We start from the raw sequence: 136,299 nt of genomic DNA, 5'->3' as shown, positions 1-136,299 counted from the left end.
ATCTGAGAATGTTTGCCATAAGCACCCCACCCCATTCTGATCCTTCTAATTATCTCTGCCTCATGGTTTGGATCTGGGGTCACAACTTGGCCTAAGTAGATATATTCGCTTACCACTTCCACTGCCTCGCCACCTATGTCAAACCGCTGTGCTGTCCCGAGGTTATTGATCATTACTTTAGTTTTCTGCATATTAATTTTCAGTCCCACGGTTCTACTCTGTTCGCCCAGTGCGGAAAGCATGCTTTGCAATTTTTCCCCCGAGTTACTTAGCAAGGCAACGTCATCAGCAAATCTGAGGTTACTGAGGTATTCTCCATTAACCCTTACTCCCACCTGTTCCCAATCCAACGTTCTGAATACTTCTTGGAAACATGCTGTGAATAGCATTGGAGAGATTGTGTCTCCTTGTATGACGCCCTTTCTTATAGGTATTTTACTGCTCTCCCTATGGAGGATGATCGTAGCTGTAGACCCATTGTAGATATCCTCTAGTATTCTTACATAATGCTCATCTACTCCCTGGTTCCGTAATGCCTGAATGACTGCTAGGGTTTCGACCGAGTCAAATGCTTTCTCATAATCTATGAAGGCTATATATAGGGGTTCAGTATACTCAGCGCACTTCTCTATCACCTGTCTATCCTGTGAGACAACGTTTGCTTAAATTGGGAAGAAGTGCCGTTATCTCCTGGCGCTGTACGTTAGGTAGCGATGTGAGCGGTCAGAGCGTTTTTGTCCACCATCTACTCGAACAGCTCCCAGACAGAATTTTGTTTCGGAACCCAGGAAAAAAGTAAAACTGAACGCAACGCGAAAAAGCGGCAAACAATCAATAAAAAGTATCTGCATTCACTGCTAAAAGGCTGACCGGGTTGAGTGAGACGTCCAATTTCAGCAAGATTGTTCTGTTGTCGTTTGAAAAGGAACAGTAATTTTAACTTGTCCTAATTAAATAATAAGCCGAGTCAATTCCTTTGTCACACCGTCCTCCCCTCTCAAACCCCCAAATTTTGCAGGGAGAATCGCCCCCTCTACCCCCTCCCTCCTTGCGTATGGCAGTGGTGGCGAGGGATAAAGGCGTCATATGGTCTCAAAGTAGCCGCTAATGGCCGAAAAAAAGAAAAACAAAAGGCAGAAAAACAAAGCCAGCAGTCACCAGCCCACAGGTGTCACTCCCCGTGATCTCGGCGTGTTGGTCACTCTCCATTGCTCGACGTTTCGGTCCAACCGCCTGCCATCGAGTCCTTGCGTTTAGTGGCGTCCGCAATCTGCCGTAGTGGGTTGGTCGCCGTCTGTCCATAAATGCCAGGACTAGAGGATTTCTTGGAGCGTAATTTCAACGAGTTTATTTACATTTTTACATTGATGAAGACAGGGAATGATCCGGCGAGCCCCAGCGCCCCGTTTTAAATGCAGAGCATTTCTTTAACTAACGATGTCACCCGGCATTGTCGGCGTGCCTCGGCGTCCGCAACAGACGTTACTGGTGCGCCCTCTCCCCCACTCCTCCTTTCCCGCATCACGCTACCCTCCTCGCTCTCAACAACAGGTCCGCACCCCTCCCCCTACACTATATAAAAAAATAATACTTACCGGCGTCTGGTTTCGATCCCACGACCCTGCGGGTGGAACGCAAGGTACATGGTGCTCTACCCACAGCGCCACAAAGCCTACACAGAATGGAAGGCTACGAACGCGCCTTATATCCTTGACTCATTGAAACTACAAGAAGCTGCTGATACAACGCATTCACTACCTGTGGGCGGAACGCAAGGTACACGGTGCTCTTCCCACTGCGCCACAAAACCGACACAGAATGAAAGGCTACGAACGCGCCTTATATCCTTGACTCATTCAAACTACGCCAAGAAGCTGGTGATACAACGCATTCACTACCACCAACTCCCCAAACACTAAACATTAACGCAATACACCCATCCCCTATGCGACGCATTTACTCGAGTCCCCCTCGCGGGGAGATGGGCTCTTTTTATACACACTCGTACCCAGGATCCCTAGGTTGTGAATCTCTATTTATAGCAATAATGCCCAATGGTAATACGCAGGGTCTCGTCCGGCAGCACCGCTCTCAGGAAGGGCATGGCCTTCCAGTTAGTGCGTGCACGCGCGCGCGCGCGCACACAGACACACACACACACACACACACACGCACACGCACACACGCACGCACACACACGCACACGCCCACACACACACGCACGCACACACACGCACAGGCACACGCACAACACACACACGCACACGCACAACACACGCGCACACACACAGGCACACGCACACGAACGCACACACACGCACACACACACAGGCACAGGCACACGCACAACACACACACACAGGCACACGCACACACACAACACACACACGCACACACACACGCACACGCACAACACACACACACGCGCACACACACACGAACACGCACACGCACAACACACACACGCACACACACACAACACACACACACACGCACACACACGCACACACACACATCACACACGCACAGGCACACCTACCACATTGTCTTGACACTTGTCGGAGCCCATGAGTAGAGGGGGGAGAGTTCATCCGTGCCATAACGCAGGTTGCTAAAGCGCACGAGACCCCCATTTCCTTGAACTCTACAGGGAGCTAATCGCTCGTCTTTCTCGTGCCGCGGTCACCGCCTCCGGGGGTCCACTAATCCATCGTCATTTGTATGACTTGGGGGAACGCACGGTAGCGTTGCTGAATAATTGGGGTCGGTGGCTCCTTACTTGCAGTGCGTAGCCGTATTCCTCGCGCCAATCTTTTTAAGGGTTAAAAATAGGGGAACGGCGCAACACAGACTAAACACAAGAAGAAAAAGTGACACCCACGAGCGCTGAAGCCCTTGGAATGGCTTTTGTCTGCTGTCCGATCGGTGGTGGCTCGTCCGAAGAAATGCTCGACGGGTCGCTACCGCGTCATCGAAGATAGTGCACCGCTGAGTCATAACCATTACCATGTTCACGGTCGCTTCAAGTTGGGGGCTGCTTTGGTGCTGTGTAAAATAGCTGCGTCGTACAGGTGACAGCTTGGCGGAGAACGGCCGGCGCGTGGGCTTCTCGCCCTCAGTGACTCAACCACGGTGGCTGCACAACACGAAGCTTACGGTTCTTCGTGTTGAGACCTGCCTCGTCGAAGCAGGCGCCGCCGCCGAGATCTCCTCTCCCCTCTGCCTTATACAGTAAAGCCCGCTTACGTCGAAAAGCGCGAGGATTTTAAAATAATTGATATTGCAAAAATTTGATATAAAAAGGGACGCGAGAAAACAAAAACAAACTTATATGAGCCCAAGCTTGCCGACGGAGTCAGGAGCTAACCAGAACCCTTACCACTATCCAGTTCACTATTGATACGACAAGCTCTCGGAACGAAAACAGTAATTTATTGGGGCGGAATAACTGCGTGAGTGTACCCTGCTTCTTGGAGCACAACGCGTTGCTGGTTACTGCTTGCTCCATGGTATCCAAACAGTCGACAAGCACAGGACCGCTGCCCTCAATCGCACTGCAGTATCGCCGTAGCAGAGACACGGCAGCGACGGCTTCGCTCGTGCTCGGAAGCGTCCGGAGTCCTCGGCGTTTTCGACAGAGCGGAGACAAGCATGGATACAAGCGAATAACGGGGAACGCAGCGAACCGAGCAAGTGCGGGCAACGAGTGGTGCGGACTTGAAGTTTGGTGACAGCGCAGCCCGCACCGCCCAATGTGGCGCTTTCGGCCGCAACGGCATGCATGCGTGGAGCTGGTCCACTCTGCCACGGCCGGTTTGGACGCGCCCGCGTTCACGCGGGAGTCGCAAGCGACACCGCGCCACCACTGCCCGCTGATGTATTACGGGAAAGCCTGCCGCAAGCCTAAGTAGAACGAAAAGTCCCGAGCCAGAGAATTCGATATATCCATTGTCAGCAAAATGGCGTTCAATATAAAAATTTTAAATGCATGTCATTTTTAACAGAAATATACAAGGGTTCGATATAGGCAATAATTCGATATATCTGTGTTCGATATAAGCGGGCTTTAGTGTACTCAAGGATTTCCACTACTGACGGCTCTCACAAACTGTGGAAAGAGTGTCGTGTGTCTGTTCTATTTTCGGGCCAGGTGCACAGAATCACTAGGAAAGCCGCGCTGCCATCACGGCTGCTGTGTATAAAACCTGTTGTCTTTGTGCGCCTCTTTGGCACACATCGGGTGCCTCTTTGACATCTGTCGAGGATAAGGATGTCGGGCCGTTCCTGCCTGCAACGCAGCGCAAGGAGCGGCCTCCGACTTCCAAGCCTACAGAAAGGCCTGAAATCCCAATCCTAGAGTCACAGCCCCGAAAGATGATACATAAATATACACACTCCAGTAGTTCTCACACTAAATAATAGGAAGAGAAAAAATAATTCAATGTAACAGTAGAGGCCTTCTTAAAAATCTTGACGATGTGTACGAGATACTGCTCTCCAATCAGCCAAGTGTCCTATGTGTACAAGAAACACATTTAAATTCCAAACATACAAATTTTTTGAATTGGTACATGATATTTAGGAAGGACAGGGATGGTGGTGGTACATCTTCCGGGGGTGTGGCCATCATTGCCCGAAAGTCCTTGGCGTGTCCCTCTAACCCATTACAGACTGTCCTTGAGGCTGATGCCATTCGTACCATAATGTTAAACAGGCTAATAACACTACGCTCCGTTTACATCCCTCCTGATTTCCAGCTCTCGAGCTCAGATGTCGAGGGCCTTGTAGATTAGCTACACGCACCTTTAATTCTTTTAGGCGGCCTCAACGCACATAACTCTCTTTGAGGCTCTGCGTGCACGCGTGCCCGAGGTCGCCTTATCGAAAAATATCTAACATTTCGGGAGCATGCCTATTCACTAAAAACAAGCCTACATATCATAATATAGGACACAACACTTTCTCACACCTCGACTTGGATATTGGTTCTGCAATACTCTTTCCATCTCTTGAATGGGATGTTGGCACTAACCCATATAGTAGCGACCACTTCCCAACCACATTAACATACATAGTTAAAGGCCCGAACAGTTCACTTTCCCATAACAGGTTCAATGAAGCCAGAGTGAACTGGACTACATTTACAGAAACATCCAAAAAACACCACACATTCTTAACACACCTACATATTGAAGAAGCCACCCAACTCATCACGGCGCACATCCTCGCCGCCGCCGAAACGTTTATTCCCAAGGCATTCGGTGCCCTGTGCAACCCAAGGAGGCCTTGGTGGAATGAGGACTGTAGGCGTGCGCGAGAGGCCAATAACTGGGCGTGGGGTGTCCTTCGCCGGTACCCCACGTCAGATAATCTCATTTCTTTTAAACGGGCCACGGCTTTTGGGAAGCGAGTGCGTCGTGAGGCGAAAAGGGAGAGCTGGCGCACCTTCCTCACTTCTATCAATTCATACACAGACACGCACAAAGTCTGGACACGAATACGAAAACTAAAAGGACAACAGACACACAGCCTGCCCCTGGTTAGTACAACAGGGGACACACTTGAAGACCAGGCTAACACACTCGCACAACACTTCCAACACGTGTCCAGTTAAGCACACTACACCAATACTTCCATAAAACACAAAACATCCTGCGAGACGCAGTCCTTGCGAGATAGTAGTAAGTCGACATATTCTTATAACAACCTCTTCTCACTTCATGGTCTGAAGCTCTCACTCAGTACTTGTAAACCTTCAGCTCCAGGCGCAGACATTACATACACCATAATACAGCATTTACACTCAGAGACACTTTAAACCCTCCTTCACCTCTACAACATAATATTTCTGTCGGGACACCTTCAAGGACCTTGGAGAGAGGCCATCGTAGCTGCCTTTCTGAAAGAGGGGAAGGACCCTTCCTCTCCCTCAAGTTATCGTCCCATCACCCTGAAAAGATGCCTGTGTAAGCTGCTCGAGAAGATGGTCAATAGGAGACTCATGTACTTCTTAGAGTCGAGGGTCTTCTCGACAGCTGCCAGGCCGGATTCAGGGACAGGACAGCTACCGACGATCAACTGGTTGCCTTTGAATTGTATGAAAAAGATGCCTTCATCCATATTCAGTTTTGCATAACAGTCTTCTTTGATATGACAAAGGCCTAAGACACAGCCTGGCGGTATGGCATCTTGAGTGACCTCAAGTCATTTGGTGTCTTCGGCAACATGCTGAGCACCCTCGCTAGCTACGTGTCGGAAAGAACCTTTCGAGTAAGTGTTGGCAGTGCACTTTTCAATTTGTCTGAGCAGAAAAATGGCGCTCCTCAAGGCGGTGTCTTGAGCTGCACACTGTTCATTGTTAACATGAACTCGCTCCGGAAGGCATTGCCGCCAACCATTTCCTTTTCTGTATATGTTGATGACATCCAAATATTTTTTAAATCTTGTAACTTCTCAATTTGTGAACGCCAAGTCCAGCTTGGGGTGAACAAACTTGCTGGCTGTGCGGACGCAAACGGATGTTAAACTGAAACCTTTAAAAGTACTTGTGTTGTGTTCTCCTGGAAGCGCGGGATTCTATCTCTATTAATGGTGTGGTAATCCCTGTCAGAGGGGAACAGATGTTTTTGGGCTTAATATTAGATAGTAAACTCACATTTCTCCCGCACGTGAAGCAGTTAAAAGAGAAATGCCTAAAAACAATGAACATTCTTATGTCCCGTCACACCAATCCTACAGTGATGACAAGCAGCTCCTCCTGCGCCTTTATACTGCAGTGGTAGGATCTCGCTTGGATTATGGCAGTGTCGTGTATGGGTCCGCGACGAAAACGGCGCTACAAATGCTTGACCCCGTGCTGCATTTGGGGCTTCGTCTTGCCGGTGGCGCCTTTCGCACTAGCCCCATTGAAAGCCTCTATGCAGAATGTCACAAATGGTCCCTGTATTACCCGAGGACATACACTAACTTGTTTTATGCCTCTGAAATCATGTATATGACAATTCATCCTTTCATTCAACCATTCATGATGCATCCTTACAAAAGCTCTTTGTCAACCGTCTATTTCCATGGCGTTTCCTCTCAGAGTGAGAGCAGAAGCTTGTGAGCTAGCGGTGTCATTTTCACACATCCACAATACACCCACCACTGATTTTATTGCATCGTGGTAACTCCGGGCTGTTTGTTGTGACTTGTCCTTCCTGCAATTCGATAAGAACGGGGCACCAAGGGTAGCCATTATGCAGTATTTCCGCTTCCTGCAGGAGAAGCATCAGTGTGCAGAGTATTACTGTGATGCATCAAAGACAGCTACGGCGGTGTCTTGTGCTGCACATGGGCCGAACGTCAGTCTGTGTAAAAGAATGAACTCCCACAACACCATTTTTACGGCTGAAGCACGCGGCATTTTACTTGTTTTACATCACATCGTTCAACACCAAACTTCAAATTATTATGTTCAAATTCAAAATTCAAAAAATTATGTAATCAATCTTGTTTTAAGCCCTTATGTCGGCATACGCCTCAAGTCTTGAAATAAAAATATGTTGTGTTCCTGGCTACTTGGGATAGCCGGGAATGAAACGGAGATCAAATGGCCACTGCTGCTACACACTTGAATACAGTGGACATAGCAACAGTGCCGTACACAGACATGAAGCCACACATTAGACACCAACTTCGCAAACATTGCAAACACACTGGAGTGAACAGACAGACAAGTCACACGTAAAAAAACCACACTTGGGATCATACATTACTGACTCACACAACAGACACATTGAAGTTACCTTAGCTAGGTTGCGGATAGGCCATACTCAAGTAACACACTCACACATGCTCACTGGCTCTCCAAGACCCATGTGTAGCAGGTGTAGGGAGGGCCTACCCGTAGTCCACATCTTAATCACATGCAAAGCACTCGACACAACAAGACACATACACTTCAAGGAACTATTCAGACAACACATTCCGCTGCACCCTTTCTTGTTTTTGGGGTGAAAATGCCATGGTTTTTGTGCAAATCGTTTTTAAATATGTATGTGATGTTAACTTTGTAAACCTCATATCCTATTATGCGTAATCAACACTGTCCCTATACACCAGCCATCACCATTACTTTTAATTGATTTTACTGTCATTCTGGCGTACACATTTTAGTAGCCACTGCTTTCTTTTGTATACTTTTGTTTGGCGCTCTTTGCCCTAGCTGGCCTTGCGCCAAAAAAATCCAACCTTGATCATCATCATTATTCATTGCACTATTAGAATCTACTGTATGGAACTGCCCACAATATTACGTTTAACCTCCGAGTAGAATCAGGCGGTTGGTTTCTTCTTTTTTATTTTTTTTCACTGTTGATGTTTTACTAATTCCTCGGGTGTTGTGCAATTTATCCATACTGTTGTAATTGTGCGTGGCTTGTAACGGCAGCAGTCTTGTACCACCTAGTGCTTCGTCACTTGTTTTCGGTCTCGATAGGGTGTCCACAGTGGTAATTGGCGAGTCGGGGAAACCCCGTACCGTAGTCCTCGGATTCGTCAGTTTAGAACTCTTTCGCAAAGTTTGATGCACGTTAAAGGGAGGGGTCGAAACAGGTGTGCGATAGGCCGGCAACTCTACAATAGGATTTCGTTCTTAAGTAACCAACGGGTGCAGTCAGTTTTAGCTAAATTAAGAATGAAGTTGCTGGGGACACCTGCAAAACTTATCTGGCAAGGTGCCTAAATTAGGCCTAAATATAGCATCTCGCAGCTATAGTTGTGGTTTGCTTCATAACATCGCTATGCCGTACCCTTGAAAACGGTACCGGTTGTTTCGGGCACCAGTTGACGTACTGAGACCTTTAAACCCAACGTTTAATCTGGTCTCTGGGGCCACGGCACAATCACAAATATTACATCGGCCTACCAATCACTTTTTCTTGTTCGTTGTTAGGTTTTTAATATATTATCAATATTGGTACTAATCCCCACCACTGATAATTTCTGTATTCATAAAGGTAATATTTAAGTCATTTGTCAGAATAATTTTAGCATATTTTCTGTCGGTAAAAACAAAGACCTCCAAATTGCCCTCTTATGTTCGTATATCAAAAGTGTACACCAGGTACTCTGCTTATATAACTGCAAAATCTGGAAATGACGAAAGACAGGCTGCCTTAGGTAAGGATTAGGGCCTTTTCAAAAATGAGATTTTGCAGGCGAAATTCTATTGTTGGCCCTAACTGATGAGGGGTGGTGGTTGGGGCTATTAGCTGTGTTCTGTAGTGGCGCGTCATCATCATCTGCTTGCGGCGCCACTATCATCATCATGAACGGTTACCTACCATCATTATCAGCGGTCCTAGGACTGCCGCGTCAGCAGGGCCACGCGAGAGGAAATCGAACATGACTGTCCAAAAGGGCGGTAGCATGCCATTGCCACTGTTCAGTTCCGGCCGGGCTTACGCACTCGAATAAATGTAGGAGGCCACCGCTCACCGAGTCCACCGCTCCTTTCCTACAAGTTCCTCCCTAGCGCGAAGCGCGATGACGTAAAAAATGCCCAGAACACTGCACAAAAACAATTTACAAGGATGTGCACAAAAGACCATTAGCGAGATATGTCCAATTTTGAGATGCTTAGGCTGTCGTGGTCAGTTCCGTGAGAGCGTCAGGCCAATAGGTGGGCCTCCGGTGGCCTTGGCTAGGTGTTTGGCAAGGCATGAGGCATGGCGGAATAGTGGCTGCGTTGTGTCCCAGGTATGGTCAACAAAGTCTGGTGGGTCTGGCGGGCGCGTTGGAAGCTGTACGGGGTTTTGAGTTTGCGTTGTTTTTTCATGCTGCAGAAGCAGCGACAAAGTAGAGATCTAGCATCCACATGTCGGATCGAGAACTGCAATCGTGGACTCGGTGAGCGGTGGCTTCCTACATTTATTTATTCAAGTGTGTAAGCCCGGCCGGAACTAGATAGCGGCGATGGCACGCTACTGCCCAGGTACGCAGTCGTGTTCGATCTCTCTTGTGGCACTGCTGACGCGCCAGTCCCACGATTGCTGATGATGATTGTAGGCAACCGTTCATGTTGATGATAGTGGCACCGCAAGCAGATGATGGTGATGCGCCACTACATTTCTAACTACTATTTCGGGGAATAGTTAACAGCAATTTGATACTAAATTTTTATTTACTCAAGTCAGTTATGTGATTGTAGTGTGGAAACACTAAGATCATCATTCGCCCATAAGTGCCTTGTCATATTTGCAAAAATATAATCGCACGGAGAACTATGTGCTAGCACTTCACTCCTCCGGGTGCCAGCATTTAGATAATAACTCCTGCTCAGCGCCTGAAAGTCTTCGTGTTGACGTCACCCAAAGCTCTGCACGTCAGACGCAGACTGCGATTTATATATGTCTCGAAGGAAACGTGACACGCCGTTCGTGTGACTTGTAGTGCTCTGACTGACGTCAACATTTAGACATCCCGGCATTTATCAGCCGCCGGTCTCCAGGTGATTGCGCCCATAAAACTGAATTTTTCCGCGAACAGCTTTATTGGCTGGTTAATTTTCTCGACTCTATAACGATAGATGTCCGGTCCACGGATGATCCTATAGAATTTAAACAATACAGACCAATAACTACATTTATAATAAAATTAATAACAAATTTAGGTGATTATTCCCCCCACATAGCCCTGCTTGTAAACCGTTTTACTGCACCCACCGTGGTCGATGATCATTTGGCGCAAAAAATATAATTTTGTTTCCTAATCCTTGTCTTGAAAATGATTTCAATGTTCCCTAATACGCGCAGTATATATTGGATGGTTATATCACAGCGAGGAACGGGTTAAGCTACGGCACCCTGTAGTTGACCGGTGTTCCTGCGCGTGTGCAGAGAATGCAAAAAAAATCAAGGTAGCTTGAACTCATGCGCAAGACCTGAATGGGGGCGCTGTCCTAGGTGAGAAAATTGCCGTACACATAGATAGCTTTCAGTATCATTGCTTATTTGCGTAGTTGTGGTGGTAGCAATCGTCGTCATACATCGAAAAGGTCGTCGTCGTCGCGGTGCGTTGTGATGCAAAGTCATTTCTCAGCATCGTGGACTTCCATCAGCTTAACTGGCGAAGCTTGCTTTCAGTCGTGAACGGCTTGAACCATGGTGAAGCGGCAGAATATTTTTTACGTGAGAGCTAAAGGACATATCACAACGCATTTTCACAAGTTTGAAATTCTTTATTCACGTGTTGTGTTGTTGGTTTGCACAGGGCTAGTAATAGTCATCGTCATGTGCATCGATATCGTCGTGTTCCTAATGCCAAAGAGTACATGCTCGGTAGCGCTTGACGACAGCGCTGGAGTTTTTTATTCTTTTTGTTTTGCTTAAGCCGCCGCCTAAGCCGAGGACTCGGCGGTCGCCGCAAGACAAGCGCTCTCGAGCACTCGGCATTTTCTCGCTTTGCGTAGTTTTTGCCAAGTTTTTTCGAAAGCAACTGCGCGTTTACGAAACGCTTGGTGGTCACCGCCAAGCATGCGCTCACTAGCGCTCACTATTTTGTGATAATTTTTTCCTGTGACACCAAATTTACTTATTGTACAACAGCTACACTGTTAAAACTGGCGGCACGCATGCGCCGGTGTAATCGTTTCTGTACCAGGACCGATTCTCCGCTCTGCTATATTTCCCTATTGTTACATACGTATTTGTGAACGTCCACACACAAAGCTCCGTAGCAGGATTACATGTCACTGCAAATAAGTCGAAAGTATTGTTTAATAGACATGCTGAAACCCACAACTTTGCTGGAGTGAGTAATAAATGTGTTAGAAATATATATTTATCTTTTTATTTAAGGGTTTTTTCAATAAATTGCCGTGTCTTATTTATTTAGGGCAAAGAAATCTGGGCCCCGCACGGGGCACCTTGAGCAATCTTGGTGACGGTACTGGCGATACCGCGGACCCCGAGCCCCCAAACATAAGCTGGATCCAACCGTGGCGAGGTGTTTAAAGGTGAAGGGTAGAAGCCGTAAACGGTGGCCGTCGGAGCCCAGGTCAAGCTCCGGCGGATGGGCTCCCTGTCTGTTTACCAGGCAGGGAGCTCCGGGACCTCTCAGGCTATCAGGGTAAGGTTTGAGAAGAAAGAACCCCCGTCCCCTGCTTCTATACTATGATGTATGGCATTCTCTAAACCCCCCCCCAAACGTGATCGGTCCCTGAAAAGGGGCCGCACCGAAGTATCTTTTCCTTCTTTGCCTTTTATCTCGCTCCCAAAGCAAGATAACTACCCTCGTTTTTTGATCATGGAATCTGTGGACAAATCGAAGCCGGTTTCTTCTCAATCGGTATTTCTTGTTTCTAAATACCTTGAAGGTATCATCGGCAAAACATATGACGCCAAAAAACTCAGAACTGGTGAAGTGCTAGTTGAGGTTAAAACCAATCAGCAATCCACAATCCTCCTGAAACAAACCCGCATGGCAGATCTGGAGATCAGGGTCACACCCCACCGCAGCCTCAACAGTTGTCAAGGTGTGATCTCTGAGGCAGATCTCCTAACCGAGACAGAGACTGATCTGCTCGAAGGCCTAAAAGAACAAGGCGTGACAGCAGTAAGGCGCATCGTCATCAGGAGAGAGAACAAAGAAATACCCACCAAACATCTGATTCTGACTTTCGACCGCTGCACACTGCCCGAGCATATCAACGCAGGTTTCATCCGTTGTTCTGTCCGGCCATACATCCCGAACCCGCGGCGCTGTTTCAAGTGCCAGAGGTTCGGGCATGGTACCAACTCCTGTCGTGGCAGAACAACATGTGCCAAATGTGGCCAGCATGATCATCTATCTGACAACTGTACTGCAACCAACCTTACCTGCCCGAATTGCCAGGGTCCACATGCAGCATACTCTCGCGCCTGTGAAAAGTTTCAACAAGAGAAAAAAATCATTAACATAAAGGTAACAGAAAACATCACCTTCCCCGAGGCGCGAAAGAGGTTCGCCTCTTTTCCCCTGGGGAGGTACGCCGACGCAGCTCGCCGGGGGGCGGAGCGGCGTCTGGTTTCGGCGGGGACCCAGTACCGCGAGTCGGACTTGGTCCCGCCCCCGCCCCTCCCTGGGTTGCCTCTGGCGGCCCAAACCGCCACCGCACCGCCTGCTAAGTCAGCAGCGGCTGTGGTGGCATCCACGTCCGTTGGGGATGCCGTTGCACCCTCTGTTTCCTCCTCTCCACCGGCCCAAAGCACACGCAAGGGCACGGAGATGGAGACGGAGGCAGTCGCAGCGACCCCCTCCAACGCCTCACTGTCTGTGCCACCTGTGGTGCTCCCCACGCCTTCGGCACTGGCAGCGCAGGCAAAGAACACCCGAAAGGGTACCACGTCAAGGGGGCCCAGTCCGCTGGCCACCCCCTTGCCATCAGATGACGACATGGACGTCGAGCCCTTCCGGCTTTCATCGCAGCGGAAGGAACGGGCTGCGACGTCCAGGTCAGTAGAGAAGGTCAGAAAACCCCTTCCAAGAGTGCAAGCCCCGAAAGACCCTACATAAATAATCACACTCCAGTAGCTCTAACACATCATAATGGGAAGAGAAAACATTGTTCAATGGAACTGCAGAGGCCTTCTGAATAATCTTGACGACGTGCATGAGATTCTGCATGACAATCAGCCAAGTTTAATGTGTGTCCAGGAAACACATCTTAATTCCAAACACACAAATTTCTTGAATAGTTACCTGGTATACAGGAAAGACAGGGATGGCTGCACACACTCTTCTGGCGGTGTGGCCATAATTGTCCGCAAATCCTTAGCATGCCACCCTGTCACCTTGAACACTGTCCTTGAGGCTGTAGCAATTCGAACAATAATATTTAATAGGTTGATAACGGTATGCTCCATATACATTCCTCCTGATGTCTCACTCTCGAGCTCTGACTTCGAGGCGCTGGTTGACCAACTGCCCGAACCATACATACTTACAGGCGACCTTAATGCTCACAACTCTCTTTGGGGCTCTTCCAGAACGGATGCCCGAGGTCGCCTGATAGAGAAATTCCTTACATCTTCTGGAGCATGCCTTTTCAACAATAAACAGCCTACATACCATAACATAGGACATAACACATACTCATGTCTTGACTTGGCTATTGGTTCTGCAATTCTCTTTCCATGTCTTGAATGGGGCGTGGGCACAGACCCATATGGTAGTGACCATTTCCCCACTTCATTAACGCATATAGGTACAGGCCCGAGCAGTCCATCTTCCCATAAAAGGTTTAATGAAGCAAGAGCTAACTGGAATACATTTACAGAGACATCCAAACTACACCACACATCCATAGGACACCTACACGTTGAAGAAGCTACCCAACTGCTCACGGCGCACATCCTCGACGCCGCCGAAAGGTCCATTCCCCACACCTCTGGTGCCCCGCGCAACCAGCGGAGGCCGTGGTGGAATGAGAACTGTAGGCGGGCGCGAGAGGCCCAGAACAAGGCGTGGGGTATCCTTCGCCGGTACCCCACGTCGAGTAACCTCCTCTTGTTCAAGCGGGCCAAGGCGTTTGGAAAACGTGTGCGCCGTGAGGCAAAACGCGATAGTTGGCGTACATTCATAACATCAATTAACTCCTACACAGACACACGGAAAGTATGGACAAGAATACGTAAACTCAAAGGACAACAAACACACAGCCTGCCTCTGGTCAGCACAACAGGGGACACACTCGTAGACCAGGCTGACACACTCGCACAACACTTCCAACACGTGTCCAGTTCAGCACACTACACAAACTCTTTCATGAAACACAAACAAACGGCCGAAAAGAAGCCTATACTAGATAACAATAGGTCAACATCTTCTTATAACTCAGAGTTTTCACTGTATGAGCTGAGGGCTGCTCTGAGCACGTGTAAACCCTCAGCTCCAGGCCCAGACAACATCACATATACAATGATACAATACCTGCACGCAGACACTCTTCTAACACTCTTACACCTCTATAACAAGATTTGGCTTTCGGGGCACATTCCAAACTCTTGGAAGGAGGCTATAGTTGTAGCTTTCCTAAAGGAGGGAAAGGACCCGTCGTCTCCCTCAAGTTACCGTCCTATTGCCCTGACGAGCTGCCTGTGCAAGCTTCTCGAGAAGATGATCAATCGCAGGCTCGTGTACTTCCTCGAGTACAATGGTCTTCTCGAGAGCTGCCAGGCAGGCTTCAGGGCGGGGCGATCCACGAACGATCAACTCGTATCTCTTGAATCGTATATAAAGGATGCCTTCGTTCATAAACAGTATTGTGTAACTGTGTTTTTCGACCTCGAGAAGGCCTACGACACCGCTTGGCGGTACGGGATCCTCAGTGACCTAAAGTCATTCGGTGTCTCGGGTAACATGTTAAACACTCTTGTCAGTTACCTGTCAGAAAGAACGTTTCGAGTGAGAGTTGGTTGTGCACTCTCAAACGTTTACGTGCAAGAAAATGGCGTGCCACAGGGTGGCGTGTTGAGCTGCACTCTCTTCATAGTAAAAATGAACTCTCTTGGTAAGGCACTGCCACCTACAATCTCGTATTCCATGTATGTAGATGACGTGCAGATATCCTATAAATCATGCAATCTGTCAATCTGCGAACGTCAAGTCCAGCTTGGTGTAAAGAAACTTGCAGGCTGGGCAGACAAGAACGGTTTTAAATTAAATCCTGTAAAAAGCTCTTGCGTTGTGTTCTCCAGGAAGCGCGGGGTCCATATGGACCCAGACATTACTCTTAATGGCGTGTCGCTTCCTGTGAATAAGGAGCACAAGTTCTTAGGTGTGGTGTTTGATCACAAACTCTAATTCATTCCCCATATCAAGGAACTTAAAAATAAATGTCTCAAAACAATGAATATACTTAAGGTTCTCTCCCACCAATCCTATGGTTCCGACAAAGAACTCTTGCTTCGCTTGTATACTGCTTTGGTTGGGTCTCGTTTGGACTATGGCAGTGTGGTGTATGGGTCGGCGACTAAGACAGCCTTGCGAATTCTTGACCCAGTGCTACACTTGGGCCTTCGTCTTTCGGCGGGTGCTTTCCGCACTAGCCCTGCTGAGAGTCTGTATGCCGAGTGTAATAAGTGGAGCCTTGAGAACCAACGGACGTACATGGACTTACTTTATGCTTTTAAAATTTCATCGCTGAATAATCACCCTTTTTATCCTGTCTTTAACGATACATCCACATCTCTGCTCTTTGTAAATCGCCCATCCGTTCCTCTGCCCTTTTCACTTAGAGTGAAAGAGCGAGCCTCGGATCTGAGCACTTCGTTTTTAGACGTGTACAGGTCATCCTCTTTAAACATTTTACCGCCTTGGCAAGTTCGCCCTGTGTCCTGTGACCTTTCTTTTATGAAACTTGACAAAAATCGGGTACCGCGAGCTGCAATACTTCAGCACTTTCTTTCTTTGCAGTTCAAATACCCACGTGCTGAATTCTACAGTGACGCTTCTAAAACCTCCACTATGGTGTCGTGCGCTGCTCATGGTCCGGATTTCAGTGCATCCAGAACCATGAGCGTGCACACAACAATTTTTTCAGCAGAAGCGTACGGAATTTTACTGATTGTACGACATATCCTTGAAAATCAAATTCCCAATTCTATCATCTACACAGATTCCTTGAGTGTTGTTCGCGCACTGTCATCGCATACACCCCCCAAAAACCACATAGTTAATCTTGTATTTCAATCTATCATGTCTGTGTATGCGCAGAAGCATCAGCTGCTCCTCTGCTGGGTCCCAGGACACGCTGGGATCGCTGGAAACGAGTTGGCAGACGAGAGGGCAGCCGCTGCTGCACTCAGGAACACTGTAGACATAACAACCGTACCATATACAGACTTCAAGCCACACATAAGACAACACTTGCGTAGAACATGGCAAACACACTGGGATGAACAGACAGACAACAAACTACATGTAATAAAGCCACACTTGGGACGGTACACATCTGACTCACACAACAGACACACGGAAGTCGCCTTGGGTAGGCTGCGGATAGGGCACACCCATGCGACGCACTTGTATCTGCTCACGGGATCTTCAAGGCCCCAGTGCAGCAGGTGCGGAGAGGCCCTATCCGTAGTGCACATACTAATCACATGCAAGGCACTTCACACAACACGACACAAACACTTCAGAGAACTCTACAGACAACATATTCCCCTACATCCATCGTTTTTTTCTAGGTGACGAAGCCATTGTTTCCGTGAAACGTGTGTTTGAGTATTTGTCAGAAGTCAAGTTTTTAAACCTCATTTCCTATCATGCATCATGAAATCTGGCCCTATACACCAGCCATGCTCATTGTAGTTTTGTGACTTTACTTTTGTTTTTGCTGATTTTACTTAGTATTTAAGGTTTCACCCCCTATCATCAACTATTGTTTTGGCGCTCTTTGCCCCAGTTGGCCTTGCGCCATAAACATCCAACGATCATCATCATCAAAGAATCTGGGGCCAATACAGTCTGGGCTGATAAGGAACCAGAAGGAGTGGTCAAGGTTGGATATTAACCTAATAAAGGTCAGTGCAACAAAAAGTAGAACAAGGACGCGGGTTCTATTCCCGACCACACGGGCGCTCTAATGATGCAGGCGAAAAGCAAAATACGTCCGGGTATACGAGACTTCGGCGCACAATAAAGATCCCCATGTGGCCAAAATTAATCTGGAGCCCTCAACTACCCCGCGTCTCATCGCCTACGTTGCGTCGGTGCATTACACCCTACAATCGAGTCAAGAAACTAAAAGTATTCTACCAATGCGGACTGCGGGAGCTAAGTGGTCGAGAAAACCACGGTATCTATTCACGCATGTTCAATAAAAACTTGGATCATTTGAAGTAGCAATGTAAAAAGGAATTATAGAAGCAAAGGAGTGATACTTGTATAGTACACTCGTCTCCAGTTTTAAAAACAGCTAGAGCGGGAGATATTATAGCTAAAATTATGCCGTAAAAACTTGCGGAGCTATTGATTGGATTGTGGCGTTCAGATGAACGTTTGTCTTCCAGGATAATAGATTAGATTTACAAATACGGCACTGGATATAGCGCGCAGTAGATTTACTTCTGCAGCATGGGGTGTAGACAGAAGCCTCTGTGCTGCAATAGACGCAAAAAAAGACGATGATTGTGGTAATGGCTCGGCAGAGTTATCTTTTGTTTTACTACTCCAAGCAATCGAGTGCGCAATGCCAAGTGTGGAATGAAGTAGGCGCATCGACACTGGAACACCACTTTTCGATCTTCGGCAGTGTCAGAGCAATTTTGCTGCACTGCCCGTCAAGAAGTCTTACAATAAAGTTTTAAGCAGTGTGTGCGTTTAGTTGATCGAACCTCAACCCCTCGTGCTCTGACGCGGAAAGATAATTCCTCGCCAATAAGTCCTCTTTTTTGTGTGATGCATTCAAGTATTGTAAAAAAAAGGAAACCAAAATACAAAGATAACAAATGACCAAGCATACGAGGAAGCTATGTTATATGCGCAATACATTAAAATTGTCGTAATCCGCAGGCATTCAACCGAAAGAAACAATCGAAGAATCGTTTCTAGGAACTCTGCCGAGAAGTTCCACTCTGTGAAACAACTTCGACATAAAAGAATAAACTGATTCAGCTACCAGCCAACGCTGATGACCCTGTTAAAATCTTAGTTTTTGTATTGCAGTTTTCTGGGCTGTTTTTAAAGCGACTTTTAAAGGTTCCCAGAAAAGTGCCATGAATGTAAAATAAAAACCATATTTTAAAGTTTACGGCCGTTTCACCAAGTACAGACTCATGACGAGGTAGGCAGGAATCTGAACGATACGCGGCATTTAGTTTTACATTAAAGCTATCCGTTGAGGTCACATGTCAGGCCATTTTGTGAAGTCAGAGCTGACCCCTGCGAATATTGTCACTCGTTTGTTGACCTATAGGGATGGATCAAAAAAGGAGAGGCATCAGCGAGTGTGGAAAAACACATACTTATTTTAAAACAGAAAACATAGTATGCAGGCTAATGAACCAACAACATAGAACTAATCCACAGAAATAACTAAAACGTATTCGTAAACAAATCCAACGCCAAAAGAATACTTTCTTCACGAAAATTTTTGCAAAGAAGGACAACGTCTTCCTGTTGTAATAGATCACCCTAGTAACAGATGTTGAAGTGGCGTGGGAGTTCCGTCGTTTTAGGCATCATGCGCTGCCGAAGCTCCGAAGACGGAAAGGAGGCCCTGGGTAGCACATGCCTCCGAGTTTCTAACGTGTTTGCATTGATAACCAACGCTCATGAGGGTGGCGCTTTCGATGCTCTTACGGCACGGGATGTAGCCCATTACCAGTCTTAAACATGTATTTAGCACTCATTTTTGCACAAAAAGCAGCGCCCTTTCATTCTGAGAAGGCGAATGGCCTGCAAAGCTGGACGCAGTCGATGGAGGGCACTAAACAAAACATGTTTGTTGTACTTTCCGATGAAGCATGTTTCCTAGACAATTAGGTAAATGAACCTCTGCAGGATCCAAGCTTTGTTCTTGAAGACATACACGGACCTACCTCTGTCTTTCCTGCGTCGTAAGAAGCTTACTGTTTGTGAAGCACACAAACCCAACCCACTCTACCACTAATGACTCCGTAAAAGTCCCATTGCGCCGTTTAACGTCCGCATTGAACCCTCGCACTACCACAACGTACATGCCTTCCATCAGTACGGACATGAAACCTATAGCATCTCGTCCACGTTACCCCCTCCTGCCTCCCACTATTCTCCACTACAAACCCGCGCACGCATAAACCGGTAACCGGTCATGTGCGCGTGCTTAGAAGTGAAAGACACGGTCGAAAATGACTCCTAAAAGGTCTCTGAAGAACTGATATTGGCTCACATCTGCGTTCCAAGGGGGGAAGTTGCGGTTCTTCCGGGGAGGACTCGCAGCTACGTGGCGATTGGAATTTGAGCGGAAACTGCGGCAGGGGGTTTCGGTCGTTTTAGGGGGAAGCCCTATGGCATTCGTTACCTGCGCTTTGCGAGAGTGACGTCTGTCGGCGTAACCGAGTGAGCAAACCCAGCAGCGACGAAAGGAAGAAAACGGAGGTGAAAGTCTAGCGAAAGGTGAGGTGGAGTGCGACAAATGCGGCTATGGCGTCATCTCTCTCACTGCCTTTCCCTAACACTTGCCTCACGCATCGCCACCAAGGAGCGCCCTCCCCTGACACTTTCCCCAGAGGTTTTCCCATTCTCCGCTAATCTAGACCACGTGACATTTGCGCGGGTGGTTGAGGCACGATTTGCAACAATATGCTCGCTGCTCCCTCCTGCGCAGCTGATCCGAACCAATTGACATTTCCGCGAGAGCTTCACATACGATTTGAAACATGCTAGCCGGCATTGGCGGCGTGCTGCGTGGTAGCGGCGGAGTAGCGCACGCGGCCGCGCGTTTGCTGATCACACGAACACGTCCTGAGACGCAGCAGCAATGCGCCGTGACCGAGAAGACTGCAGCTAGCACTGCGCACAAATTTCATGCTAGGAATTATAGTAATCATCAGTGCAGTTATTATTTTATTTAAACAATACTGCAGACCAAGTAAATGGTCGAAGCAGGACGGGCAGAACAAAAAGAATGTACACGCACATACAATGCAATACAATTTTTTTTACGCCCACCTGTGCTACTGTTTAGTTTTCTCAATCATCTCATAACCGCGCTAACGTATTTAGCTGCCGTCTGCGCGACTTCTAAGGCATGCATCTGTGGAAGCGAGGGGAAAAATAGTTGTCAAAGAGGTGTCAGTGGTCGCGGGGAGCAAAGTACGAGGGTCGTAGATTAAATCGGTGACACCCGAATGACAATATGGGCGTTAGACATATACTGCTTTGCAGTAATAATTTGGCACACGAATGAGCTTATACCGTAGACAAAACGCTAGTGCCCTTCTACTCTGTGAAGCAGGATGACCTAGAACTCTGGATACAGTCCACGGAGTGCACGAAACAAAACATGCTTGTTGTACTTCGCTATGAAGGATACTTCCTAGCTATTTAGCTGAATGAACCTTTGAAGGATGCGATCATTGTTCTTGCAGACAAACACAGAGCTGCCTGCGTCAGTCCCGTGTCGTAAGCATCTTCATCATCATCATCATCATCACCAGCCTATCTACGCGCACTGCAGGGCAAAGGCATATCTCATTATTCTCCAATTATCTCGGTCCTGTGCCAACTGAGACCAATTTATCCTCGTAAACGTCGTGATCTGATCTGCCCATCTAACTTTCTGCCGCCCCCTGCAATGCTTGCCTTCTCTAGGGATCCACTCTGTTACCCTTAATGACCAGCGGTTATCTTGCCTTCGCATTACATGCCCTGCCCACGTCCATTTCTTCTTCTTAATTTCTACTAATATGTCTTTAACACCAGTTTGCTCCCTGACCCACTCCGCTCTCTTCTTGTCCCTTAATGTTACACCTATCATTTTCCGCTCCATTGCCCGCTGAGTCGTTCTCAATTTAAGTTGAACCCTCTTAGTCAGCCTCCAAGTTTCTGCCCCGTAGGTGAGTACCGGTAAGATGCAGCTGTCATACACTTTCTTTTTCAGCGACAATGGAAGGCTGCTATTCATTATCTGAGAATGTCTGCCATATGCACCCCACCCCATTCTGATCCTTCTAATTATCCCTGCCTCATGGTTGGGATCTGGGGTCACAACTTGGCATAAGTATATATATTCGCTTACCACTTCCACTGCCTCGCCATCTATCTCAAACTGCTGTGCTGTCCCGAGTTTATTGATCATTACTTTTGTTTTCTGCATATTAATTTTCAGGCCCACAGTTCTACTCTGTTCGCCCAGTGCGGAAAGCATGCTTTGCAATTCGTCCCCCGAGTTACTTAGCAAGTCAACGTCATCAGAATCTGAGGTTACTGAGGTATTATCCATTAACCCTTACTCCCAACTGTTCCCAATCCAACGTTCTGAATACTTCTTGTGTAGCATGCTGTGAATAACATTGGAGAGATTGTGTCTCCTTGTCTGACACCCTTCCTTATAGGTATTTTACTGCTCTCCTTATGGAGGATAATGGTAGCTGTAGACCCATTATAGATATCCTCTAGTATTCTTACATAATGCTCATCCACCCCCTGGTTCCGTAATGCCCGTAATGCCCGTAATGCCCGTAAGCATCTTAGTGCTTGTGAAACACGCAAACCCAATCCGCTCTATCACTAAGGATACAGGAAAATTATCTTTGGGCTGTTTAACCTCTGCATTTATAACTCGCACCAGCACAACGCACATGCCATCCATCAGTACCGGAATGAAACCTGTAGCTGCGCGTGCACGTAGCCCAAACCTCCCTCCCACTATTTTCCACTATAAACCTGCGCCTGCATAAACCGGCAACCGGTCATGTGCGCGGGATTAGAAGTGGCAGACGCGTCGAAATTATCTCCAGAAAGCCCTCTGAAGAAGTGATAGTGGCTCACGCCGGCGTTCCAAACGGTGAAGTTGCTGCTCTTCCGCGAGGGATTCACCGCTACTCGACGAACTGAACTTGAGGCTGTAATGGCGGCGCTAGGAGATTTCCGCGGTTTTTGCGCCCGTTCGTGCTTGTGTACGGGCAAACGCGTCAATTCTAACTGTTCTTCCTGCAAAAAATGGCATGTATCCGTCCTATAACGATTTGAAACCTAGAATCCCTTGAGCTCTATTCTCGCATACAATCAAATGGCGTCCGTTTCTCTTCCCATCCTAGGCATCTTAACGTCTGTATAAGGATGTCTTCGTTGCACATCAACGCACACCCGAACCACTCGATGAAGGAAGGCAGCCGACTAAGCGCATTGAGCCAAGTAATTTCGACATCTAAATCTCCCACCAGCCCAACCGGCATTTCATCGGTAACGCCATGAAGCCTAGCTCTGTGTGCACGTCCCCCTTTTCCACCTCCAATCTGTGCGCTCAATAACCAGCATCCGGTGATGGCGCATACCAAGGCGGGAAATGCACCAGCAAAAATGTCGCTTGGAAGGCCTTGGAAGCTGAAAAAGAACTATGTGCTCACGCTGGGTTCGAAATGGGCAAGTTTCTCTTCAACAGCAAAGGATTCGCAGCTACGTGGCGAAGTAGAATTGAAGCAAAAACGGCGACAACGCATTCCTGTCGTGTTAGGGGGCAGCCCTTTCGCAGCCGTTACCTGGGCTTCCTGGGAGCGGCGTCTGTTTATGTCCGTGTAACCGAGTCAGCGAACGCAGCAGCGACGAAAGAAAAAAAACAGAGAGGATCGTCTAGCGAAGGGTGAGGTGGAGTGCGACACGTGCGGCTACAGCGTCAGCTCTCTCAATGCAGCTCGCGCTGCGCACAGATTTTATGTTAGAGAGTATAGTAATCGTCAGTTCATTTTTACGCCCATTCGTGCTGTTTATTTTTCGCAATAATCCGATAACCACACTACCACCTTAGGTGCCGACTGCACAACCTGCCAAAGGTACATCGGTGGAGGCGAGGGGGAAAAGAGTTGTGAAAGAGGTGTCAGCGGTGGTCAGGAGGAGCCTAGGAGGAGCGTGGAGTAACTCGGTGACACCGGAGTGAAAACTGCGGGGTTAGACATTGACTGCTTTGCTGTAAAACGGCAGGCGCTCGGATGGAGCCGACCGCGATTCTCCTAATCACATCATCCCTATGACATGCAGCTGTTATCTACCGTTAATTATTAAAAAAAAGAAAGCGAGTGCCATAAGCGATTATTGTACAATTCTTGCGTTGAGGGCTCTGTGCAGTGCCGATGAATGCTGCACGAACCGCGCAGACTGGGCACTATATGGTTTCGCATGTTTGCCATCGTAACCCGGAAATTCAACAGGCAAAGTGACGTACCAGTAGCCGGCCCTTGCTTTCCGTTTCTCGCATTAGTAACGAGCAGCGACCAACGGTGTGCGTAAGTGATGGTCACTTGGTATATTTAGCCGCCTTACGTCGCATACGTTCTGTTCAACGCGAATTCATCGTATTTTTGGGACAACAAGCCCCTGTTTTAAGAAAAAAGTGCTAGCCCAAGAACATCAGATTGTGTTATAATTGATGTTAGCATAGTCCAATTGTATCACTCTTTTCTACATCCCGGCTAAATCCTGTGCTTGTGCGTGAAACTCCTGCAACATTTCTCTATCCTGAGCGCACGTGTACCGGTGCTCTATGAACCTGGTGTTTCAGTATCTGCCCTTTGTCCTATATAGCTGCTTTGGCAGTTCAGGGGGATGCAGTGAACAGCGCAAACAGCGCATTCTACAAAATTTTTTTTTGCTATGTAACCCACTTACACTTTCAGCTGTGTTTTTTTTTTGCTCCTGTACGCTTTTCCATAGCCTTGGGTTTATGAGGGCTGGAAATATTGCACCCACGTCCCTCTTTGTTCCAAATTTCTGTCTTGTGCGAAATGTTTTGTGCGTACAGATAACGGCTGGCCATGTTTTGCCTGTCATTCTCTTACCCTTTTTAAGGCTTAAATGACATGAATCACTTTTAGGCAGTGGACACAAGAATTTGCGTGGGAAACAGGCTAGATTTCAGACGTGCGCATTGTTTTTGGAGGCTTTCTGCTGGGCAGGGGGGGACCTCACCCCTCGTTTTATATGTCCAGGGCGTCTGGTATGCTCTAACCTTCACTTAAATACCAGGGTACTGGAGCATTTTTTCTCAGGTGCCTCATATGTCTACTCTAGGTCATAGTGTGCAACAACAAAGTATTCAAATCGCGCTGTATGCTAAGCATATATTTCCGTGTCTGGTGGTAGGAACGCTGTATGCTAAGCATATATTTCCGTGTCTGGTGGTAGGAACACAATGTAGTCTTTGACGCATCAGAAGAGCGTCAAAACGTCAGAATTACGCGAAATGTTTTCAAACCGCCGGCCGCCTTTTCAAAAAAAAATCTTTAGAAGCCGGCATAATACATGACCCTATAGAGATGCCGTCTTTTCGTCTGTACAGAATTCCCTGGAATGTAATGTGTAGGGATGCTAGGTACGCTAGAAGAAAGTCCATCAAATCGCGAACAATAACTCCGCAAAAGATCTGGAATTTTACACCTTTAAGAGCGTCTATGCACTCCTCCACTGCCACAAGGGCCTCGGGTTGACGTACGTTGTAGGAAAGGTTTTTGACATTCACCGAGGAGCATGCCACTGTCAAAAGCTTTTTCTAGAACGATTCAGAATCCTTAGCAGAATTAACTTCAGCCATAGGTATGGGTGGTATTAACTTCAGCCATAGGTATTTTAGGTATGGGTGGGCGAATATTGAAAAATTTCGAATATTTCTCGAATATTAAATATGTTATATTCGTATTCGATTCGAAAACGATGTATTCGAAACATTCCGAATATTTGAAACGGTTGAATAATCGGCTATTATTGAATATTTGGATTGAATAGTTTAAGGGGGGATGACGCGGCTTTGAGCTTCGGAATAAGGACCAAAACATCGTTTTTTTGGAAAGCCACTTTTTTGGCATCTATGTTTTCTAACCTGTGCTTTTGCAAAGTTTTTTCGCCGAAACCCGCCGCAAAGTGACACAAAAATACTTTTACCAGCCGCGGTGACAAAGTGTCAGCTAAAAGGGCGAAAAAACGGCGGTTTCGGAGCGCTCTATCTCTGCAACCGTGCCACCGGGAACGGCCATTTTGGTTTCATTAGATCGGCCCAGCGATCCTCTTTCCCGTCGTGGCCGTCTGTTTACGTTATTTTGTTCGCAAATGTACAGAACAGAAAAGAAAAGAGGCACAAACGAAGCCAGACATAGATGATGAAGCCCGGATGGCCTTCCAGTCGGCGCGCGTTGAAACGGTCCTTCTGATAGGGCGTAGCTGCGGCAATGCAAGATGGGAGACGCCTGAACACTGTAGTGAGCGTTTCTGAGTTCATTTGCTCTGCTTCACCCGGCCAAGTTTCGGTTCAGGCATTTTATCTGCGGTGGTATTCAACATGGACGTTATCGCGATGGGAATGCCTGAGATAACGAGCCTGATTACGGGAAGTTGCGTGGCTCGAAAGGCGGAGGGGATCGAACGCTTTGTGGTGCGGGTGGCTTTGCCACGGAGTGTGAAAGGCGGTGTCCGCGCTTGTGAAAGCGGTTCGCGAAGTGAACTTTTGTCTGATTTGCGATGCTTACACGCTTAGTTATTGCTAAGCTTGGCAGTATAGGCTCGCTATACTTGGCAAAGAAACGGCCGATGCGTCAAAAGCTGCGGCGCGCAAGGAGTAGCCGCTGCGCGTTAGAGCATCGACTGACTGCACAACCGGGTACGATTGAACGCCAGCAGTTGTTATTAATGTCTGTGACATTAAATTTAATCTGTAGTGCGAAATACGAGCAAGTGGCGCGCAGCCACCATGCGAGCACTAACGAACAACTGATTTGCTACGCGGCCACAACAGTCAGCATTGTCCTTGTGATTGGCGTATGCCCGCTTAAGGGGATTGGCCACCCGGTTTGTACAGACGACGATGAGGCAACAAGGTCAGCCACCGCAGCGGCATCGTCATCGGCATGAAGCTCGTGGAGTGCTCGAGACACTCTGCCGGCTGGGCCACCGATCCGTTTGCCGTTTCTGAGTGCCTCTCCTTCATTCCGCTGTCAAGGCAATTAACCCGCCTTACATTTTGGTGGAGTCTGCGGATTACGTCCTCGTCCTGCTCCTCAGATTTACCCCGCAAGTGTACCCGCAAGCCTGGAGCTCCGGAGTCGCACCCTACCCTCTACCGATAGTCAGCCATGACTACTAACGCCCGAAACACGACGTCGCCTTCGCCATCGGCTGTCATGCGCTCCGGGGTGATCCGTGAGCGTGAGCCAGCGATGTTCACTGGCTCAGACGACCAGGACGTCGAAGAATGGCTCTCGTGTTATGAGAGGGTAAGCGCGCACAATAAGTGGGACGATGTCATGACGCTGAATAACGTGAGTTTCTGCTTGAGAGGACTTGCCGAAAAATGGTTTCTCAACCACCCATCTGATCGCGAAACCTGGGACGCATTCAAAACAAATTTCTCGGCGGTATTTGACCGGCCAGCGGTTCGCAAGCTTCGCGCGGAGCAGCTTTTGAGAGAGCGAGCTCAAGAGGCCTGCGAGAACTTTACCAGCTACATCGAGGATGTGGTCGACCTTTGCAGGCGCGTGGATCCTTGCATGCCTGAGCAAGACACCATCAAGCATATACTCAAGGGAATAGATGAGGACGCGTTCCAGATGCTGCTGGCGAAAAACCCTCAGAGCGTCCGAGACGTCATCAGCTTGTTGCAAAGTTATGACGAGTTGCGCAGGCAGCGTCGCCTCACTCGTCGCCGCCCTTTGGAGCGTGAGGAACCGCTCTGTGAGCTGGCAGTTGGTGAAAATCCGTCGCTACTGAACCGCATCAAGGAGCTTGATCGTGAAGAGGTGGCGCGGCAGATCTCTCTCCTGCCTTGTACATCCCTGCCATTGTCGCCGGAACCAGATCCTTGCTTGTCGTCGTCCCTTCGTCGAATTATTAGGGAAGAAGTCGCTGAAGTTCTACCGACCACGCCAGCTGCTCCGCAACCGTTGCCTGTAGCGGCGCCGCTATACGCTGAAGTTGCGGCACGGCAAGCTCCGCCTACCGCTTACGTGCCTTTACGCCACCCGCAGCCACCGCCTTACCTTCCTGCGGCTTTGTCGACACCTCCGGCTCCGCTCCACAGCAACCCATGGCGCACGCCCGATAACCGGCCGATATGCTATTTCTGTGGAGTTCCTGGTCACGTAGCGCGTTATTGCCGTCGTCGAGTTACGCCGCCCGGAGACGCTTACCAGAGACCAGTTTTTGCTGCTGACGTGTACACTTCTCCGCCTTCGTCCAACAATGCACCTGTCGAGCCCCTCGCGAAGCTCTCGATGCCCGTCGGTCGTTCTCCCCATCCCCACGTTGTCGTTCCATTTCGCTGCTGCGCCGTCGTCCGAATCCCCAAGAGGAAAACTGATCGCCGCAGTTCCGGAGGCAAGAACTGCGGCGCCGTCGAAATACCAAAGCCCTGGCCTGTCTGTTACGAATGCGATTGAAGTCGTTATTGATGGAATCACCACATACGCCCTTGTAGACACGGGAGCAGCCCTCTCCGTTATAGCCGTCAAACTTTGCCGCAAATTACGAAAAGTGACGACCCCAATATCCGGTTTCCGTCTCCGCACAGCTACGGCGCATAACGTCGAGCCTTCAGCCGTTTGCACAAGCCGTGTATTTGTACAAAACGCGGTGTATGTAGTCGAGTTCGACGTTCTTTCCTCATGCTCCCATGACATCATCCTGGGGTGGGACTTCCTGTCGCGTCACCACGCTATTATTGACTGTGCCCGCGCCGAGGTCGCCTTATTTCCGATGTGTGGTACTGAAATGAACAAGGTAACCACTACTTTTAAGCTGTGCGCCGCCGAAGACTCCACAATCCCTCCAGCCTCTGCCGTTATCTTACCAGTAATCTGTGGTATGGTGTCTGCCGCAACTGTTGTGTTTACCCCCTCTAATCTGTTCATGCGCCGACAGGGCGCCCCTCTCCCCTACGCCTTTCTTGAAATAGAAAATGGCGCTAGCATGATCTCCATCTGAAATACCTCCTCTTCACCCTTAACCGTGCATCGTGGCGAGTCCCTTGGACGCGTCGATGCTATTGACACTCGCCTAATAAACGACTTCCCGGATGCGTCGCACGTTCTGTCGCTCAGCTCGCTAAGCGCGCCTCTTCCCCGTGCATCTGATTCGGCCGCTTTCGTTCCCTCCGTAGACGGCAACCTCGACCCTGACCAACGCAACCAGCTGCTCACTCTTCTTCACCGTTTCTGATCCACCTTCGACTGCCAGCGCACTTCCCTGGGCCGCACGCAGACAGTCACACATCGCATTGACACTGGCTCTCAACCACCTTTGAGGCAGCGACCATACCGCGTATCAGCCAAAGAACGTTCCGTGATCGAAACGCACGTTGATGAAATGCTTCAGCGTGGTGTAATTAGGCCGTCTAACAGCCCATGGGCTTCACCGGTCGTTCTTGTTGGCAAGAAAGATGGGTCTGTTCGTTTTTGTGTCGATTATCGAAGACTGAACAAGATCACCCGTAAAGATGTTTCCCGTTCCCACGCATCGACGACGCATTAGATTATCTGCAAGGCGCCGAGTTCTTCTCTTCCTTAGACCTCCGCTCGGGTTGCTGGCAGGTGCCGATGGCAGACGAAGACCGGCCTAAGACCGCGTTCGTTACTCCCGACGGGTTATACGAATTCAACGTAATGCCGTTCGGGTTATGTAATGCGCCTGCCACTTTTGAGCGCATTATGAACGACATTCTGCGTGGCCTCAAGTTGAAAACTTGTTTATGCTACTTAGACAACATCGTTGTATTTGCGCCTGATTTTGACACCAATCTAAGTCGCCTGGAACAAGTCCTGCAGTGCCTTACCGACGCTGGGCTGCAGCTGAATGTTAAAAAGTGTCATTTTGCTGCCCGCAAACTGACAATTTTGGGCCACGTTGTTTCAAAGGACGGCGTTCTTCCCGACCCTGCTAAACTCCAAGCTGTTGCCGACTTCCCGAAACCGACTACCGTGAAAGCCCTGCGCAGTTTCGTCGGACTCTGTTCCTACTTCCGACGCTTCGTGCCCAACTTTGCGTCCGTCATTGCGCCTCTGACGAAGTTGCTCAGCGGAAGTCACGACTTGTTGACCTGGTCCCCTGCTTGCGATGAAGTCTTTGTAACCCTACGATGCTTACTTACGTCACCTCTCATTTTGCGTCATTTTGACCCTTCCGCGCCCACCGAGCTCCATACCGACGCAAGCGGTTTAGGTCTGGGAGCAGTGCTCGCCCAAAGGAAGGCGGGATTCGACGAATACGTCGTCGCATACGCGAGCCGCACTCTCACAAAGGCGGAATCTAATTACTCTGTCACAGAGAAAGAGTGTTTGGCCATCGTGTGGGCTATTTCAAAGTTCAGACCTTACCTCTACGGTTGAACTTTCGATGTGGTCACAGACCACCATGCCCTTTGTTGGCTATCGTCGCTGAAGGATCCCTCCGGTCGCCTGGCACGCTGGTCTCTTCGCCTTCAGGAGTATGACATCAGAGTGATATATCGGTCTGGACGCAAGCACAGCGACGCAGATGCTTTATATCGTTCACCTTTATTCATTAATGCGCCCGAGATTACAGCCATTGATTGCACACAGGCATCTGAACCACTTGAAGACATTTCAGGGCAGCAACGCAAGGACCCTTGGGTATCTTCCATTTTTGACATGATTTCGAACCCTACGGAACGTAGCGCCTCGCGGGCACTGCGACGTCAGGCCGTGCATTTTTCCATTCGTGACGGGCTTCTGTATCGCAGGAATTACCTCCCCGAAGGCCGCAAGTGGTTGTTTGTGATCCCTCGTCACCTGCGCTCTACAATATGTGCTAATTTTCACACGAATGCGCAATTCGCCCACGCAGGAGTCTTTAAGACGTACCAGCGGTTGCGGCTGCGCTACTTTTGACGAGGAATGTATTCCTTTGTAACAAAGTTCATCAAATCGTGCCGAGAATTCCAACGTCGCAAGTCTCCGCCGCAGTCACCAACCGCACCGTTACAGCCTTTGCCCTGCCCCGCGCGCCCTTTCTACCGGGTCGGGATAGACTTTTACGGCCCTCTACCCCTGACTGCTGCCGGCAACCGTTGGGTTATTGTCGCCGTCGATTACCTTACGCGATACGCTGAGACTGCCGGGCTACCGGCTGCCACAGCCCGCGAAGTTGCAACCTTCATTTTGCACCATTTCATCCTGCGTCATGGCGCACCACGGGAACTTCTCAGTGACCGGGGCCGTGTCTTTTTGTCAGAAGTGGTCGAGGCTCTCCTCAAAGAATGCAACATCACCCACCGCAGCACTACAGCCTACCATCCCCAGACTAATGGGTTGACGGAGAGATTTAAGCGCACCCTTGGTGATATGCTCGCCAATTGCGTGTCTGCTGACCACTCCGATTGGGATGCGATTCTCCCCTCCGTGACTTACGCGTATAACACCGCGACGCAGACTACTACAGGGTTTTCGCCCTACTTCCTCCTCTATGGCCGTGAAGCATCCTGCCCTCTCGACAGCATTCTACCCTACCGACCCGACGCTTCCGAATACACGCCTGTTTCTCAACTCTGCAGCCACGCTGAGGAGTGCCGTCAGCTTGCTCGCAGTTTTACCTCCGAAGACCAATTCCACCAAAAACATCGGCGTGATGGTGACAACCCACAAGTGACTTTCTCTCCCGGCTCTCTCGTATGGCTTTGGGTACCCTCCACTACACCTGGACTTTCTAGCAAGCTCCTTTCCAAGTTCCATGGACCGTACCGCGTACTCGAACGAACCTCCTTCGTTAATTACGCTGTGGAGCCGCTCACCCCGTCGCCTGACCTGCGCTGCCGCGGACGCGAAACGGTACACGTGCATCGCCTTCAGCCGTACTACGACCCTTCCGCCGTGACGTGCCCTTAGGTCGCCAGGGTGGCTCCCTTCGTTGTGGGGGTAATTGTAGTGCGAAAGACGAGCAAGTGGCGCGCAGCCACCATGCGAGCACTAACGAACAACTTATTTGCTACGCGGCCACAACAGTCAGCATTGTCCTTGTGATTGGCGTATGCCTGCTCAAGGGGATTGACCACCCGGTTTCTACAGACGACGACGAGGCAACAAGGTCAGCCACCGCAGCGGCATCGTCATCGGCATGAAGCACGTGGAGTGCTCGAGAAATTCTGCTGGCTTGGCCACCGATCCGTTTGCCACTTCTGAGTGCCCCTCCTTCCTTCCGCTGTCAAGGCCATAAACCTGCCTTACAAATCTTAAGAGCGACCTGACTGGCCATGCAGGGATAAACAAAGTATGACATGTTGCGGCATACGAGCGCCGCGTTGCGTGCTAGCCATATCGTCTTTTTGCGCAACGTTTCCCGTGAACTTCGAGTAATCATGCAAACAGGTCTGGGTTCGGAATAAAAACGTGCTGACGGCGTTAAAAATGTACCTTACTATTGTAGAATTAAAAAAATGATTTTTGTAGAGAAATTAATAATACCATAGTTTGGTGCATATTGGCTGTGCTGCGACGAATACTGCATGCCCTGAATTCCAAGAGTGCTAGAAATATGCAAGTATTGTAGTTAGAGTCATGTTGAATACTATAGCAAGCTTCAAAGTAGCTCATTTCTATCCTTGTGGTATGTAAACGTTTGGCAATAAACTCCTGCACGTAAGCTGGTGCTCGAAGCAAGGTTATAAAGCATAAAAGAAGTTAAAATTAAGGTTTCAAATTTCAGTAAAATAAAAAAGAGTGCTTCACTTGTTACCATGGTCACAACACCGGAAAGTGAAGTCATGCAATGCAATACAAGCAACCAGCTAAACTACGTTGCATTGAAACCCCGCAGGGGGCATCTGTTAAAGCAGATGTTTGTGTGTACAGTGCGACACCATGGACCCCGAGCACCCACGCCTAGCCGTGCGTGGCAGCGCCGTGTCTGGGGAAAAGAGGGTCCTGGTGGTTGAACCGACGCCGTGTGCTTGGACCATAAAGGCCCCTTGGCGAAGGCAACACACCACTTTGGCCTCCGCTTCCCGTAGACGGCACCTCCGGCCTGACCCGCCCGGGGGGAATCAGCAGTCACCTCTTCCTGTCCTCCCCTTCATCTTTCACTTTCCTATCTTCTTTCTAACAACTTTCCTGTTGTCTCGTTCCTTCTTAAGTTTCCCGATTTCCTGGCGGCTAGGGTAAACCTTTTATGGCGAATGACCCTGCATTCAGCCATATTTGGTTATAGTAGTGGTGTATGGCTGCCGTGGGCAGGACTTGCCCTAGAGTTCCTGTCCCGTCCCCTCGTTGGGCTCCTTGGTGGGTGGCTAGCACCATGGCCGAACAGATTTTTTATTTCATGGCTTCCTTTTTCCGCTCAACTGATCCCTCTCGAAAAAGAGGGGGCACGGATGCAACCGCCAAGTTCTTTAAGAAAAATATGAACAACTTCCCTCGCTTCCACGTGGTGCACAGCTATGACTCAGAAAAAACCGCACGACTCGTCTCGCCTTTTGTCGTTGCAAAGACGTTAACAGCCACCATTGGGGAAGGCTACAACATCAAGAAGCTGGCAAACGGAGACCTCCTCCTCGAACTGCTCTACAGACATCAACGTGAGAAGCTGCCGCAACTAACGTCTTTTGGAGACATCCCTGTAACCGTCAGTGAACACAGGTCACTCAACACAGTCCGTGGAGTCATCTCAGATGATGACCTAAAGTACTTGTCTGAGAAGGAACTTCTAGAAGGCCTAAAACAGCAAAATGTCACAAATGTCTACAGAATCAAAATAAAACGTGAAAACAAGGAAATTGAGACTAAGCGCATCGTCCTGACCTTCGCATCAAGCATCCTCCCAGAATCTGTAGAGGTTGGGTACACGAAGATGAAACTCCGACGCTACATGCTAAATTCACGCCGATGCTACAAGTGCCAACGCTACGGCCACGGCTCGCTTAGCTCCCGGGGCCAAGACAAATGCGCAAAGTGTGCTCCAACGAAAACGTTGCCGAGAACTGCAATTCTAAACAACAGCTCTGTGTGAACTGCAAGGGCAACCACGAAGCATACTCTCGTGCTTACCCCGCATGGAAAAAAGAAAAAGAAATAATTACACTCAAAGTGACAGAGAAACTAACATTTCACGAGGCAAGGAGGCGACTCTCACCGGCACATACCCGATCTTACTCCGTTGTGGTGCAACAGGGCGCAGCATCACAGCGGTCTTCGGCGCCTGCTGAAGCCACACAGAGTGAGGCTGGAGCAAGGTCCCCCGCGGCCCCGGTGGAAGCAGCTAACGCTGCGCCACCACCTCCAAAGTGGGCTGCACGGACCCCTGGCTCGGCAGTCTCCAAGGCCTCACCCCACACGGTGAGGTCAAACACTTCAACACACGTGCGTTCTGCACGAACCTCCAGCGTCTCTGAAGAGACGATGGACACAACTGAAGAAGGTTCTGCACCCTCTACGTCGCATGGTCGGCGGAACTCTCTAGACAACACAAAGAGACACAAGCCCCGAGTCACTGGACCGAAAACCTAGTTTTCAGTCCACCCAATAACCAACATGGCATTAATTGTACACTGGAATTGTACAGGACTTTTAAATAATTTAAATGACATTAAAGACATTTTCGCCACACAATTACCTGTCGCAATTTGTGTTCAGGAAACGAACTTAGGTCCTAAACACAAGAGTATACTGAGAGGTTACCAGGTCTTCCGCTGCGACCGAGAGCAGGCGAGTAGGCTCTCGGGCGGAGTGGCAATAATTGTCCAAAATGGCGTAGCAGCTCGAGAAGACAAACTTAAAACTAGGCTAGGAGCAGCGGCTGTCACCCTGCTTGCATTTAAAACAATCACAGTGTGCTGTGTGTATATTAAACCACACCTCACAGTAACACTGCAAGATTTTGAAGACTTGGTGAACCAACTACCGGCGCCGTTTTTAATAGTTGGCGATTTTAATGCCCACTCTTCCTTTTGGGGGAGCGAAAAAACTGATGCAAGGGGTCACAATTTAGAGGATTTTATTCTATCCAATAATGTCTGTCTTTTAAATACTGGTAAACCTACATACTGCTCTCCAAGCTCAGGAAAAATGAGCTGCTTAGATTTGTCTTTTAGTTCGCCAAGTGTTTTTAGTGATTTTAAGTGGGACATCATAGACAATTCATATGGGAGCGATCACCTACCGGTGATCATCAGCGTTATCCCTTCACCCACCATTATCACAACCAAACCACGCCGGTGGAAACTTGAGTTTGCCAACTGGGAACTGTTTACGTCGCGTGCAAATTTAGACAAAGTTTTCTCGGATAGTCTTAGCATTGACGAACTGAATGAAGTATTTAGATACTGCATCGTTAATTCTGCACGCGTAGCTATTCCACAGTCCACGGGAGTGGAGAGGCAAACCCGCAAGGTATGGTGGACCCCAGAGTGCAAACAGGCAGGAAAAAAGGAGCAAAATAAAGCACGGGGTGTATTTCGAGGGTACCCAACGCAGGAAAAGCTGATTATTTTAAAAAGAAAATAGCTAAAGCAAGGTACATCCGCCCCAACGCTGAGAAATCCTGGTGGCAAAATTATGACTCTTTCATAAATAGCTCTGTTACATCAACAAAGGTATGGGAGCAGGTTCATAAGCTAAATGGGACCTACTCTCCCTACACACTCCCCCTGTAAACTGCCCCAGGTGTACAAAGAAGGATAACAGAGCAGGAAGATATAATGGGGGAACGCTTCTCCAGAGTTTCAAGTACTGCACATTACACTGCAGAATTCTTAAAGTACAAAAACACAGCAGAAAAACAGAGACTTCCAACATATGGTGGAACAAACGTACCATACAACAGTTTAATTACACTTCAAGAACTGAAAAGAGCTCTGTTGGCCGGAAAGAAGACCACCCCTGGACCAGATGAAATCCATTACGAAATGCTTGCCCATCTCTCGGGTCCTTCGGTTGAAGCACTCTTGAAGTTTTTAACAAAATTTGGGTATCTGGAAGAATGCCAGAAGGTTGGAAAAAAGCATTCATTGTAGTAGTCTTAAAACCTGGGAAGCCACCAACCTCTCCCAGTAGTTACAGACCTATCGCCCTTACCAGCTGTTTTGCCAAAACGTTCGAACGTATCATAAATACCAGATTAAGCTTTTTTCTGAAATCGAACAAACTTCTCGATGTTTACCAATGCGGGTTTCAAAAAGCATGCTCGACAACTGACCATCTTGTCCGCCTCGAAAATACTATACGAGAAGCATTTATACACAAACAACATTGCCTTGCTGTTTTTTTCGACCTTGAGAAGGCGTACGACACCGCGTGGAGATTTGGAATTTTGCGCCATTTAGGAGAATTAGGCATCCGTGGAAGAATGCTGAAATACCTTAACGACTTTATGGCAAACCGTTCATTTCAAGTGCGCCTGGGTTCAACCCTGTCAAAGAACTATGTACATGAAACCGGAGTCCCTCAGGGGTGTATTCTAAGCACAACACTGTTTGTTGTAAAAATGAACTGTATATCCAAAATAAATCCGAAGTCGATTATGTATTCTCTCTATGTTGATGATCTCCAAATAGCTTGCCCATCCTGCAATGTAGTAACATGCGAGAGACCAGTGCAGCTAACTATAAATAGACTAACAACATGAGCAGACAGAAACGGTTTTCAGTTCTTACCACACAAAACACTAGCTGCTCTTTTTTCTCTCAAGTGAGGCTTACAGACCAATCACAATCTACACCTCAAGGAAATCGACTTACCCATACAAAACGAACACAAATTTCTTCGCACAATGTTTGACAGAAAACTCACTTTCCTGGCTCACATCAATATTTTGAAAAAGAAAATATCCAGAGCTGTAAACATACTTAAAGTCTTGTCCTGAAAACACTGGGGTTCAGACAGGGCCTGCCTTTTAGAAATTTACCGCTCGGTTGTACGCTCCTGCTTGGATTATGGCTGCATTGTATATGGCTCAGCCAGAAAATTATATTTGAAACGATTAGACCTAGTCCACAATTTAGGCCTACGTCTCTCGTCTGGGGCTTATAGTACATCACCAATCAACAGTCTTTACATCGAAACAAATGTACCACCACTCACAGACAGAAGAACAATGCTGACATGCTCATACATCTTAATGATCCGTTCTCTACCAAAACATCTGTGTTACCCCATAGTCACAAAATCTTTGTCAAGGACACTGTTTATTAAAAAACCCCAAGCAATTAAACCATTACTTCTTCGGTTCGAAGAAAAATGCCAACAGCTGAGTATGTTAGATGCATTACCTGAAATTGTTCAGAGACATGACCAACTATTACCGTGGTATACTTTTCCTACTGTATGTGACTTTACACTAACACAGTTTCAAAAAATCAAAACACCACGTGAACATATCATGCAGGAGTTTTTAGCACTCAACGAAAAATATAAACACCACACAGCTTTTTACACAGACGGTTCAAAAACATCAGGCTACGTTGGGTCTTCAGTAGTGCAAGGGAAATGGGAAAAGGTGGTCAGACTACCTCAATCTGCCTCGATTTTCACAGCGGAATGCTACGCCATTGTTGTTGCTGAAAAAAAAGTATTAAAAGAAAAAAATTGAAAACAGTATTACCTACACAGACTCGCTAAGCGCCATCACAGCACTGAATTGCAGAAATGCGGCCCAGCCTGTAGTAGGAGGCATAATACACGATGTAGTGACAGCCGAAGCTCTCGGACAAAAAATTATATTCTGCTGGGTTCCTAGCCATATGGGAATTAATGGGAACGAGAGAGCCGACAGATGTGCAGCACAGGCCAGTAATGGAACCATAACTAAAGTAAACATTCCTCACCGCGACTGCATGAACTTTATACGACGTAAACTTGCAGCCAAATGGCAGGCCTTATGGGATATTGAAACTAACAACAAACTGCACACGGTTAAACCCACTATCGCAGATTGGCAAACGAGCAGACATGAAGATCGCCTCACAGAAGTCATTTTATGCCACCTTCACATAGGACACACTCATTTGACACATAACTTTCTCCAGATGAAACAAGATAAACTGAGATGAGAAGAATGTGACCAAGATCTAACAGTAAATCACATCCTACTCTCAAGTGCGAAATTCGAGGCCATCAGGAAAATATATTTTCCGCAGTTTTACAAAGAACACATCCCTTTTCATCCTAGCTTACTCATTTGAGACTATGCTTTTGTTGAAATTTCCTCCCTTGTTAGTTTTCTAAAAGATGCGAAACTCTTAAACAAGCTCTAATGTTCTAAAAATAAGCAAAAACACAAAATTAAAAGCACTACCACCTGTTTGGCGCATGATAGTCTTAGTTGCTTCTGTGCCATAAAACTCCTCTCCACTACTTTGCATTGAAAGCCATCTCCCCTCGTTTGATCCAAAAACTGCTGCGCCATGGGTTATGTACTCTTCACAGAGGAGATAAAAATTATTTTTATGGAAATAAAAAAGCTGAGAAAAGCACTCCAATTCACGCCAAGGCATTCCAGAAGCCCCGTGTTCAAAACGACACGAAAGGCTACAACCCTGGCGACTTTTGATGAATAAAATCATTGTTGCAATTCGGAAGCAGTTTTCTCAAAAGTTTTTTTGCCACTTACGTCGCTTGTTCCAGTGACCGCTAGGTCTATCTTGGTACCGTTATTTGCGTTACATTCCTTGATGAACAGTTCAGGTCGTGGAAGTCTTGGTTTTTCAAAGTGCTTTTTGTGAATTTTTTTATTCATATAGTTGTTCATGGTCTCTATGAGTGTTGTACATTCACATCTAAAAACACTCAAAACTAAAAAAAATTGTGTTCAAATAAAAAAATTTGGCTTTCAAGACCTCGTTAATGCATTTGGGAATGCAAAGGACTTCGAAGAAGTTTTCTACCATGTTTTATAAAAGCACTTTGACTGGCTATTTGGTCTGACATATTGGAAATAAAATTGCGCTAAATGGCCGGGCGAACAAAAAAAGATGCGCTGCGCTATGTGGCGTGTCTTCTGTTCGCCCTGTCCTTTTGGCGTAATTTTATTTCCATTATGTTTTATAGGCCGCTCAAGCTCGGTACATGATCAACAGAAAAAAAATTTTATAAGAAAGTTTATAAAACACTACATTGAAATTTTAACGCTAATATCACAGAAGCATTTCCAGTTCTTGTGCTAATTTTTATGAAAATCCACAAAGAAATAAAAAGATTTTTTGCGAAATCTACGTCCATGCCTAAATATTCGATATTATATTATTCGATATTCGAAGCTAGATATTCGTATTCGATTCGTATTCGATTTCTATTCGAAAAATTTGATATTCGTACACGCCTAATTTTAAGACCAGTCTCGCGTGGAAGGCAACGCGCTCGTGCAAGGCCTGTTAATGACGTATTGCGTGAAGTGGCTCGTACCGAGTGGTGCACCTGTGTCTTCTCGTTATCATACGTTTTCTGTAGAGGTAGTAGTAGTACAAAACTTTATTGATCCTTTTAAAGTAGGAGTGGTTCCCTAGTCCGGGAATCAGAGTGATGACTGGACGACCAACGCCCTAGATGGCGGTAATTGCTTGACGTCCAGGTGCCAGGGTGCAAGGCTTAGAGCGAAAAGTGAATTGGGCAGGAAATTGAGTGGGAAACATGTGGTGTAAGCGAATTGAATGGACGAAGGTATTTGTTTAGATGCGACGAAGAGTCGTTTCTTCTTATCTGCACAGCTTGGAGTGAGGGTGAAAGAATTGTTGTCTGTAGAGTCGATAATACTGTGTAATGCCCTTAAATATAACCAATGGTGTGGACTCCGCTTGTTCTTCTGGAGCCTGGGAGGAGAGTGCGCAGGCTTGATGACGGGCAATAGTATTGCCCGTCAATTTACAGTGGGCGAGTGTCCAGACGAGGACGAGGTTTCTCTGTTGCTGATGGCGAAAGAGGAGGCGGAAATTTGGTGGGGCCACCCTCCCCGCCAAGAAGCTCCGACAGGCAGCTTGGGAGTCGGTTAATATGACCGCGCTCTTGGTTTTGATAAGTGCGAGTGCGATCGCCACCTCTTCAGCAATCTCCATGGATGTCGTGTTGATTGAAACACAGGTTGTAAGGGCCGATTTGGTACTGATGGTTGCAACATTGCGCTGCCCGCCTGGATACGAGCTAGCGTCTGTATACGCCACGTCCGGACGGTTCTTATAGATGTTTTCCTGGGCTTGACTCCGTGCTTGCCTTCAACCCAGGTGGAGGTTAGGGTGCATGTTCTTTGGTATTGGGCGAACCCGTACAACAGATCTCCAAGCCTCGGGAAGAACATGAAGAGCAGTAGAAAATTCTGCGTGCGCGAGTCGCCGGCGTTTGAGTAACCCAAGGCCCCCAGGTGTCTGAGTGAGCCGGACACGTTGGCTGGCAAGGTGGCCTTCAAATATTTTTGAAACCGTATTATGAAGACCTGGTTGTAGAAGCCGCTGAGTAGAGGTGTTCATAGGAAGGCCCAATGCCTGTTTGAATGGCTTGCGTATGAACTAGTCAATGGCGCCCAAGGCTCCTTTCGTGAGGCAGAGGTATGGAGCAACGTAGATAACTCTAGAGATCAGAAGTGCTCGAATCAGTCTAGTCATATCTTGTTCTTTAAGGCCCCGATGGCGGTTAGAGATGCGTCGGAGCATGTGCGTAGCTTGAGTGAATGTCTTGGTTAATTTGAATAAGGTCAGATCGTTCCGTGTATTTGCGTGTATGGTGAGGCCGAGAATTTTGATTGAAGAGGTGGGCTTGATGTCCTGGTCATCCAAATGTAAGAAGATGCGCTCAGTAGTTCGAGCAGGTGCGTGCTTGCACACAATTATTAATTCTGACCTATGACGTGCGTATTGGAGACCCACAGACAATGCGTAAGACTGCAAAATGTCGGTGGCTTCATGGAAAGCATCTTGCATGTTTATAGATACAGTATCTGTCCATATGGTGATATCTCCATATAGAGCATGATGTATCTTGGGGATGGTATCCAGTTGTTTGGGCGCGTCGAGCACAGTCAGATTAAACCGAAGGGGTACAATACGGAACCTCGCGGCGTCCGTCGATCACCAAGTAATATAGTACCCGAAGTGATGTCGCCAACCTTGAGGATAGCCGGGCGTTGGGTTAAAAAATCTGAAATGTAGGAGTCGATGCCACGGCCACATCCTGTCTTATTGAGGCGGGATGGAATAGCTGAATGTAAAAATTTATCGAAGGCGCCTTTAGAGTCAAGGGCTAGGATGGCCCTAGGAGAATGACTGGTTTTTCCTCAAATGACGGGTCTTTCTTCAAACGCAGAAGGATGTCGTGGGTACTGAAATATTTGCAGAACAAATACGTTGTATTGGGGAATAGGCCTCTGTCCTCCAGAAATGGTTGAAGACGTTTCAATATAAGCTATTCTACCGGCTTACCCACAGAGGATGTGAGGGATATCGGGGGCAAGTCGTCTAGATGAGGGGACTTGTTGGGCGTAGGTATGAAGCATATCTCCGCGGTTTTCCATTGGGGAAGAAGGCGACCAGATGACCAGTGGGTAATAATGTGATGAAGTGGATGATCTAGGGGGTCGCCGTCCAGGTTTGCCAGAAGCCTGCAAAGTTACTTGGCTGGTCCTTGAGCGCTATTCTTCTTGCATTCTGAGAGAGCTGATTGATAATTCGAAAATGTGTCCCTGTCGAGCAGGTCATTCGGCAGGACTGTGTATGGGGGCGGGGAAATGATCTTGCTGGTGTTGAGGTATCGATCTGCTAAGGTTTGTAGAAGGGATTTTGGGGAACCTTGAAACGAAGTATGGTGCGAATCATGCTTTGTTGCGGTTCCCTCTTGCTAGTTAGGGGGTCGATCTGAGTAAGCGCCCTGTATTACGTGTTGTTACGGCCCTTGAAGACTATCGCATAGTTGAACCATAACCATATTCAACTCATCTATATTAGGCTATATTCGGTTATATTCACTTTTCTTACTTTAGTTGCCAATTTTCTTTCGATAGTCGTTTCACACAATCAGTGGTGGTTTGATTTAGCGCGGCAATTTTATGGTGAAGTCGGTGATTGTGGTGCTCGCGCTTCCTCCGCTTAGTGAGGCTCCGACGTCTTACCAACTGTGAAGGAGTTTGGGGTCGATGCTGGGTGTTAGATAGGACGTGGCGATTCCTTTGGTGTGTGCCCTTACTGTTTGGATGAGGTCGGCAATCCCAGGTCTAAGGGTTTGAGTGGTATCAATTGTGCGGGAGGATGAAGCCTTTCGGAAGGCATCACAATTAGTAATACGGGCCACATCTGTTTTGATGTTGTAATGCTCATTTCGGATGGAGAGTGGAACAATGTCCTGATCAGAACGCACATTTTCGTGAGTTGAAGTCCAGATGACATCGAGATTCCCGGTTAAAAAAGATAAGTTGACAGTTGTGTCCCTGGCAGTACTTGTGCCCCTACTGGTTGGGTAATCAGAGTGATTGAGCAAGATAAGACGAAAATGCTCTGCGGCCATGGCAAGCAGGGTGCCTCTTTTTGTTTTCTACGCGTAACCCCATTGCGAGTTGGTGGCGTGGACATCGCCCGCTATGATCAATGGTCTTACATTCACAAAGCAATTTGTATCTCCCATAGTGGTGGCGATATCAACTGTCGTTTGAGAAGGGTGGCATTATAATTCCGGATGAAGAGGCTAGGCTTAGTTTTTGTCGAAGGGGAGATGAGCGCAATCAGAACATCATTGCATCCCCGTTGTGGGGTGACGTGATGAAATGCTGAGATGGTTGTATGCACCAGAGTAAGTGTAGGTAACGTGTCAATGGAATCATAAGGGACGTAGTCAGGTAGTTTGAAGGATAAATTTACTCCCTAAAATTTATTAAAGGCGACAACAGCTGTTTTGGGTAGAGTTTTAATGAACTGGTTTAAGGCAGCTGCTTTCTGTTTAAGACCGCGGCAGTTCCATTGAAGAATGGTCGCAATATTAGACGTGGTCCCATCTGGAAGATATGCAGTGATGCAGTTGTCGGGAGTGCATGAGCATGGTACGCTTCGGGTATGGGCTATAATGGCCCTTGTAGAAGACCTCGCCTGGCGTGTGGTTCCCAGTTAATAGTTGTGATCGGTTGAATTACCGGCGGTGATTATTTACTGTCAGCGGGAGGTGTGATCGGAAGGTAGGGACCGGAATTTTTTATGTAGCAACTGATTTTCTTGGCGGATGTTTTGGATTTCTTGGGTGATGGAAGTCAACCGACTAGCTAATTCAGAAAACATGTCTTGGAACTGAGGGGGGTGGCGGTTGTGTTTTCGTCACAGGAGGAGAGGCAGGGGCCTGTGTTGCGAGCGGATTCGGTTTCTTGCGTCTTTCATTGGGTGTTGCCTGTGTTTGCTCAAGTATATCTAAGCGAGCCTGGAGGGACGCTATTGATGTGTTTTGTTGCTCACGTAGTTGAGACAGATATTTGCAATACACATAAGTGCGGCTGTGGGGTGAGGCTGGGGGTGTTGCAGGGGTAGTTTGGGAATCAGCTGTAGGAGAGACCCGTTGAGCCCCCGCTTACTTGTTTGAGCTCGCTCTTGTCTGGTGGGCGGGTTCTCGACTTGCTTCGAGAGTGGTGGCGATTATGTTCGGCTGCGTTGATTCTCGAGCTTGATCTTGACTGTCGCCTCCTCCGGCCGTTGTAGTTCATGGTGAGATGCCTGGAGCTGCTTCTCCCACCCCTAGTTGGCGTTGCCGACCGGTCCCTCTGCCGATGGCGTGTGGTCTGGTCTCGAATCGACTCCTTCCGGCGCTGTTGCTGCCGCTCTCTCTGCCTAATGACGTACGGCGTCAGGTATCGTTCTAGGCAACGTTTGGCACCCGTGACGTAATCTCCCCCTCGCAGCGTTCACTTGGCCAAGCAGTGGTGGTCTGGGGACGGGTCTCGTAAGCCGCACCCGTGGCTAGCTCGTGTTTCCGGCTGTGGGCAGGCAGTACTACGGTGACCCACTTTGTACCATATCTCGCAGACGGCCACGGTATTCTTGTGCAGGGTGCACCGATACTACGCTACATACATCCAGACGTAGTGCGGCACTATGGGCCTCGAAAACGTTAAAAGGACGATAGCCGACTCGTTTCTCATTCGTCTCGCTGTGTGGATTTCGAATCCGTCCTGAAGTATATTCTACTTGATCTCTTGGACAGTCAGTCGCTTTGGCACGCCTTGACTCACTCCCTTCACAGCATCGTCGGGGGCTAGTCCGTACAATTCCACAAGATGCTCTGTTCGTTCAATCATGATCTTCGTCACTCAGAACAACTTCCCCTCCACTTATCTTGCCGGCGTGCTGACGGTTGCCGTGTTTTGGTTCTCGTGAACCCGTAGTTTAAAGTTTGCTTGCCGCCACGTTGAGTTTGTGGCCAGCGACAATTCAGCGGCAATTAGGACGGCGCGAGCTTGCCCGCGTAGAGTCCGTTTCACGACCGGAGAACTAATTTGTAATCGTCCAGGGGAAGAGGCACTGGTCTGGGTGCTCGCTTTGTCCTTGGGGGTCTTGGTTTCTATTCCTGGGGCAAGGAAGCCAGCGGCTGTGGGTTGATCTGACATAGCTGTCGTCAGTCTCTTCGGCGGTGAGCCTTCGAAAGTTCATGATCCATTCGCCTGCCGCCGGTGAATCCTGGTTTTCCTCAATGTCGTCGTGTTGGATGTGGTTGCCTTGTTCTGCCATGTCTTGATTGGTATTACCCACGCACGCAGGGGCCGCGTCGTCTGCCCAAGGCGGGGCCTGACCCTCAGCCAGCGTTAGTATCAGTCCACACGATCTGAAAAGTGCCCCTAAATTCAGGAAAGTCGCGCTTACAAGCGTGATTTTAGCGCCGGCGGGTGCCGTTCACATAGTTGAATGCGATGGCACCGCAGAAATTGCACTGATAATGCGTTTACACGACTATTCTTTGGCCAATGCAGAGCTCAAGAGAAGCGCATGGGGGCTGGTGACCTTCTTCTTCCTGCCATATATGTTCGGTCTTCCAATGTGTTTCGACACTTTTGGGTTACTTGGACTCAGAGGCGTGGTCGAGCACCCTTCGTAAGCTTTCAAACAAACTCTTAGCGCGAAGGTACCTACTTTGGTACTCAACTATTCTTCACTTGTACATTTATTTTGCTCAAAATTTTTCCGCCGCCGGAAGTACATACTGTACCACCCCTTCATACATAGAGGGGAATGTTTTTTATATGTTAGCCTCAGTCAGCTGCAGTCAACGTGTCTTTAGGTCGAGAGATCCTGTCCTCCTCTCACGTTACCGATAGCCTTCAATCAATCAATCAATCAATCAATCAATCAATCAATCAATGATAATGATGATGGTTATATTTTTGCGGCGCAAGGCCAACTGTGGCAACGAGTACGAAATCAGTGGTTATGTATGAGGACTGAAGTATATAACACTAAAATCGCTCAATCAGAACAAAGGATCAGATGAAGACAATGGTATTGGCTGGTGTATGTTGCGTATGCATGATAGAAAACCATGTTTAGAAACTTAACATCTGACAAATGCTTAAAAACACTTAACGCAAACCATAGGATCGTCACTCAAAAACAACGATGGTTGGAGTGGAATGTGTTGTCTGTAGAGTTGGGGAAAATATTTGTGTCGTGTTTTGTCGAGTTGCTTGCATTGAATGAGTATGTGAACTACGGATAGGGCCTCTCGACACCTGCTACGCAGGGGTCTTGAATATCCCGTGAGCAGAAACGAGTGTGCTGCATGTGCGTGCCCTATCCGTAGCCGAGCAAAGCCAACTTCTTTGTATCTGTTGCGTGTGTCAGTAGTGTATGGTCCCACGTGTGGTTTTATTACGTGTAGTTTGTTGTCTGTCTGTTCACTCCAGTGTTTGCCATGTTTTGCGAAGGTGCTGTGTGATGTGTCGCTTGATGTCACGGTAGGATACTTTTGTTATGTCAACCGTGTCTTGCAGCGCAGCACCGGCAGCCATTTTATCCGCAACCTCATTTCCAGAGATTCCGTAGCGGCCTGGAATCCAGCATATAGTTATTTCAAGGTTTAAGGTGTATGCAGATATAAGCACCTTAATTCAAGATTAATTATATAGTTTTTACATTGCTTCCCAGAGGCCAAAGCACGTACAGGACTAAGGGAGTCCATGTACACAAAAGACTTTGGTATTTGGTGTTGGATAATATGATGTAAATTCATTATTATTCCATATGCTTCTGCCGTAAAATACTGTTATGGACATTCATTGTCTTCCAGCCCCAAAAGTTATCTCCGTGCGCAGCACAAGACACAGCAGTGGCTGTCATTGATGCGTCGCTGTAAAATTGCGCCCATTGGTGCTTGTCCTGTAAAAGCAAGAAATGTTGCACAATGGCAATCCTCGGTGCCCTGTTTTTATTTGCCCTGTTTTTATCGAGTTGAGTAAACAACATATCACATGACACAGGTTGAAGTTTCTAAGGTGGCATACAATGAGTGATGGGTGTCTTGTATATGTCTATACAGGGAACCTTGATCTCAGACACTTCCTCTTTAACCCTAATTGAGTATTTCCGGGCTATTATTGCCACACCACTAGAGGACTGCGCAGCCAACCCTATCCTTTCTCAATATCATGTAGCTATTCAGGAAATTTGTGTGACTGGAATTCAAATGTGCTTCTTTGACAAAGATTACACTCCGCTGATTAGCATGCAGAATATCGTACACGTCGTCAAGATTATACATTAGGCCTGTGTAGTTCCATTGAACAATATTTTCTGTTCCCGTTATTAGTTGTTCAGAGCGACTGGAGTGAGTTGTTGCTGTATCGTCTTTCAGGGCTTGAACACTCGGAAGAGGCTTGCTCGAGGTTTGGATGAAGGGACCCGCTCCTTCCTTTGCGAAGCAGACAGGAAAGGACCCACTGCCATCTCGTCATCAAATTGGGGGGAGTACCCGGCGGACGGGACCCCCTGGATTTGGCGCTCTTTCCCGGTTACCTTGGTTCGAGCCGCGACCGTCGAGGGCGTCAGAATTCCCCGGGTGGCACAGGCGTTCCAAGGAAGGGGAACTGCCGTGGGTGCCTCCGTCTCCATCTCGTCCGTGCCCTCTCGTCTGCTGTGGGCCGGTGGAGAGGAAGCAGTGAATGCAGCGGCACCCCCAACGGACGTGGTTGCCACCACAGCCACTGCTGGCTCAGCGGGCCGTGTAGGGGCGGAACGGGCCGCCAGAGGCAACCCAAGAGGGGTTACGGATGTCGAACCAAGTCCGACTCTCGGTACTGGGTTCCCATCGAAACTAGACGCGGCTCCGCCCCAAGGCGAGCTGCGATGGCGTACCTCCCCATTGGGAAAGAGGCAAACCTCTTCCGGGCATCTGGGAAGTAATGTTTTCCGTGATTTTGAGGTTGATGATTTTCTTTTCCATCTTGAACATTTAACACGTGCGGCAGTATGCAGCATATATTCATGACAGCTCCTGCACTGGAAGTGTTGAGCCTAGCAGTTATATGTGTCATGATCGTGTGGGGAACATATTGCACACTTTGGTTTCCACGAAAGGAGGTGGTGCCATGCCCCAACCATTGGCACTCGAAACAGCGCCGCGGGTTCTTGATATGTGGCCGGACAGAACAATGAATAAAACCTGCTTTGAAGGGTTCTGGAATTGCGGAATGGTCATATGTCAAGATTTTGTGCTCTGTTATGATTCGCTTATCGTCTCGCCGCATGGTGGTGCGCCTCACTGCCGTCACGCCCTGGCCTTTCAAGCCTTCGAGCAGATTGGCTTCCGTGTAATTTATTAGATCTGGCTCAGACAGCACACCGTCAGAGCTATTGAGGCTATGGTGTGGTGTGACTCTGATGTCCAGACCTGCCATGCGATTTCGGGTCAGGGGCCTTGTGGCTTGCTGGTGAGTGTCAACCTCGACCAATACTTCGCCGGTTCTCAGGTTCTTGGCTTCAAAAGACTTGCTTAGGATGGCTTCAAGAAAATTAGTGATAAGGAACACTGACTGGGAGGAGATAGGGAATGACTTATCAAGAGATTCAACAATCAAGAAGTGGGGACAGTTATCCGGCTTTAGAAAAGGATTGGCTGGAAGTGGGGGAAATGATGCTTCGGTGAGGCCCCTCTTCAGGGACCGATAACATTTGGAGGGGGGTTTTCCAAATACGTTATGCTATAGTATAAAAGCAGGGGACGGGGGTACTTTTTTGATCGGGTTACTCTGATACCGAAAGAGGTCCCGGAACTTCATGCCTGCTAAAAGTACAGGGCGCCTATCCGCCGGAGCTTAACCTGGGCTCCAACGACCACCGTTTCAGGTTTCTACCCTTCACCTTAAAACTCATTACCCTGGTCGGTCACAGCGTGAGTATGAGGGCTCGGGGTCCGCGGTGTCGCCAATACTATCACCAAGATTACTCAAGGTGCCCCATGCAGGGAATCAATCAATCAATCAATCAATCAATCAATCAATCAATCAATCAATCAATCAATCAATCAATCAAATTAGCAAACAATCCAGCAAAAAATCAATCAATCAATTGGTCGATCGATTGATTAATTAATCAGCCTGCCTAGTTTTGAGAATAATACTTAGGGGTTATATACAAAAAGAGGTTTCAAGAAGAGGGTCCGGGAAAGAGGTCCTAGCCTTGTTTGTAATTCACCCGGGGCAAAAATACCAAGGTCTTTTTTTGAACCTTGTCAGTTACTTTGTTTACATGAGCTTTCCTACGAAGGTTTAGGATTTTTACTGCTTTTGTGAACCCATTTTTGCTATTTGAAGCTTACGTCGGCCATTAATTGTGACCTGCTTCGGCTGTTTTGGGTGCAGTCTCTGGGCCCTATTTTATGTGCCGTGAATGGCAAAATTTGACCAATCTAATAACTCAAGTTTTTACATTAGTAGGTGTAATGTCTGAAGAGTATAGTAATGCGGCATACTACGACGGGTTATATGCACCCAATCGAAAGCCGTGTCAGATATGGTTACGTTTCAGGTTTGTATTTCTTTAAAGTGTAAAGATAGGTCACGCTGCCCGAATTGCAGGCATATTATTCGGTAAATTTGGGATTGATACATCAATGTCATCATTAGTGAAAGCATCATTCACTTTACTAAGCATCATTCACTAAGGCAAATGTACACTTGTCTATCGAAACACGTTTTGCTCAATTTCTGGAACAGAGTAGGAATCACAGGGTAGGCTTGTACCCAAAAACAAATCCACTATTTGCGTGGCTATATTTTACGGTAAAAGAGCGCTCAATATGTACTATAAGTCACCCTAAGAGCTTAACGTAATTGCACCTTGAACAAAAGCAGATTTTTATATTGGAATAAATTAAGGCAGGCAATTGGATATGTTTTCAGTGAAACATTTCTATTGAAGAGAACACGGTTTGTAAAAGCCCTGTTGTTAAGTCTAATCTGCCTTTCGCTGTATACCTCTATGAGAACTAAAAAACCTCATGCTTTTTTTGTAACGTGAAGTTGGGATACTAAAAAGCTTCATATTTGGAAAATAGCACCGTCCGTTTCGCGCCTAGCTCACAAGCATTTCACGAAAAAAAACACGTTTCATAAGCAAGCGTAATATTATGATTTGGCTTGCTTTCCAGGAAAGATGCTCTACGTATTGTCCTCTTGTAGCTTATTTCTCAAAAGCTAACATTTTCAGGGGCTGAATCTGTATCGGCACTGGAGAGTAATTTCCTGCAAATGGATTCCCTACATCAGTGTTCTTTTTGGTGGTTCGAGAGTAGACTATTTTTTAATGCACAGCTTTACTTGTTTGGAGACCAGAAACACTGGTAATATAAAGCAGAAAGATTTGGAGTAATCTTCAAAAATCCCCCCCCCCCAAACGTTGTCAGAAAAAACTAAATAGATATTTAATTGTATCGAGTGCCTTGAAGGCACACATACTTTGCTGGTTAACAATTTCAACATAAAAAAGGGCGCTTGACTGCCAGGATGATCTCAACAGCCAATTGTAAGTTCAAGTTATTACCTAATGTGAACGCTATATTGAACCGCTCTATTCATAAGTATGAAAGGTGTAGTGCTTGCTTTCTCTAGCTGAATGCTGAAAGAAACGTCGCATGATACAGTTTGTTAAAGAGAAGCAAACTTAAAATCACAAGTTTTCTTTTTTTAATAAAAAGTAACTTCCCTTCCACCCTTCGAAGAAGGATGACAAGCCAACCTGGGCGCAGTGCAAAGGAGCAAAAATTTGCAATTGAGCGGACTTTCTAGCAAATTAGCAGGATGAAACCTAAAACCACTCGAGAAATATTCTAGCGGACAAACCTACAGCTGTCCGTTTCAATCTCGCACCGACGGGATCTTATTGGCTCTGTAGCACATCAAACCAACGGGCTGGACCACGGGTGCTAGCGGTAAGGTCGTAATGGGCCGTAAGACGACCATGCTTACATCGCCCACCATATTAACCAGCATGCATGCCATCAGTGAGAACATGAAGCTTGGCTGCCCGTGCAGACCCCCTCCCCCCTCCCGGTTGCGCGGCCCGCGCCCGCATAACAGGCAACTCATGACAGTAGCGCTACACTAGTAAACTTTATTGAGGCGGAGTATTTAGCTCTCATAGGAGGGTGCCTTTAGTCCAGTTCCCCATTCGCTGCTGTAAATCGACTTTTCCGGTCTCTCAGTCGGGGCTGGTGGTCCAGGGCTGTGCTGGAAAGAGCGGCTTCTCATTCGGAAAGGAGAGCCTGCGTATGGGAGTTTGTGTGGGCTTTTTGTGTATTCCAGTGTTGAGTTATAAAGGTGAGTGTCCCCCGAAGAATGGACATTGGTCTGGGCACCTGGTAGGAAAAAAGGTGGGCTGTAGCGAGCTGCTGGGGAACGCGTTAGTTTCGAGCTGCCTCCATCCAGAGGCTTCATCGCGGGTGACTTGCGTGAGTGGCTGAGGAAGTGTCATACGGCATGTCTCTAGTGTTGTAGTGTTTTTGTGTGTGTGAGTGTGATGCTTTTAGGTGCGGAGTACCTTAGGACCACACAATGTCCGTCCGCGTCCTGTGCGCATAGCATTTACAATAGCAAAAAATCACAAAGGCACCAGTAGGATTCAAGCCTATGTCTGGAAGACTAGACAGAGTTTGTATCAATAGTGTTACCCATCGGGCTACGACATTGAATTAGTACTCGAGAGTCGAACGGCTTACTCCCTCGCCTGTAACGGTGCGCAGTACCTGAGGACCTCCCGATGTCCGCCCGCGCCCATCCGTGCTCACACCAACATCAATTGAAAATCAAGCGAAATTTGATTTCAGCCGTGAGTTGCAGTTTTATTTAACAAAAAATCAAGGTGCAACGCACGGCTGAAATCATAGAGGGTCGGGGTGAATCGAATGTCACTAGCGGCGCAACTTCGATTTCACCCATGCTCCGCACCCTCGCCATCATCGACGGAGTGAATACGCTGCCTCTTTTTGTGTCCTGAGGGTTAGGTTGGTCTCCCCTGGTGCCAGGACGGTGAGGCCTCGGGCTATCGCAAAAATGCTCTCTTGCCAGGGGGAGAGAGATGCTTGCCCAAGTATCCAGATAAAACGTACTGCTAGAAGGTGTCGGTTTCGGTGCAGAATATGATGTGTGGTCGTGGACATACGTCCTCGCTGCTAATTTCGGCAGGCTTCCTGAGAGACAAACACCAGGATTGGTTTGCCTTAAGGGCGAGTACTGATATTCGTGTGTTTGATGCGGAAGAGACCCACGGCAACAATATCAATGCGGTAGCCATTCAAGCGGGAGAAACAATATTGACTCGTCTTTAAAGCAGGCAAGTTACTCTTCATTCGGGAACGACATCGACTACTCAACGAGGTGGAACTATCGGTGCCAATGGCCGCGGTTGCCCGTTCGGCGGCCGCGGCTTTGTGACGTTTTCGCCCCTTTTAGCGCTTCTGTGCGCGCCGATGATTTTTAATTGCAGTTCGTATCCACCAGGGCGTCTGAGTGGGTGATGCTTTGTGCTGCGGCGCCCAAGGTGACGTGCTAAATCTCTGCCACGGTGGCGGTTTCCTAAAGCGACACTGAAGTGAATTTTTGAAGCTCCCATTTTTGCTTGGACTGCATAGACTGGCTGAAATGAACACACTTTTCGTGGTTTGTCCGAGCGATGAGGTGGTATTTATTTTATAAAGGCTGAAAGCAGAAAAAACTACCAAGCACGGTTTGCCGTGGCTGCACACTTACCGCAGCGACGTCAGGTAAAGGTGCTACGTGATTCGACTATGTCAAAGGTTAGCATTCAAACATGTTTCGGTTTAGGTTCGGTGAAACAACATGCATGGCATCCGATGTTATTGTTGGCTGTGAATTCTCGATATCTGTAAAATGCCTCATATAAGCCTGCCCGGGCGGTTTGGAATCGTAGCAATCACTAGCCGAGGGCTACACAAGGGAAGAAAGCCCTCTGCGTCCCGCAAACACTCAAGCGCCATGCGCATTTCCCCCATCTTTGGAGCTTGCGTCACCAATACCTGTATAGTAGAAAGCATGATCGCACCAGGCCAATTGTGTGCGGATTCTGTCCTGTGCCCTCTACCCGCAAACACTCAACACTTATGGCAACAGCACGCCAACGAGAACTCGCTAGCGCGTCAGTGTCAGTCTGCGCGCATTTTGCAAACTCACTCGTGGAGCAATGAACGTTACGGCCCAACAATGCTGAATTCAGTATAAAACACATCGGCCGGAGAGGATTAAATCAACTTACAAAAAAAAGATGCACCCTGGGGGATTCAAACTTGCGACTTGAAAAATTATACACCTAACGCCCCTGATCACTCAGCCACAAGACAGCACTGCGTACGTTGGAAATATAAGATATATAATGTATAACCAGTTCATATTTATTAGTTAGCATTTCGAGCACCTTGGATGACTATTTGTTGTATAGCGTTCGTAAAGTAAGCGTAGCACAAATTTCCACAATATCTCACGTCTAGCAATCGCATTTCTGAGATGGTAAATCAATCGCAGATGTACGGTCGTGCTGCTGACCGCTGTGCGTGTTCACCCATAGCAAAAAAAGTACTTCCTGCACCCTAGTTTTACGCCGTACTGTAGAATTTTCAGTGTATGTTATGTCCTTAGTGCTTATATTAACTTCGTTGACTCTTCTCCCGCCTTCAATTGGCCCTTGATTTTCTTACTAGCGTACCAGCCAGCGAAGCGTCGCATGTGTGCTTGTGCAGCGCTTGTGTGGATCGACCTGGAGTGTCAGCTTGATAGAGTTTACAAACTAACAAACTCAACAACAGCACACTCTTCCTTTCACAAGCGTGTCGGGGCTTAGTTTCAACTGAGCGAACGAAATGCGACGACCCGTCGGCGGCTGGTCGACTAAACGCTGTGCTGACTGACTCTGTTGTAAGGTCGGTGAGCCTTGAAGTAGCGCAGTCAACCAAGACATACTTACATGACGTCAGAGGAAAGCGCCACAGAAAATTGGCCAGGATATAGAGAGGAGGACAGCATTTTGAAATGAATTGTTTTACTAAATAAATTCGCGTAAACACACCCAAGTAGCCGAAAGATGGCGTAGGGATTCCGAACTACTATTCGCGCTAGTAATCCCAGAATGCTTACAATTCACTTTAGTATCCCTTTACTGGAAGCGAAAAGTGAAAACGCCTCCGTGTCGGAACTTTGGATGGGGCTAAAAATCTCCTGGTGGGGAATTGTAATCCGGAAGCCTCCGCTACGGTGCGCCTGGTAGCTCTTGTGCAGCCTTCGCGCGTGAAACCCACGGATTGAATTTGAATTCTCGCTTCTTTGGAGTGAACGACACGCACCGGTCCCTCAGCCAGTAAACAATGCCACTCCTATGATAACGGTGCTGGCGCCGTTACATCCTATGACGCGACCTATGAAGGAAGCATGGGTGGGGGTGTTTATGGTGAACCACAGGATGAACCGGCAACGTGGCTCAATATTCATCAAGATGTAGGCAATGTCGACTATGGCATTGCATGCAGCGTAACGTTAGACCCAACGACGGGACATAACAAATCGAAAGGAAACTTTAGGTCACCGAAAAGTAACTGCTACGTCGTGTCTGCGCGTGTTTTTTCGCTTGAGTTTTTTTTGCCTTCATTGGTTCCCAGTCCAAAGAAGATTCGGGACTCCGCGAGTGAAAGCTATTAATCTCTTGTGTGGCAGCCTTGTAGATCTAGATAGACACAAACGCAGCGTAGGGGTGATGTATAGCCAGAAAAATCCATGATGGTTCTGAATTCAAGCTCAAAAGCTGCATTCTGAATGGAATCGGAATAGTTCGTAATTAACGACAATTGTCTACCCGTCGCGTCAGGCCTTCGATCATCTACTTGCCACGTTCTTTTGTTTCATGCCGTATATGATTTCGGGGCGATTCGCTACTCACAACGTGCGCTGTTTGAATTCATGGGATACAAAAAGGGTTCAGCGTACAAGAGCCGCGGCTGGCGCTTACATTGAATATGCAATTAAAGTTGGCCTTCTCTGCAGTGGCTTCCTTCTTTCTGATGTTTCGCAAACAAACAACGTCTTCAGTAACAACAAAAGATCTCCATTTACCTAAGAAAGGAATTCCAGCGGGGAGACGCAGCACACTAGCACCATTTTCTGGTGTGCTAACCACACATGTCATCCCGGGGCAGGCTATCTATAAAAATATTGTTATTCCATTTGCAGAAAGACCTGGGATGCCAAGAATTTACTCAGTGGGCGTGTGTAATTAGCAAGGCCGGGTAGCCTGAGCAGGCTTTCTTTAGCTGTTTCTTTTGTGCGGATTATAGCGCCGTTTGGACCATTGGAGAGGTGTATACCTTTTAGGTGTATACCTTGAAAAACTGGCAAACCTGTATACGCAATGCCTAATGACCGCAATGGTACCGGAATCTTGGAAGAACGCGAACATCATTCTAATCCATAAGAAAGGTGACATGAAGGACTTGAAAAATTATAGGCCGATCAGCTTACTGTCAGTCGTCTACAAGGTATTTACCAAGGTAATAGCTAACCGAATTTCTCCAACCTTAGATTTCAGTCAACCTAAAGAACAAGCAGGGTTCCGTAAAGGTTATTCAACAATGGACCATATTGACACGATCAATCAGGCGATAGAGAAGTGCGCTGAGTATACTGAACCGCTATATATAGCCTTCATAGACTATGAGAAAGCATTTGACTCGGTCGAAACCCTAGCAGTCATTCAGGCATTACTGAACCAGGGGGTAGATGAGCATTATGTAAGAATACTAGAGGATATCAACAATGGGTCTACAGCTACCATCATCCTCCATAGGGAGAGCAGTAAAATACCTATAAGGGAGGGTGTCAGACAGGGAGACACAATCTTTCCAATGTTATTTACAGCATGCTTACAAGAAGTATTCAGAACGTTGGATTGGGAGCAGGTGGGAGTAAGGGTTAATGGAGAATATTTCAATAAGCTCTGATTTCCTGATGACGTTGCCTTGCTAAGTAACACGGGGGACGAATTGCAAAGCATGCTTTCCGCACTGGGCGAACAGAGTAGAACCGTGGGCCTGAAAATTAATATGCAGAAAACTAAAGTAATGATCAATAACCTCGGGACAGCACAGCATTTTGAGATAGGTGGCGAGGCATTGGAAGGGGTAAGCGAATATATCTACTTAGGCCAAGTTGTGACCCCAGATCCCAACCATGAGGCAGAGATAATTAGAAGGATCAGAATGGGGTGGGGTGCATATGGCAGGCATTCTCAGATAATGAATAGCAGCCTACCATTGTCACTGAAGAAGAAAGTGTATGACAGCTGCATCTTACCGGTACTCACCTACAGGGCAGAAACTTGGAGGCTCACTAAGAGGGTTCAACTTAAATTGAGAACGACTCAGCGGGCAATGGAGCGGAAATTGATAGGTGTAACATTAAGGGACAAGGAGAGAGCAGAGTGGGTCAGGGAGCAAACTGGTGTTAAAGACATATTAGTAGAAATTAAGAAAAAGAAATGGACGTGGGCAGGGCATCTAATGCGAAGGCAAGATAACGGCTGGTCATTAAGGGTAACAGAGTGGATCCCTAGAGAAGGCAAGCATTGCAGGGGGTGGCAGAAAGTTAGATGGGCAGATGGGATCAAGAAGTTTGCAGGGATAAATTGGTCACAGTTGGCACAGGACCGAGATATTTGGAGAATAATGGGAGAGGCCTTTGCCCTGCAGTGGGCGTAGATAAGCTGGTGATGATGATGATGATTATAATACCTTTTATCACGGCATTTTTTATTTTGTCAGTTTTTCTTCCAAAAACGAGAATTATCGCGAACCACAATGTTTAATTTTTTTGGTAATTAAAAAAAACCTAGAGTAAAACGTTTAGTAAGCCCCTTAAATGGCTTTAGAGTTATGGTACAAATACACGTAAAAATACACATCTTTCAAGCGCATTAGTGCCGCAAAACAGCACCGACATTGTTTTTCAATAGTTGTTGGATAGTTAACCCCTGTACACATGGTTTCTGCAACCTAGTTATAGCAAGAAAAAGGCCTGTTTGCCTAGTTTTTGCAACTACTGTGCCCGCAGGACTTAATGAAAATTCTGTACAGCCGGACACATTTGCGCTCCGGTAACACCGCATCATCCATTGCAAACGTTATGAACCAAACACGAGGGAAAGAGCCGTTAAATCCTCTGTTAGCCACGTGGCGCCTCAGCCGCGAGGATTGAGAAAGAACCGCTGCGACGATTCTCTACCGCGGATCACATGGTTTGACATCCCATACTCCATGCTTGCGCACCAATGTCTCAAAGCCATTTACTCAAGGAATTACTTTTGGAGGCACGGAATAATAAAGCTTTGTTTCTAAACGTAAACAACTGTCCGAGCAATCTCTACAAGTTTTTGACCGAGAATGTTGATCCCTTTGGTTTTCAGATACTCCCTCATCCTATATTTGTTACCGCATCAAATTTTTTTCAATAGCAAAAAATAAATTCTAAACAACTAAATATTTTTTTTCTTGCAAATGCGCTCAGTGTAAGCACTGTCAATGTCAGTATAACCAGAAGCGGTTTTGCTAATCTGTGCACAATATTTAGGTGGAAGCCCTCAATGAACTGCTGACTTAAGACGCTGGTGTTCGCCTCAGAAGATGGGAAGCTGAAGACAAGCAACCGTGGAGCGTTCAGTGGTGCGAGATTTGTTCAAAAGAATAAAACAAAAGAATAAAAGCATATTTACAAAGACGCGCTAGCATGCTCCACCTGGCATGCGCAGAGCGACGTGCAGAGTGGAGTGCTGCATATGTTTTTGTGAGTACATTGTTCGGTGGCCCTTTAAGACGGCGCCTGCTGAAGAAGCACGAGTCACAGTGGGGAAACAGCAACTCGTCGCACCTAATAACCGGTTGGAGCAGCCAATAGACACCATGCATTTGTTTTCATAAACCTTCAGAGTGGCAGGTTGTCTTCGCACTTTTGATTTAAAGAGTACGCCAATGACATTTGACACTAAAATTACATTTCTAGCTTGGTCATACTCGTTCTTTTATATTTACAAGAAATAGCAAATGTGCCTGAACGTTTTGACAGAATAATGTCTTATATATATAAGTCTATATAAAATATAGAAATATAAAATACTGCCTCCGCTCTTGGTGTAAGCGAAGTGACGCAGGCATATTTTTGTTGAAGTTTTCAAAAAAAAAAAAAAACAGGCAGTAGAATTATGCGACATTTAAAAAGCAAATAAAAACAGGGAAAAAATCCTTTATAAGGATACGCAGAAGTCTAGTGGTGATAGAGAAACCTCAGTGCAAAACAATGGCACTGAAATTTTTGGTGGCGTTCAATTTTGCAGTGTTCGGGGCTGTTACTGGGGCTGTAGGCGAATTTGAGGATTCTATTTGCAAATCCAAAACCATCAAGGACTGGGATGGGTACCAAGTAAGTAGAAACGAGCCATCAACGTTTTTAAGAAAGTGTTCAACCAGACGCTTCTTACATTTTAACCAATGGTGGATATGCGTACATAATTCTACTAGGTATAAAATGGAACATCTTGCTTTTACCAAGCGCACGGTCGCCAGTGAGCTAAAAATTCCTTTATTGGAGTCTCCTCGTATCGACCTCGTATTGGAGTCGTACTGTTTACGGGGCGCAATGTTTAAGAAGGCAAAACTGAAGCTCATAAAAAAATCCCAATGAACGCAACTAATATGTCGTCTTTCGCTTTATATCGAACGGTCGCTAAATAAAAAACGTGAAGTAAGCCGCAAATGTCCTCACGCAGTGATGTACTACGTAGGAGAATAAATGTCGACTCGCCCACCCTTTTTATGGTTTTAGCGCCGACTGCAAAAAATTATGAATGTGTTTGATTACGCCACCTTCTATGCAGTAAAGCAGTCCCGTAATGTCTGCGCAGATATTGATGCAAGAGCAAAGCGTAAAGTTGCTTCGTGAAAGTTCTTTCTGCTGCTGCAATTTTTAGTATTGACTTCCCGACGAATAACGGTTAATTAGAAATAAAACCACGTTCGTAAAATCACTCTATATAATCATTGGTTTTAATGTCCAAGTTGAAAAGTTCCAAATAGCACTCTATTTAACCATGGGTATTATTCCGCAGTTGAAAATTTTAAAAGAGCTTACAGTAGTTACTTATACAACATTAGAATATAATGCAATGGGTTCTAACGACGGCAAAGCCCATTAATATAAATGGAAGTTACCAATTAAGAATGTTTAAGCTCGATAATTCTATTTCCAAACCACAATGTTCTATAAAATGCCAAGTACTGACATTGCAGAATAAATTGAAGCTCATTCACATTATTCATGATTAAAGTTTCACAATTACCCCCACCCCCTCCAAAAGAAACAAAACAAAAAGGTTTGGCTACTGGCCCCACTTTTAAAAACTTGAAACACTTTGGGAGACTTCGTTTTTGAGCTATTGACGCTGCCTATAGTCGTTTATTGCGCTCTTTAGTGACGAGCAAAAATTCTTCCTCGGTCACGTTGGGACCGCTACAAATGCGTGTGGATACTAAGGCTCAACACGCCCGCAAATTGGCGCTCCAAGCCGGCGAGGTCACTTCTCGTCGCAACCACTTTTCATCTATCAAGACATTACTCAATTTCACTTGACCACTGCACAAAACTTCCTGGGCCGTCATCCAACCATTAGCAAAAACAGGAAAGCACACCCTGACAATTACAAAGAAGCACTAACGTAGACGCATACTGACTGCTTTAATTTTTTCTCCCGAAGAAGACTACTCAAGGAAAATTTTTCCAACAATTACACACCCTATATACTGCTGAAATGCGTACACAACGCAGTCCTGTCACCCCTCTCTACCCGTTCATTTACGGAGCTGTTGGAGGAAGTGGCGGCCAGCTGTCAAATGCAGGACCACACTCTCCTCGCGACAAGGGCGAAGACGGCCTGGGCAGAGCATCGATTCCAAAACCAGGGTTACACTGATTTTTGAACTCATAAATGTTGTCTCTCTCTCTCGGAGAAATTGTGGTTGTGAGATCCACCCGGGAATTTTCCTTCCATTAGATCTCAAAAGACTCAGTGAGATATTGTGGCTTATTTTGGCACATTGTATAAATTCCAGGTTTGTATTTCCGCATAAACAAAGTGGGACTGCGCCTTTTTATAGCATTTGTTTTGCGCGAGGGCGCAGATGAGGGTCTTTGAGGAGATGATGAGGAAAGTTGATCAAAAAAACATGGAACTGTTCACTTCGCGGATGAAGTCCAGGAGAAAACAATGATGAGGCCCATGTATCGACGCAGTGTATGCTGTCGCGTCATCTACGCGGAGGCGCGTCGTCCCAAGGTATTGCGTCCTAGTCGGACGCAAGGCGAGGAAAGACCACAGCACGTAGTGGATATCAGCTATTACATTGTTGCGGCGCCAAACTTGGAAACCTGGGTTTGGAAAGAATCTCGAAAGTGAGGCCATTCGCAGGTCTCAGCGGGAGTTTAGGCCACACCCACCGAAATTATTCTGAGTGCAACCATGTCGGCACGGGTAAAACAGAGCAAGCAGGTTACTGCCTCTGATGAAGCATGAGAACGTGTGCGGCGCCGGAGGTGTTCCTTTCTCGTCAGCGGGAGAATGGCATCATCCAGCTCTAACGGGGAAGCCGGAGATGGAACAGAGGCTGCTAAGTGGACTGGCACGTCTGCATTGCAGTGGACTGTCAGTAGGGCACGCGGAACCCGCTCAACCTTAATCTCGTGAGAAATTCGTGCCGCAAATCTGTTGAACATTCTTTGCCAGCATAAGGGTAGGACTCACTAACCACAGTAAGCGGACTACCTGAAGGGTATCCGTGCGAATTACGATGCGTGCCCCGTGATTCATTGTCACGCCAGTTATAGACAGAAGAGCCTCTTTAATGGCTACACGTTCCGCACAGAACGATCGTGGAGGTTCAGCGACCTTAAATGTGGAAGCTTTGCTGAACGCTGGATGGCTAGTGCAATGAATGGCAGTAATAAGTAGTGTCTTGAATACTGGCGTTTGTATATAATACGGTGAAGCCCGGTTGAAGGCGGCCATCCATCCAGTTCGGTTGTGTGTTGTTGAAGGGCCGACGCCAACTTACTGTAAAATGGACCACGAAGATCAGTTACTTCATCATCATAATCATCACCAGCATATCTACGCCCACTGCAGGGCAGATGGCTCTCCCATTATTATCCAATCAGCCGGTCCTGTGTTAACTGCAAGCAATTTTTCGCGGCAAAACTTCTTGATCTACCCATCTAACTTTCGGCCGCCCCCTGCAACGCTTGCCATCTCTAGGGATACAATCTGTTACCATTAATGACCAACGGTTATTATGCCTTCGAATTAGATGCCCTGCCAACGTCCATTTCTTCTTAATTTCTACTAATATGTCCTTAACACGAGTTTGTACCGTGACCCACTACACGCTCGTCTTGTTCCTTAATGCTACACCTATCATAGTCTATTCCATTGCTCGCTGAGTTGTCCTCATGTTAAGTTGAACCCGCTTAGTGAGCCTCCAAGCTCCTGCCCCATAGGTGAGTACCGGTAAGATGCAGCTGTCATACACGTTCTTCTTCAGGTACAATGGTAGGCTACCATTCATTATCTGGGAATGCCTGCCGTATGCACTCTACCCCATTCTTATCCTTCTACAGTCAAACACGGTTATATCGAACTCGCAAAAAGCGCCTGCGAGTTGATATATGGCATATTTCGATATATGCATGCTGTAGAATTGGACAGCATAAAAGCACCTACCGTTAATGAAAGCACTTTATTAATGAAACAAACTCACTTCCGCACGAAGTAGTCCTAAATTTTCTTCTGTTTAAGCAGCTTCGCTGCCTGCGACAGCACGCACATTTCTACATTGTCCAAGGAGTCGGATCAGCTGAGCCCGCAACGTTCCACGTTCGCGCAGAAACGACGAACTAGTGCCAGCGCATCAATCACTTCTGAGGCTGTGGGCACACGCCGACAATTCGAACACTCCGAACGCAAAAACAGCAAAAAGAACAACGCGCGCCTCTCCAGAAACGAGAGAACTGGAGTGGCAACAGCCTGTGATTGGCTGTCTGAGCAAACGGGGCGGAAGGGCCAGGATTATTTTTATGTTGGGCGTAGACGGCGGCTTCCCAACGCGGAAACATCTCGAGAGAGAGAGAGAGGGAGAAAGAGCCAGGTGAAGGAGCTGCACAGGAACCGCCGGGCTAAACCGCTTTCCGAGGGTGTGTCGGCGGGTTTCTCCTCTGCCGCGAGGGAAAGCCAACTTGGTGGGGGCATTTTTGCGCCGCTGGCGTTCGATATATCGGTAGTTGCTGCTATTTCTGTTCGATGTAAGCGTAATTTTTGCTATACATTCTCATAGAATACATCCCGTGCGCAGAAATAGTTTGATATAGAGGATAATTCGATGTAAACGGGTTCTATATAGTCAGGTTTGACTGTAATTACCTCTGAGTCATGGTTGGGATCCGGAGTCACAACTTGGCCTAAGTATATATATTGGCTTACCACTTCCACTCCTTCGGCCCCTATCTCAAACCGCTGTGCTTTGCCGAGGTTATTGATCATTACTTTTTATATTAATTTTCAGGCTCATGGTTTTACTCTGTTTGTCCAGTGTGGAAAGCATGCTTTGCAATTTGTCCCCCGAGTTACTTAGCAAGGCAACGTCATCAGCAAATATGAGGTTACTGAGATATTCTCCATTAACTCTTACTCCCACGTGTTCCCAAACCAACGTTCTCAATACTTCTTGTAAACATGCTGTGAATAACATTGGAGAGATTGTTTCTTCTTGTGTGACACGCTTCATTATAGGTATTTTGCTACTCTCCTTATGGAGGATGATGGTAGCTGTGGACCCTTTTTAAATATACTCTAGTGTTCTTACATAATGCTCATCTACACCCTGGTTCCGTAGTGACTGAATGACTTCTGAGGTTTCGACCAAATAAAATGCTTTCTCATAAATAATCAAGGCTCTAAATCGGGGTTCAGTATACTTACCGCACTTGCCTATCACCAAATGGATCTTTTGAATATGGTCCATTGTTGAATAGCCTTTACAGAACCCTGCTTGTTCTTTAGGTTGACTGAGATCGAAGGTGGCACAAATTCTATTAGCAAATACCTTGGTAAGTACCTTATAGACGACTGACAGTAACATGATCGGCCTGTAATTTTTAAAGTCATTCATATCCCCTTTCTTATGGATTAGGATGATGTTCGCATTCTTCGAAAATTCCGGTACACTCGCGGTCATTAGGCATTGCGTATACAGGTTTGCCTAATTTTCAAGTACAATTTCCCCGCCATTCTTCAATGAGTCTGCTGCCATCTTATCCGGGCCAGGGGCTTTGCCACCTTTAATTTCTTTTAAAGCCTTCCTAACTTCTTCTGTCGTTACTGGTGGGAGGCATATCTCCTCTGAACTACTTTCTCGTTCGCCATTATCGTGGAAGTCCCGGTTATTGTACAGATCTCTATAGAACACCTCGGCTATTCTGAATATTTTATCCCTATTTGGGATGAAATTGCCTTCCTTGTCTTCAAGTGCATAATTATATTACTTACTCGTTGCCACTCAGTTCAGTTACTCAGATCAGTTACTCTTTGCCACTCAATTGTACAAACTGCCACGGGGAAAGTTTTCGCTGAGGTAGGGCTGGTAGCTTATGATAGACGGCGTAAGTTAATAATACTCACGCAGAGTCACACAATGCAGCCTCCAATGTTCCAGCTTCGCGCTGTGGATACAATTTTATGCAGCGTGGTCAATGTGGCATGTTCCTGGAGAGCCACGACACGGGTGGAGCGTGGGAACGCAGTGATTGCTCTCACAGCCTCTCTTTGACTGTTTTCAGTCGATCCCACTGCGTTGCCGTCAAAGGCTGGAACTGAGTAAAGCAGAGCAAGCGCAGTTGGGAAACTGCTCTCACTATTGGTCGTGCCACATGTGAGCTGGCTTCAGCGGCCTTGGGGCGGATACGGTGTACTAGGGCTAGCGTTTGAGCATCTTGGTGTTTAACCTCAGCAAGAGCCAAGCTGTCGCCGTTCCTGGCTGATGTATCAGCAACACCAGAGCTTCAATAGTGGGGCTCTATTGCAGTGGTTTCTCAGCCAGTTGAAGGCGGACGCCTTCACCTTGAAGCCTGGGGTGGTCCCAGCGGTTCACAACGGGTGAGTGTGTTGTTTTACTTGTTGAAAGCTGAAGGCCCACCGAAAAGGCAAATGCGGCGGTGACTTATGAGGCTGGTTTCAGGTGATTAGCTTGAGTCTCCAGGTTATGGTGAGTGCTCCACACGGTGATGTTATCGGCGTAAATAAGAAATTTAACAATCAGAACATCGTGAAGGCGCCATGCCATTGGAATAATACCCATATTAAACAAGGTCGGTGCGAATACCGATTCATGGTTCATACAACGTACATGAACAAACTTAAGACGTATGTCAAAGGTCCTGCCTTGCAATAATGACTGGATGAACTGCCGCACCCGCACGGGAAGGTGGAGCGTATCGATTATTTTATGATAGCAGGGTGACTGATTTTATTACACGCTTTTTGGATGTTCATTGCTAATAGTCCGGACACCATGACTGCGGGTTGACGACAGTGTTGAAGCCACTAAAACGGTTCAGCCCGTCTTTGGCGCCAAGTGATCGGTGAAAGCCTGTTTGCGTGGGGTGGCAATAGCCATGCTGTTCAAGCCAACACGACATGCGAGTGACAAGCATTTTCTCTACAAGCTTGCAAACTGTCGCCGTAAGTGATACTGGCCGAATGGTTTTTAGTACCATCACTGTATTGCCAGGTTTTGGTTTGGGAACGACATGAGCTGCTTTGCAGCTGCGAAGGACGAGACCACTATGCCATGCCTTCTTGATTTAATCGACGAGGTTAGTGCGCACATCACTGCCTAAATTCTTCAAGGCTTCGTAGGGAATAGCATCTGGACCAGGTACAGTTTTCCGCTTAGTAGAGTCCATGGCCGCAAGCAATTCTGCCATTGTAAAAGCCATACCAATACTTCGACGTCAGAAGGCAATGGAGGCTTGTCCACATGTGCAGGGAGGAATCTTGGGCAAGGCAGGAAATTTGGGGCAGGTGTGACATCACAAAGTGAAAAAAAAACGCCCTGGCCGCTTCCTTGGCGAAATGTTGAGGACACTGCGCATTGACAAATCACGCTCTACGCCTAAGGGTTAAGATTTACTTAAACTAAACACGACCACGCACTCTTGACAGATATGCCACACAATACCTCTCCCAAGGAAGCCCTCATTAACAAGGTTATGCCAAAATGAGCGGCAGCGCAGGCGGAGTTGGAACGAAAGAAATTGAATAGCGCTCCCGAAGTCACAACACATCCAGAATTGCTGCAGTTGAAAACAACTGAATCGTTTACTCACAAGCGTACAGATTCCTGAGCGAGTTCGTGTTGCATTGAAGAAAAAATCTTAGCGCACGCCTACGAGGACAAGAAAACAGAACAGAGACACGACGGAGCGGAACTTTCAACTACAGTCAAATCTTGATATCACGAGTGATGCTGGACAACAGAAAATTGTTCGTTATTTCGAAAAATTTTTGTAATGAAAAAATGGCCCCCATAATCTCTCGTACCGTCATAGCGTTGTCCGAGCGAAGCATAAAGATCAGTCGGTGCGAGAGATTATGGAGGCAGAAATATATCGTAAGAGTGAGGTCGACGTGTGTGAGAGTGCCGTCATGAAGATTAACAGATAATGAGTCGGCTTTTTTTCGCATGGCTGCAACACGTGGGCAATGGCGGTGAGAGGGGGAAAAGTGTGGATATATAGGGATGTGCGTTTTCAATAATAACTAGATGAAAGTAGTGCTCCGTGGTGTCTCTGGTCTTTTTCCTTATCCTCGTCCGGATGCGCTATAAATTTTTCTGCAATACTCACAGGCAATTAGCGCCGATTTTTTAACGTGGCCTATATATTCGCAGAAATGTGGGTTTCATATAATCTAGGGGGTTTTAAAACCGCAGAACATCGAAAGCAGCCCTAAGCGCTGTTCACTGGGTGGCGAGAACACCTGAGGCAGACCGTACAGTGACAGAGAGAGAACACGGACTTTAACGCGGATGATTGGCGGGCATACATAGCAGGCCGCTAGGCAAGCGTTCGCGCTAAAGCTCTCCATGTATATGTTCTCATATACAAATGTTCCCCCATTAACTTTGATATTTTGCGAAAGCATTTGTTTTTTCTTTTCTCCAGTCGCTGTTATCGTCTACGCACCCTGCGTGGAAGGTCGGATTCTGAAAGAACTAAGGACGGCCGGAAACCGCAAAACCGAATGAAATAAAAGGAAGAGGCTGGCACGAGTACGCGATTTAAAAACACAAGGCGCACTTAGAAGAAAAATATACGCCGTATTCAAACCACAGTTATCTTGCTCCGAACAAAAAGATTTACTGATTGATTACGTTTGTATACCCTAACCGAATATTCAAACAGAACGCAATCTGGCAAATTACTGCGCCTATGAGGGGGTCTGTTCTCCTTGCGACGCTGAACTTAAAGAAAATACCCCTGGAAAAAAGAACATCAAAATTAACGTGGGATTTCTGCAGAAGAAGGACATGCAGAATGTGAATGTGAACCTTTAGCACGGCACTTTCAAAAAGAATTATGACACCCACGCTCATAATCATCACCAATTCACATTTCTTGGTTCTGCTTATTTATTTCTTGTCTAAATAAATGCTATTGTTTGGAGCCAGCGTATGGTACCTCTCCCATTTTAAAGCCAAAGCTTTCTTAGTGGGACGGATGGCGTTGTGTGAAAAAACTAATGCATTTCCCCATTTACCCGTTGGACGAACCAAACGTTTTGATAACGTCTCTGGACACACGGCGCGTGAGTGAATCGGAGTGAGTGAGTGAGTGAGTGAGTGAGTGAGTGAGTGAGTGAGTGAGTGAGTGAGTGAGTGAGTGAGTGAGTGAGTGAGTGAGTGAGTGAGTGAATGAGTGAGTGAGTGAGTGAGTGAGTGAGTGAGTGAGTGAGTGAGTGAGTGAGTGAGTGAGTGAGTGAGTGAGTGAGTGAGTGAGTGAGTGAGTGAGTGAGTGAGTGAGTGAGTGAGTGAGTGCATGAGTGAGTGATTTATTGAAATAAAAGGTGAAAAGTCGTGGACTCGGGATATTGTAACTCATGTATTGGTCCACCAGCATACAACCCAGTCCGGGGGAAGGATAGAGGGGCTGAAAGGGGATAGGTGAGAAAAAGTGGGGACAGAGACAGATGGAGAGAAATAAAGAGATAAAGAGTTCGTAAGGCTTGCTGCAGGCATTGGGCTACAGCCGTTCTATGAGGGCGGTCTCCTCGAGGAAGGCTAGGACAAGTAGGAATGCTTCCCGTCGGATGGAGTTGTAAAGAGGGCTTCAATTCTGTAAAAATCATTACTTCAAAGTAGCGAAAAAGGAAACAGTTAGAAATAACGTAATACATGGATAGATAATAAAGCTGGAACACATTAGCTTACTTCTTTCTCATGAACTACGTATCAGTAAATATTTAGATCGTTTGTAGATGCGTTTACTAAGTGCGTAAAAAATAGTGGCGTGGGTTCGTCTTAGTTTGGGCTTTGTTTCTTTCAAGGTTTGACGATCGATTGAATGCACCTTGAAAGCTGGACGCCCTTTGGGGTGTCGCGTTTTTTGCAAATGTTCTCTAGGAAGGGATGTTATTTTTTCTCCAGTTAAAAGCACTGTTGAAGGTGAGAAATCAGGAAATTGATATGCCATATACCCCGCTTGTTGGCATCTCAATCAAGTTTTTTTAACGACAAACGAAGAGGGGGAGCAGAAAAAATTGCTCGATATGGAATGCTGATCGGCTCCCTCTCTTTCCATTTCACTATTAAAAATAGTAGTTGTTTGATAAAACTCTTCAGCGGCAAATAAATATTTCATCAGCTCATTTGTTGTGGCAATAGTGTTTATTGCGATATCAATATCGACACAAGCGGGTATGTTCATTATTTTTAGTGAAACCTTGATATTATACAAATGATTTTGTGCTAAAGTGGAAAGGTGCCTAATAAAGGTCGAGGTTTTTGCATCAACTTGGCTTTATGCTGAAGTAGTAGAGCGTGACAATGCCTAAGTTTAAAACTTGTTATAAAAATGTCTTGGAACCGCTGTTCTGCGACTAGGCATAAGTTCCTTCACGGCAGTTTTTAGTGATTATAAGGTTTAACATGCCAACGCCGCATAGGCGATGAGGCATGCGGCGGTCGAGTGCTCCGGATTAATTTTGACCACTTGGGGATCTTTAACGGGTACCGAAATCCTGAACACACAGGCATTTTCGCTCTATTTCTCCAACAGAAAAGCTGCCGCCGCGGTGGGGAATTGAATCGACGGCGTGGTTCCAGTAGTATTGATTATGATGTACATGGGGTAATTTCGAGAACGTAGCAGGTGCGGTTTCCGTGCAACGTTTTGTTGAACGTCATCCATTCCTCTTCTTGTAGAAAAAGATTCTGAAAGTAAGAAATAAACACGTTATAAAGAAATCATTTGCCAGTTGCAACTCGTTATATGTATATAGAATATCGGTCACCACGGCTCACACACCGTAAACAAATTTAGTGTGACTTTTTCTACTGCCGCAAGTAGGACAGGTAGTTCTACCAAAATAAGTTGGATTCAAAAAGGTGAACAGCTCTTCGCTTCCATGAGGTGCGTTTCCAAGCTCAAATCTCCGCCGTTTTGCTCGGCTTTTTCACAATCCTGAAGAGTATTCCCAAAATATGCGTTATGTTCTTAGCTAGAACCCAGGAGAAGTGTGGCTGCAATATAATCAATATTATATAACCATGGAAGCTCTAAAATGGAGCTGAGCGTTCTATTTTTACCGCAAATTAACGCCTGTGTATTCCGCCTTTATTCTCTGTCATTACAGTAAATTTTTATGCTCTACGACAACTTCCGCTCACTCGATCTACCAGAAGTGATCGAGCTTTTTCTTTTTCACAAGAATTCAGATATATCGTTCTTAGCCAGAGGAACGTCTTAATCGCACGTCTTGAGCCATTGGTCCACCATGTTTTTTTTTCAATTTAGGACACGGGCTCACGAAGAAAAGTCATAACTTTACTAATGAACTGTCTTTGTGCCGACCCATTTTGTTTGATAATTATTAATCACCTACATTCCTGAGTCGCACCTCGGCATGATTTGTGAATTTTTTGGTTGGCAAAGACAGCAATTCGGGCATGAACCTTCGGCACCCAATTTCTTTTTCCAGTCTTGAAACTAGAGCTGTGAGATTAGGGATAATAATATAAAGAGCGTTCTCAGCACTAACTTTAGCAACAATTCGCCCTATTTGTACTGTCGTGATAAATTGAGATACAAACAATGGAGCGAATGGCTTTGACTACACGTCACGATCTCGGCGACGGGCACCGCGTTGTGCGAACAAACTACGAGAGTTTGTGTCCAACGTTGATATGGAAACACTGTCGTTCACCGTGTGAGGTTTTGGTTTGCCTTTCGGTTGAGTTCGGTACCCGCTCACTCGAGCGTTGTCTAACATCGTCGCTGCGCGGAGTGAAAACGGTGACGCCGCTATATTCTTCATTTTTTTATTTCGTGCTCAGATCCCAACGGACGATGGAAATACAATGATCTTTCCATATCAAGGCTCGTCACGAAATCTCGTAACTTGTTCCTACTGCGCACACGCGGCCTGTCGCCAGAATGCGCGGTATGTACTGAGAGCCACGCGCTCGGTTGTTCGCCTTTCAATTTATCACGATGGTATCCTCCACACGTAAATTCTGCAAACATGAAGGTTTGAAATCAGCCACCATGCAGACTCCTCGTATTTGTACCTTCTTCGCACCTTTAATAAAAATATTAGTTGGTATTTTGTGAAGAAAATACGTGCTTATATACTACACCCGCCGACTCTCTGTTACATACCTGCGAATATTGGGAAGATTCTTTAAAAGAGAAAGAATGTAGGTGTTTAAGCTGAGGATCAAAACGCATAACGTATGCTTCAGATAAATAGGTAAGTAAATTACCGCATATATTTTTAGTTCTCTCTTCAGGTCATTACTGGGGCTTTTTAAGCGTGTTTCTCTGAAATATGAACCAAGTGCAACTAGTAATGAGTATCTTTTTATGTAAGACCACGCGTATATGACGCACTACTGAGCATTTGTCCTTTATGTTTCCAGCTTTTTAGTAAAAACGATAGCCGCCTCTGGCTGATAAGAAGTAACTACAACCTGTCTACACAACAGAATGACCCACGCTGCCTGCATACTGGAATGAAGGTCTTTTCCTTTGGTAATCATGAACTGAGGAGAGACTTTTTCTACACAAATTTTAATGCTGACCGAGCAATGTAAGCACGCGTTTTATTTGTCTTATGTCTTTTTTCCAATTAGACGCTGTTTTCAAGACTTGCAGTCCTTACTTTTCGCAAAGTGTACTAGAGCTATATACGACAATACCATTCATATTTATTAAAACCTATTCAATTCTCTTTTGAGCCCATACAAGACGTGCTTGTAGGAGCCGAATAAAGAAACACTTCGGTACGCGTATCATAAAAATTAGTTCGATATAAGATAGAGGCCTAAGTGCCCCACTTCCCGAAAAACCGCCTCCATCATTGTTATTTTTGTCCGGTCAGGAGAAGTGCCACCGTTGTTAGGAGTAAACAAAAACACGTGCGAGTACATAACATTTGCACAAGGGTAACATACCAGCAGCCCAATGTGACATCACTGTGCTATCTTCACACCTTTTTCTCTATTACGTTGATAAAAAACGTAGTTTATGAGTTTACGGTGGAATGGCGCAGTAGACACGTCGACCGGGGTAGCACAAAGATTGTTGTGGTTTTTTTTATTCATGTCACGTACTTGCAACATTGGCCAGGAACCGATAGCTTTGAGCGGCTACTGTGCCTCGTACATGAAATTCCTGGTAAGTATATTTATAATTGTAAGGTAGCAGAATAGTGTGTGCCGCCTTACACTAGAACGTGATGACGCGTGAGTATAAAAAGTGGACGCCAGCTCGGCACAACCGTAACTCTAGGGAGCTGTGGCCTGCGACATTCTGGTTCCTGACGTAATCGCACCGTAAGAAGCAGAAACGAAAGCAAACAAAACAGGACTAACACGCTGCAGCAGCAAAAAGGACGGTCAAACTATTTCGTTCCAACATACAAACATTAAAACCAAACAAAATCGAAAATATGAGGTTGCATAAGCAATGTTCCTAATAAGCATCGCTATTCAGCGTCTTTGAAGCACGTAAGCAGAATTAGGTGTGCCGAGAATTTTTTTCTTTTTATAGCACCAATGTTTCTACACCTTGGTACGAGCACACCTAAGTTCTTCGCTTAGGCATTTTGCGTCTACTTGTCAATAGGAGACTGAATTACGACTTCAAGTAAAGCTCGCTCTAAAAAGCTGTTCTTAGAATTTAAATCAGTTGTTAGAAAAGCTGTAAACTTATTTGTATCAATTAGGTTGAAGGCGTTGTTCTTTTACTACTTTTATATTCCTAATATAATGGCAAAGAAGTTCAATAATATTTCAAGGTTAGTTTATTTAACTAAAACAGAAATTTTCGGAGGCCATGAAGACCGAGAGAGTGGGTGCAATTATTATTCGTAACACAATTTTCCCAGATATCAAGCAAAAACATAATTTTGAACAATACAACAATGCTCCGCACTATAAATTCCCTGCAATTTACTTTCAAGGATTACACTTCTCACTCATGGATTCTGTGTTTGATGTTGTGTGCTCTTATTTAAATCCGGAAATGTCCCCTTCAGTGATATTTCTGGTTTTCTTGTGAAGTAAACCAGAGCTCGTGCAGCTTCGTCGAAGGAAGAAAACTATCCGTATTTTCTTGTGTAGTACCTGCTTCTGCAAATCAAAAACAAAGATAAACCCATCATGTCGAACATTACGATTGTTCTGCAAAAACAAAGCTATCGGCGTTTTACCATCTCAATGAGGAGCGAATGCACCGACAGCTTTCAAAGCCTGGATGATTTGACGTCAGCTTGTAGAAAAAAGGCAGTTATCATACTTCCGTAGCCTATCATATTTTAAATGCTTAATGACTCTTCTTAAACTTACCAACTGCTCCTTATGGCGTTCCAAGTACAAGGAAACAGCGCCAGTATTAGACCTGGAAACCCACAGAGAGAAAAAAACAGCCCACGAGTGGGTATGGGTAGCAGAAACATTCACTTACAATGTAAATATCGGCTCTCTGGATTCACTTACATTGCACGTGCTCCCCAACCTTACTAGGCGGCTAGACAGTGTGGCAACGGTCTTTGTGTTTCAGCAGCTACATGTGTACGTATGACATTTTTTGTTCGTTTTTGGCGGCGAAGCCCTACTTCCTAGCGTTTTGGCACCACAGCGACGTAGGGAAGTCCAAGGCGCTAACATTCCAGCGCCTTCAACTCGCTGTAGCGGACGAGTGCTTTCAGGCACGACGTTTCGGCGCAATGTACGCTCCAAGAATGACACAGGTGCAGCAGGCAGCTGCCTAGAACTTTAAATTTGAAATGGCACATCTCTTTGTGAAGAACCAGACATGAATTAAAATATCAAGGTTGAGGATTACGAATGCTTTATTTGCAACGCGCAGTTAAGCGCGTTGAGTACTGCCCAGTGTATGCGGGTCTCGTTTTGCCTACCTATCGAGTCCCAGCTGTATTCCCCTCGGTACCTCTTGAACACTACAAAATATTCATGTTGTGGTGAATATTCCACAATGCTTTGTAGAAAACAAGCCTCAAAAGTACATATTGAAGAAGGATCATGCACCGCAATGCGGGTACTACACCAAATGTGGTGGTCAACTTATAACAGTGTATGTTAACAGTATTGCGGCTATGGGTAGTGAAAACTGTACCTGAACTGCTGAGAAATCCCTGAAAAATCACTGAAATACCTGCGGATGGCAGATTTTTTTTGGAGTCCCAATCAAGCACGACATTGTGTTTGTAAGGCCTCTCTGTGGCGGTGGTTTAGAAGGAAGTGGAACACAACGATGGCGTATGGCAGTGATTACTCTATCGGAGTGAGCTTGCCGGCAGCGTCATGATTATCGTTTCCTATTGGTGTGTTCTTTCGTTCTGTATTTTTACTTTTTACGGCAAAAGAGTATATGTCTAATCACCCACCCCCTTAGCCGCAGTTTTCATTCCGGTGTCACCTATTTACTTAGCGCCGCTCCGGGGCTCCTCCTCGCCACCGCTGACGCGTCTTTCCCAACTATTTGTTCCCTCACCTCCACCGGTGCCAATTTGGAAAGTTGCGTAAGCGGCAGCTAACGGCGGCGGTTCGGTTAACTGAGGATTGCGAAAAATAAGCAGAAGCACTGATTGGCGTAAAAAGCATTGACGATTACATAACCAATAACATGAAATTTGTGCGCAGCCCGAGCTGGATTCTTCTCGCTCATGGCGAACTTCTGCTGCGTGTCAGGAAGTGCTCATGTGATCAGCGAACACCCGGTTGCGTGGGTTGGGAGTACGAGCATGGGAGCAGCGAGCATGTTGTTGCAAATCGTGTCTGAACCTCCAGCGCAAATTTCACGTGGTTTAGATTAGCGGAGAATATAAGAGCGTCTGCGGAAAGTGTCAGGGGAGGGCGCTCCTTAGTGGCGACGCATGAGACATGTGTTAGGGAAAGGCAGTGAGAGAGATGACGCCGTAGCCGCATGTGTCGTACTTGTTTCGAAATCTGCGCTTGTGAAGCGCGGTGGTATAGCCACTAGCTAGCACACCAGGATGGCTAGGTTCCGTCATCTCACCCTTAGAAAGACGCTCCTCTCCGTTTTCTTTCTTTCGTCACTGGTGCGTTCGCTTACTCGGTTACGCGGCCATAAACAGACGCCGCTCCCGCGAAGCCCAGGTAACGGCTGCCAAAAGGCGGCCTTCTATAACAACCGATACCCGCCGTTGCCATTTGCGCTGAAGTTCAACTTCGCCAAAGTGCTGAAAATCCCTTCCGGTTGAAGTGAAACTTGCCCAGTTGGAAAGACGGCGTGAGCCCATATTTGTTTTTCAGCTTGGAAGGCCTTCCGAGCGACATTTTCGCCGGTGTCTTTCACGCGTACGTATGCGCCGTCACCGGTTACCGGCTTGCGTGCATGGTTTGCGAATGGAAATAATAATGGCTCTAATCCTTGCTGCGAAGGCGGTTGGATAGCAAAGCATTCAACGACAGCCACAACAATTTCCCATGCGGGATCACTTCAATTCACACACGTGGCTCTACAAAGAGTGAAACCAGAGGTTCTGCCAGCCGTTACCTAAACTTCGCTGGGGCGGTGTCCCGAACGCAGCAGCAGCTTCGGCCATGGCCTTGCTGGAGTGGCGCACGGCGCCGCTGTAGCCCAGCCGTGAGTCGTTAGAGAGAAAACGGAGAGGAGCGTCTTCCTAAGGGTGGGATGGCGGAACCTAGCCATCCTGGTGTGCTAGCTAGGGACTATACCACCGCGCTTCACAAGCGCAGATTTCGAAAAAATTCAGAATGTGAGCATAGTGATTCCCATTTATACCAATTTAAACTAGTTACTTTCGTAAGTCGATAATTCCGAAGATCTGAGGGAACTTCGATAATCGCTATTTACCAGAACCAGTTGCTACTTTCGCCCTTTGTAATACCTCTAAAAACACAACCGAATCGGTATTCACCAAATTAAAAAACGGAGTCCTATTTGTGGGAACCAGTGCGAAAAAGGTAGCGTTTCTTTAGCGGCCGGATGTGGTTTGTACATTTTGTTTTGCCGCCCTGCAAATCAATCGATAACGTATGTCTGCCTTGCGACCTCTTAATTCCGTCGGGTGCGGGGTACCCTGGATGTGCTGTCGAACACATTAATCAAGCCGTGCGAAGGTAGCGCGCAATAGACGCGAAGCGGCACCATAACAGGCCCAAAACACGTTGCTGATGCAGACGACAAAGTTGCACCACCGACACCGCAGCTGGCGAGCAGGCACTTCCACGCGGGGAACCATGTATAAATTCGCGGCCCCATCTCTAGTGTGCTCAGTGAGTGAAAGCCTCCTGCCTCTGCTTCCCCCCGCCGCCGCCTCAGACGCGTTAAGCGTTTGCTGTCGCGCACGCCGCGAAAGAACCGTCGGCTGGTAGAGCTAGCAAGCTTTGCTTTAAAAGGGGACGTGCACGCACAGCTAGGCTTCATGCCGCTAACGATCAAGTGTCGGGTATACTGGTTGGAGATTTAAGTGTCGAAATTACATGGCTCAATGAGATTAGTCGGCTGTCCTGCTTATTCGAGTGGTTCGAGTGTGGGTTGATGTGTTACACAGATATCTTACACCGACTGTAAGATGTCTTCGGGGGGGAAGGAAAACAGACAGCCATATGTTTGTACGCGATAATAGAGCTCAGGGGCTTGCAGGTTTCAAATGGTTAGGGAACGGATGCATGCCGTTGGTTTTCAGTAAAAAGAGCAAGGATTGAAGCGTTGGCCCGAACACAAGTGCGAGAGGGCGTAAAAACACGGGAAGCTTCTGGCGCCGCCGTTACCCCTTCAGGTTCGCCTCGTCCAGTAGCGGCGAATCCCTCCCGGATGGACAGCAACTTGCCCGCATGGAACGCCGGCGTGAGCTAATATCACCTCTTCAGAAGGCTTTCAAGGCACTTTCGACCGCGTCTGTCATTTCTAAGCACGTGCACATGACCGGTTGCCGGTTTATGCGTGCGCAGGTTTGTTAGAGGGAGGAGGACGGCGGAGGGGGGGGGGGTGTTGATAGTTGACGAGAAGGTGTTGATGTCATGCTAGTTATTAGAGATGGAACGTCCGTAGTGCTGGTGCGACGTTTAAACACGACGTTCAATGGCCCGATGGGATCTGTCCAGAGTCATTCATGGTAGAGTGGATTAGGCTTGTGTGTTATGCAAACGGTAAGATACTTAACGACGCGGGAGGGACACAGGAAGCTGCGTGTTTGTCTGCAAGAACAAAGCTTTGATCCTTCTGAGGTCCCTTCAGATAATTGGCTAGGAAGTATGCTCCATCGTGTTTTGTGTTTCAAACGTGTTTTGTTTTAGTGCAATCCATGGGCCGTGTCCAGCTACGCACGTAGTCCTTCACAGAGTGGAAGAGCATTATTTTTTTTTCGTTCATTTCTTTATTCCGTCTTAGATTGCCTACGTCATTCGTGCGCTCTTGCACGAATGACGTTGGATCTTAAGATATATATTTCGTGCTTCCTAAATATTCTGCAGAGCCCAGACAACACCCACACCTGTTTGCGTCCATGCTGCAGTTTGTTTTCGTCCAGGTCCCTATCCTGATTTCACCGATATAAAATTCTGGCTGGTGGTTTCCTTGTTTGCCACCTTGCTTCGCGCTTGCCCCGTCACACTGTTCGTTTCCGCATGTTGACACTCGATGTAGTTCTACCCTCGAGATATATCTGAGTTATTTTAAAATGTGCGTACTCTTACAATTTTAGGCACACAGCGAAGCTGTCGCTTTCTGGTCACATTCGCAATGCTATGCATTTACGTTTCATCGCCATGTGAAATAACCTTTACCTCTATACAGACGTATATATGGGCGCCCTGAACTTGCCGCAGCCATATGTGGCATGCGTGCCAAGCCTAGACAACGATGGTTGTGCTTACGTTAGTTTCCTCCTCTTTCAAAGCGCACATGGCTACGGTATTGCCGCGGGCTTGATGATACTGGCGATATCGGCAAGCGTGAGTTCATTATTGTAACGAAGAAACTCTCACTAAATGCAAATAATGTACTCACAAAACATATAAAAAAACGCGCTCGGCTGGCTGTGTCGGCAGCCGTGTCTTGATTTCCCACACTGTGACAGCAGCAGCCACTTAGTGCTCGACCTGTTTATGCCTCACAGCAGACTCGCTCCGGCGCGTTCCGTAATTCCGTAATTCCGGCGTACTCCGCAATGAAAACCCAGCATTTTGCCTCTTCGGTCTCATTCGGTGGTCAGTGCAGTTTTTATTATGTGTCTGGTCACATTCGCACTGCTTTGCATTTACGTTTCATCGCCATGTGAAATGTTTATTAAGTTCATGAGACTTATCGTAAACATCCTCACCTGCAACTTGCGTTTTCTGCGCTGAAACGTTTTGCCGAACATTTTACCTCGCGTAATGATCGCACCCCTAACTTTGCATCATATTTATGAAAAAGAAGTGCGATTATTACACGAGTAAATACGGTGTTTGCTGTTTGTTTTCGACCATCAGGGTTTGTTGTGCAGGGTCCAACAAAATGTTTCTGCAATACATTTCTTTGCGAGTGGAAAACGTGCATGTACATTACGGACCAGACCAGTTGATGGAGCATAGCTACAATGAGTCACGAAAATCAAAGCAAACAGTTGACCAAAACTTCACTGTAGAAAAATCATTCTGAAGGCCAGAACATAAACGTTGTTTAGTTGTAATGTGTAACTCAATGAGCCTTGAATTTCTCTTGACCTTCTCTTGAATCAAAAAGTTGACGAAATGTCAACTGCAATTCCGAAACTATTTTAAGGGCAGTCTACATGTAATGAACTTGTTCTCGTCTTTAAAATGAAAGGTATTATTTCCCACACTTATGCGTGTGTTTTAATGAAGTAGTAAATATTGTTTATTAGTGTTTTCAAAACGTATTCCGAGAGCGCCGTCTAAATTTTTGCTGTCGTGACTATACCAACCCCGTAGTATTCATTATTAGCTGCGCGTGAAAAGAGTGGCAAATTTTCTGACCGTGGATCGGGCGCAGCGTAAAAAGGCAAGTATTTTAGAAAAAAAAATGTTCGTTTTTACTATTGAATTATGCTGTTTTTGCGGCAGAAAATTGAAATGTACGTCCTGACTGAAAAATACCAAAATAGCGAGGGGCACACGCAGCATGGAATGAGTTTTTGAATATGTGGAGGGGTCACACAGAATTTTGTTCATTATTTTTTTTCACATTTTGTAAATCCAATTGTAACTTCGCCAGTAGGACAAGCCAGGAAGTGTGCTTTCTTTCAAGGGAGGTGTCAAGTGGCTTGAAAACTGAGTTTTGTTATTTATTGTCTCGCATATTGTTAAACGAACAAAAACTACAAACATGAATTCGAAAGATATTGTTATGTCGCAACGGCACCACGTAGAGCTAACATACGCTGGAAGCGTGTTCGATCTGACTTCACAAAGTGAAACACACTGGTTTGCTTTTTACCTGAAACCTTCATTTTCAGAATTACACGTAATTTGAAGAGGCGTAAGTACTACAATAGAAACAAGTAAAGAACTAACACACACGGAACAGATTACTTGGTTGATGTGAATTGGGCTGGGGGTCACAATCAGGGCGTATTGTTGTCTGAATGATTATACTTAGGTCTAATAACACTAAGTAAAACGTTCTCATAACATACTGCCAACACGCTGCAATTGTTGGCCAACCCAATAAATATTTTGTTTTCAAACTCCTAACTTACAGGGAAATATCTGGTCATAGGAAAACAGCTAGGGTAACAGGTTGCGTTAGTATTTGGTTAGTTTCCTTAAGTGCCTTTATTAATAGAGAATCTTTTTTATTACAGTGCTATCGCCCACATCAACATGAAATTTTTTTCTACTACAAAAACAAGCCAGTACATGACCTCCAAATTCGATGGAGGTAAGGGGCATCTCAACATACAACTCAACTTTAAACTCACAAAAACCCTGAAATGCACGTTTATAGAAATTAATATTTGACTGCACAATCCTAGATGCTGCTAAGGACGTTTAAATGAGGAACGCAAAACCTCACTCCCCCTCACGTTCGTTGTTGTATATGACACGATCGCAAAATACGATGCAACGTTTAGGCGAAGCATAATTTCCCGTGTGCTGCAAATCATAGCTCTGTTATCTTGTCTTGTCCAAAATTGTACGCTTCAGGAAGAAGAAAAATGGATTGGGGAATGACCTTTACCGGAACCCAGGGACGCACGTTAACTGTCAAAATACTTAGCTACTAGTCTACTCGAACACTCATAAAACAGTTTTGTATACCCCGGTGGTGTAAGCGTTCCAACAAGAATCATTGGGAATATACGCGTGAATTTAGAGAGGTCAACCCCAAGCAGTAAACGAAGATCCCCAACGTTGCTGCGTTTCTCCACTTGCCGTATCAAACACAGCCTCTTTAGGTAGAATTGGGTAAGCTTGCGTGCTTTAGGGGCGAAGCTCCTCTTGCTTGGGCCCTGTCGCGGCCGGACACGGCAAATTGTACACGGCACATTGATGATGATTGTGGCCGAATCCCCCTAGTGATTGGCCAACCAAAGATTGGCCGAAGAGGTCATAACGTTCAACGCGTTCGTTGCTACCCAACAAGGAGGAGAGGAAGAAGAAGAGGTTGTCGTTCGTCGCATGGGAGCTGAAGACAAGTACCGGGGGTACGCGACACAAGACGCTCTGCAGAAGGCGGCGGCCAAGGTGGCTAAAATGTCACACGCCGAATTCGCCAACTTACCCATGGAGATTATCATCGTCTTAAACAAGCCCTACGTAATCACCACAAACATCGACGTCGTCGTCGGGCTTGTCAACAAAGTGGTGGAAAGCTTGACGAGTCGAGCCTTTATATGATGTGTGGGTGAATGTTTCACGGTTTTACCGATAAGCATTTTATCTTCGGCCCTCTCATCATCATTCACTTCGTAGAGATGGAGGGATGTTGTTAGTGCGAAAACAACATTGCACGCCTGGCAAATGCATGACTACGTGCTGCTGTTTTGGTTAAACTCCTACAGAAGGAATTCCTAGCACCTCTGTGGGAAATTAAAAAAAAACTGTCAGCCCGGACACATCGTGTGGGTGTGGGGAATGTTTCCTATTCCCCACATCCTCGACACCAGCAGGCGTTCCTGTTTCCACCCTTAGGTGAGACAAACCACGCTTGCTGGTGGTTTTTTCTAGCTATGTTAACAGTGCATACATTCATTCATTACTTCTCATATGACTAAAAGAGCTTGGTCAGCTACGATGACACCCGCCATCACCGGCACGGGCCGCAATATAAACTCTATGAACTGAAGCGGCAGGCAAATCACTGAACCACCAGTCTGTAGGGGGGCAAAGCGAAACTCCGCATAATATTGAGTTAATTTGGAATGTTTTAAAAACCCGCAACAATACAAAATGTGGCCAATCAACCCTGTGAGGGCGGTTGGAAATCAAAGCTGTAAAGGACACCTGCAGCGATTACCCATTCGACATCAGGTGAATTCACACGTGGCTCTACAAAGAGTGAAATAGAGACAAGTCAAATGCACTTCACACCATTTGCTATTTTACAGAGATATTCTTTGATAAGGCTGAATAATTGCATGATCCACGAACGGTTGTTGGTTTGGTTGTATTGGTGAAGCAGTTGAACACCGCTCAAACCCGGTTTTTGACGTTCTCACTTCTCCTCCATCTTGGCCGCTGCCGACGGAGGTGACGTGATCGGTGAGAGTGATGGAGAAGTGAGATGACATGCGATGGTGTGAGCTTTCTGTAATTTTTACTAATACCTAGCGCATCCAGATGGCGCGCGCATGGCCGCTACAGGTGCCTTGGGCGGAGCACAGAGCGGCACGAGAGGTCCCGTAATGATACAACACGGCTTTCCACAAAACTCTAGGGCGTAAAGTCACAGATTCGGTTGCTGAGTGCACCGCCTGTATCCCTGTCTCCGTGTGGGCTCGTAGCTCGGTCGGTAAGACAACGGACTCTTTCTCCGTTTTTCTATTCGTTGCATTCTGGATTACTGGCGGTGCCAGTAACTTCTTTTATATGTTCGCGAGAGTAGTTTCATGACACTGACAGTTGCTAAACAACCCACGGGGGGCAGAGGTACACAGCGTGGCTTTCAAATACGGAAGGAGGTCCTGTTATCGGCTGCTGTCAGGGGACCAAGGAAGATCCCCCAGTTCTCAAAACCGTAAGGCATTCAAATTAAAAACACTTAGCAATAGTGACCTGCGAGTAGTAATGTTTGCCCTTTCATAAGAAACCACGCTGGGCCTGCTGCTGTACTGGGTGAGAAAACCGGAGCTTTAACATATCTTCTCCGCATTTATTCCTGAAAGTTTCCGTTCGACTTTCGAGGTGCATTACAGTGAATCATCGAGACAGTTTTACTTTCATACACAACACATCACGCTGGTAGCGAGCTCGTGCATCGGATCTGGCAGCGCACGGTGCGGAAGTTTGGAGCACCACCAAAAAAGAGATTTCTTACGCCTTGGGTGTTGCTTTTCGGAAATCGTGGCTCAACGCTTTTGGTGCGAACGACACGGGACAATGGCCGGGACCTGCTGATCGCTTCGAAGAGAGCGAGCGTCATTGAGAAACTCAAGTGCAAGCGAGCATCGAGGCGGGTGCCCAATGCCAAGCTTATGAACGAGGCAAGTGCCATTCTGATGGTCAGCTGCGGTTCGGTAGACCAACTGACGCCATGATACAAAAGTCTTAAAACGAATAACGAGGAACGTACAAGCTACACAATGAATTCGAAAGCTACATAGAGGACGACGCGTTCCAGGCCGAGTGCAACAGCGTGACTGAGTAGCAATGCCACGCGACAGGCATCCTTTCCGAACGGCAAATGAGGAGTGCTCGCCTGTCGCAGTCTGTGACGGTCAATCTAATGACCGCCCAGAACTGGAACCTTCAAGTCCACGCTCCACAGAGAAACGGAGCAAACCTACCTAAACTAACCATCCCTCCCTCACTCGGTAGATTTGGGCAAGTAAAACGAATTCTGGGAACAGTTTGGCCAGACGATCAACCAAAAGGCAGTCTTACTGTCTCGCAGAAATTCAATTATCTCCGACTCTTTTTCAATAGAGAGGCTGCTACAGCTGTCAGCGGTTTAGCCACGACAGAAGAGTGCTAAAAGGATGGTATTGGAATACTTAAAAGGTGCTTTTTGAGTATTCTTGCTCGGGACAGGGCCCGAGCAAGAGGGGCTTCGCCCCTAAAAGGCGCTTTGCTGAAAAGACGCGTCATGAGCGAGAGTGCTTCACCACACTGTGCATGGTGAACCCCGTCAAGTAATCCAGCGACACAGTGGGACTTCGCAAGCTTCGACGGCGGTAGCCTGTGCACGCTTCTGACGGAGTAACTGTGTGGGCATCTTCGATAGATGAGCGTTGGTATCACCATGACTGCGCTGGATATGTTCACCAACGTGAGACCCACCTACGAAACCTCGGGTCCTAAAGGTCCGGCTGCATGGCCATTTCACAGACGTAACGTTGTGTCTTCGCCCTACCAGCAGAATTAGGGACACGTTTTTTTGGCGGAAGCCCGTTGGCATACGGACCTACTGTTTACATTCTCGCAAACCACCCAAGACAGGGACACCTGCTAAGTTTAAAATAACGTGTAGCTCCTATCAAGAAAAGATGAGGTTACTAGATTCACAGAGCTGGATCCCTAGTCAAACGAGTCATCCATGGCTGCTACCTCTGCAAGCGATTCCAAACAAGACCAGGCCGTGTGTCCTGCTGCCCCTCTTCCTGGTCACAGCTTGTCATCAACTAATGCTGTTGAAGCTTTGGGGATAGATTTCACAGGACTGACTAACAGCTCAAAGAGTTACATAGCCTTTTTCACATGTGCAACATCACAAACAGTGCATCTAGAAGTGGGTAGCTCGATGGCTTCAGAAGCATTCCTGATGTGTTTCAAGCGTTTTGTGACACGGAGGGGCCTACCTTGAGTCATTTATTCAGATAATGCGAATACATTCACGGGAACGTCGTGTGGCGCCAAGCGACTTCCCCGGATGTTTCTAAAAGACACTGTCGCTGGGAACATCAGCAGCGCCGAAGTTGCCTGGAGGTTCATGGCACCAGACGTCTCTTGGAGGGGAGGGTGGCGGGTGCGTCTCGTGCGAACTGTTAAGGTCACACTGCAAAAAAGTCTGTGTAAAGCTGTTCTCACCTTCGAAGAACTAGCTACAGTTCTGACCGAAGTCGAAGCTGTGGTCAATTTTAGACCATTCACATTTGTCGAGTCGTGTACAGGAGAACCGTGTGCGTAAAGCCCACCGACCTTCTGATAGGACAAATGTTTACCTCTCTACCGCATAGGACACCGAATGTCGCCACCACTGTAATGCTCACAGACGATCTTCGAAGGCCACAATACAGAAAACGGCTCACGGAAAACTTCTGGACATGGTGACAGAAGGAGTATCTGCTTCAGTTGCGATCAGCACATTTCGCAGCCCGAAGGATGGCAACAGAATTGAACGTAGAGGACGTAGTGCTGGTCTATGCTGAAAACACGCCTCTGCAAAGGTGGATGCTGGCTGGTGGACTAGAAGTCTACAGGAGCGTGGACGGCCATATCCGCTCGTGCAAAACCATGTTACAGGATGAGCTTGTCGACAACACGGCTATCAAGAGACTGTTTACATATAAACTTGCCGCCACTTAACTTTGCCAGGGCTCGGAGTATATTCCATCTCTCGGCCCGCTGACTCCTCCGACCACGAAGGCGACGAGGCAGTACAGTGAAAAACCCGAGCTCCCATAGGATCTATAAGGGCGCGGTTCGAAGCTGGCCGCATAGCCAATACAGAGTTTTCTTACTCCTTGAGTTTCGCTTTTCGGCACTTGTGGATCAACATGCTAGTTGTTTGGTCAGCCGCGCGCACTGACCGAATGGCACCTCTTAGAGTATTGAAGAATTCTATTCCGCTTCGGCACCTTCTCATTGCTTCTTGCACCTGGCGCTTCATAAGTGGACAAAAAAACCCGAATACCGCAAAATCATTCACGTTCATATGCCGGGGACGTTTCTATTCCGTTAACAACAGACGTACGTATGACAAACAGTTTCGTAGGCCATTTGGGGCGCAGTGGGAGTGGTAAGAGCCTGAAGTGCTTGGAATATAATAATTTATACCAAAATATAGAACTTACCTCTTCAAAATTCCATCTTAGTGCAGTTTAGGACAGAAAATTAGTTCTGGTTCGTTGCACAGTGTGTGCCTCAACAGCATGACAAGCAAGTATTATTGTGGTGCAAACGACAAGCCATAAGGCTATCGCGTTCCGCGCTTTCAAGCAAATCTAAAACGCGCTCATAATGTTTGTGGTATCAGGTAATCAGAAGCAAAAAAAAGGTTATTCATAGAACACTGGCCTATTTCAACTTTACAGGATTTATTTCACGGAGAGAAACTGCGTGAAGTGTGCATGCTGTTCACGATCGCCCTTAGGCACTACACGGCGCACTCAACATGCAAGATCACTTACCCTGGTAACTTAAGTATCCCTTTTACGTTCTGACAGTCTTTTGTCCTTAACGCGTTCCAAGAAAGAAACGTGCTGACGGGGCGCCTTTTTCCGACCTTGATGCTTTTTTTCGCACTCCGAATGGTTTTAGGGTTCTGGCTAGGATGCTAAACCAGGTGGTAAAATTTCTCTCCCTCGTAAGTGGAGATGCCGTTTAAAATTTCTAGCGTGGCTTGAAAAGACGAAGCCATTCTTTTTTGGCAGCAGAAATCATCACCGACGAACCAATAGCGCTGATAGCAGTGGAGACAGGCGAGTACACACAGAGAAGCAAGCCTAGCACCTCAAAACCTAATATTTAAACCGACACCGCACTAACACGTGGAAACGCGCGGTATTTGGTGTTAAGGGTGAAGAACGGTGAAGTGTAGCTACTCTTGCTACATGGTGTGGTGTCCCACTCCACGAGCAAAACCAGAAGTTGATGGTACTAAAGCCACGGCTTCGCACTAGCGGCTCCATTTATTATCAATATATGGCGAATTTTGTTTTTAGGTGATTCTAGACATTTTTGGTGCTGCCGGGTCCTTGAAATAGTGCTAGTATTCACTAAATTAGTAAATTTCTCCTACCGATTTTTCAGCAAAAGTACAGAAAACCCCTCTGCTCCGCTTACCGAACTTCTACATCAAGTTTAACCGACGTAAGTCCTTCCTTACAAAGAGGCCGCGAACACCTCGGCTACAATGGCGGGGCAATACGAAATTAAAAAACTTCAATTATCTGGAAAGTCGTTACACGGAGGTTCGGTATATGCAGGTTTAACTGTAAACCGATGTAGAGAGCACGAACCACCGGCGGTAAGGGCACCGCTACGAAACATATCTGGAATGCGCAGAAGCTGTGCGAAAACCGCTCCTCGGCGTTTAGACGCGTCCGATAAAAAAGACGGAGTGGTTTGTTGGCGTTTTACGGCTACTCGTTGTTTTGCACTAAACAGGCTCCATTCCCTTGCTCCTTCACTCCTGGTCGTTTCTAACATCACTGCAATCCTCCTGGCACCGGTACGTCACAGCGGCAAGCTCAAGAATGCCCATGCGGGATCGTTCGCAAGGTCGGACCCCTAACCACGGCCGTTAGGCTTAACTCAGCACAATCTCAGCTGCTTACGACTAAGACACGACCCCGCCACGTCGGACGTGTTGTCGCAGCAACCATCGCCTGCAACATCACAGCTACCAGTAGCATCTGCTGCTGGTGACGTTGTTGCTGGCACCACTGATAACGTTCCGCAACTGATGGAGGCTTCCAGAGACCCTGCTCTTACCGAAGAAGCAGAGTTTACGACACAGGAAGCCAGCGACAACCTTACACGCATTATCACGTAGTGTGAAGTAGAAGTCGGGGGCACGATGACCACACACGATACTGGTACACTTTGCCAGGAGACGAAAAATCTAATTAGGAAACCGCAAACCATGACAATCTCCACCCCAGCAGACAGGATAGAACTAGGGGAGCTTTCGAAGTTAACCAATAAGCGTAAGACACCAGACAAACGGAAGTATAATATGGAGAGGATCAAATACGCTGTAAAGAACAGAGGTAGCCTGAAATTAGCGACGAGGCATCTTGGCGTGGGGGAAAAAATCAGATATGCACTAAAGACAAGCACGGCATTGTCTACACAAATTGGGGTAAAATAGTCACAGTAGCCGAGGAGTTCATACGGGATCTGTACAGGACCGGGACATCGAGAATAATGCCGAACGAGAAAGTAGTTCAGAGGAGATAGACACCCCACTAGTAACTACCGAAGAAGTAATGAAGGCTTTCAAAGAAATGAAAGGGGGCAAAGCACTTGGTGAGTATCAGATAACAGAAGATCTCTTGAAGGATGGGGGAGAAATTGTACTTCAAAAACAGGAAAACCTGTATACGCCATGCCTAATGACCGCAAGTGTACCGGAATCTTGGAAGAACGCGAAAATCCTCCAAGTTCATCAAAAAGGTGACATGAAGGGCGTGAAAAAATACAAGCCGATCAGCTTACTGTCAGTCGTCTACAAGGTACCTACCAAGGTAATCAGTAACAGAATTTCTGCAACCTTCGATTTCAGTCAGCCTAAAGAACAAGCAGGGTTCCGTAAAGGACCATATTCACATGATCAATCAGGTGATAGAGATGTGCGCTCACTATACTGAACCCGTATATATAGGCTTCATAGATTATCAGAAAGCAGTTGACTCAGTCGAAACATCAGCAGTCATTCAGGCATTACGGAACCAGGGGGTAGGTGACCATTACGTAAGAATAGTAGAGGAAATCTACAATGGGTCCACAGCTACCACTATCCTCCATAAGGAGAGCAGTAAAATACCTATAAGGAAGGGTATCAGACAAGGAGACACAATCTCTCCAATGTTATTTACAGCATGTTTACAAGAAGTATTGAGAAAGTTGGTTTGGGAACAGGTGGGAGTAAGGGCTGATGGAGAATACCTTAGCAACCTCAGATTTGTTGATCACGTTGCCTTGCTATGTAGCTCGGTGGACTAATTGCAAAGCATGCTTTCCGCACGTGACTAACAGAGTAGAACCGTGGGCTTGAAAATAGTCTGCAGAAAACCAAAGTAATCACCAATAACCTCGGGAGAGCACAGCAGTTTGGGATAGGGGGCGAGGTAGTGGAAGGGGTAAGCGAATATGTCTACTTAGGCCAAGTTATCAACCCGGATCCCAACCATGAGGCAGAGATAATAAGAAGTATCACAATGGGGTTGAGTGCATGCGACAGACATTCTCAGATAATGAATAGCAGCCTACCATTGTCACTGAAGGAGGAAGTGTATGACAGCTGCATCTTACCTGTACTCACCTACGGGGCAGAAACTTGGAGGCTGGCTAAGAGGGTTCAACTTAGATTGATAAGCACTCAGCCGGCAATGGAACGGAAAATGACAGGTTTATATCTATGGGACAAGAAGACAGCGGAGTGGGTCAGGGAACAAACATATTAGTAGAATTTAGGAAGAAGAAATGGACGTGGGCAGGCCATGTAATGCGAAAGCACGATAACCGTTGGTCGTTAAGGGTAACAGAGTGAATCCCTAGAGAAGCCAAGCATTGCAGGGTGCGGCAGAAAGGTAATGGGCAGATGAGATCAAGAAGTCAGTGGGGATATATTGGTCACAGTTGGCACAAGACCGGGGTAATTGGAGAATAATAGGAGAGGCCTTTGCCCTGAAGTGGGCGTAAATAGGCTGATGATGATGATGATGAATAGTTGGCATTCAATAAAACCTCGGAAAGCAAAGGGGGGAATGCGCTAGGTCATAGAAACAGGTGAATTTTTTTGAGTCAGAAAGAAAGTGGTGAAATAATGCCCTTCGGGTGGGATCTGAACCCACGGCCTCTTCGCTACCAGCGGCCCCTTCGCTACCACCACTTTGCTACCAGCGGGGCTGTTTTCAGGGGGCGCCGAAAGTTAAATGGGAAGATGAGATGAAAAAGTTTGTGGGAAATAATTGGTCGCATTTAGCACAGGACCGGGGTATTTGGAGATTATTGGGAGGGGCCTTCGCCCTGCAGTGGGCGTAGATACGCTGGTGATGATGATGATGATGATGACCAGCGACTCGTCATCGAAGTGATCTGCAGGCGAGCCACATTCTTATGGTACAAATGGAGGGACTGCACCACCTGCTGCGAGGCGGGCTTGTTAGGCTGGGGACACCTAGCAATATGCTTCGACTCCAGCTATCACGAAGTCTCCTGAAACGACCCCTACACCTCGTAACTTCGCCACAACGAACGTACGAAGTTGCCATCAAGCATCAGCTGCACTTAACATCCTGAATCTCCCCACAAAGGCTTTGCATAAATTGCTTCATCGCGGCTTCGGTACCACCCTCGAGCTACGACTGCTGTGTCTATGTGGGTGACGTCCAGAAATGCAGTGGCTAAGTTGTGCTCTCTGCAGCACATACCTCTTTCTTCCGACACAATTCTTAATATGCAAGCGTACCTGGTGTCAGGAAGTGACATACGCTGTTATGTAGTCGAAGGCGTAGTATCCGGGGACTATGACTACCTTTGTTACAGCGTAATGTTTTGTCACACGTGATGTGCTGTATGTGGGACCAGGCCGCACCTGCCTCGTGGCGCTACGGAGTGCCCTCGAGCCACTAAATCGTTTTTTTTTTCAATCGCTGTGTCGTCCGGCCCATAATTATAAAGCTGGTGAAGTGCACTGCCACCAATGTTTTCGCCGTTTTCAAAAGCACTCCCCGCCCATTCCCAACCCCGTACTCTAATGAGGACGAAACGGCTGCGCCTCAACAGCCAAAGTTTAAGTGTGGTCTCTGTCGCTCTAACGACCATAAGATAACGCATAATGGCTGTCACACCAAAAGCAATGCAACGCGTTTGAAGCCCCGTGCATGGCGTGCTCGTGTCCAGCCAGACCCAACGTCAACTGCTAACGGTTTCGACTGTTTGGCGAGAGGGTGAGGACTAAATGAAGGAGGAGGAAGCAGCAGAGTCTCCATCGCAACTAACATATCGAAACGCTACCCGTGGTTTGCGCTGTGATTGGCAAGCTGTTTCTGAACCACCCCTGTCTCATATGTAGAACGAACGTTTGGCCCAGACCAAAAGCTTGCCTCGCTGCATGGTGAAAATAATGAATTCACCAAGAGAAGGTGTCAACTAACACGCCGCCAGTAAGACTGGCCTCAATCGTATCACGACCTATCACGTCGACCTTGTCTTTTCTCCAAGTCTCATCAGCACGCCGTGTCTATGTCTGCCCTTTGCTCACCACAAGCCTCCTCTCCCGCAAAGGACGCCTGCAGTTGGTGGTGCACCAGCTTAAGACATTGGCCTTTGTACTTGCTGTCAACTTCACTGAACAATCCGCTTCCCTGCCTGTACCGCAACAGTCCATTGTAAAATGTTACTCTCGGTGTCTCTACAACAGTTGGTGATTCCCGTTAAAGGCTACATCTGGGAAAGATCCATTCATGGGCTTTTGTGCTTCAGGAGACGAAGTCTCTCGCTCACCTTCTGCAATTTACCGCATACAGTGAGCGGTCCAATCCTGATCAGCGGTCTTGCTCAATTTCTAAACCCCCGGGCAAGCCGGCTATTTTTGTCTAAACTGTTTCCCCAAACGCCTATCCCTCTACATTTGTGGTTTACAGCCTGGCAGGAGGTGGTGGTGGTAAAGGTGCAGCTTCCGCGTTGTGCCCTTATCATGGTGTCGTGTTTTGTGCGCTCCTAAAGTGGTCGTGCTCCCCGCCTGTGCCTCGGTTGGCTTACCCTACTACGGCGAAGTAACCTTTGCGGCGCTATTGTTGTAGCGGGGGATTTCAATGCTCCACGTTGTGACTGGGGATACCCTGCCTCAAAGGATCGTAGTAGAGTGGTCCTAGAACACTTCACGATGCCTGCTTTTTTGCTGCTGAATAATATTTACAGCATGACACACCGTTTTACTCATGCCCGGAAGCCCCAATGCTCACGTTATTTGTTTGTGGTGCTGGGAACACAAACGAATCCTGGAAACGCCAGGCGGACAGCTAGAGCAGCGATCACCACCAAAATCGCATCGACTGATTCCAGACATAAAGGGCCGCCTTTTTCGCTGTTACAGTGGTGAATTGGGATGCCTCTCGATCCACACTCAACGCTTCCTTCTCAGCCTCCATCCCGAACCCCATCCATCTACTTCGCAGCGTCCTCATGGAAGCCTCCCAGCAAAGGTAGGTGGAGTTGTGCCGCACTGGGCGTGATCTCTGGCACCTGCAGCTCAGGGCCAAATGTAAGCAAGCCGAAATAATTGCCACCCGGGACCTTTCGTCGATACACGCCAGGCTCCAGTATGAGCGCCTTACCGCTGCTGCCGGACGGCATGAGGTGAGGCTGTCCAGGCGGAGCTGGCTTGACTGGTGCGCCTCTCTCGGTTCCTCATCTTCAACGCCACCCGCCTGGCGCACTTTTCGCGCCATGGAATCTGGCAGTCGCCCTCCGGAAGCCGCAGCCATGGCTTGCCTTGCATGACACCAGGATCCCATACAATTCTCCCAAGTGTTGTCCGGGCCTCATTTTGCGGCCTTTGATGCTGTGCCAAAAGCAAAGCCGGTCCCGTTCCTTCTGTCGGACGGTGTGGCTTTACCGTCAACTCACGAAGCCGCTTCGCAAATTCAGTCCCCGTTTACAATGGTTGAATTCTTGGCCGCGATCCTTCAAGCGAGAGGGCGATCATCATCGTCGTCGTCGATGTATCTGGCTGTGTTCAGACTCTGCAAATAACGCATCAAAATAACGGAAGAAGTCCTGAAATCCACCGAAAAATCATCAGACCACCCGCCCAATGTCGCGAGGACCACGGGGAACCCAACATTCTTGCCGTAAGTCACGATTTCATGAACTTACGGCTATCTGAACTTCCGAAGCGGGAGCTCACGAGCTAAGCCTACTTTGGAACAGGCCGGCTCAGACGCGGCTCCTGATGGTGCCGCCAGCTCCTGTCGTGGACGCAGTAGCTTCCAAAGTGCCGGAGAACGATCGACCACAAGATACGCGCATGGAGCTGAATGAGTATGACCAGGAAAGAGACGACGAAGACACTAGTCAAGGCAACTGGATCGAGGTAGTTAGCAAGTCGAAGAGAAAGAACAACAAGAACGGACTGCTGGGAGACGAAACACAGCTTCACCCCACTACAAATACAGCCCAGGAAGCAAAAGCAGACAAGCCTCGCGTCTCCCCGAAGCCGCCACTGCTACCGAAAGATGACTTTAAGATGGTTATCAGACCCACGGAGGGCCTTGACGTCCGAAAATACCAAGCGGCAACCATCTCCGACAGCATACTCAACGCTGCTCAACTCTCATGGAAATAAGCAAGCATCAAGATCAGAATCGACTACGACCAAAACATCGCGACCGTGAGCACACCTCACGAATTCGCAGCAAGGAAGCTTGACAACATCACCCAGCTCAACATCAACGGCAAGTGTTTCAAAATCAATCATTACGGCCTCTTCCCCGAGGATTCAAGTAAGGGTGTCTTGCACGACATACCGATCGAGTACACCCCGAAAGAAATTCTCGAAGATTTATGGATGCCCGGATACAAATTCGCGGCGTGTCGACGACTTGGACAATCGGCCTCGGTGGTGATTACCATCCTCGGACAGAGAGTCCCCTTCTATGTCTACTACAAAGGAGTAGAAACTCGTTGTGATCTGTACAAAAAAACCCTTCCGTACTGCTTCAAGTGCTTCAAGCAAGGTCACCGCTCCGACGTGTGCCCAACGCCAGACGTCATAGCATGCGAACGCTGCGGTGCCTGTGACCCACTACCTGACCACCTGTGCAACCCCAAATGTGAGCTGTGCCAGGGGGACCACCTCACCGCCAGCAAGGAATGCAGAATGCCGTTCCGGGAGCTGTACCTTCTCCGAAAGAAGAAATGGGAACGTGACCACCCCTCGAGTCGGACGGAGTCCACCCACCGGTCCCGCAGTGCCACCCGGGGGAACAGTGGGCCAGCCGGGCGCTCAAAGTCACGATCAACCTTCCGACCCCAGGGGAACCGTTCACGGTCCCGGTCAAAGTCCCGACAACACGGGGAGAGGCAAGGGCGGCAGGACAACGACGCTGACGGGAGCAAGGTGAGCTGGGCATCCGTTCTCTCTCCCACTGCTCGTCTGTCCAGTCCACAGTGCAGCGAATGTGATAAACTACAACAAGAAATCAGGACACTCAGGGCAGAAATTCAATCACTCAAATCCCTCATGACACAACTACTCAAGAAAACATCCGCGCCAACCCCACAAACACAACCCGGTACGCTCCCTCAAGATGCCTCAGAAGAGCCCATCACGACACCTCTGACACAACCCGCTATAGAAAAAAAACGAAGACTGGAACAGGCGTCCCCTATGCAGAACGAAAACACCGTAAGTTATATAAACAAAGAAGAATTCCAAAGCAGTCTCGAGCAACTCACTAGTCTCGTCCGGGCCAGCTAAAGACCATCTCCGCTCAGGTAGGGAAACTTGGAAGTCAAGTGGCGCAGCTATCAGGACAAATGCAGAGCACCCAAACCAGAATCGAGCGCCTAGAACTTCAGCACTCGACAAGCACCGGCTGTCACTCAAGAAGGGACAAACCGTACCTCCGCCCAGGACAGACAGACACGACGGCCGAAAGCTACATCACCAATAGTGAAGACTAACTACAGACAGAGTCCGCAATCTCCGCTACTAATCTGGCAGTGGAATTGCCGAAGCGTTAGACTTAAGAAGGATGACTTACAACAATATATTGCTAATCAATCTCTTCGCCCCGATGTAATAGCTCTCCACGAAACGGCCCACCACGCGAAAATTCCTGGCTACGCAACCCACATCACTAATAACGGAAGGGATGTCTGCACCCTAATTAGGAAAGATATCATGGCTGTTCAACACCCCTTGACAACAAACACTCACGATAATATTCTAACCGAACTAGTTCCTTCAACGCCACCCGCCTGGCGCACTTTTCGCGCCATGGAATCTGGCAGTCGCCCTCCGGAAGCCGCAGCCATGGCTTGCCTTGCATGACACCAGGATCCCATACAATTCGCCCAAGTGTTGTCCGGGCCTCATTTTGCGGCCTTTGATGCTGTGCCAAAAGCAAAGCCGGTCCCGTTCCTTCTGTCGGACGGTGTGGCTTTACCGTCAACTCACGAAGCCGCTTCGCAAATTCAGTCCCCGTTTACAATGGTTGAATTCTTGGCCGCGATCCTTCAAGCGAGAGGGCGATCATCATCGTCGTCGTCGATGTATCTGGCTGTGTTCAGACTCTGCAAATAACGCATCAAAATAACGGAAGAACTCCTGAAATCCACCGAAAAATCATCAGACCACCCGCCCAATGTCGCGAGGACCACGGGGAACCCAACATTCTTGCCGTAAGTCACGATTTCATGAACTTACGGCTATCTGAACTTCCGAAGCGGGAGCTCACGAGCTAAGCCTACTTTGGAACAGGCCGGCTCAGACGCGGCTCCTGATGGTGCCGCCAGCTCCTGTCGTGGACGCAGTAGCTTCCAAAGTGCCGGAGAACGATTGACCACAAGATACGCGCATGGAGCTGAATGAGTATGACCAGGAAAGAGACGACGAAGACACTAGTCAAGGCAACTGGATCGAGGTAGTTAGCAAGTCGAAGAGAAAGAACAACAAGAACGGACTGCTGGGAGACGAAACACAGCTTCATCCCACTACAAATACAGCCCAGGAAGCAAAAGCAGACAAGCCTCGCGTCTCCCCGAAGCCGCCACTGCTACCGAAAGATGACTTTAAGATGGTTATCAGACCCACGGAGGGCCTTGACGTCCGAAAATACCAAGCGGCAACCATCTCCGACAGCATACTCAACGCTGCTCAACTCTCATGGAAATAAGCAAGCATCAAGATCAGAATCGACTACGACCAAAACATCGCGACCGTGAGCACACCTCACGAATTCGCAGCAAGGAAGCTTGACAACATCACCCAGCTCAACATCAACGGCAAGTGTTTCAAAATCAATCATTACGGCCTCTTCCCCGAGGATTCAAGTAAGGGTGTCTTGCACGACATACCGATCGAGTACACCCCGAAAGAAATTCTCGAAGATTTATGGATGCCCGGATACAAATTCGCGGCGTGTCTACGACTTGGACAATCGGCCTCGGTGGTGATTACCATCCTCGGACAGAGAGTCCCTTTCTATGTCTACTACAAAGGAGTAGAAACTCGTTGTAATCTGTACAAAAAAACCCTTCCGTACTGCTTCAAGTGCTTCAAGCAAGGTCACCGCTCCGACGTGTGCCCAACGCCAGACGTCATAGCATGCGAACGCTGCGGTGCCTGTGACCCACTACCTGACCACCTGTGCAACCCCAAATGTGAGCTGTGCCAGGGGGACCACCTCACCGCCAGCAAGGAATGCAGAATGCCGTTCCGGGAGCTGTACCTTCTCCGAAAGAAGAAATGGGAACGTGACCACCCCTCGAGTCCGACGGAGTCCACCCACCGGTCCCGCAGTGCCACCCGGGGGAACAGTGGGCCAGCCGGGCGCTCAAAGTCACGATCAACCTTCCGACCCCAGGGGAACCGTTCGCGGTCCCGGTCAAAGTCCCGACAACACGGAAAGAGGCAAGGGCGGCAGGACAACGACGCTGACGGGAGCAAGGTGAGCTGGGCATCCGTTCTCTCTCCCACTGCTCGTCTGTCCAGTCCACAGTGCAGCGAATGTGATAAACTACAACAAGAAATCAGGACACTGAGGGCAGAAATTCAATCACTCAAATCCCTCATGACACAACTACTCAAGAAAACATCCGCGCCAACCCCACAAACACAACCCGGTACGCTCCCTGAAGATGCCTCAGAAGAGCCCATCACGACACCTCTGACACAACCCGCTATAGAAAAAAAACGAAGACTGGAACAGGCGTCCCCTATGCAGGACGAAAACACCGTAAGTTATATAAACAAAGAAGAATTCCAAAGCGGTCTCGAGCAACTCACTAGTCTCGTCGGGGCCAGCTAAAGACCATCTCCGCTCAGCTAGGGAAACTTGGAAGTCAAGTGGCGCAGCTATCAGGACAAATGCAGAGCACCCAAACCAGAATCGAGCGCCTAGAACTTCAGCACTCGACAAGCACCGGCTGTCACTCAAGAAGGGACAAACCGTACCTCCGCCCAGGACAGACAGACACGACGGCCGAAAGCTACATCACCAATAGTGAAGACTAACTACAGACAGAGTCCGAAATCTCCGCTACTAATCTGGCAGTGGAATTGCCGAAGCGTTAGACTTAAGAAGGATGACTTACAACAATATATTGCTAATCAATCTCAACCCCCCGATGTAATAGCTCTCTGCGAAACGGCCCACCACGCGAAAATTTCTGGCTACGCAACCCACATCACTAATAACGGAAGGGATGTCTGCACCCTAATTAGGAAAGATATCACGGCTGTTCAACACCCCTTGACAACAAACACTCACGATAATATTGTAACCGAACTAGTTCCTCAAAAAACAAAAAGAGGTCGAACCATTTTTATCCTCAACATCTATTGCCGGCCGAAAAACAAAGCCCCTGGACTGGCGGATATCATTCGACAGGCAAAAAGAATAGCGGGCTTTAATCCCTTTGTCATCGCAGGGGACCTAAACGCCGCACACCAAGCCTGGGGCTACATGTATCAAACCAAACGAGGAAGAGAGCTCTCCAACATTATCCACAAAGAGAGCCTCACCCTCATCACAGACCCATGCACGCTAACCAGAATCGGCACTAGCTCGACGAGAGATACCTGTCCGAATCTTACCTTAACATCAAACATCTTCAACGTTAATTGGAGGAATTGTGAGGAAAGCTTAGGAAGTGATCACATGATCATCGAGACTAAAGTGTATGGCCCGTCATACAGACGGCAATTAAGAGAAGCGAAACTTACGAACTGGGACGCGATACGGAAAAAAAGAAGTCAAGACCCCACCACCACAATAGAAGACATAAACGCATGGACCCAAGACCTCTGCAACGATATTTCACAAAACACAAAGAAAATTCAAATTTCCAATCAAACACCGGCAGTGGACAATCACTTGCTTCACTTCTGGGAAGCCCGGCGCAGCTTACTGCGGAGATGGAGGAAGCAGAGACACAACAGAAAGCTCCGCTTACGAATTGCCAAACTCAACACAGAAGCGGCCCAGTATGCGGCGCAGCTTTGCCGCCAAAACTGGCTAGATATATGTGACACCTTAAACGGAAGACTCAGCACTTCGAAGTCATGGCAAATTCTTAGATATCTGATAGACCCTACCAAGAGCAAGCTAGAATCTAGCAAGACAATGCAGTATATAATACACCAGTACCAAGAATCTGGAGAGGACCTCATGAGTGCCCTCAAGAACAGGTATTTCCCGGACACACCCAAGGAAGTTTTATCGACATATAGTGGACCACCAAATGCCACCCTTGATCAGCCAATAACACCGTTTGAGGTGCGGGCGGCCCTGGCCAAGATCTGCCGGAACACGTCTCCTGGCATGGAAAAATAACTAACAAAGCCCTGGCAAACCTGGACGACGATTCCATCGTTGCTCTGTCCACCTACATAAACGATTGCTGGATGAGCAGCATTCTCCCGAGTTCATGGAAGGAGGCGGAAGTGAGATTCCTACCCAAACCGGGCAAGACGCCATGCGTCGACAACCTCCGCCCGATTTCCCTCACCTCCTGCATCGGGAAGGTGATGGAACACGTTGTTCTATACAGGTTGCAAAGGCACTTAGAAACTACAGACCAAATGCTCCAGAACATGTTCGGATTTCGCCCGCACCTATCCACGCAAGACATCCTACTTCAACTGAAATCCGACATCTTCGAAGCAGCCAGTAGGACCACGCCAAAGGCCATCCTCACATTAGATCTCAAGGGGGCCTTCGACAACGTGGCTCACGGCGCCTATATGAAGAACCTCAACGACCTCGGCTGCGGCGAAATAATTTACGAATATGTCCGTTGTTTTGTCACAGACCGCAAAACTATCATCAAGATGGGAGACCTACAATCCGACGTTTTCTCGTGCGGAAGTAGGGGTACGCCGCAAGGCGCGGTTCTGTCCCCAATACTGTTCGAGCTCTCATAATGCGTCTGCACTCCTTAAATCAGGTGTGCCACTTAATCAGGTGTGCCTTAAATCAGGTGTGGTTCAGTGGCTAAGGCGTTGCGCTGCTGAGCACGAGGTCGCGGGCTCGATTCCCGGCCGCGGTGGCCGCTTTTCTGATGGAGGCGAAAAGCAAAAGCGCTCGTGTGTACGAGATTTCGGCGCACATTAAAGGTCAAAATTAATTCGGAGCCCTCCACTACGGCGCGCCTCATCGCCTAACCCTACAATGAAAGCCACTAGGGTAAACGCCCTGAATCTTGGCTTCGGGCGGATATTGTCCACATCCCTCATCACGGCAAACCACCACATGAACTTCGCCACATGCGCCTGATCGCCTTGACATCTACGCTGTGCAAGCTGTTGGAGCGAATGCTTGCGACCCGTCTTCAGTGATGGTTTGATAGTTCCAATTCAGGCCTCGTCTTGCTACTGAGGATGGTTCTGAATACCGGTCGTCAATGGTTGTGGCGAGAGGCCGTTCTCGCCGTGAGGGGACTGTGCTAGGTATGGACATACGCAAGGCATATGACAATGTTAGTCACGCTGCAATCTTAGTCACGCTGCTAAGTTGTCCCCGCCTTCCAGGCAAAGTCAATGTCTGTGTCCGGCACATCCTACAGCACCGCTATTTTTCCTTTCGCATCAACGGTGGACGTTTCGGCTCCTTTACACTAGTGCGAGGCATACAACAAGTCTTTCCTTTTAACTTTTAGGGCGCAGCCCTATGGCGCACGTCTCTGGGCTGAGTCGGTTCCGTCGCTGTCGTCACCATTGAACGATGGCAAGACCGAATAGTGAAAGTAATGTAAGGGGGATAGTGCCGCAATATTGTGAGGGGAGGGCGGTTCGCCGCGGCGGCGCGAGCGCTCTCCGAAAGCGTGCTGTTGGAGTGGGCGGTAGAATGGAGTGGACGGTATGTCGGTATGTTGGGGTGGGCGGCAGTATGCTGTAAGGAGGAGAGTGTCGCGAAATTTTGAAATGACGGCGGTTCGCTGTGGCATTGCGAGCGCTTTCTGAAAGTGTGGTATGGGGGAGGGGGGCGCGGTATGCTGTGCCTGCAAGAGACGATCTCCTGCGCGACGCTGGCGAAAACCTTAGGGGGGCGTGGGCGTTTAGGTTGTTTGCGCTCTCTGCTTAAGACGCGCGTCGTAATGCCTTCCTGTGACGCACTTCGTGCCACTACGCAGAGGTTCATCATCGCTGCCGTCGAGAGTACCCACGGATGAGTAGTGCCTCAGCGCACAGCTGCAGCGCCCAAATATCACCTTAGGAAGTATTGTAATTGCCAGCGATTTTTTAACACGTCTTGTTTCCGCTAGGCTGGCACCTTGCAGCTTTTCACTGCGCCTATTTTCTCATGTACGCCATTGACATGACTGTATGGACAGCCCAACCAGCCTGCAAAGACAAGCCAAGCGCCCCCAGCAAGCGTTAACAAACTGTCAGAAATAGGGAGTATGTGGGTAATTGTGTCATCACCCTCTCTCAAGAGAAGACTGCTGCACTTCTAGTCGCCAACACTTGGGGCGGTCGATGTCTTGCAGTATCTCCGATATCACTGCAGTTGAATATACTGCGATTCTCATTGTCTCACACCTCCGGGTTCTGAGCCTAGACATACCGGCCTCAGGGTCGGCAGCTCAGTGGTTATGATCTCCTCGACAGAAAGCCTGAAAAGTGCACCACCTTGTTCACCGCATCTCTCGAAAGTCTGGCGGCGCCTGCTGGGCGATTGTCCGTCTACTAGCGGGATTCGGGCTACACCCAAGTCTCGTGTACCAGGCACAGTTCCATCACATGGCGCAAGCGAAATGGGATCGGCTTGAGGCGAATAATAGCGCCACCATGCGCAACATCACTGGTCTCCCCCGCAGAATACAGATTCCGCAGCTGGAAGCAGAAGCTGAATTAAACACGCTCGAGGAAACCATTATTAAGCGTCGTTCTGCCTGTAAGATCAACCATGTACTAGTTCCAGAGGAGGAAGCTCTCACCGCGTACATGGGCCAGCCACCCGATATGATGCCAGTCTTTTCGGCCCCTAGGCCACACAGGGTTTACGATCCGGTGACGGATAACAAGCCTGTGACAACGCTCCATGTCAATACTTCGGGCCTTCATCGGCCCCTGCACACCATCCTTGGCGTTTTTGACAGGGCGCCTGCGACGCAACCGGTTTTCAAGGCTTTCGTGGACCTCGAAACATGCGACAGCATCGTCACCACGGCTTTGAGGCGCCCGTCTTACCAAGCCTTGAACCAAAGCTGCGTGTACGAGACTCTCCGTGCTCTACGAATCCTGCTAGAAGAACTAACTGTCATTAGGGATGGTCTGCAGGCACTTGTATTGATCGTGACAAGCGCGGCAAAGCTGTACATTTTCACAGACTGAACAGGCAGCTATTCGGGATTCCCTTTGCGTTGCGCAGTGTACAAGCGTGTCTGCATGCTATCACGCGATGATGAACACCTACCCATGCCCTGTCGTGTGCTGTGGATTCGCCTTGTTATGCTTTCTGGACACACAGCGGCAGATATCGCCTGCCACCGAAGATACCTCCCGTGGCCATTACACTTCTAGTATCTACCGTAGACGAACTGATGGTAGAAAAGAATAGGCTGCCAAACGCCACGCGTGCTTTACTTCAACCGCGTGGAACTGCCTATTAAGTGGGCTAGTTCGCTGCGAGAAGTCCTGCTGCGGAGGCTTCAAGTTGGGGTGGCGTTATCCCAAGCACTCACTCATGCTTGGCCTCCCCAATATCACGCCCAGTTCGCGGATACCTGCCCCTTCTGTGTGACTCATGTGTGAGCCGCTGACGTTGCACACCTGTTGTGTACGTGCAGAGGTCTCAAAAACCCCAGAATGCAACACCTCCACGCCACAGGGCTCCATCCTTTCAGGCCCCCAGATCTTCGGCGTTGTTAATAGGGACCCGAGCACTGGTATCTTCATGGATTTCCGTGTGAAACAGGTGCAATTGTGTACGTTTAAAACTTTCCGCTATGCCGTAGGGCAATCTCTCGCAATTAAAAAATGAGGTTGTTGTCCTTTGAAGTTGACAAAACAAAAGCCCAGCACGCGCTGCGTTCTGCTTGCACATCCCTCCTACATACTCCTCTTCATTACGCGGCCCATTAGAACCATGTTTCAGTTCCGCGGGAGTTTCAAACACTATTTACAAGTTCTTCCATGCCCGACAACGTTCACACACCCACCTTTAACGGGCACAACAGCTGTACTCGCACAAACTCTGCACAATAGATGACAGTTTTCGCACGCTGTCTGCCTCTAATAACCCAAAACTGGGCACGGAGTTCAACAGGGCTTCCGAATTCGCTATCAAGCAGACGCCGGTGCATGTGGTTGGTGATGAGGTATGGGCAGCAATGGTAGGCGAGCAGCAAGATTTTCTGAATCCCCATTCATGTCTTCTCATGTCGTCTGAATCCGAATTCCCAATGCGCTTCTTCATTCTCGGGATAGCGCCACTAACCAAGAGAAATGGCGGCTACGAATGTGGTACGCCATGTGTAGGTCTGGCGGTCTTTTGATCCTGAAAGAGTGAATTTTTTTACATTGTGAAGGAGGTCGGCATTCCCACTCATAAGTCTTTTGAGTTGCTCGCTCCGAGAGCACACCCATGACGTGTTGCGTGAGTTTAAAATGGTATGCGATGTCATGCCTTTAGAGCTTCGTGGTCACCTGTTTGTGTGACATACAGCACAGATGTTCAATATGGAATAGTTCATTTTCCACTATTTTGTTGTACCCATCCTTAGCATGTTCCCTGTTAGGTTTCTCCCAGACTCTCATAGGTCCGTTGTCGGATGGCACTAGCCTGTCCATCCCGCAAAGCCCTGGATTTTCAGGCATGTGAACGAGCGGTAATTTAAATGCAAACGTTCTTGTAGAGCACTCATTGGGAATGACGGAAGTGTTCTGAAATTACTCGCTAACTTTTGAATCTTGCTGATACATTCCAGTGGTATCGAGGTTCCGAGGTCTTTGTAACGGGAAAGCTGCCGTATCACCGTCGTGGGAGTACGTTCGAAGGACACATACTTTGGTGTTTGCTTTGTGTCGTTTGCTTCTAGCGCCCGGTAAAGAGCTTCGCAGATTACCGCCCATTTGGTGCTAGTGGTGGTAATGTGGGGTTTTCGGAACGTTAAACCCCATATTTAATCAGTTATCGCAATCAGTTATCTTCATGTCAGGTTGCTTCGCTCTTACTCGCCATCAACTTCCACAGTTGGTCATAGCCAATGAGGACAATGGCACCGACGTCACGAATGATGCCTTGATAAAGGACATCATCCGCGAGATCCTTTCCTTGTGCAGCCATGTCTGGGAGAAACGGGATAGCACTCGGTGGTTCAGCCACCTCTTTGTATACAAAAAGCACGACTATGCCTTCTATATCGACTGTAATGCGGTAGTGCTGACTGCCAAGCGGAAACCTCACTATTTCGTATCGTCTTTTCGGTCCACCCACTTTACCAGAAGCTTTGATGGAAGGTACTGTTTCGGATACAGTAGTGAGCTTCAGTTTGGAAGAACGCTCTCTCTGCCGAACGTTCTGTGCTTTTCACTGCCGATGACTCCGCGGATGCGGGAACACCGCTCAGAAGCCATCATTCGTGCTCTACACGTCTGGTGTAGAAGGTCATTGATGAATCGAGAAGCTAAAACATTCCATGCGCGACTTACATCATAACTTTTAGCTGCTCAGCATAAGTGGAGCATGGTCTAGAAAGTCGAAGATGTCGCAGTATCCGCGACATCCCGGATAATACGTTAAGAAGACGTTTTTCACAGGAGATAGGCATCCTACCAGTAACGGCAGAGGAAGTCAGGAAGTCTTTGAAAAATGCAAGCGGGGAAAGCACTGGGTGAGGATCAGATAACAGCAGATCTCTTGAAGGTGGCAGGCAAATTGTACTAGGATTTTCATTGAACAGCTTTTACTCAGCATAAAAGAAAGAAAAAATGGGCAAACCTGTGTACGCAATGCCTAATGACCGCGAGTCTACTGGAATATTGTAAAAACGTGAACATTATCTTAATCCATAAGAACGGTGACGTGAAGGACTTGAAAATTTACAGGACGATCAGCCCACTGTCAGCCGTGTACAAGCTACTTACCAAGAAAATCATAATTTCTGCCGCCTTATATTTAAGTGAACCTTAAGAACAAGCCGGGTTTCCTAAAGGATATTCAACAATTGACCTTCTTCACACGATCAATCAGGTGATACAGAAGTGCGTGGAGTATACTCAACCTCTATATATACCCTTCATAGATTATGAGAAAGCATTTGACTTTGTCGATACCTCAGCAGTCATTCAGGTACTGCAGAATAAGGCTGTAGACGACCATTACGGTAGAATACTGGAGGATATATACAATGGGTTCACTGCTACCATCGTCCTACATAAGGAGAGCAGTAAAATACCTGAAAGGGAGAGTACAAGACGAGGAGACACAATCTCCGTAATGTTATTCACTGCATGTTTACAAGAGGTATTCAGAAATTATATTGGGATGAGTTGGGGGTAAGGGTTAAAGGAGAATACCTGAGTGACCTCACATTTCCGAATGACGTTGCCTTTCTAAGTAACTCGAGGGTCAAATTTCAAAGCATGATTACAGCACTGGACAAGCAGAGTAGAATAGTGGGCTTGAAAATTGATATGCAAAAAACTAAAGCAATGTTTGAAAACCTCGGGACAGAACTGCGGTTTGAAATAGGTGGCGAGGCAGTGAAGGGGTAAGCGAATATATCTAGTTAGACCAAGTAGCGACGCCGGATGTGAACCATAAGACATATCATAATTAAAAGTATGGAGGGGTAGAGTGAATTCAGCAGGAATTTTCAGATAATAAATGGGTGCCTGACATCACCCTGGAGACGAAACTGTAGGACAGTTGCATCTTAGTGGTACTCACTTACGGGGCAGAAACGTGGAGGCTGACTAAGAGGGTTCAACTTAAAGTGTATGCGACTGAAAAACCAATGAAACAGAAGATGATAGGTGTAGCATTAAATGACAAGAAGAGAGCAGAGTGGGTCAGGAAAAAAACGCGTGTAATGACATATTAGTAGAAAATGAGAAATGGGGGTGCGAAGGGCATGTGGTGGCAAGATAATCGTTGGTCATTAAGTGTAACAGATTGGATAACTAGAAAAGGCAAACGTGGCGGGGGGTGGCAGAAAGGTAAATGGGCAGATGAGATCAATAAGTTTCCAAAGGTAAATTGGTCGCAATGAGCACCGGACAGGAATAAATGGAGATCCATTGGAGAGGCCTTCGCCCTGCAGAGGGCGTAGATGAGCTCATGATTATGATGCTGACGATGATGATGGTATACCCGCATTACGACCATGGCACATACATGAAGCGTGTCGTTGTTTTCATGCCTGTTATGGCATTCCTCGTCGCCAATCACGAACTAGTCCGGTTTCAAGCGCTACTAAACAATGACTCATGGACTAGGTGGCCTTTCGCTGTGCGCCTGAAATGCCAACCGTGAGTTGCTTGTTGGTTAGGCTTCTTCGCCAGGGTTGTGTCCCTCATGCAGTCCTATGTCTTTTGCGGGGTAGCAGAGCATAAAACACACAACGGATGGAACGTCCCCGCAATATTCTGAAGAGCTGACGCGGCAGGAGTCGTAGTTTGCTTCTTGGAACATCGGTTCAAGATTGAAATATTCTTTTCGTATGGTTTGCGCCAATTGTTTATCAGAGAAGACATTTCTCGGCGTTCTGCTTCGTTGAGGAGAAATGTAAGCAGCTGGTCGAGTTCATTAGAGGAAGCATGGATATTTCCTTCCGTGTTCTCCACTGTTTCGTTTATGCAGTTTTCGGCTGGGATCACCTTTCGCAGCACCTTGTTTAGCATAGCTGCGTATGACGACTGCGTCAATGCCAGGCTATGCAGCCCCTCCTCTTCAATTTCAACGTGTCCAAAATCTAGCGCAGAGCAGTCATGTTGCTAGAGAAGCTTACACGTTTGAGAATTCGCAAATTCCCCAGGTATTTATGCTCAACCACTTTAACGTTTCCAGAACGACGGTTCAGAATTTCGAGCGCATCATTATAGCAGAAGTGACACACCCGAAATCTAGACGGGGTGCGCGCAGCATATCCGTACAGAAGAAATATCAACAATGGAAGCGATCCGCGTCGTACACGGCTCACACCTAGTAACTGTTCCGCCAAACCGATAGAGCTCGAACTTCAGAAGCCTCCTTCCGAAGTAACATGGAGGAAGTTGGTGTCAGCTAGGTGCTGTTTCTGAGAAGGTATCGGCCGCTCCTTAAGATGGAACGGAAGACGAAGGCATTGCACAGGCCTGCAGTACGTCAATGAGGTGGTCAAGCAACGCCAACGCGCTGTTCGCGGCGTCGTCGCCCTCCATGACGACGTCGCAGTCGCTTGCTGCTAGATCACTGGTCAGGCGTGCTCCAGCATCTTTGTTCAAGGTTCGAAGTTCCAAGTTCCTGGGACACAAGCGGTTGGACTGAATTCGAAGCAATGAAAGATTGAACTGATAAAACTGCAGCACGCGGTCGACCTCACTTATAATCTTCGTGTTCATGGCTCGTCGTGAGGCCCCCGTCATCATTTCTCGCTCCATGCCAGTCCATCTCGAAGCGCAGCTCACCCACGCGGTGAATAAAAGGCTCGTGCTCCTGGTTTGATTTCCGGGGTATCGGCACCAAAACCGATGTTGAAAAACTGAGCCTTAGGGTCTAGTGGCGTCTCATAAAGGAGAGGCAAAACCAGGTATCCATGTCAGCGAGCGTCTTGTTCTGTGAAGCAGACAAAGCAAAGGTACAGCACTCGGTGCATGCTGCACGTACATCCCTCCTTCTTTGTCGTCTTCGTCGCGGGGCTCATCGATACACATGAGAGTTCCGCGGGACGTTCAAACACAATATACAACAGGGAGCATTGTTGTTATTGACATAAAGGTTTCTTTTTTAAAACAGCCTGCATAAAAACCTACTGGGAGGCTAACCGCCATAAATGCATCAAAGAATGGCAAACCCAAAAAACGACTCACATTTTTAACCTCCTTAGCAGCAAGAAACGAATTTACGCGAGTGAGTTATTCCATAGTTCTATTTTGTACTTTACATACGCTAAGTATGGATCGCATGCTATTTGTTAGTTCATTTTCTATATCTCTTCACGTCAGCATTTTAGGGTTATTTCCATTTTTATGTGCCGTACACAATCTCTCCCCATTTTAAAAGTACTGAATGCCTTCAAATTTCTAGCGTAAAGCCTCTTTCTGTGTAGATGTCGTGAAATTCGCTGTTGAGCTCCACATCCGACTCACAACCCCAGCTGATTGAAAGGAGTGCCAAAACAACTGCACCAAAACAGGAGTGTCAAAACAATTCGTCGGCTCAGTATATAGCTCACGTTGTTACGCTCCCAGTGAACTTTCTTGTTCTCTCTATTCCTCAACAAAATTGTTCTGAAATACTTTACAATGCGCTTGCGCTTTTTATAATAAAAAAAGCCCCAGGCTTCCATACTTTGATTTAATGCCTTATATTAACCCTTTAACATGCCTTTGCGCGGACACTTTACTGTATGATAGTGAGGATGACTCGAAAGGGGTTTGTGACTGGCACCTAAGCCCACAGCCTTCGTAACTTTGAGTTTTCCCCTTTTTTGTGTATTCAGTTATGCGAATTCGAAAAATATGTGACCGAGTTTAAGAAAGCGTCTAAAATATGCAAGGAAAAAGAACACAAACCGGGCAAGCAAAAGCTTCACTTTTACCTTTCACAACAGTACATGAGCCACGCAGCCGAGCTCAGGAGAAGTCTGCAAAACTGTGACGGATGGAGTCATAATGTTCATGGACAATTGGTAGAATATTAGCTAAAACTGCGGGAACATTAGGGGGAGAACTGGTAATAGGAGTTTCGTTTCGACTATTTGCAAGTATTGATTTTCCTCACGTTGCTCACTGAACGACAAATATACAGGACACTGTCTTTACATTATGTCTAATAAGATTGTTAGACTAACTTTAGCAGAAATATTTTTAATCCACATTTTCCACATTACCTTGTGCCCATGTGCACTCCCTTTCGAATTTTCACGAACGTCTTTATGCACTCCGTGCGTATTACTTTGACACTAAGACTAATCTCCGCAATATGATATGCTATAAAACGGCTTCGCCCTGAGTAAACCACAAACGTTGCACATAAAACATCTTTGTGTAATTTCTCGAACATATTGGGAGTGCATTCGAGCGAATAATTTTGTTACTTTGCGCAGAGCCACTAGGATACCATCTTCCACCTCCACAATGGGAATTCAAATATCTGGATACGCATTGCGCTGTTGTTCAAGTTAGTTCGTCACTAAAAGAATTCCAAGGTAAGTAGATTTTCTTGTTAAATATATTCCGTCAGCGTAGGAACGTTTTTTTTTAAATAATTCATTCCATCTGCCCGCATTTGAACTACAAATATGTTCAAAGTACAATCGCGTCTGATACCTCTGAGCATATCTATCGGGGATACCCACACGAATTCGCCTGAAAAGTAGGCAAGTTGTTTAAAGTAGAATGTCTAACACACAAGTAGGGGCTTAGTGCTTCCAAGTGCAATTTCAACCCATGGTTTCTACGTGGTTTTCGGGTGACCGGAATTGGACAGCTGCTGCTCGAATGCAGGTCTCTTAGGCAATAGGTGTAACGAAAATATATATTTTCGGTACATTTAAAATCGGTAAGGACTTAATTGTTTAAGATTTCAGGATTAGAAAACGTTTATTTAAAACAGATATTGTAGGCAGCATAGGGGTATTTCACACACAAAAATCGTTAGCCACTGGCAACACAGTGAAATAACGCATTAATGATTTAACAAGAGATTTCGGTGTTTTCTGCATCTATCTATTTATTTATAAATCCCTCAGCCTAAAGTACAGCACGCATTCATTTATTGTAACTTTCACTGGATGCTATCCACCTGTGTTTTTCTCAACGGGAAAAAGTTTGTGTCATTCTTTTCCGCAGCAAGAAAACCAGCTCCAAGGAAATTAGAGGTATTCACTATTGCTGTCGCTAGCAGTGTTTGCAATGTTACCAGGAACAGCGACAGCCTCATCGGCATGCATTCTACATTTCACCTATGGCAGCTTACGAAGAGATAAATTTGTAGAGCTGTTGCAAACCTTAATTAACAGTGGAGGTGTTTTAGCTGGCCAAACTGTGTGCAGCCTAACGCGTTAAAGCGCCACAAAATTCCGAGCGCTCGTGATCGCCAGGCTCGCGGGGGCCGCCGAGCGTCCACGGCACGGGCAGTGACTTTGGCAAAAAAAAACTGGACAAAACCTCATTACTTAGAAAATGCCTCGCGCTAATTAGCGCGTGCCACGCGGTGACCGCCGAGCATCCCTGATGGCGCAGTGACAAAAAGAACACAGGCGAAAACCCCAGGAAGCGCCTCGCACGTCCTAGCAAACTACCACGCCACAGCTCCGCGGAACACAAGCTCCACGGAACGTCGATGAAACTTCGGAAAAGGCACTCATGCGTAGGGCACATACACGCCACCGCTGCGACCCATCTGTCGTGAATCGCTCCCGCGGAAGTAATGCTTAGCATGAGGAACACGACGATATGAAAGCTTATAATAATTGCTACTAGTACCACTGTGCAAATTGAGACGAAACATGTAAAAAGACAATTTCAAACCTGTACAAATGCGTGGTGATGTGTCCTTCAGCGCTGACGTAGAAAGAAATCCTGCATCTTAACTACGGTTCAGGTCTTGTGCTGCTTAGTGCAAGCTTCACCAGTCTTTTTATTGTTGGTGCTAATATATAGTTTTGTCTTTTTCTTATCTACGCAGAAATTAGCTAAATATTGTAGAAGTCAGGCTAATCGTGCAGCACTGTCGCTTTACGTAAAGCACTTGCTTTGTATTAGTTATGAACGGCCACACCTTCGTCACTCCTTATGTGGCATATTGGGCATGAATATCAATATATCCAGACCGTCGCAACAACAACGAGCCGAAAGAGTGGCCATTAGCTGCGCACCGACCGAAATCTCTCATTAAAATTTGATCGATTGACTGTAGGGTTTAACGCGCCGACGCAATGCAGGTGGTTAGGCGCGCCGTAATTGGGGTCTCCGGATTAATTTTGACCACCTGTGGATCTTTAACGTGCGCTAGTATCCCGTATACACCGGCGTTTTTTTCGTTTCGCATCCACCAGAAAAGCGGCTGCCTCGGCCGTGAACTGAACCCTCAACTTCGTGCTCAGCAGCACAATGCGTTTAGCTAGTGAGCCACCGCGGCGGGTTCATTAGAATTTGTTTGTGGTGCTTGTAGTCCTAAATGTGTCATTAAAAAATTCTTCACTTGCTGCCACCGTCCAACACCACTGCGAATCATGTGGCTCTTACAGTGACGTCTACAATATTAGTCCGGAGCTTCCGGGAAATTTAACAAGTTCTCTATGCTTGTGACGCATTTCAAGGACTCAAACATGTTTAGAGAAAACGACAATCTCACGTTATGTTAAGGTGCAATGTAATCCTATTACATAGCCGCAAATGCGGATTATAATGACGACGAAAGTTGCCATCAAAGATCAAGGCCGATTCATCAATTGGCATTTGGTTTAGGAGTTGACATACCCAACCATAAATCATACATACCCACTATACAAATGGCAGTTTAGGTTGATGACAGTGAGTTTAACAACCTTACGCCACATTGAAAACTTCAAATTTGGTTGCGACGTCCACATACAAAGCGAAAGTATCACATTCACAATAAACGGTATCGAACAGCTTCGAGCACGGCAGCCTTCAGCGCACCGTCAAGAATTTTTACTGCAACCGACGGGATCATACAGTTCAATGACTCAACCAAAAGATACGCTGACACACTTCGCACATTATAATAGAAAACGTATGTCCCTGTAGATTAGAATAATTTGTAGGTTAATTTTTTGTTGCTTACATGTAATTTTGGAATATAACACGCAATCATCCGCAAATAGGCGGATTTTATTAGAAATGTCGGATGACAGATCATTACCATAAATGAAAAACAGTAACGGCCCGAGTACAGCACCCTGTGGTACCCTGGACAAAACGTGTGCTGTGGTAGAGTGTGCGTTATTGACTATGACAAATTGGCTTCGTCCAGAAAGGAAGTTTTCGGTCAAATATGTGCAAATGGGTCAAGATTCAGCAGTGATAGTTTACACATTAGGCGATAGTGGGGTACCTTGTCGAATGCCTTTTCAAAATCGACGAAAAGTACGTCTGTGTAGATGTTACTGTCAAGTTTTACGTGCAAATCATGTGTAAATGAGGCAAGCTGCGTTTCGCAGGACAGCACTTTGCGAAAACCGTGTTGCGATGTGGAGAGAATGTTATGCCGTTGGAGATGATTAATGATGTGCGAAAATATTATGTGTTCCAATATTTGTGATGGAATGGACGTAATGGAAATGGGGCGATAGTTCAACGGTGATGACCTATTGCCGTTTTTAAAGGTTAGAGCAATATTCCCTAGTTTCCATTTAATGGGGATACCGCTTGACATCAATGATTGAGAAAAAAGCAAAGCGAGCATGGCACTAACAGGTTGTTTGTCATTTTTGAGCATTTTGGAGTTGATTCCGTCCGGTTTAGTAGCAGATGATAGTTTCATTTTGATAATTATATTCATTATTCCTTCAGGTGTGAATATTATCGGGAGCATTTGTTCATTAATGACCAGATCGAGGAATAGGGGTGTTGATGCCGGTTCCTTTCGTGAAAACTGAGAAGGCCACGTTAAGTACTGCGGCAAACTCACAGGCACCGAGTCCTACGTTTTTTATCGTTGAACAATCTGATTGGTGTGGCAGGAGACGGGTTTATAGTTTTCTAAAATTGATTTTGGATTAGTTTGTAGCATATTAAACAATGTTGTCTCAGAAAAGATATGCTTGGCAATGCAAAATATTTTCGTTAGCTTCTTTAGTGCGCCTTCATATGCTTTCCATGCGGATGGATTATTTATGGCTTTTGCTTTTCTAAACAGTCGCTTCTTTCTGCGTATTTTTTGTTAATTCAGCTAGGAAGCCACGGTGCTGATTGTTTGCTTCTAATTTTTACTGTTGGGACATATTTTTCAGTAATTTATAAATTTTCTCCAAAAACAGGTTCCAGTTGTGCTCTACTGAGCGGTCGTGAAAACCTTGCTCGAAAGAAAGGTTAAAGCCTTGTAGCTCACGTGCAATTTTTTCGTAATTTCCTTGGTCGTAAACTGTAATTCGTTTTGCTACTGGTTGTTCTGTGTAAAATGCTGAGTTCAGAAAGCTATGATGACTGTATGATCACTTATTTCCTTAAAGGTAATGCACTGATTCGATACTGCTCGGTCCGGCGTTAAAATTAGATCAAGAATATTTGAGGTATGTGCGGTCTGTCCCGTAGCTTCGGTTATGATTTGTGTTAATCGAAATTCCTGTAGGGTGCTTAAGAACTGGCCGGGTAGTTACGCGATATTGATCACTCCAATCAATGGCAAGGTAGATAAAATCAGCGCATATTATCAGCTTAGTTAGGGGATATTTTTTGCGTATAAAGTCGAGAGAGTCGTTAAAGTGCCTGCAAAAATCGGCGTCTGGTTTTGGTGGGCGATAGCACGCTCCTAATATGGTAAGGCTGGATAGCGTTCGACATGCTACGTATATTATCACAAGGGAGCTGTCGTGCTCTAGTTTAAAATGAATAATCGAATTCTTTATTCCAATAAGAACTCCACCGCCTCGGTTTAGCAAGCGATCACGGCGGTAAACGGCAAATCCGGGCAACTACGGAGCAACTTCCGCGTCAGTGATATGCGGTGAAAGCCATGTTTTGGTAAGTACGACAATATCACAATCACGTGATTGGATGACGGCAGATACTTCTTCACGCTTCGGAATTACGCTGCGAATATTAGTGCAAAGAATCGAATTTCTGACGTCATTAGTGCGTAGCGACGCACACTTGGTTGTGTTACGGGGTGTGGTTTGGAAAGACAAGGTTCCGTTATATTGTTTGCTTGCTAGCTTGCCTGTTCTGCGCTTTCTTTTACCACCTTATCAGCAGCGTCGTAGTAGTACGTTTTCTTGTCGATTAGAAGTTTTTTGTAGCATAAATTGAAAGGAGCCTTCGGTTCTCGGGCGAAACGAACGAGCTCGCGATGTAATGAACGAGTGGGGGCACAGAACGCCTCAGATGTACTGACTGTTGTGCGCTTGAGCTTGAAGGCCTTAGATAAAATATCACCCTTAGTATTGAAAGAAAAGAAATTACAATAACAGGACGATTTTTGTCACGAGAAAGTTTACCGATACGATGTGCTCTCCTAATATCCGTAGGTTAAAGTGCTATCTTCAAGGTTTCATTGCAAATATCTGCGACTGGTTTTTCGCTATCGCTCCAGGATTCGGACTAACCGTCACTGCCATAGAAGTCAATGCCATAGAAGACAAGGTTGCAGCGATGCAACCTATCCTCTGCGTCATTCAACCTTTCCTCAATGCCGGCGATACTATCTGATGTCTGGGCAGATGAGCTGAGTAAAATGTGTACATCGGACCGCATATCGGGTAGCAATTTGCACTGGCCTTCCGTCTTCGCGATGCGCGCAACCAAATCGGCAAGGGTCTGTTCTGTGCTAGTCAATCGTGTATTGATAGCCTTTAATTCAGATCGACAAAAGCTCGCAGTAACAATACAGATCTGTAGCAGCCATTGAACATGTACCGAGTTGCTTTTACAGCGAATACGGGCTGGCTAGTCTGGTGGTGTAAAGTATCTCTTGCTGTGTTACAATCCCAAGGGCCAGGTATAAATCACCACCCGCTGTGGCTGGAGTGATTTTTTAAGTGAGAATCACTTTATAAGCGACCCCAAACCATCCACCGCCGGCGGCGTCGGCGTCCGCAGTGCTCCTCTATAATAAAGAAACAGCATCCGGTGCCAGGTTTCGATCCGAGGACTTTCGGGCCGCAGCCCGACGCTCTACCGAATAAGCCACGGACGCGACGCTGATATCGGTGTCAGAACGCGCCTTATATCTTTAACGCATTCAAACTACGTCGTCAGCGGCGTGCGTTGGCGACTCAGCGGCGTTATAGCGGCTTGATAACTGCGTGGTGTACACGCGATACTACAAACCCGATGGAAGAGATGGAAGAGAAGGCGGCGAGGCGGTGGGCTGCGGGGGCCGAGCGCAAGCGCCGCGAGCGGGCCGACAACCGTGCATTCGCACTTTCACATTCTCCCCCTCGGGGAAATGCGGGGGAATTTTTTTCTTAGTTCTTTATGTTACTTGAAACACCCTTCTATTTATACGATGGTTATGTTTCAATGTTGTGTGCTATATAAACAATGCTTCTCTTTGGCCCACGACCACCGCTTTAGTCCGTACCTTTCAGTTTTTTGTCCCCCTTTTATGTCCGTTTCAACGGTTCTGTAGCTTTATAAGCGAAGTATAGCTGCGGTAACCACGCGGGCATAGTTGTTTCTTTTATTTGTATTTGTTTTCCCTGGATGGTATTAGTGTTGCCGCAATTATTTCACGTCGCATTATTTGTATGTTCTTTAGATATGTCTCTGTTGTCCAACGGGTCGCAACCACGCGCGAGCAATACGGTATAGAGATTATGAGTAACTGAACAGTGCACGGATGTCCTTGTATGCTGGAGTCGTGGCATGAAGACATAAACGCGCAGCTTATACACTCCAACCAGTGCAACAATCGCCACACGTTGCTAATATAAGTTCTGAGGACCACAGTGGCATGGCCACGTTCACTTAAGAGATATACCTGGCCCAGGTTGCTAATCGGTGCTCTCTTCATGGAGGTTAAAAGGCCCGTGAAAGGTGTTTTGAGCCAACTAAATGAATTGGGTGCCCATTTAGTTTGGGTGCTCAGAGTCATTTGTGCAAAGTAATAGCTACTTTACAAGCAGCGGAAATCTGGACCTAGCGTTGCAAAAGTTTTCACCCCTTTCCCAACCTTTCTTGAGTATTTTTGGACACTGGAATCTAAACTTAAGTACGTCACCGATTCTGCCGCGTGCTCCACGAAGCTAAGGTCCTGCTATTTGACGGCTTTTTTTCTCGCAATTCTGTTAAAGACAAGCGTCGTCGGCACAGCGTAGGTGGGTTAGGGCTAAACCTTTGGTTCGAAAAACACGCTTGCGTGTACGTCTACAGTTGCCTTTTATACGCCAATATTGAGTCTTTTATCTCACGTCTATATTGACCATACAATGTCGACATGAAACGACATCACGATGAAAGGACGGCAGCTTCCTAATTGGCCGACCGCATTGTCATATGATGCCTACGGCGATCCGAACACGCCGGCTTATCAAAAGTCCGCGTAGTGTTACTCGCCGAACGAACGACCCCGACAAAACGGGCCGGGCTGACCAGTCGGCCGACGGGTAGTCGCGAATCGTCGATCAAAAAGCGAGAACTGCATCACGACAACATTCGTGCCGTAATTAATGCGGCTCTGCTCTGTTCGTTTTAGGAGTGTAAGAAAATTTCAAATTTTCCTCGAGTGTCAGAAGTTTAAAATTTTCCCGATACGCTCAACGCATAAGTGCGCCGAAGCGGCTTGGCGACTTTTTTTATAAAACGGAACCGTTTTGTAAAATAACGGTATCGACCAGACACGCCTGTCACATCTTGTGAAAACTCCAAGAAGCCATTCACTGAAGGTGTAGTGTTGACGTCGACGTAGATCGCGCTATATTTCTTTATACAGGTGACTACTGAAATTGTAAATTTCAAGTAAGTCACGTAAATAGAAACTATTGATGCCGCTACTTACCATATTCAGTGGTTAGCACTTCGGCCCATGAAATGTGTTGTGGTTCAGAAATGCTTCTTGGAGTCGGGGTCATCCTGAAAATTTGTTTGACCTATTTGACTTTTATTAAAAGCTATTGTCGCGTGGTAAATTCTGGAGTGATACCTGAAGTGACCATTTTTATTATGGGTTTAACCTGCAATTGGCTGTGAGTACTTGTTTCGGTGACTTGTGCGTCGAATTCGGGGAACAAGTCTGTATTCAACTATTTTTTTGTGTGTGACACTGGAACAAGGATGAACAAAAAAATAAATCTGCTATAAGAAAAAAAAACCGGGTTCGGAATGCACAAATAATTCTGCCAATGTGAGGAGCCTTGTGTATAGGCAACAAAAATTCTATCAGTGGTGGTGACTTTTTTCGAGACAAAGCTTCCTGTGCTTGGTTTTCAATTTTTCAGACTCGGCTCTCCAAGCAAGGCAAGAACAAGTATCGGCTAAACACTGTGAGCTATGGTATCTGGAAGATCTGAGTGTCAAGATAAACTCTTGGCCAGAATTAATTACCAAAACCAGTGGTCCATCCAGCGAGAGTGAAGACTTCCCAAAAGACATTGATTGCTGCAGTGAATACTTCAAACATTACTGCAGTGAGGGCGGAACTTATGAAGTATACAACTCCACGTTGTGCGAATGAGACGGCACCAATGACGGCACGAAAGATGGCACGCTGAAACCGAAGAAAAAACACAAATAAAATTTTTTTCTGCGCTAAGTGACATAAAAATGCAATATTTTCTTTGCTTGTAACTGTGTTTATTGCCAGTGCACCAAGCCAAAACGTGGCGATGAGCGCAGGTAGTTGACGTGCTTTCCTTAATACTGGACGCTGGATGTTGAGGCGGCTTTATTTTTCCCGGGAAACCATAAAATGTTTCTAATTTCCACTTGGACGTTCGAACGCGGCTGCGTTATAACGCCGCTCCGTTGCCTAGGTTAGCGCGTATTTTTGAAGGGGTTCTGCATACGAACATCGATTACATAATTCTTTAGGTGGGGCGCGAAATATTGGAATATCTTCTCTCGATATAAAAATTGCAAGGCCAAAAGTATATATTATCACTTTGGCTCAAAACAGGTTTATTTACCTGTATACAAAGTAGCGTCACTGTTCTTTTTTGGATGAGTACACTCTAAAAAAGAGTGCGGTGGTTTCTCCAGGGACTGTCAGGAATATAACATATATTTCTCGTAATATACGGGAAATTTGCTATTTTCCCTCCGGAGACCAAAGTTACCATGACTGTCCAGGTGCTGCCATAGCAAAGGCGGGGGCTTCCGAGGACAGCCCGAGAATTTGCTTTCGAGTTTAGCGGCTTTGAGCAGTGCACGTGAGAAAGAATCCATGTTTTCCAACCCTGCACCGGTTGCCTCTGAAAGCACAGTCTTTAAACGTCAAGGCATGTGGTTCTTTTATCGCACAGCGCTGCTTAAAGGAGCCATGAAGAGAAAATGCAAGTTGGTTTTATTCGATAGGTTTCGTGTTTTATAGTGCCCCCAGCGCTTGTCCGGCTACAAACGGTGCTTTATTCACTGTGAAATTAAACAATTTAGGTTAAAATTTTGATTTTCCCGCTCAATCGTGCGTTTTCGTGGTCCCAAATGACATCACAGGAACCGACCGCTCTGCAGCCTAGAGTACCTTCATTCACGCATCCGCCGTACAGGGTAGAGACACGTATACGCTGGCGCCGCCATTTTCGGTTGCTCGCTTGCCGCCGAAGCAAGTCATTGTGTCAAAACCGCGCTAAAAGTATCGCCGCAACGCGGTTTGCTGAAGAAGTTTCAATCATATTGTCTGTTTCGCGTTGCTAGGTCTCGTGGGAAACGAAAAGAATAACGCGTTGAGCCCGTTGGCCCAATCGCGGCGGCACGGGACCGTTCAAAGATTGTCTCCACCCTGTACAGCGGTGTTGGTTTGTTCCCGCGTTTCTTTACGTTCCGTAACTTAGATGGCGCCACCATACCGTGACAAGCGTTTGGTTTGTTTTTGCCCGCATTTAAACCTGGCTTGTTTTTGTTCTGGGATAAAATATTCGTTCCCTGATACAGTGCTCGCTCGACAAATGGGGTCACGTAAGACACCGTTGCTTGCGTCAATCGGCCAGTGTCGTCTGAGACAACCCCAAGCCCCGTAGTGCTGTGCAGCTAAACCAAGCATGCTGTGCGCAGTACGAACAGCAGAACGCATCAGTACTTCTATGTTTACATGTGCTTTCGTAACTTCCACTGTTTGTCCCATCATCCTTATTGCTTTGTAAAGAATGTGCCGTAAATTTAAGCGCAAATCGCTCGTTCGTCTAGTTTGTAAGCGCTACCTAATTTGCGTCTGCTTCTGCCAGCCTCCGCCAATCGCAGAGCGCAGCTCATGTGACATCATAGGTTCTGTTGCGGGAAATGAGCTAGGTGGTCGCATGACCATTCCCGTTTTTCCTAATTATGTAGCTTATTTGAGCGAAGTTTACGTTAAAAGTGGTGTCAATATGATTCTAACGAGACAATCTTTTGAATGAACCAAACTTGTGTTTTGTCTTTATGGCTCCTTTAGGAGCCAGCGGCTCGTGCCTGCCTTGAGTAACGCTTATCTTTTGGATACTCCTTGGCCACTGGAGAAATATAAATATCAATGAAACCGCTGTTGTCACCTTCACACACCTACTATAAGACGTGCCAATCACTTGTGTGCACGATATAGCAATCCCCAACAGCTACAACACAAAAGCACAATACATCACACAACTGTCGTCTTCTTCTTGAAGACCGTGTTTGTGCGTGCATATACGACGGTAGAGGTGGGCAAGTTGCAATATAGTGAAGTGTAGTTGGGGTAGTAGTGCTCTTCCAGACCCATCTGTGCGGAATCTTACTCCCAGGATTCGTAATGTCTTCACTTGCGTGACGACTTCCTGGTGAATAATGTCCTGAGGGTCCGATGCCTGGTCGGGGGGTTCTCCACGGGTACGTGCACGAAAGACGAGAAGGGTTCATCTTGAGTGGTGAGATATCCCGGAGACGTCAGCAATCAACATTGCAGATGTCCAGGAGACGTACCGTTGGGCCCAGGTGACACATATTCAACGTTGCTACAATTGCAAAAAACCCATCCAAATCACACAAAAGAATACGTACAATAGACGTATTATTGTACTTTTATATACTGTTTACGGGACGTTACCTTAGTGGTACGTCTTAAAGATATTGTAGTGGTACGCATGCAAGACGTCTATAGGTGTCTGTTCTACATTGGTTCTTTTGTCTTTGGCACACGCATTAGTTTTTATATTCATTACTTGTATACATTAGTATATTGTTGAGATGAACCTGTATGCCTAAAATTTACATTCTTTATGCATTATTTGGGATTTTGGCCAGCCCCCTTTCCGAGGTTTCCTACGTGTTTTGGGCACCCAGCAAACCACTAACATCTCTGCGACGTCCCAAAAAGATCCGAAAGTCTAGGTCCCGTGCAATATTTTAATGAAAATTTTTGGATGTTGAGATAACGTTGCTGGTACCTTAATGTCGGACGTTCTTTCAACTTTGCTAAAGACGTACTCTCGATGTTGCTGCTGCTTCATTTGGGGACGGTATTTAGACATATTTTGCTGACGTTGTTCAGATGTAGCTGGTATGTCCGTTTTTTACTTCGAACATGTCTATCGCAGTTACATTTATTTTAGCTATATCTGCTATACTTTATTTTCAAACTCTCCGCAGGCGTACTACATTGAAGTTACCGATGGGTTTTGTATGTTTTTTGTAAGGGTTTTGTATCGAGGGGTTTTGTGCAAGTATTGTAATCCACCACTATTGCTTTGAACTTTTGACCTTCAAAACAGTAGCCCAATACCGAACCTCACGGGAAGAGGCAAGGACTTTGCCAACGAGCGACGTTGCCAACGAGCCTTGTAAGGTTTTCTTGGTGGGGGGGGGGGGGGGTCATTGCCGTCAAATCTGAACAAAATAAGATAGGATGATGAACAAAGACGCAATTCGCACAATTTTACTTGCTACTTGATTTAACCTGGATGTTACGTACCAAATGCAGCTTCAGGAATTCAAAGTGTGAGCAAAGCAAATGTCGGGGCTGCCTTGACACTGAGGTTACCGTCAAACGTCACTTGTACGTTAAACGGCAAGGTACTCTGCCTTTTTTTGCCTTGAAAAGAAAAGTCGATGACACCCTCATTGCAAAAAAAAAAAAAAAAAAACTAAAAAAATCCGTGAGGTTTTGCCAAGATTGGAACCATAGACTTTCAAGACACAACACCAGCACCTAAGCTCCAATCCACTCGACCACACCGGAAAACAATGCGTGGACCCAAGAATTTGGTACCCTAACAGAGGCTGCAAGCGAATATTGTCGGGGGTGATTCGTTTTGTCGTATTTGACAAATTTCGGCAGTGCTAACGCTTGTTTCTTCCGCACCGATCTTGGAGGCGAGGTCAATTATGCTAATACTGCAAGTGATGTAACCAAAGCTCCCTTATTTAAGCCAAGAAAAGCTATCGCGCTTCATCGTTCTCCCCCTATGCAAGCTACGGTAGCCGCGAATGAAATTGAATGCACCGCTAGATTTCCGGCGTTGATAAACTTTGTTCGTTACGCACCGAACTTGCAGACAAGCCTATCATGCTTACACTACAAGCGATGTAACCTGAGCTCCCGTATTTAACTCGCAAAAAGCTCTCCCAAACCCCCGATCTCCCCGATGAAAGCCAAGCTAGCCACGGATGAATGCGCACTTTCGAACAGAAATAGCTTGTTATTTGCCTCAAGGCACCAAATTACCGCACGTGTTAAAAAAATGATTGTTTTCTACGAACGTAATGACCCCAAACCAGGAAATGGACATGGAATCCGGACAATGTCGCCTCCTTTCGGATGCTTCCTGGCGCTGCGTCGACGCTGATATCTGGCGAGCAGCATAGACATCGGCATAGCTACATAGGAGCAGTGGGAGAGTGAACTTTCCAGCTCGGACCTAAGTAAGCAGCTTTAGCTCGCTGAAAGGGCGAAGACGGCAGACCGCACCAACGGAGTCCTGGGCTTAGGACCCGCCCACTTCGAAGCTCGATCTACCTGTTCAAGAAAGTTTTCTCCTCCTCCTCCTCCTCCCGCGTCAGCTCACGTCGCCGTGCATTTTACCGACGCCGTCAACGCGGGGCGATGTCGACGCGCGAAAGCGCGGAATATACGCTGCAAGTGGTTGCGGCATCAGAACAAACCGTAAAATTACGGCGCCCACAACCCCACGGCAGCTGTATGTCCACCGCAGACCCTGAAATTGCCTTAAATGCCGTAATCTAGATTGTCGGTACAATTACTGTTTTCTTTAAAAAATACCCACGATCAAGCTTTTCTTGTATATAATTGGCAACTAATATCTGTACTTGCCAATAACTTGGACATCTATTTCGCAACGCGTTTTATCAAGGTGGGTGCCTTTCAGGAACAAGTTTTTCCCTCGGACGAACACGAGACAGGAAGTCGCTGCGCGGCGAGTCCGATCGTCTGTTTTTAACTGCACTCCGTATCGATACGCGTGCTACAATCCGGTGACGGCACGGGTGTGCACGCCTTCAACTTTCGTTGCTTTCGTTATTTTGGTGATTTGACTACCATGGATTTATCTACCGGACGAAGAAATACTCCCAAGTAGTGGAGGTAAGTGAGTACTAGTGAACCTTGTTTTCTTGTCATATGTATTTAACGTAGCAGAGTTGCTCTCGGACTTCGGTACGCGTAAGCGGTTAGCCCTAACGATTTGAGGGACTCGCTTTGTGCGTTGCGGAGATTTGTCGGTAGACCTTTGTACCTGGCTGCTGCATTTGTAAACAGAATCATTCTCCCGCAATTTCTAGCCCTGTGTTTGGTGAAGTGTTTGTGTTCTGTCCTGTTTTGCTAGGCGAACGTTTTGATATGAAATAAAAATAAGAGAAGTTGGAGAGTGCGAATATAAGTCCCTGGGCGAATATAGGCGTGTTTGCGTTACACGCACACCGTGTATTTTTAGCGTGATATAGGTTTTTGTTTCGTTTTTGTTTCTGCAGATGCCGTTTTTTTCGTCATAATATTTTTCGGTTAAAAAACGTGCACAATAAATTGAATGATTGCCGTGAGTGTAGCATTAAAACAAAATAATAAATCGAGTGAATTCCGAGAGTACAGCATTAGATTAAAATGCCATCTGGATGCTTTTTTCGCGTTTCGATTGAGTGTTCAATCTTTTCGAACGCTGAGTTTGGTCGTGAAATGTTGGAATGAACAACGTGTATGCAACCCGAATTTATTTGTAACTTCAGAACTACACGCATGTCGCTGGTTGTGCAAGCCTTCGTACTCTTACTGCAGCATCGCAAACGTAAATTAACCTTTCAGAACCTAGTAAAAATATTCAAAAATGGCTGTTAAATTTCTGTGACTGATGGAATTTTCAGGTTAATGAATTTAGTGTGTAACACACCTTCGGGATCAGAGTAACACTGCATTTGGGATTTCGCAGGTTTAAGGCAGAGTATGATTCTGGTTTCTAGCCTGTCGTTTCCTAATAACTTACATGTTGCAGGCTGTTGACTGGTGCCACTTAGACTATGTGTGAGTGTCATGGGGCTGTAAAAATGAATTGCACTACTTTGATGCTTCCTGCTGTACAACGTATACTTCAACTAAAATATAGGCCTAGCAGGACGAGCGAACAGGAGAACATGACTAGTTTTTCACTGATGTGCTTTTTGAAGGTTTAGTTATGCATATATACAAACTAGCCCACGTCGCCTTTCTGCTGCAGGAAGTATACGTCCATGGCAGTGACGTTGTCCGGGTTTGTGCATGTTTCCTTTTGCCACATTTTGTGGACATGGCTTCATCCGTGTATATATTGTCACTTCAATCCACCAAGCGGTTAGGATAGACACAGAAAAATATTTTGCAAGTTCAGATGGGACCTGTAGCTGTGCTAAAATGTCCTCAGAGTCCCCATTCACGAAATATAGTTCTTATATATAGTGGTACCTCTGTCATAGTCAGTGTTAAGGTTGCCTTAGTAGTGCCAGTGCTGACACTAAATTATATCCACTCCACTCTCTTCCTGTCCTTTATTGTTACACCCATCTTCTAGCGTTCTATTGCCTGCTAAGTCGTCCTTAATTTAAGTTAGACCCTTTTAGTTACCCTGGAAGTTTCTGCCCCGTAGGCGAGTACCGGTAGGATGCAGCTGTCATACACTGTCTTTTTCAGGGACAATGGTAGGCGGCCATTCTGTATTATACCAGCCTCAAAAAGCTGTATTAACAACACAGGTTTTTCTGTACCCATGCCTAGATTGATGAACTGGCTTGCAAGAGAGGTGCTACTGCAACAGTCTGCACAAGGCGCCTGCTCAACCTACTGTTGACGGTCAACTTGGCGCGGGACTGCTCCTGGTTTAGGAAACAGAAAACACGCTTTTTTCCACCTGCGAGTGGCATCCTGCATTGTGTGTAACTAGATATTTTCGTGTAGTTACGGACATCAAATTCTTTCACCAGACAATGTATAGGGCCCAGATTTTTATTGTCAGTCACATCCTGCGCAAATATCAGCTTTGTCGACAACCTGTGGCCTCTTAGTTTTTATTGCTACAAGCGGTGGTAAATTTTTTTCAGTCTTTGACCATGAAAATATTACTCACTTTCCAACCAATCCGGTCTGCGACTATTTTGGCAGTTTCTGGCACCACAACGAAGAACGCATACTGTTTAAGAATTCCCTACCATAACTGATGATGGAGGCATGCACCATTGAATCACAATTGAATCATTTCCGTGCTTCTATGCGTTTTTATTTTGTGTTATTGTTCTTTGAGCGTATCACTTGGTGTGAATCACGTAATCATGTAAATCTGTTTTCTTATAAGTATTATTCAATCATTTTCGTGTACCCCGTTTTCTCGTTTGTTCCCAAATCATATCACTTTGTGTGAAATATTGAAATAGTGTAACTTATTGTTTTCCTAACCAGAATTCAATAAGTTGTTTCTAAAGTTCTTGGTTGTTTTGTTGTTGTCCTGCCATTTCACTAATTGTGAATCATTTCATCACGTAAATTTCTACTGCTCTTGTAACCGCCTACAGTCATTTCTTTATACACATTTTCTATAGATTATAACCATTTCCCTAGATGTTGGTTTGTTTAATGTAGCTTAAATTTGTATGGCACTCACAGCTACCACTCAACACCACTTCTGTGTTTCCTAGGTGCTTTTATTTTATTGTTCCACAAACTTTTCGCTACATGTGAACTATTTAGTTTCGTAAATTTGCTGTGTTTTATAACCACCATTCAATCATTTCTTTGTTTTCACACTTTTCTGGCGTTGCTTTTCACCCAATTATTTTTATGGGCGATATTTCAGGTTGCATAGCTATCTTGTACTTGTACCCTGGGTTTACATGTTTGCTTTTCCTCCTATTTTTTGTCAACCGTTCTCCTGTGTGTGACTTATTTATAGTCATGAATATTTGTACTATTCTTGTAATTGTACAATGTGTACCCTGTGGGCCAGGGCAGATAGGAATGAAAATTAAAGTGGTTGTGTTGCGAAAGCATATTACATAATTTGGAAGTCAATATAAACTGTTTTGCCTGAACTCTTGTGTTTTATGTGTACTTTGAAAGCGTTCCTACTACCCAGCTGCAGGTACTTACAGATAGGATGGGAGACTGTGATTTTAAATAGTTTAATTTTTGAATTGTTTCTGTGACAGTTTATTTGCAGAAGGCCTGTACAGCCGTGCTGTATGGTACAATTCGATGACGCTACTGTGGTTGCCTTAGTGTACAGGGCGCTTGTGCTGATCAGGACTGGCTTGCTGTTACTTACTGCCTCTTGTTTTCGACGCGACATTTCTTGTTTAGAGTTGTGCTTCGTGTGCTTCTGCGAGAGTGTGTGGTTAGCTTGGCCCTTCACATATGAGACTTCATGCAGTATTGAGCACTTCAAAAGTGGAAACACATTAATCTAGAAACCAGTTGACAAGTAACAGCAAACAGTGCTGAATAGCTAGTAAGGCATGTATTTGAAGTATAAATACCCGCAACACGTAGGCAACCTTGGAAAGGAGGCTGGCCAAACTTCCAAATAATGTATAAAGAATGTAAACTTCAGGCATACAGGTTCATATCAACAATATCATACTAACGTACAGAAGTCATGCATATAACAAATTAATGCTTGTGCCAAAGACAGAAAACCAATGTAGAACAGACATCTATATACGTCTCGCATGCGTACCACTACTATATCCATAAGACGTACCACTAAGGTAACATCCCGTAAACAGCTTATAAAAGTACCATGAGACGTCTATTGGACGTGATCCTTCGTGTGATTTGGATGGGTTTTTTGCGGTTGTAGCAACGTTGTATATATGTAACTCCGACCCCAACGGTACGTCTCCTGGACATCTGCAATGTCGGTTGCTGACGTCTCCGGGATATCTGCACGACGTAACGTGGTTTGCTGGGCATTTATACTTCAAATACATGTCTTACTAGCTATTCAGCACTGTTTGCTGTTACTTGTTCCCTGGTTTCTAGATTAATGTGTTTCCACTTTTGAAGTGCTGCATATTGCATGAACGCTCATATGTGAAGTGCCAAGCTGACCACACATTCTCGCAGAAACACACGAATCACAGCTCTTCGTGCTGTGCTTCGTGTGAAATGTCACATTGAAAACAAGAGGCAATAAGTAACAGCGAACCATTCCTGATCAGCAGAAGCGCCCTGGACACTAAGGCAACCACAGTAGCGTCATCGAAATGTACCATAAAGCACGGATGTACAGGCCTTCTGCAAATAAACTATCACAGAATATATTCAAAAACTAAACTAATTAAAATGACAGCCTCCCATGTTATCTGTACGTACCTGCAGCTGGGCAGTAAGAACGCTTGCAAAGTACACATAAAACACAAAATTGTTCAGGTAAAACAGTTTATATTGACTTCCATATTATGTAATATGCTTTCGCAACACAACCACTTTAATTTTCATCCCTATCTGCCCAGGCCCACAGGGTACACATTGTACAATTACAAGAATAGCACAAATATTCATGACTATAAATAAGTCACACACAGCAGAAAGATTGACAAAAAATAGGAGAAAAAAAAAACACGTAAACCCAGGTTGTAAGCACAAGATAGTTATGCAACTTGAAATATCGCACATTAAATTAATTGGTAGAAAAACAACGCAAGAAAAGTCTGAAAACAAAAAAATGATTTAATGGTGGTTATAAAAACACAGCAAATTTACGAAAACAAATAGTTCACATGTAGTGAAAAATTCGCGGAACAATAAAACAAAAGCACCTAGGAAACACAAAAGTGGTTTTTAGTGGTGGTTGTGAGTGCCATACAAATTTAAGCTAATTTAAACAAACCAACATCTAGGAAAATGGTTTTGATCTATAGAAAAGGTGTGTATAAAGAAATGACTGTACGGCGGCTACAAGAGAAGTAGAAATTTACGTGATGAAATGATTCACACTTAGTGAAATGGCAGGACAATCATAAAACAACAAAATACTTTAGAAAAACTCATTGAATTCTGGTTAGGAAAACAAAAAGTTACACTATTTGAATATTTCTCACAAAATTATATGATTTGGGAACAAACGAAAAAAAGGGGAACACGGAAATGATTGAATATTAGTTACAAGAAGACAGGTTTACATGACTACGTGATTCACACCAAGTGATATGCTCACACAACAGTAACACAAAAACACGCATGGAAGCGCGGAAATTATTCAAGTATGGTTCAATGGTGCATGCCTCCATCATCAGTTAAGTTAGGGATTCTTGAACAGTTTGCGTTCTTCGTTGTGGTGCCAGAAACTGCCAATATAGTGGCAGACCGGATTGGTTGGAAAGTGAGTGAAAATTTTATGGTCCAAAGACTGAAAGAAATTTAATACCGCTTATAGCAATAAAAACTAAGAAGCCGCAGGTTATCGACTAAGCTGATATTTGCGCAGGATGTGACTGACAAGAAAAATCTGGGCCCTATATATTCTTTGGTGAAAGAATTTGATGTCTGTAACTACACGAAGATATCTGGTTACACACAATTTAGGATGCCACTCGCAGGTAGAAAAAAGCGTGTTCTATGTTTCCCAAACCAGAAGACGTCCTGCGCCAAGTTGACCGTCAACAGTAGCTTGAGCAGGCGCCCTGTGCAGATTGTTGCAGTAGCACCTCCCTTCAAGCCAGTTCATCAATCTAGGCATGGGTACAGGAAAATCTGTGTTGCTAATTAAGCTTTTTAAGACTGGTATAATACAGAATGGCCGCCTAACATTGTCCCTGAAAAAGACAGTGCATGAGAGCTGCATCCTAGAGGTATTCGCCTGCGGGGCAGAAACTTCCAGGCTAACTAAAAGGCTCTAACTTAAATAAGGACGACTTAGCAGGTAATAGAACTCTAGAAGATGGGTGTAATATTAAGGGACAGGAAGAGAGGGGAGTGGATATAATTTAAGGTCAACATTAGCACTACTAAGGCAACCTTAACAATAACTATGACAGCTAATGTGAGGTACCACTTTATATAAGAACTATAATTAGTGAATAAAGTTTCATTTTATCCCAGCTACAGGTCCCATCTGAACTTGCAGAATATTTTTTCCGTGTCTATCCTAACCGCTTGGTTGATTGAAGTGACAATATATACACGGTTGAAGCCATGTCCAAAAAATGTGGCAAATGGAAACATGCCCAAACCCGAACAGCGTCACTGCCATGGACGTATACTTCCTGCCGCAGAACGGGAAGGTGGGCTGCTTGGTATATATGCTTAGCTAAACCTTCAAAAAGCACACCACTGAAAAACTCGTCATGCTGTCCTGTTCGCTTGTCCTCCTAGGCCTACATTTTTAGTTGAAGTATACGTTGTACAGTATGAAGCATCAAAGTATTTCAAGAAATTTTTACAGCAGAATCACATTCACACATAGTCTAAGTTGCACCAGTCAGCAGCCGGCAGCATGTAAGTTATTAGCAAACGCCAGGCCAGACACCAAAATCATACTCCGCCTTAAACCTGCGAAATCCCAAATGCTGTGTTACTCTGATGACCCAAGGTGTGTTACACACTAAATTCATTAGGCTCAAAATTCCATAAGTGACAGATATTTAACAGCCGTGTTTGATTATTTTTACTAGGTTCTGAAAGGTTAATTTACGTTTGCGATGCTTCAGTAAGAGTACGAACCCAGCCAGCGCTGCTCATACCACTGTACCATTTACGACATGCGTGTAGTTCTGACGTTACAAATAAAATAAATTAGGGTTGCATACACGTTGTTCATTCCAACATTTCACGACAAAACTGAGCGTTCGAAAAGATTGAACACTCAATCGAAAGGCGAGAAAAGCATCCAAATGGCATTTTAATCCAATGGTGTTCTCACGGAATTCACTCGATTTCATATTTTATTTTAATTCTACACGCACGGCAATCATTCAATTTATTGTGCACGTTTTTTACCCGAAAACTATTATTACGAAAAAAACGGAATCTGCAGAAACGAAACAAAAACCAATATCACGCTAAAAGTACTCGATGTGCGTGTAACGCATACACGCTTATATTCTCACACGCACTTATATTTGCACTCTCCAGCTTCCCTTATTTCATTTCATATCAAAACATTTGCCTACAAAATAGGACAGAACACAAACACTTCACCAAACACAGGGCTAGAAATTGCGTGAGAATTGATTCTGTTTACGAACGCAGCAGCCAAGGTACAAAGGTCTACCGACAAATCTCCGCAACGCATAAAGCGAGTCCCTCAAATCGTTAGGGCTAACCGCTTCCACGTACCGAAGTTCGAGAGCAACTCTGCTACGTTAAATACATATGACAAGAAAACAAGGTTCACTAGTACTCACTTACCTCCACTACGTGGCTGTATTTCTTCGTCCGGTAGATAAATCCATGGGAGTCAAATCACCGAAATAACGAAAGTTGAAGGCGTGCACACCCGTGCCGTGACCGGCCTGTAGCACGCGTATTGATACGGAGTTCAGTTAATACAATTGTCGGACGATCTGACTGGCCGCGCAGCGACTTCCTGTCTCGTGTTCGTCCGAGGGAAAAACTAGTTCCTGAAAGACACCCGCCTTGATAAAAACGAGTTGCGAAATAGATGCCCAAGTTATTGGTTAATACAGATATTAGTTGCCAATTAATACAAGAAAAGCTTGAGCGTGTGTATTTTTTAAAGAAAACAGTAATTGTACCGACAGTCTAGATAACAGCATTTAAAGGAGCCATGAAGAGAAAACGCAAGTTCGGTTCATTCGAAAGATTGTCTCGTTAGAACCATAACGACACCGCTTATAACGCAAACTTCGCTCAAATAAGCTAAATAATTAGGAAAAATGAAATGACCATGCGACCCACCAGCTCATTTTCCGCAACAGAACCCATGATGTCACTCGAGAATGCTCTGCGATTGGCGGAGGCCGGCAAGAGGAAACGCATGTTAGGCAGGGCTTACAGTTTGCATAGCGAGCTAAATGCCCGTGAAACATACTGCACATTTCTTTATGACAAAGAACGGTGGAGTAAACGGTTGAAGTTCCGAACAAACACGCAAGCGTGTATGCCAATGCGTACGAAACTTCCGCCAGCCGAACTCGACATCTCGCCGTCGCCACCATCGCGCAGACGAATTTTCGGGTACAAGGCTCTTCGGGGCCAACGAACCGTCCCAGCACGCACAGCCGCGACCCTGCTTGGTATCGTAATCCCTTCACAGGAGGTTGGCCGTCATATCGCCAACCAGCAAAGGTAAAAATAGAAACAAGGGGAGTAAGGAACACAGAGGAGCAACAAGATAGTGCCACTCGTCTCACAGGTTTCGGTATGGAGGTCGTGTTGGCTTGCTGCTGTCGTTACGAGCTCGTTTACAGTTTACAACCACTGAAAACTTCAGTTTCTTCGAGTACTTTACAATGAAATTTCGTTGCTGTGTTTTGAAATGCCCATGTAGTACGAGCAATTCGTGGAGGGAGTGCGACATCCCCGCCGGTGAGATCTTTTTTCATGCGCTGCCCAACGAGGAACCTCGGCGAAGCAAGCGGCTACGTTTTGTGAACTTTGCAAACGGAGGAAAAAGAGAGCTAAAGGAAGTACAAGTGTGCTCGCTTCATTTCCGAGGAAGTGATTACGGCAGGGACCCGGACATGCTGGCGCTCGTGGCCGACTTCGTCAAAAGCGCTCTGACATTGGGGAAAAAAATTGCCGTACACACCGCGCATTGACGCTGGAATCTTTCTGGTCGGAGCAGAGAGCTCGAGCGAACGGCTTTCCATACACGATACCGGCCAACTGGCATAAGCGATACTGCTACTGAAATTGAAAATACGGCACATACGTACCAAACTGTATTCGTCCGTCACGACGGGGCTGACGAGGCAGCGGTGCCGATGGCTGGGCGTTCGTCTGTTGTGGCTATCGCGGAATGGTCGCTTTCCAGACCACCGCGTATCCAACAGCTCTTGCCGCTCGTGCACTTAGAAGCATTGAGCGTTCAAGTGGTGTGAGGTTGTTAAATGCAAGGCCGAGCTCCTCGGCGAGAGTTTTGTTCTCCGGATCAGGCGATTCCATGACTAGGGCTGCGGGTGCACTAGGTTTTACTAGTATTTTTAAAATGGCCGCCACCTCGGTCGACTCCCGCGTGTGGGTGCTATATGGAGTCGACATACTAAGTATCTATTTCATAGACCGGCTCGTATGACGCCATTGTTCACGTGACGAAATGTGCAATTTTAGCGGGAGATTTAAAATTTTGGCTTAAATTGCCTTATTTCTCAGTGAACAAAGCATCATTTGCTTCCGGGAAAGCGCTTAGGGTACTATGAAACACCTAATCTTTCGAATAAAACAAACTTTTGTTTTCTCTTCATCGCTCCTTTAAGGCAATTTCCGGGTCTGTGGTGGAAATACAGCTGTCGTGGGGTCGTGGGCGCCGTAATGTGACGGTTTCTTCTGAGGCCGCAACCACTTGCAGCGTATTTTCCGCGCTTTCGCGCGTCCACAGCGCCCCTCGTTGACGACGTCGGCGAAATGCACGGCGACGTGAGCTGACGCGGGAGGAGGAGAGTAGGAGAAAACTTTATTGAACAGGTAGATCGAGCTTCGAAGTGGGCGGGGTCCTCAGTCCAGGGCTCCATTGGTGCGGCCTGCCGTCTTCGCCCTTTCAGCGAGCCAAAGCTGCTTACTTAGGTCCGAGCTGGCACCTTCACTCTCGCACAGCACCTATGTAGCTACTACGCCGATGTCTATGCTGTTCGCCAGATATCAGCGTCGACGCAGCGCCAGAAAGCATCCGAAAGCAGCCGACATCGTCCGGATTGCATGTCCATCTCCTGGTTTGGGGTCATTACTTCGCAGAAAACAATCATATTTTTAACGGGCGGTAATTTGGTGCCTTGATGCAAATTACAAGCTATTTCTGTTCGAAAGTGCGCATTCCTCCGTGGCTAGCTTGGCTTTCATCGGGGAGATCGGGGATTTGGGAGAACTCTTTGCGAGTTATGTACGGGAGCTCTGGCTACATCGTTTGTAGTGTTAGCATGAGGGGCTTGTCTGCAAGATCGGTGCGTAGCGAACAAAGTTTATCAGCGCCGGAAATCTAGCGATGCATTCAATTTCATTCGCGGCTACCGTAGCTTGCATAGGGGCAACGATGAAGCGCGATAGCTTTTCTTGGCTTACATAACGGAGCTTTGGTTACATCACTAGCAGTATTAGCGTAATTGACCTCGCCTCCAAGATCGGTGCGGAAGAAACGAGCGTTAGCACTGCCGAAATTTGTCAAATACGAGCAAAGCGAATCACCCGACAATATTTGTTGGCAGCCTCTGTTAGGGTACCAAATTCTTGTGTCTACGCATTGTTTTCTGGCGTGGTCGAGTGGATTGGAGCTTAGGTCCTGGTGTTGTGTTTTGAAAGTTTATGGTTCAATTCTTGGCAAAACATTACGTATTTTTTTAGTTTTTTTGCAATGGGGTTGTCATCGACTGTTTTTTTTTTCAAGTCAAAAATTGGCAAAGTACCTTGCCGTTTAACCTATAAATGACGTTTGACGGGAACCTCAGTATCAAGGCAGCCCCGAAATTTGCTTTTCCCACACTTTGAATTCATGAAGATAGGATGATGAACGAAGACGCAATTAGCACAACTTTACTTGCTACTTGATTTAACCCTGATGTTACGTACGGACTGCAGCTTCGTGAATTCAAAGTGTAGGCAAGGCAAATTTCGGGGCTGCCTTGATACTGAGGTTACTGTCAAACGTCACTTGTAGGTTAAACGGCAAAGTACTCTGCCTTTTTTCGCCTTGAAAAAATTTCAATGACACTCTCATTGCAGAAAAAAAGAAGAAAGAACTAAAAAAATTTCTGAGGTTTTGCCAAGATTCGAACCATAGACTTTCAAAACACAACACCAGGACCTAAGCTCCAATCCACTCGACCAGGCCGGAAAACAATGCGTGGACCCAAAAATTCGTTACCCAAACAGAGGCTGCCGGCGAATATTGTCGGGTGATTCGTTTTGGTCATATTTGATCAATTTCGGCAGTGCTAATGCTTGTTTCTTCCGCACCCATCTTTAGAGGCGAGGTCAGTTATGCTAATACTGCAAGTGATGTTACCAAAGCTCCCTTATTTTAGCCAAGAAAATCTATCGCGCTTCATCTCCCCCCTATGCAAGCTACGGTAGCCGCGAATGAAATTGAATGCACCGCTAGATTTCTGGCGTTGATAAACTTTGTTCGTTACGCACCGATCTTGCAAACAAGCCCATCATGCTAACACTACAAGCGATCTAGCCAGAGCTCCCGTATTTAACTCGCAAAAAGCTCTTCCAAACCCCCGATCTCCCCCATAAAAGCCAAGCTAGACACGGAAGAATGCGCACTTTCGAACAGAAGTAGCTTGTAATTTGCCTCAAGGCACCAAATTACCGCACGTTAAAAAAAATGATTGTTTTCTGCGAACGTAATGACCCCCAACCCGGAGATGGACATGCAATCCGGACGATGTCGCCTGCTTTCGAATGGTTTCTGGCGCTGCGTCGACGCAGATATCTGGTGAACAGCATAGACATCGGCGTAGCTACATAGGAGTTGTGCGAGAGTGAACTTGCCAGCTCGGACCTAAGTAAGCAGCTTTGGCTCGCTGAAAGGGCGAAGACGGCAGGCCGCACCAACGGAGTCGTGGACTGAGGACCCAGCCCACTTCGAAGCTCGATCTACCTGTTCAATAAAGTTTTATCCTACTCTCCTCCTCCAGCGTCAGCTCACGTCGCCGTGCATTTTGCCGACGCAATCAACGCGGGGCGATGTCGACGCGCGACAGCGCGGAAAATAGGCTGCAAGTGGTTGCGGCCTCAGAACAAACCGTAAAATTACGGCGCCCACAACCCCACGGCAGCTGTATTTCCACCGCATACTCTGAAATTGCCTTAAATGCCGTAAACTAGATTGTCGGTACAATTACTGTTTTTAAAAAATAACCACGCTCAAGCTCTTCTTGTATATAATTGACAACTAATACCTATATTTACAAATAACTTGGGCATCTATTTCGCAACCCGTTTTATCAAGGTGGGTGTCTTTCAGGAACTAATTTTTCTCTCGGACTAACACGAGACAAGGAGTCGGTGCGCTGCGACTCCGATCGTTCGACAGTTGGTAGTATTAACTCTAGGGACAGTTGTATTAACTGCACTCCGTATCGATACGCGTGCTACAGGCCGGTGACGGCACGGGTGTGCACGCCTTCAATATTCGTTATTTTGGTGATTAACTACCATGGATTTATCTACCGGACGAAGAAATACTGCCAAGTAGGGAGGTAAGTGAGTACTAGTGAACCTTGCTTTCTTGTCATATGTATTTAACGTAGCAGAGTTGCTCTCGAACTTCGGTACGTGGGAGCGGTTAGCCCTAACGATTTGAGGGACTCGCTTTGTGCGTTGCGGAGATTTGTCGGTAGACATTTGTACCTAGCTGCTGCGTTTGTAAAGAGAATCAATGCTCGCGCAATTTCTAGACCTGTGTTTGATGAAGTGTTTGTGTTCTGTCCTCTTTTGCTAGGCGAATGTTTTGATATGAAATGAAAAAGGGAAAGCTGGAGAGGGCGAATATAAGTGCGTGTGCAAAAATAAGCGCGTGTGCGAATGTAAGCGTGTATAGGTTACACGCACATTGTGTACTTTTAGCGTGATATTGGTTTTCGTTTCGTTTCGGGAGATGCCGTTCTTTTTCGTCATAATAGTTTTCGTTTAAAAAACGTGCACAATAAATTGAATGATTGCCGTGCGTGTAGCATTAAAATAAAATAATAAGTCGAGTGAATTCTGAGAGTACAGCATTAGATTAAAATGCAATCTGGATGCTTTTTTCGCGTTTCGATTGAGTGTTCAATCTTTTCGAACGCTCAGTTTGGTGGTGAAATGTTGGAATGAACAACGTGTATGCAACCCGAATTTATTTGTAACGTCAGAATTACAGACATGTCGTAACTGGTACAGTGTATGAGCAGCGCTGGTTGTGCTTCATACTTTTATTGCAGCATCGCAAACGTAAATTAACCTTTCAGAACATAGTAAAAATATTCAAAAATTGCTGGAAAATTTCTGTCACTTATGAAATTTTGAGCTTAATAAATTTAGTGTGTAACACACCTTGGTGGTCAGAGTAACACAGCATTTGGGATGATTAAAATGCAATCTCGATGCTTTTTTCGCGTTTCGATTGAGTGTTCAATCTTTTCCAACGCTCAGTTTGGTGGTGAAATGTTGGAATGAACAACGTGTATGCTACCCGAATTTATTTGTAACGTCAGAATTACACGCATGTCGTAACTGGTACAGTAGTATGAGCAGCGCTGGTTGAACCTTTCAGAACATAGTAAAAATATTCAAAAATTGCTGGAAAATTTCTGTCACTTATGAAATTTTGAGCTTAATAAATTTAGTGTGTAACACACCTTGGTGGTCAGAGTAACACAGCATTTGGGATGATTAAAATGCAATCTCGATGCTTTTTTCGCGTTTCCATTCAGTGTTCAATCTTTTCCAACGCTCAGTTTGGTGGTGAAATGTTGGAATGAACAACGTGTATGCTACCCGAATTTATTTGTAACGTCAGAATTACACGCATGTCGTAACTGGTACAGTAGTATGAGCAGCGCTGGTTGTGCTTCGTACTCTTACTGCAGCATCGCAAACGTAAATTAACCTTTCAGAACCTAGTAAAAATCTTCAAAAATGGCTGGCAAATTTCTGTCACTTATGAAATTTTGAGCTTAATGAATTTAGTGTGTAACACACCTTGGTGGTCAGAGTAACACAGCATTTGTGATTTCGCAGATTTAAGGCAGAGTATGATTCCGGTGTCTGGCCTGTCGTTTGCTAATAACTTACATGTTGCAGGCTACTGACTGGTGCAACTTAGACTATGTGTGAATGTGATTGTGCGTTAAAAATTTCTTGCACTACTTTGATGCTTCCGGCTGTACAACGTATATTTCAACTAAAAATGTAGGCCTAGCAGGACAAGAGGACAGGACAACATGACGAGTATTTCAGTGATGTGCTTTTTGAAGGTTTAGTTATGCATATATACCAACTAGCCCACCTCGCCATTCTGCTGCAGGAATGATACGTCCATGGGAGTGACGCTGTCCGGTTTGTGCATGTTTCCTTTTGCCACATTTTGTGGACATGGCTTCATCCGTGCATATATTGTCGCTTCAATCCACCAAGCGGTTAGGATAGACCCAGAAAAATATTTTGCAAGATCAGATGAGACGTGTAGCTGGGGTAAAATGTCCTCAGAGTCCCCATTACCGAATTATAGTTCTTATATATAGTGGTACCGAACATTAGCTGTCATAGTTACAGTTAAGGTTGCCTTAGTAGTGCCAGTGCTGACATTAAATTATATACGCGCCGCTCCCTTCCTGTCCCTTAATGTTACACCCATCTTCTAGCGTTGCATTGCATGCTAGGTCGTCCTGAATTTAAATTAGACCCTTTTAGTTAGCCTGGAAGTTTCTTCCCCGTAGGCGAGTACCGGTAGGATGCAGCTGTCATACACTGTCGTTTTTAGGAACAATGGTAGGTGGCCATTCTGTGTTAGACCAGTCTTAAAAAGCTGTATTAACAACACAGATTTTCCTGTACCTTTGCCTAGATTGATGAAATGGCTTGCAAGGGAGGTGCTTCTGCAACAGTCTGCACAAGGCTCCTGCTCAAGCTACTGTTGACGGTCAACTTGGTATGGGGAACAGGAAACATGCTTTTTTCCACCTGCGATTGGCATCCTATATTGTGTGTAACTAGATATCTTCGTGTAGTTACAGACATCAAATTCTTTCACCACACAATATATAGGGCCCATATTTTTATTGTCAGTCACATCCTGCGCAAATATCAGCTTTGCCGACAACCTGCGGCTTCTTAGTTTTTACTGCTAGAAGCGGTATTAAATTTCTTTTAGCCTTTGGACCATGAAATTTTCACTCACTTTCCAAGCAAACCGGTCTGCAACTATTTTGGCAGTTTCTGGCACCACAACGAAGAACGCAAACTGTTCAAGAATCCCTACCATAACTGATGATGGAGGCATGCACCATTGAACCATACTTGAATCATTTCCGCGCTTCCATGCGTTTTCATTTTGTGGTATTGTTCTTTCAGCGTATCACTTGGTGTGAATCGCGTAGTCATGTGAACCTGTCTTCTTGTTAATATTTATTCATTTTCGTGTTCCCCTTTTTTCGTTTGTTCCCAAATCATATCATTTTGTGTGAAATAGTCAAATCGTGTAACTTTTTGTTTTCTTAACCAGAATTGAAGCAGTTGTTTCTGAAGTTTTTTGTTGTTTTATGGTTGTCCTGCCATTTCACTAAGTGTGAATCATTTAATCACGTAAATTTCTACTTCTCTTCTAGCCGCCGTACAGCCATTTCTTTATACACACATTTTCTATAGATCAAAACCATTTCCCTAGATGTTGGTTTGTTTAAACAGCTTAAATTTGTATGGCACTCACAAACCACCACTCAACACCACTTTTGTGTTTCCTAGGTGCTTTTGGTTTATTGTTCCACAAACTTTTCACTACATGGGAACTATTTAGTTTCGTAAATTTGCTGTGTTTTTATAACCACCATTCAATCATTTCTTTGTTTTCACACTTTTGTTGCGTTGTTTTTCACCCAATTATTTTAATGTGCGATATTTCAAGTTGCATAACTATCTTGTGCTTGTACCTTCGGTTTACATGTTTGCTTTTCCTATTTTTTGTCAACCTTTCTGCTGTGTGTGACTATTTATAGTCATGAATGTATGCACCATTCTTGTAATTGTACAATGTGTACCCTGTGGGCTAGGGCAGATAGGAATGAACATTAAAGTGGTTCTTTTGCGAAATCATATTACATAATTGGGAAGTCAATAATAACTGTTTTACATGAACTCTTTTGTGTTTTATGTGTACTTTGAAAGCGTTCTTACTATCCAGCTGCAGGTACTTACAGATAGGATGGAAGACTGTCATTTTATTTAGTTTAAGTTTTGAATTGTTTGTGTGATAGTTTATTTGCAGAAGTCCTGTACAGCCGTGCTGTATGGTAGAATTCAATGACGCTACTGTGGTTTCCTTAGTGTCCAGGGCACTTGTGCTGATCAGGACTGGTTTGCTGTTATTTACTGCCTCTTGTTTTTGATGCGACATTTCTTGTTTAGAGCTGTGCTTCGTGTGCTTCTGCGAGAGTGTGTGCCATCTTGGCACTTCACATATGAGACTTCATGCAGTATGCAGCACTTCAAAAGTTGAAACACATTATCCTGAAACAATGTGGCAAGTAACAGCAAACAGTGCGTATTAACTAGTAAGACATGTTTTTGAAGTTTAAATGCCCACAACACGTAGGCAACCTTGCAAAGGGGGCTGCCCAAACTTCCAAATAATGTATAAAGAATGTAAATTTTAGGCATACAGGTTCATCTCAACAATATCATACTAACGTACACAGGTCATGAATATAACAAACTAATGTTTGTGCCAAAGACAAAAAATCAATGTAAAACAGACATCTATATACGTCTTGCATGCGTACCACTACAATATCCATAAGACGTACCACTAAGGTAACATCCCATAAACAGCATATAAAAGTACCATGAGACGTCTATTGTATGTTATCCTTTGTGTGATTTGGATGGGTTTTTTGCTGTTGTAGCAACGTTGAATATATGTAACTCCGACCCCAACAGTACGTCTCCTGCACATCTGCAATGTCGATAGCTGACGTCTCCGGGATATCTGCAGGACGTAACGTGGTTTGCTGGACTATCTTATTTTGTTCAGATTTGACGGCAATGATCCCCGCGCACCCCCCTTCCCTTCCCCCCACAAAAAACCTTACAAGGCTCGTTGGCAACGTCGCTTGTAAACGAATTCTGCACTAAGTCCCTGCCTCTTTCCGTGAGGTTAGGTATTGTGCTACTATTTTGAATGTCAAAGGTTCAAGCAACAGTGGTGGATTACAATACTTGCACAAAACCCCTCGGTACAAAACCCTTACAAAACACATACAAAACCCCTCGGTAACTTCAATACAGTATGCCTACGGAGAGTTTGAAAATAAAGTAGAGCAGATATAGCTAAAATAAATGTCAGTGCGATAGACATGTTCGAAGTAAAAAGCGGACATACCAGCAACATCTGAACAACGCCAGCAAAATATGTCTAAATACCGTCCTCAAATGAAGCAGCAGCGACATCGAGAGTACGTCTTTAGCAAAGTTGAAAGAACGTCCGACCTTAAGGTATTAGCAACGTTATCTCCACATCCAAAAATTTGCATTAAAATATTGCACGTTGTATGGAAGTCTAATAGAGATACTGCTGGGACATATACGTTCGGATCTTTTTGGGACGTCGCAGAGATGTTAGTGGTTTGTTTCGAGGTGAGACTGCGTGGTAGTTGAGTACGGGACTAGTACGGGACTAGTCTCAACTACGGGAGTAGTTGAGACTGGTAGTTGAGTACGGTTTCCACCCTTGTTGTAAAGCGAATTGTTGGGCACGAGATGATTCTTTG

At 46.5% G+C, this 136,299-nt stretch overlaps 1 long non-coding RNA gene across 1 annotated transcript; it reads left to right on the top strand.

Annotated features, from left to right (window-relative positions):
* Nucleotides 1-57,433: 57,433 nt before the first annotated feature.
* On the top strand, nucleotides 57,434-113,799 carry LOC144172522 (uncharacterized). Its single transcript, XR_013323029.1, has 5 exons — nucleotides 57,434-57,555; nucleotides 69,375-69,544; nucleotides 77,774-77,850; nucleotides 105,501-105,602; nucleotides 113,517-113,799. It is a non-coding gene; the product is annotated as an uncharacterized LOC144172522 (long non-coding RNA).
* The last annotated feature ends 22,500 nt before the right edge of the window (nucleotides 113,800-136,299 follow it).

Source organism: Haemaphysalis longicornis, unplaced genomic scaffold (genome assembly GCF_048455015.1).
Source record: "Haemaphysalis longicornis isolate Haplotype H1 unplaced genomic scaffold, Haemaphysalis longicornis Haplotype H1 scaffold_23, whole genome shotgun sequence".
Lineage (NCBI taxonomy): Eukaryota > Metazoa > Arthropoda > Arachnida > Ixodida > Ixodidae > Haemaphysalis > Haemaphysalis longicornis.
The sequence above is the reverse complement of the archived record's forward strand: the minus strand, read 5'-3'. Positions and strand labels throughout refer to the sequence as shown.